This window comes from Scatophagus argus, chromosome 1, assembly GCF_020382885.2.
Source record: "Scatophagus argus isolate fScaArg1 chromosome 1, fScaArg1.pri, whole genome shotgun sequence".
NCBI classification, from domain to species: domain Eukaryota; kingdom Metazoa; phylum Chordata; class Actinopteri; family Scatophagidae; genus Scatophagus; species Scatophagus argus.
Window position 1 is genome coordinate 11,259,257 of NC_058493.1, and position 144,179 is coordinate 11,403,435.

The 144,179-nt window shown below is 38.8% G+C and overlaps 1 protein-coding gene across 1 annotated transcript; it reads right to left on the reverse strand.

Annotated features, from left to right (window-relative positions):
- Positions 1 to 194: 194 nt before the first annotated feature.
- Positions 195 to 5,493, reverse strand: styx (serine/threonine/tyrosine interacting protein). The gene is given in 12 exon segments (XM_046383157.1): positions 195 to 768; positions 1,119 to 1,212; positions 1,825 to 1,897; positions 2,159 to 2,209; positions 2,391 to 2,430; positions 2,523 to 2,559; positions 2,667 to 2,727; positions 2,822 to 2,919; positions 3,502 to 3,555; positions 4,894 to 4,926; positions 5,313 to 5,412; positions 5,414 to 5,493. Coding segments are annotated over 12 exon segments (780 nt in total). The 5' UTR covers positions 5,479 to 5,493; the 3' UTR covers positions 195 to 694.
- Positions 5,494 to 144,179: the final 138,686 nt, after the last annotated feature.

Consider the following 144,179-nt stretch of genomic DNA (forward strand, 5'->3'; position numbering starts at 1 on the left):
TGTTTTTATTGTCAGTAACACAATAAGGTCTCCGGAAAGGTTTGATAAAATAATCAAAAGCACAAGATAATTTAGCATAACTCTAGCTTATTTTTCATGTGTGACTGCCTTAAAACAATAACATTTATAAGCCAAATACCGGAAAGAAGAATAAAGTGATGCACGGTATGACATAAAACCACAGCTCAAGAGGACTGAGTCAGACTTCTTTTTATTAAGCGTTGAGTTGTTATTTTTCCATTCCTTACTATCTCACATTAAGCCTGATATTAGTCCATAATCCTATTACTCCCAAACTAAAGGCATTAGCTATTCCTCTTCTCATGTCCTCCGCTGGGCGACGTCCTGGCTACTTTCCCTTTTGCTGACTGCCCCATTCTGGTCGTCTACACAAATTCAAGTATCGAAAGTGCATTATTGCAATACTGTCCCGCTGCAAATGCAAAATGCTTTAAATACTATAAAACTGCAAAAAATCTCCCATCAGTGCATACAGCTCAAGAGAAAAAAAAAAAAGTTATCACATTTGTCCCATCCCCGTCAGTCCTCCATGTCTCAGACATGGGCGGTCCCACTCCTGCCCTCGTCCCTTCCCCTTAGAAAAAGTTCAAATATTTACATTTTTAATCCCATTAAAAATGTAATTAAAAAAAGAATGAGTGCACTGTGCCACACAGCTAAATATCAGCAAAGCTCATCTGTTCTGTGCTGCTGTGACCTGCATTGCTCCAAAGTCCTCATCCTCCTCTAGGCTGCGTTTACGGCTTCCTGTTAAAATAATATGAAAACAAAGAATAACTGATCATAGTGCATGCATCAACACAAGCATGTTCCCCTCTCATAACCAGTGTTGGCCAAGTTACTTTCAAAATAACCGCAGACGTTTGACTAGGCATTATGACATGGAGGAGGGCAGTGTTGTTTCACTGCAGGTTACCAAAGCACAGAAGCTCAAGTTTATTGCTGTTCACTTTAAGTCCAGTGATGAGTGTATGGTCTAATCAGGGCTCTCCTTCACATGGTCTGACATTCACATTCAGTGGTTACCACTTTTGTGTTATAATCGGTCACTTCATTAACATAAGAATGATGAAATACATTTCCAATACAGTACAAACCTGGCATCCCAGCTTGTAAGGAAAAGGATCTGCCCAACTGCACCGGTGACATCATTTTAATGGTCAGTTTGGCTAGGTAGATCGCTTCATATTCCTATGAAACAAAGGAAACATAGTAGCTACGTTCAGCATGAGTAATGCACAGTCGTACTGCGTTGTCATGGCAAAAGAAAAAGAAAACAACACTAAGAGCAAGCTATTATTCTGACAAAAGTCCGGTAGATGTCAGAATAATAAGAGGCTAAATGTGGCCAACAAAGTCTGAGTAAAACAAGACTCCAGAGGCACACATACAGTCACACCTGAAGCAGATCACTGAGAATGACAACACATACTGTAATATAAATACGCGGTATGTATAACAGGTCGTCTGAATGAGCCTGTTGGAGCACACACATGCAAAGCAAACAAGCGCATGATCTGCTGCAATACTGTTCATATCCCACATTACACATTGCTTTCTTTGTACAAGGGACTGAAAGATTTAGAGCTCTAGATGCTGAATCACTTTGCTGCAGTCATTATTAATACAGACACACCTTACTCCTTGCAAGTCAGGCAAGAGGAAGTATATTATGTTGACTAACAACTTAGTAGTGCATGTATTTTTAGTAACAGGAATGAGGTGTACATGTTCACCAAATGATTCAACTGTCACGTTGATTAATCAGAATTTGAATCCCTGTGTCTTATAGTGAAGATGTACCTGTAGCTGATGCACAAAGCCCACATTGGGGTTGATGCAGAACCTCCTCTCCTGGACGTGGCTGAATGCATCCCTACAGAATAAACATTATGTTATTAATTTAGCTGTAGCAAATGCAAAGCAACGACAAAAAAGCTTCTAATTTGAACATTTTCTACAGTTTACTCATTCAGTGTTTTAAGCAGACACAAATAAAACTCAAGAAGTGTGTGACGCATGTTATACATGGTTGTCACCGTGGCACTCAACGTGAATTCTTGAGTTATGGCTAAAATGTGTTTTGCAGTCACAGTGACCTCTGACCACCAAAAACAAACATAAAAACAACACTCACCTGTACTTCATTCCAAATGTTTCCATAAGGTATGCAATCACTAAGGCAGCACTGAAATAATAAATAATCAAGGTTTTATAGTCACATCTGTAATTTGTGCAGCTCTCGTCTCAGAATTCACTGAAGTGAATTATTAAATACAACATCCAACAGTTACATGTAATGGAAAAATCAGTTCCTACTGAGATTCAATACATGAAGTGAAATAATCAAAAAACACAAGAAACTTCACCTTCTTGATATCCCTGCATTACCATGAACCAGTACCTTTCCTAAAAGAGTCAAGACAAAACATGGCTGATATAAGACTCTGTTTCTACTTGACATCCTCAGTATGAAAAATGTAAACTGCATGTACCCTTACCTCCTGTTGCTAAGCAGCTATCAATAAATTCTTTTGTCTGTTCAGAGGAAAATGAAATGCAAAGTATCAGCCATAATGGAAGTGCCACACCATTCAGTCAATAATGAAAAGCTTGCCAAGACGACATTAAACTTTGTGACTCACTGTAGGGAAAAATCGTATTATATTTTCCACTGGATTGTCAGCAATATCTAACACAAGGTATCTGCAAAGACACAACATTATTTAGCACTTGATACTTTAGTTTTTTTCAACCATACACATAAGAATGTACGCAGATCATGTGAGTTCTTACTTACCGAAATGTATGAGGGAAATTAGGTTTGATAAAATTGGCTTCGATGTCTTGACGGACACACACAATATGTGTTATGCCCTGTCTCTCAAGAATTGGCAGCTAGAGAAAAGACAAAAGAAATGAGTACGGCTGGGTATCAATGCCCGATACCTTTAAGGTACCGACCAAAATAACTCAATACCAATACAATATTGAAACTTCTCCAATCAGACAACACACGGACGAGGAAAAAAAATTACCACTTGTACGGTTTTTCTGGCAGCTCATCACTGCAAGCGTTCTTTAATTTAAAACTGCATGTGACTGCAGTTATAACCCATTCAGTCTGTGGTGTGGTGCAGTCCAGCATGCTGCGTTTGATGGAGTTGACAGTTCAGCAAGCTGAGATGCCACCAAAATTTTTGTAAGTATGGCTACACTACACGCCTGTACCATCTGATAAAAATAAAAGCATAAAAAGCTGAGAGATTATCCCAGAGAAAAATGTGTGTGTGTGTGTGTAATGTAACATAGCAACTCATTGGGCATGTGGAAAAAAAGGGTATCAAATGAAGTACTCTATTTGTATCATTATCACTTCAAGGGTACTGGTATCATAATTGTTGAAACGATACCTGACCCTAAATATCAGCTGTAAAAATACGAACAAATGCCTCCAAGTGCCAACGGAGACAAGCTTACCTTGCTTTTCATTGCAGCAGAGTAGGGACCTAAAAACAGTCCTGGTAATATCTCCTGAAAAAAATAAAACAGGGCATCACTAATAGCACACTCAGTAATCAGTAAACGTCACTTGATGTTCCAAAGATTTTAAGCATGTTAATTCACTCAGGATGAGACACTAAGCCTCTTTGCAAAAAAAAAAAAATAAAAATAAAATATATTATCATATTGTCAGAATAGGTTGTAGTTAGATACTGAATAAATTCTCTTATAAACAGACAATTTATATTAAAAACAATGTAACTGGCCCTGGAGTCAAATTGATCTTGACTGAGGAACTCTTTGAACAGAGACACACATGGAGACTTAACTACGACAGACACTCTTAAACAATTAAAATGCCTTTATTGTTACAGCAGGGCCATGTTCAACTTTAAAACAAACTCCACAAGTCCTGATTTAGGCCTGGCTGTTTATATAGATCCATCCATTTTCTATACCACTTATCCGTCAGGGTCGCGGGGGAGCTGGAGCCTATCCCAGCTGACTACAGGGAGAGGCGGGGTTCACCCTGGACTGGTCGCCAGTCAGTCGCAAGGCTGACACACAAAGACAGACAACCACATACGCTCACATCTCAATCTAGAGCAACCAATTAACCTAATGCGAGTTTTTTGGCTTGTGGAAGGAAGCTGGAGTACCCGGAGAAAACCCACGCAGGCACAGGGAGAACATGCAAACTCTGTACAGAAAGGCCCAGACCAGGATTCAAACCTAGAGCCCTCTTGCTGAGAGGCAACAGTGCTAACTACTACACCACTATGTCTGGCTGTTCAGTGGTCTGCAATTTGTCAATCCAAAAGACTTCCTGTTGGTTAAGTTTCCTTCTGTCTGTCACCTCTTCACATAGAAGATTTCTTGCCTATAAATAACAAATGAAGTTTTCCAGTTACTGAAGTGGCCAATGGTGAACTCTTCTCATCTGAGATGTAAAATCCACAAAATGCCCTGGTCTACGTTCAGTTCGCACAGAGGTAATAATGGTCGCACACTGAGATCTGTTGGGTGTTTGGCTGAAGATGACTCTGTAGAAGTTTATCCTGCAGACTAAGACATCTTCTAAAGCTAACTAATAGTGGTTCAGGTAAGATCTGACTGAGTACACCATCAACTCCCAATGCTTCTATGGTGTGTGTTGACACAAAAACAAATCTACCTTTTGTTTAACACATTTGCCTCGAACTGAACTATGCTAGTGTTGGTAGAGACTGTGACATTCAATATACTGTTAACAGTATGGATACAGAAAAAGCTATCAAAGGTGGGGGGAAACACACCTTGGGAATACACAGATTTGATGCGACACTGAGCTGTCAACATTGTTCTCCTTGTCACAGACTCATTACATACCTGCATTTCTCGTCTCATTGGGTAAGCCCAGTCCTGTGCAAAGGGGGAATTAAAATCAAGGTTATGAGATCAATTACGTTGGTTGATATGACAGCTACCGGAGATATTTCAGCAACCAAACAGGGTAGGATATGAGTACTAGGTTGCATATACGTGGCTAACGCTTAAAGACTTACACAGTAAAGAGTAACGTTAGTTGGTTATCCATTCAGAGATGTCGACACAGACAAGCTAGCTTATTCAAAGAAAGACACGAGGCTGTTTTACACATTCATATTAATTTGCTTTATCCCCAGACAAGCATACCTTCCGGCTGTGGGCATATTTCAGCCGCCGGACAAAAGGCTGGAGTGGACCTTAGCTAAGATTAGCCGGACAGACACAGACACATCGGCTAACGCAGGCGGCTGTGCTCTCACCAGAAGGTCCTCCTTGGTCGCGGGCAGAGACGGGAACTGAAGTTTGTTGTCCTCATCCATTCTCCTGCTGTTCGGGCACCGCCAGCCCGGTTTTGCGCTCCGTATTGATGTTTCTCGCGTCTGGGTTAGCTGGACATTCGATGCAATTTGTTTTGCGACTCCACATGCATGTCCGCCATGCTGTCCCCTGACAGATGTGTCACGTGACCTCACGCCAGACGGCAAACAGACTCAGGAGAAGAAGAAAACGAGGGCAACAGCACCGCCTCGCGGTCGATTTAAGAAGCGCTCAATTCAAGCCAGGAAATGAGAATATAGTGATGTTGCAGTAAGGAAGGCTTTTCATGCACAATCAATAATCTATCATAGAAAAATAAAAATACAGAATTACATGCATTTTACTCTTAGAATGTGTATTTACTGCCTCCTACCCCTGGCCACTGTCCGCACACATTTAAATAAATCCCCAATGTCCAATGTGCAGGTTTTTTCTTTCTTATTTTTTTTAGAAGAGTTTAAAGTGTATCTGTTTGACAGTTGGGTTGTGTGGCTGATTGGTCCAGGCAAATGTGCTGCCTGCTGCTGGTTTATATATCTGTCAGGCTCTCTCTCGCTCAGTACCTTCACACTCTGTCCATTAGATGTTGATATATTGATCAGTAGTGGAGTGCAGCAAGATGGACAAAAAACAAAACAAAAACAACTTAAAGGTGGCAATGAAAAGCAAGACTAGAGGTTGAAGTCCCTTGAGGGTGATGCAGCCAAATGTTTTCAAATAAAAAATTATTCATCTAAGCCTTAAGGTGCTTTCAGCAGAGAGGATAGAGAACGTTCGACTGAACACAGTAGTAGAAGTGTTTGTTTTGGTGTTGCAGCTGAACTGGTAAGTAAGAAGACAATAATGATAGATAAGAAAGGTTTGGGATTGGATGGATGGCTGTTAGGTGTTTTCAGGTGCCTTTTATTAAAATGTTCAATTTCACAGTAATGCAGTGGTTAGTGCTGTCGCCTCATAGCAAGAGGGTTCCAGGTTTGAATCCTGGTCTGGGCCTGGCACACAAACACACACACACACACACACACACACACAGAGTTGGTGTGTCTGTCAGTAACTTATGACTAAAAAAACTGTTTGGGCTGAATAAAACAGCTTGCAAACACAGTCTAGTAGTTGAGCTTAGATTGTTACTAATATATACTCATATACATAAATATATGAGTCTGACTTCACAACAAGTAACCTATAATTAACAGCATCTTGCTTAGAAAAATGAATTTTGTATTTACTTGGGTCTAAAAAACAACCAGCAATGTATTAACTTAGATACAATTGTTTGTCATTATTACAGAGGTAAGATTTTCTTCCTCTATTTCCACATGAGACACTTTGACACCAGAGAGAGAATGGATCACTGCCTGCCAGATAACCGCCAGGCTTAAGTAATTACCATGCTCTGGTCATATAATTATCATCAGTTTTTGTCTAAATATGAGACTTAAAGAATTGTTATGATCACTTTTCTGTGATTATGTTTATTATTGTAATCTGTACATCAGCACACAATGCTTACATTCCAGTCACTTTAATATGCATGATTTGAGCAATAATTTTAAATTGTGCTTGTGGATTTAAAAGTAATGTGTTAGATGAACTCATTGTCATTAAGTGCAGCAACCTGCAGCATTTTAAGACAATGTCTTAGCACTGAGTGTGGAGTCCTGATGTACAGGTATGTTCATGTCTGTGCTCAGCTCTGATCAAAGAAATGCTTTGAAGCATCTCTCTGAACACCACTTTGGTATGTAATCAGAGAGATGACCACATGGCCTGATATCATCTAAATGCAGATTACATTCATTATCAGCCCACACAGTTTCACTGAACACTGTCAACTTTTTCTCTCTTTCTCTTTCTCATCATCCTCTCTCTCTCTCTCTGTTTTCTTCATTGAAGTTTTCCAATCTGTTATTTTCTCTGCCCTCATACCTCTCTGCATCCATCCCTGATCTACGATCGCTTCAACAATAACTGATAATAAGAGAATAAAAATTACTGATCTAAATCAGAGAGCATGAATAATTTGTAGATGCTTGTTTGGTGTCTCAGATGCGTCATCTGTTTGTTGTTGTGTGATGGTGTAGCATTTGTGATTTTTGTTTACCGTCTGGCTCGTGGGAGGGGACGGCACTCTTTTCACAGATCAGAGGGAGAAATGCTCCAGTCAGTATGTGCATGTGTTTGTATGTGTGTGTGTGTTTTCCTATAGATGCGTATGTTTGTGTGCCTGAGTAACATCTTGTAGCTTTGCAGCACTACTGGTCAACATGCAAGGTGCCACTAAAAGTCATTTCTTATCAGCGGTGGGGGCAGATACACCCCCAGCAGTTGCTCTTCCGCAATCACACACACACACCTTGAAAAAAAAGCTTTGAAGAATATCAGTGACATGCACTTCAATTTGAGCACTTTTATGTACGTGCATGTCTACATTCTCTCAATGTTTGAGCACTGCTGTCTCCCTGTGAGGTGGATTCCCTGTAGTGCTGACATCCTGGCGACAGCGGCTCTTTGATATTCTGATGTTCCAGACCAAATCAGAAATTAGCAGCCATCCCAGATTCCTTTGGCAGAAATGTTGTGGCAACAGATGAGGGGGGAGAGTGGGAGAGAAAACAAAAATGATGAGCAAAAAATGGTCAGCAGCAGGGTAGTTAGCAGGATATGGTGGTAGGTCAGATATTAGTATCAGGACAAGCAAGATAAAAGGGAACTAAACACCTAGTATTGTATGTACTTGTGATTGTATGTGAAACTTATATTACTGGATTATTAGTTTATATTAGGATTTTTATAAGTCTTAAGTCCTGTAAGTTCCTCTTGAACAAATTGTTGAAAACAAGTCGATAACATGATTTTATTTTGCTATATTTGTTTGATTTTACTTTGGCCATGTTCAACCTTCACAGTAGACAGCCGAAAGGAAATGCAAAAACAACATGTAAAAACAATTCTTGGCTGGACTCAAACCAGGAATGTTGCAGTTACATGTTAGGTTGTTAAATTCCAAGTTGAAATAGCGGGCCACAGTAGATTTTAGCAAATATTACTCAAACATCTATCAGTAGTGCTTTGGTTGGGAACCATTTTCAGCTGCAGAGGAAATGTACAATTTGATTTTTTTTTTATTTGATTTTCTACCAGGAAGGCTTATTGAGATTACAGATAAACTACGGTGCATGTCCTGTTTGTAATGAATAAACGTGTTGCACAGTGCGGAGGTGTGGCTGTGCAGAGTCTTCCCGATCGAATCTGGACTACAGTGGAGCTCTGTGACAAAGAGGAGTAAACTACACTCAACCTTGGCTACACAGACTAAACTTGTTAGGGCAATTCGTTGTTGGTTTGGTCTTTTCACCAGATTAGTTGACAAGAGGAAAAACATCCGATATCACTAAGCTTATTCTTTAAAAATCAAATCAAATCAAATAAGGCTTTTATTGTCACCTTACTGTACATACAACTGCGGTGCAGGTAAAAAGATACAGCATTTCCTGGGACTGGGAGAGTGAAGGTCAAAACAAAAGAATAAAAACTGTACGCCCATTGTGCAGAAAATTGTCAGTGATGTCCATAGCAGCAACTTGTCATGTAAGTGCCAGTGCTGTCCATTTAAATGTCCAATGCTGGGTCAAAAAACCATTTACGCTATCTTTAGTGGAAATGTCAAGTGATTTAGCTGTTCACTATTCTAACAGTTTGTGGTAGGAAGCTGTTGATGAGTCTGGAGGTTCTGCCTTTTATGCTCCGGTATCTTTTGCCCGAAGGCAGTGGTTCAAAAAATCTGTGGAGAGGGTGTGAGGAGTCCTTAATTATATTCAGAGCTCTGCTCCTGCAGCGGCTCCAGAAGAGATCTTGGACAGAGAGAAGAGAAACTGCAAAGAGCTTCTCTGCCCCCCGACTTTTCTGTCCGCCATACTGCAGCTGTGTAAGTGAACAGTGCAGTATGTCAGGACGCTCTCCACCACGCCTCAGTAAAAAGTCCTGAGAATACTGGTGGGTAGAGAGGCTTTTTTCAGCCTCCTCAGGAAGTGCAGTTTCTGCTGGGCCCGCTTTGTTACAGCTGAGGTGTTGTTCTTCCAGCCCAGGTCCTGTGAGATCTGCACTCCGATGAACTTGATGTTCTCCACTCTCTCCACGGGGTGGCCACTGATGCTGAGGGGAGCGTGCCTCCTTTGTTTGATTCCTTGAAGTTGTTGAGCCTATCAGGAAGGGAGGCATCATCGTCCTCGACCCTCTGCCTGGGCTTGTCGTCTGTCAGCGCCTGACCTCCCTGCCACATTCGTCTGGTGTTACGTGTGTCACAGAAGTGCCGTTGGATTTTCTCTTTGTAGGTGTGTTTCACAGCCTTGGTCACCCTGGAGAGTGCAGTCTTGGCTGAGCGGAGTCCAGACTTGTCCCTCACCATGAAGGCTCTGTCTCTGGCTGCCAAAAGTGAGCACACCTCAGCTGTCATCCAGGGTTTCTGGTTGCCACATGCTCTGAAGGTCTTAGCTACTGTGACATCCTCTGTACACTTTGCAGTTTAGCATACTCCTTGATGTCTACACAGTCTCCCTGGGAGGCTGCGATCTTAAAGACCTCCCAGTCCGTGTTCTTGAAGCAGTCCTGAAGTGCAGAGGCTGCACCCTCTGGCCAGATCCACGTGTGTTTTGTCTCTGGCCCTTTGTCACCTGAGAAAAAAGAAACTGACTACCTGTAATTAATTAAACTTACAAAAAGAAACTGAGAATCTTTAATTTTTAAAGTGAGTAATTTAAGGGAATCAGACAAGGGTCATTTGATAGACTTTGGATAAATTTAATGGGTCTCTTCACATTAATAAGCTTTTAGTAACAGTACAAACCATGCACAAAAGGCACTGAAAATCCTTCATTACCACAATAAATCCATCCAAGAATAGAATCCCATAAAACTAACTGTTAGTCCTTTATGGTAAAGTGGTTTATGTAATAGTCAAATTAAAAGTGGTGGAGATTGTGCTGTTACTAGTACTTATACAATCATAAAGGAAAAGGGCAGCAGTACACAGCAGTTCCAGCACACACAAAAATCGAATTCTGAAACTGTACAAAAATTACCTATATGACGACTCTATCTTATCTGCATAATTAAAAAGTATAACTACAGTTTTGCAGAGAACTCAGTACAGGGAACTGCAAGGAAAATACTATAAAATGTACTTGTTTTTTATTAATATCCACAATAAATGTAAAATATTATTATGTGAATCCACATTTGGTAGGGCCCTAAATAACAGATTTGGTGTCCCAAAGAATGGCATGACGATAATATGTCTGCAGCGAGGTTGACGCAGCTCGTAGGCCTCTGGAATAAAATTGCTGCTTGACTGTTAGACAGTGCAAGATCTTTCAATGGGAATCATCAACAGACATCTGTCCATGTGGCTGCCAGCGGAGCCAGTACGTTAGTGGGATTTCACAGATGACAGAATAACACTTCTCTCATATGATTTCTTTATTGTATGAGTATGCTTCCTTTGAGCCCATTAAAGTGTCATCTTATGTCACATATTAATGTTTACAACCCTGGATCAGCTGAGCATCCATACATTCTGTAGATCATAAAGCCTGCATGGAGCTCTCACAGCGGGCTGCCTTTTCAAAGAAGCCGTGAAACAGAACTCTGGATCACTTTAAATGGTTGAAAGACTACATTTCCACCATCAGAACATTTTATGGGTGGGTAAACATTCAAATCCTGTGCAAGTAATGAGTTTGTTTATTGAGTAGATCAGTTGACTTTAGAGAGCATTTTCTGGTGAGTCATCATTACAGAAAGGATCCCCGCAAGACCTTTTTGTTTAAGAGTGAAATCCTTTTTGTTGAACCAGAAATACAAGTAAGGGAGAAGTCTCATTCCGAGATCTTGTGATAAGTAAGTAAGTCGCTGCAGGAGGACGACGGCAGAAATGTGAGCCAGAGCTGGAGAGAGTAGCTTGGAGTTTATCTAGAGGAATATTTACCGGAGCAAGACTTCTCCTTGTGCAAGACTTGTGTTCCTGGTTAAACAAAAAGGTGTATCTCTGTTGTAAGACACAGATGCAAAGCAACAATCTCAGCCTGTGAGTGGCAGAAAAGCACTTTTAGTGGACACAACCTCTGCCGGAGTTGCCCCAAAGGATTACGTGGCAGCCACTGCAGCTGTGTTGCAGCTGTCGGCTGAGGCAATCAACTGGATCAATTCCAAAACTTTTGCTAAGTATGAATTATTTATGCACCAAAACATATCAATATGGCCCAGGTATAAAAAATGCCAGCATTCCATTTTATATCCCAAACAACACTGGCACAGAAAAGCTTAGAAAGGTATCAAAACCAATTTGTCTAAAGATCAGGGATGAGTCGTCTATCTTTAGTTGAAGCGCCCGGTTAAATTAAAATGAAACAAACATGATTGCATATTGGTATACTGCAGTTGGGATATTTTTTCCTGTGTACACATAATTCCAGGATTTTTAAACTATCATATACACATATATGCACATACATCAGTAATTAGGCTAATAACCTCTGTTATACTCATCAAAGTACAATCCCCATATCATTTTGGTGTATTACAGAGCACAGGATAGCTTCATGCTCATAACTGGAAAGATAAAAGGAATATTTTTTGACAGGTGTGGTCTTGATGTATTATTAATACATTTATATTGTTCTCAGTGGTTTTCATCTACTCAGTTAATTGTGAACTGGGTCTCTCATTCAGACACTTCACTAATGTACATTTTTTTTTGTCATAAAAAATAATGCTATGTTTGGCTGTATTCCCATGAGCCCTCTCTGCCACAGAGTGGACGGATGATGCCTCAGTTTGTCTGTTAAACACCTATACTCAAGCAAAGAGAAATAAAAAGCCACTAAAGTAGATCTCATCTGAAAATATATATTATACCAAATTAAAATTAAAAATGTATGTTTTCATTTTCAAAGGTGGTCAAAATTCTACAGAATTTGATTTGTTTTATTGCTTGAAAGAGAAATATGGGAAAGAATCCAAAGGCTGACATTTTGATTTTGATATTCTCTGATTTTATATAAATAAAATTAAACACAAAGCGCCTGGATGGCTTTCTGATGAAAAAATGGATGAAAATGTTCCTTTAAATTCAAGCAGCAGAAAACAACAGAACCTTTCTTATTTGTCTGTATCTACAAAGGTAGATCTGCTGCATCAGGCTTCTTACAGTCAACAAAACAGTGATACAACTGCTGCTGCACATGATGAAGCAGAAGCAGAAGAAGCATTGTAGTAATCTTGTGTGAGTAAGGTAGAGGACACTTTAATATCTGACTCTAACTTTGCACACTGTGCCCAAAGGGGCCTGGCATTGTTTTCATCGTATTCCTAGTCGTAGTCATATTCCTGGCCCATGATTGCACTCTGGAAATTAAATTGAAATACCCAGAGAGTAACAAAATCCCCCTGCCTCCCCAAACTAAGCTTCTATGATCTTCAATTTAATGTCATCACCACTGGTGAGAAGAATCTTTCCTTGGGAAATTAGGGTAGAAAAGTAGAGGTCCCAGTGTTATACAGCTGATCATACATTTATCAGTGCAACTGCTTCGGCTGTACCAGCAGGTGTGAGACTGCAGTAGCCAAATCATTAACATAGGTTTAAGTGAATGTTGTCTGAATACATGATGGCCAAGAGTGGATCTACACAGTAAAGATATACATGAGTTTACTAGAAGGAGGCAGCTGGAATAATGTCATGTTTTGAGGAGAAGACTGTGTGGTTCCTCTGGCTCCCAAGCTCATCCTCTGCTCTCCACCATAAAAAACAGTTTTCCTTGCGTTGCACAAAGGGGCTACGCTTTGAATTTTGTTGTGTTGTAGAATGATAAAAAATGAACCTTGACTCTTAAATTCTGTGGTGGTTAGCAGCTCATTGCAGCATAAGAGCTCTTTCAAAAAGTACCATGAAACACGTATAAGCTATTCTACTCTTTGTGCTTTTCCAAAAATCTTCCATGTTTGCTTCTCAGCCTGAGCTTCAGCCATCCACTTGCAAATCTCTCACACTAGATGGCAGTCAAACATAAACATGCAGAAGCCATCTGCAGCTGGTGTTGGATATGTCCACATCCATCGACGGGAGCTTCAGATGGTGGAAGCTTGTTTACTGTAAATATCCACATCTCTGTTGATGGAGACGTGATGCTAAAAACAGGCCATAAATGCATGCTCACCCGCTCCAGCGCACCTTTCGTTTTGGCACAGCCTTCAGCCCAAGGGTTCTTGAGCTTGGCTTGATGAACAAAAAGGCCTAGAGCTCAAAACATATTAATATTGCATCAATATTAAAGTGAATGTCAGAGCAGATGAGCACAGTGACTCTGTTGGCTTTTGTTGGCCTACATAGCAGAGCATCAGTTAGATGTATTGTTAGCTCATGGCTGTTTAGAATAAATAGTGAGGCTTCAGATAAGTAAAACAAAAATACATGGACACCTTAGAAAGTTTTTGTGTATTGAAACTTTGGCTCAACCCTCTGACTAACCCTGCAGGTTTACAGCACAGGAAGTAGACAGACTCTCCACTATCACCACCACCCACTTTCATCTTCTCACTGGTTATTGACTCTGCAACTGAGACTCAGCACATCATTGCTAAAGTACTGATTACAGGCGTAAAGTGATACAAATGAGGAGGTTGCCCCTTGATGGTTAATTGGTAGGATGTAATAACGGAGCGGTGATATGTGGGCCCTTAATTGTGTGTTTACTGCACTATTTATTGGAGAGCGTCCCTCCCCTGGCTGGTCGCTGATGAGGTGAGCTGTGTTTCCGCTGGCATGCTATCAATCCTGCTTCATTAAGGACACGCAGGATAGGAAGTGAGAAGAACACAGTGTTTTCCTTCCAGCTCGACGTGGGCAGAGGAGTCAGCCCTGTTAATGAATTTCATATTTCTGCTGAGAGGAGCTGCATACAGGAAAGGAATCATAAAAAATAAATAAATAAAATAAAAAAGATCAGAACTTCTTGGTTACTGAAATGCCGATAGTGATTTTAACCTACATGATTCATACAGATTCACCTTGTTATTATATAATGTAAATACCATCATGGAAATGGAAATTCCATCATTGACCATCATGCTAAATTTCCTCCCAAAAGATTTTTTTCCCCCTTCTGCAATCTCCCTTTAAGAGGTGACCACTTTATACCTGACAGCGACGCACATCTTATATCTAATCTAAATCTACAGTCTGGTATTTGATCAGTATTTGATATTTGACACTGGTGAGCAATCATTACCCCTGGAAATGTATTTATCATAATTGTGGATTTGTGTTGCCATGGAAACCACCGTTTTTAGTTATACATACATATATATCTGCATGTATGTACAGTTCATACTGATCAGAGAGTTGGTACCTTTTTATGTGGATGCCAACCAGCAAGACCAGCTGTGATGCCTGACACAGACAGCAGGGTGTCAGTGAGGCTGAAGATGAGGATCACACGATGTATTCTGTGAGGGCTTAAGTCAATTATAGATCCAGTCTGATTCATAATCCCACATTACAGTCTGATTTAGTTTCTGTTGAAGAACTAAAAAAAAAAAAAAACCCCTCAAATTAAGCTCTCATCAGGCTTATTGTCCTTCGTTTTAAAAGAAGCATTAAAACTCAATCAGCCGTTTGAGAAAAGCATTAACTGACACGCTGGATAGACTAATTTAACCAAGACACCATGTATGGCTCTTATGCATTATATAAAATCATTAGTTCTACGATATTAGTGAATTTTTGATTTTATGCTTTCCACAGAGGCCTTATTTTTGTAAAAAGTATTACAGTTACTTAAAACAGAGATATCAGTGTTAGCGCTCAAAAACACGTAGTGGATGAAATATTTTCACTCACACGCTGATGATGCTTTTGTTTTCATTTCTAGCTTTTTGCTTGTATGAATCACACATTTTGAATTTCCCAGTCTTAGCCAGAATGCATAGTTGCCCGCATGGGAAATCTACCCGAAGCTTGCATAAAGCAAGGCCAATCAAAATAAATTGGGAAGGCTCCTGTCACATCAAGTGCAGCTGCTCCACAGTCATGTTTTCATTTCTGACCTCCTAGCAGAGAGATGAGAAAGGACTTTATGCAGGGCTTCCACTTACTAAAGTGGTACTATATCTTTTTTAGGACTTATGTGTCCATGTAATACTTGATATGGAAAGATAGAGCTGTAAATATGTTTGAAATGAGAGATGTATCACAGTCTAAATGATGAATAACAAAATTAATTATAAAATTATATATGCTTTAATTACTTTAATTTAATGTTAATATTTACACATTTATTGGCCTATTTGAATGCAGTACATTAATTTGTATTATACCAGTGGGAATTTAGAATTTATCAGGAGGACAGCTGATTTACTCCAAACAATTGCCAACTTTTATATGTGTAGAAGATAACAAAAGATGACTTAACATTAGATCCCTGGGTTGCAGATCCTGATTGATCCTGTCAGGAAATGTATCTAATCAAAGTTGAAACTTCTCTGTGTAAATCAGTGTCTCTTTTAGGGGACTACTGCATGTGTACTGCTGGGGGATCCCTGCAAGTAATGTAATTATTATTTCCTTCTTTAATTATATAGATTATTTCACCCACTCAGCACCCATGCCCTATTAATCAAAATGAAAATTTTTATGACCCAGCCCAACTAATCCACAGATTAACCATCTTACCCACTGATATATCTTCATCTTCATCACCTGAGCATCATATGATTTTAAGGCAATAGGGAGACAATCATGTCATGAATTTTCAGCTCTACCTCTTGTGTTGCCTACATTGTTTTTCGGGTTTTTCAGGTTGCACCAATAAGTGCATTTGCAGCTTATACAGTGACTGCATCTGTATTCACTGCAACTCAAGTCATTCTGATAATTCACCTTCTGATGTAGACCATTAATAAGCTGAAGCCTGTTGTGCCGTAACAATTAATTTATGTGGTCTACAATACTAAATGGATTTTTCATTTTTATTTGGTCACCATCTGTTGCTGAACAACCTCTGTACCACACATGTGTGGACCTGGCTTAGTGTAAAATGGCCTGGTCTTAAGGACTTTTCTAATGTTTTAAATATTATTTATTTATATTATTATACCCTCATTTACCTGAGTTTACTACAATTAGATTTTCGATATTAGTATAGTTATATATAATAAAAAAAGAGTTTATGGTCAGTTTGTAAACCATAATAAGGAAAAACAACTATAATGCAGATAAATATGTTTTAATGTCAAATGAATGGAATCCAGTTTGCAAAAATTAGACAGCTCAAACAAAAGCCACACTCTACAAGATGCAAGGTGTAAATAACAGAAACAGAGACAGCACAAAGGCTACTGCGCTGCTATGAAAAAATGAGAAGCTGGGAGAAAGAGTAAAATAATGAAGGAATGATGATCATTTTTTCTGAATTTTCTCTTTGTATCCTCCTTCAGTTCTTTCTGCAGCCTTTTGTCCATTCTCCCTCTCCTCTCCGCTCCTCTTTTCTCCTCTCCAGGCAGACATTTCTTTGATCGTAGGATCCCACGCCTTTCACCCCCCTTTCCAATCCTCTTGGGGTCTTATTAACAGACACGCAGTTCTCATGTTTTATTGCCTATGATAAAATCTCGCCTCTGATCTCTCATTACAGGCTGGCTCCTTGGAAATGGGCCTTGAACCCTTCGGCTTAATATTGCCCGTAATGGGGCAAAAAGCTAAATGCACAATCTGAATGTGTCGGGTACACACCAGGTCCCTGTGCATTAATAAGCCATCAGCTCATCCTGGGTTTGGCCTGATTCTGGTCTCTCTGCAGATTTAACATGGGAATATATTAGTTTCTGCTTGTAAAGTGCTCTGTGGTTTCAAACAGTTATCAGGCTCAAACATGTAACTACTGTTTATATACACATGTAAAATACACTGACACACATGTACTTACATGTGCACATTTACACAAAAGCACACATGTGCGCACCAGCAGAAATGACAACATGCTGGCTAAATTTTTCACGAATGTGTGTCTTACATGTTTGCACAAGTAATGTATTTCATGCTGAGTCTGTCTTTCACCTCTCCCAGGGAAACAGTGATTCTCTCAGTCTCTGTCATACATCCTTTCAGTCCCTCTGGGCGACATAATGACAGGAGACTGCTGACTTAAAAAACTACAGTTACTCATCTCTTCTTTCCTTCTGCTCCTTTTTTGTCCCCACAGGTTTTGGTTTTATACATTTGTAGGTCATGCCTGTATGAATAAAGAGTAATTATTGTTCACTTTAAAGGATTGTCATCATTCAGGTGGCATGATGTCCTATTATTTTTTTTTTTGCTAACATAGTATATCAAGACCATCTTTATTCCAGTTAAACATACTCTGGATTCAATTGTATACTATTGTACTGTGTTGTATTATATTTTGTTTGCCGTAAGAGGTGGATAGATCCATCACTACTTCTAAAATATCCTTTATTCAACATTAATCACAGTGCTCCAGTCTTAAGATGTTTTGGATTATTTCTATCCTACTTTGAACTGCATATTTCATTTAGCCTTTTGCATGTTTTCCTTAGTTTCAGGGTACGCCTTGGTTTTTCTGTTCACCAACATAGGTGTCTACCAATATGATGGTATGTATCTTTTTTCTTGGCAATTTTAAGCATGCTCATGCCACTGCTTATTTCCTAATCACCATTAGCTAGTCATATTATTTAATTGCAAATATTTTGTAGTGATTAGTGGAAAAAACAACAATGATGATGCATTTGTTCATTTCAGGTGGACCAGTAAGAGTCCTAGCTCATCTAAATGGAACACAGCCATTATGTATTGTGTGTGTTTGTAAAATTTTTGCTGAGCAGGAAGTTATTTGGTCTCCAGTGTTTAGGTGGGTGGCATGTGTCAAAGAACATTCACATGATTGGCAGAACAAGATTTCCCAGCAGGACATTGCATTATAAACATATGATTATTTTTATTCACTTCATCTGTCAGTGGTTTTAATGTTGTGGCTGAAAAGAAAAGAAATGACAGGGAATCATTCAGTTCAGTGCTGACATAAAATTATAGCTAAATGGAGCTTTAAATATATTATGTGTTTATTATACTGTGGAAAAACTGGCAAACAGACTGGCATCTTCCATTTTAGTGTGACTTTAATATTGACAGACTGCAGGGTCCTTTATTGTATTTCAGTACATATGTTTTCTCCTGGTCTGGCCTACTGTCAGTCAGACTGAGGAGTAGAGATGTGGGAAATAATTAACAGGATTTGACAAGCTGCTTCCTTGCCCAATGTTTGACTGACAAGAGGAGTCTGAGGGTCACTCATTCTGTCTCTGTCATCTCTGTCCTTTCTCTCTTTCTTGTCTTTATTTGCTGTTCTCATTTCTTGAAACTGTTGGGAGCTGGAGCAGCCTGAAAAAAGATAACCCAGAGAGGTCTAAAGAGTTTGATACTTGCCTGGATGTGAACTGTGTGGTCCTGTTTGTTTCACAAGGAGAGAGGCAAAGACCAAATTCAAAGCCTTAAGTCTTCTTCAAACACAAACCTACACTTTCTGCATCCCAGCGAGCCTGCTCCTTTAATGCACCTGATCCGACACAGTCCACTGTTACGGCTTATCTGTTTTGCTGCAGGTATTGTTGATTTGTTTGTTGTCATTGTTGTGCACTCAAAGGGAATAAAAGTAATTGATGATGTGAGGCCACTGAGAAGTCCCTCACTAGTAACAGCAACACCACCCTCCCAACACCAGCAACTTTAACAAATTGTCTATTCCCCTGCTCTGAATAAGTGCCTGCGTAGCATTTTATCTTTTGGAAATTATCTCATAATTCATCATTATCGCTTTTTCATATGCTATCAAAAGCACAATGCAATATCACTGGGACTGTGAGCTAAAAACAGGTAAGTAAGCTGCACTGCACATTCACCCTTAAGATATTTTCTTCTTTTGCCTGATTAATAAAAGTAATTAAATCAGGGAATAAAACACATCTTTAGAAGAGGACTTGGCTTTAATGATTACTGCTAGCAGAGCACAGTCCGAACAGCACGATTAAGTTGGGGAACCTGAAGACTTAATTATAAGGGTTGCCATATTTACATACTCCCACCCGTCCACTGCCACCTGAGATTTGCTTGATTGCAGTTAGATTGGAGAAGAAAATGAAGAACAGAGGAGAAGGGGGTGGGGTGGGGATCTTTAGACCCTCAATTACTTCCTGGCTTTCATCAGAGCCAGTTTTGTGATATGAGGGCATATCTTTGTAGCATTTCTTCATCATCTTCAGCATCCCAGCATCACTTCTGGGCCCTCAAAATCACAACAAGAAAGAGTCCAGTAAGTCTCAACCAGCCACACAGAGACAAGTATGCATATTGAGAAGGATAAGGGAGTACACATCTGAAGATGTAATACTGAGTGATGAGACACACACACACCCGCGTGCACACACACACACACACCTTTGTTTATCGCAAGTTAATGTCGATGTGTGTGCGTTTTTCCACTGTCCCCTCACATTATTGAAGACCGCTCATCACATCAGTGTATAACTGTTAATTAGTGAAACCTCAGCCGCTAGCCACCACTAGCTGTAGATAATTTCAGCCTCCCTCCCAGGCCAGTGTGCTGTTTGTGTGTGCTTATTTGTTTTCAAAATGCCCATAATGCATGCATTCATTGGAACACCTTCATGCCCGCAGGTGATCTTGTGTGTGTGTCTGAATTTATGAATGCACCACAGAGTGTCAAAGATTATGAAGATCGTTGTTCTGTAGCTCCCTCATCAGCATGACCTTCGTGGTTGTAATCAGAGGTGTAATTGCACTACAGGACTCTTGTCTAATGTGGGGAGTGGAGTCTTGTTGCAGAGTTCCTGTTCATTTGTGTTTTCACTTCGAAGGGGGATACATACCATCTGCCCACTCACATGCTAATCACACGTTTAAATGTAGTCGTACAGATCACATGTACACACCCACCCACACAGACACACACACACACACAATCATGTTTCCATAATTTTGGGGGCATTACATACTTACAAATCACCACTTAACCATAACAATAAACATGACTTGCCTAATCCTAACCCTGACCTTAACCAAACCTTAAAGCAACTCTTCACCCTAATATTTAATGATTTACACTGAAGACTTGCATTTTGTCCCCATAAGTAAGGCGGGTCCTCACAATGTGACTGTTTACACAAATTTTTGTCCCCACAACTACAGGAATACGCATACGCACACACACACACACACACGCACACACACATACTAACACTGAGTCACACTAATTTCTCTCCCCTACTGTTAACATCTGAACCCACACAGTGAAGTTGCTCAGTAACAGAATCATAGAGGTGCTTGGTAGCAGTCTCTGCTGTGAAAGGACAACTTGTTCTGATGGCTTAAAAATGTTGATGAAGAAAGCAACACCAAGCCTCCACATTTAGGGTCAACAGTGACTGAGACATGTAATTTGTATATTCCTCTCTCTGATTGAAACCATTCTAATTTCCTGGTGCAGTGTTAACTGGTAGCATGACACTGGTTTATCCACACTGGGTTCATCATTATAACAATAATAAATTTACTGATATAATATTGATATCAACTATTGTTTTCACATTACAGGTATCAGAAATGGAAAGCCAGGTGTCTAAAACTCACTTCTGTATAGTCAAAATTCAATTTTTCATATTCTGGCTTGCAGTTGTAACTTGTTGTAATTGTAATTTCAGCTACATCAATGAGTTGCAACACCTGCTTGGTTTGTTGATATGTAAACATGTTGGACACATGAGAAATGTAATTGTTGATATTTGAAAAAGGAAATTATATTTTCACTAGTCACAATCCTTTATCTAGATGAGGAAATTCAATTCTAAATATCTGTAATTGTGATCCTTACTAGTGGAAAGGAGTTACGGATCTGTAATTAAATCACTTTGGACTAGTTGAGATGTACTTTTTAGAGGTGAAAACAAATTTGTAACACGCCAAAGCTGTTTTACAAAGTCAGTGTCAAAATGTCAAGTGAAAACTAAATGTACTAGTGATCAAATATGGTAAAAGGGTTTTTCCATACTGTCCATACTATCACTTTTTGACTTATCTCAACGATGTCATTTAACATGGCATGAAACTCAGATCTCAAAATAGTACTGCTGCAAACTTCAGTGGAAATTACACTGTAAATTTCAACTCTTCCTATGTGGTTTTGGAACTTTAACATCCCTTTCTTGAACTGCAAGTCGAGGCATCGTTAGCTTGATTGATTGCTCACATAAGACAGGTTGTTTGGGACTCAAAACTTTGAGCAGAGAAGAATGATAGTCCTGGTGAAGGAAAAAATGCTACAGAGGCAAAGAGCTCTGTTGCTGTCCCCAGTACTGTCACTCTTGTCACAGTACTCTTCATACAGTACATGAAGAGCTTTCCACAATGCTCACGGAGTTACTTCTTGAACTTTGAGGCCATTGCCCTCACTGAGATTTGAATGAAGTTTGGATGGAAACTTGTGAAACTGAATATGTTCAGCTGTGCAAGCCAAGATGTTGATTTATTCCAAGCCTCTGTTTTCACTATGAATATATTAGCAGACTGAAGTGTTTAAGAATTTGAACTATTTAATCTTAATGTTTGATAAAATACTGGCAAGTATTAATTTGCATACCAGAGCTGTACATCAGAACAGATGATTAGGACTGTGAGTTGTCCTAAACAGAAATGTCGAGGTCTTAAGCAAAGGACAAATGACACAAATAGTCTTGCATAAATCACGTCACATCCCTTAATAGCATAGGACAGACAAAATTTTAATTATCCAGAGTTTTAAACATGTCAGAATCGAGTAAAGGAAGTCATCAAAATTAAACTTGAGAATCATAAAACTGAAATCATTAAAAACCCTTTAAAAAATTAAAGAAGCATTTCAACATTTGAGTTAGATGAGAACATTATCACTGTCTTTGCTCTACATTTGCTCAATTAATATTAATGAACGTGAACAACTTTAAGCCAAAGCCAGAAGCTACAGAGCTACAACACACCAAGATAGAAAAATATAAAATCTAACACTGCCTTGGTGAGACTTGGTTCAGCGTTTATTATATTTACTACTGGAAAATTCAGCATTTAAGGTACTCTCTTCTACTCCCTTAGAGAGATTGTACTGGGCAAATTATTTTTTGAACTTTCATGCCTTAAATAAAAATGCTGGAATTATTAAATTTCCAAACAACCTTTACATACTGCCCGAGAGGATCCTGCTCCCTGCAAATCTGTGTAGATGAGTGTATGAGATATGAACAATAGGCCAGACACTTCCGCTCTCTGAAGGCTCCATTTTTCAGTTTGGCAGCTTATAAAAACTTAATTCAGGGTTTTTTACCTTGTTGGTAATGCAAACAGCGGCTTGTAAGCATTTTTCTGTTGCTTGCTAGAAGATGGAGGTGACAAGGAACTTTCATGGCACTTTCATGCCATACAAATTTTCCACTCTGAGGTGGGCGACACTTGTTTGAGTTCTGTCTCTTTGCCATTTTACCCCAAAATTAGAACATATATGGTCGATACCTTGCTCATTGACTGTAGACGAGCTTGTCTTTCTATTTTTTTTTTCTTTTTCTGATGTGTCACGTTCAACTCCTTGAGATGCACTGGAAAACAGTACAAAACTGGACAGTAGATGGTTTTTTCTATCTTTCGCTTCTGTCTCTCTTTTAAACTCAGCACAGAATGAACAATGCTTCTTGAACAGAGACAGAGAAAACTTTTTACATGTCACCACCTTTTTTGGAAGGAGACCCACAGATGAAGGCTTTAGACACCTGAAAATGCATAATTTGTAACCACTGTATGTATGAGTAGAGTGTGTTTCTTGCTTGTCTCTGCCAGCATTCAGTTGAGCTCACCATGAGTGTGCTTGTGGTGAACCATCCCCCTTGTAACACAGAGCCCCCTGCACGCTAAAACACGGCATCCTCCACAATTAGCATTATGATAGGATCCACCAAAATGAGACGACTTACTGCCAACAACACACGCTAATGATAATTGTCATAGCAGCAATCATTTCCGTGACACTCTCCCCTCTCATTTGCATTTTCTGCTTGCCTTTTTCCGTTCTTGGCTGTCTGTCTTTTTGCTCTTTTACTTTTTCTTTACTATTTTTTCTTTGTGTACTACTACACTATCATACTTTTTTATATACATACATATGAAATATTCCCTGTCTCTCTCTGATTCTTTCTTCCTAGCCTGGTTTCATTCATTGACACTGCTTCCCTTGACACAAACTGCCAGCCAGACAACAAATCAACATCTCTTTAACTTTAGCACCACTTAACCTGTATTGTGCTTATTCTGCAGCTTGTTTTGCTGCATGTGATGGATACAGGGTGTGATAAAGTGATACAGTGCTGCAGTGTGTGTGTGTTGGCTGGTTCAGACAGGGACTTAAATCAGTGTTATTGTGCCTTGCGTGGTCAGGTCATTATGAAATACAGCTGTCGAGTTGCTGTAACTCAACTATATTTCCGCTGAGACTCGATATTACACTCGGTCATGGAGGAAATCATGATTGGTTAACTGCTCATTAGTCATAAATAAAATCCTAACACATGTAATGCATTGTTAATTGCTCAACTTATGAGAGACTGAGACTCTGAGGGATGCTGGGTGTTCATCATTCTATATTACAGTGATGTTTCGACATCAAGGGAGGGCATACTTTTTGTGCTGATAACAAAGGGCTTAAGTGGGCCGAGTCATGCAGGGACAGGAGTTGGGTCTGTAAGGCAATGTAGGTACACCTGACACAGTGTATTGTAAGCCAATAAAACGGACCCTGCAATAAACCCTCTGTAAAGCTTGTAATACTGTATGTGGTATTTGTTGACAGAGATGTGTTTATTCATATGAGCTTTGAGGCTACAGTTGTCCCTAATGAATATAAATGGAGTTTCCTTTTGTTCTGTGAAGTCATTAAGTTTGTTTACATCTATTACTCCAGCTGTGAACTTGGCTATAATGAGAGCTGATCTCCAAAACGTGCGGACAGAAAATTGGCCACAATCTGGATATTGTAAAGAATTTAGTCCATTTAAATCAGCAACCGTTCCTGTGAACATTGAAGTCTTCATGCCAGCTCTGCACTTAATGGCGACACTGAACGTGTCCTGGTTCATTGTCTCTGGGTTCCTGCAAAACTGGGACACATGAAGAAAAAAATCTACTGGATGCACTCATTTCTGCATGGTGACCAACAGCTCTCATTTATGCCAGAGCCTTCAAGGTAAGCCTGCTGCAGGCAAATTGAAAATAGTTAGGTTTAGCACAGCTTGACTTTCACTCAAGGATTAATTGTGATGTAGGAAAACAGAACTGATCATAGATTTTACATTAAAATGTCATACAAGTTGTAACAAAAAAGTGTAAATCTGCAGACATCAATGACAAAAGCAACATTTATGGATCAGAATAGCCTTTCTGTCCTGTCTCCACATGTGTGCTGACACAGTGGATCACACTCTCTTTTTAAAATCAAATTTATTTCTAGCAGGGCTCATATTTTCCAGGCTACGAGCTTGTGAGTTCACTTCTGCCATTCCTTGAAGACACAGAAGACAACCGACTCCTTCTGTCTAGTAAAGGAATCTTTCTCCCTCTCTCACCAGTCACGACCCCTCTCCTGCTCTCTCTCCCCCTGTTGTCTGATGATGTCTCTCTTTCGTCTCCCTTCTTTTCTCAAGTCATCAGCCACCAACTGCACTAAGTTGTTTTCCTCACCACCCTTCTCTGCCCACTCATCTCCATCTCCCCTCCTCCCTTGAAACTCTCCATCACTGTCACCCACCGCTCTACTTCACTGGACAACAGCCATCAACACCACACACAGACACAGACACACACACAGGCAAGCACACGCCTTTCTCTTACGCACGCTTAGAAATCATCTTCTCTTTCTCTTGCAGTCATTCTTGCTCCCTCTCACACACAAAATGCCCATCTCTGTCTCTCTCTGTCAATGTTGTGGAACGTCTTGACTCGCTTTGGGATGCCTGGACTCATCCATCACTGTGGGCTGAGATTTGGATATTATGTCACCTCCTCTCTAGCATATTGCTGCATTTGTGTATTTGTGTAAATGTTTTAGTGTTTGCATTTTGCTATTTTTAAACATTTCTGGTGCATGTTCATGCACAACTGCATGTGTGTATATAAATATGAAGGTATATATGTATACTGTGCCTCTTTTGTAAAAGCATTGACGTAATCATTTACAGTTGCCTCTTTAAAAGCCAGCAACATTAGCATTCAACAACATTCATCTGAAAACGTGTTTCTGGCCACCTGATGAATGTGGGTCCAGTTTACTTCTCTCAAGCTCGATTTTAGACACCAACTTCTGCAGTAAATGTCTTGCTCTTTTGTTGTTCCATTACAGTATTTTACAGTATATTGACCATCGTCACTGTAAACATCTACATACTGAGGGGAACTGCAGAGCATCAAAACTAAGGAACTTACAGACTTGGTAGCATCTCTGTGCAGCAGAGCATAGCAGTGCTTTTAGCTAAAAGGCAACTTTGGCATGCTAACATGACCAGAACAACAGAATATTTACAAAGTTAGTATGCTAATATTTGCTGATTAGCAACACATAGGCATTTGTATGTATTGACACTTTTGTATTTTTTATTTTCCTTTACTTTTACTTTTGTACTAAGTAAAATTTTGGGTAATACTTTTTATGACGACTACATACCTATAGTGCATTAAGGGGGCATTCATAGTGAATTATAATCCATTCAAAATTCTTTATTAGCTACTTTAATTACAGTCATAATCACACTTAATGCATTCCACACATAGGCATTTGATGGGAATGTCATTAGTTTTGCAGGTAATCAATCATAATCCAAATTACTGAACAGATTAAAATTCTGTATCTGTGGTGACCAAAGTGCTGGGCTGTAGTGGTTTTGGTATCTTCACATTAATCTTTCACCATGAATACCACAACTATACATATATAAATAAACATTTTTTAAAAAAAGGAACCACAAGTATTTTGAGTAATTGTATGAGTAATTTTGCCAGTGACTGCATCCACAGTCTAGTCAGAGCTAATGTCATTTGCATGCTCAACTGCACACTCAGTCTAAAATACACCATTACTCCGGTTTACATTTTAAATTATATTACTCAGACGATTAATGGATTCACACTGCAGCATTTTTTCATGTTTGGCTTCATCTGTTTAAGGAATCTCAGGTTTGTATAAAAGAGTTGTTAGTTTTAGTTCATCAGTTCTTTGCCCTTCTTGTTGTTGCGAGATGCACTCTCTATTACCTCAGATGTACTAAGATTAGTTCAAAACATGACATGTTTTCCACCTGTCTCAGTTGCTGTCAGAACAGTTATCACTGTTTTGTACAAATGTTTTACATTGCTATTGGATATCATAAATCAGTTTCTAGTTTCCAGTGTCTTGTTAAAGACATCAGTCTCTGTTATTATCTGTACCGTCTGGGATTATGACTCTCACCTTGATAACCTGTAAAATAATACAGTAAACAAGCCACACAACAGAGCAATAAAAATACCACAGCTCTCAATATCAACACAAAGGTCACATTGATATAATGTGTATAGAATGCTTATCATTTCTGCTATATAGTGTGGATACAACAGTTTCCACTTAGACTTCTTTTTACAACCACTTAAATCAATATTCATGTCACAATATGTCACTGTACAAATTTCTTTTTTGAAAATGTTAATAGATATACAACATTTGCCCATTTGTCATCATTTCCTTGAGACACTGCTTGTGGACTTTTGAATGCAACATCACCATCCATCATTCTATACCACTTGATGATGTGATAATGTGTTTGGTAGAGTAGCGCAGACAGCTGCACTTAACTGTGCCACTGGGGTTACACAATTATAAATGTATAAATTCATTCCCAATTACTCAGTGCTGAGTTCTTTTAAAATCTGTCACAACAGTATGACTCCATGACATAAAAAACAGGCAACCAGACATGGAGAAAGTTAATTAGTGAGCGAGAAAAGGTAAAAAATAGTGAGATACATAAAATAAAAGGATAGTGAAGGGACAGAAAGAAGAACAAATAGAAGGAGACAGAGAATGAATTCTCCTTCATGTGCTGCAATCTTCGTGACTATGAGTGACCTTACAGTAAGTGATACAGACAGCAAGTTGTTTAAAAAGCTATTAGAAACATTTCAAATCTCCTCGGAGAAAATGCAATAGAAAAGGGACAATGCATAATGGAACAACATGTCTCTAATCACGGCAACAGTCAAGCAGGAGCACACAGACTGCTTCTCCTGTGAGGAGTGTGGCTACCTATCTCTCTGCCTCCCACTCATCCTCTCCATCCCCTGCCTTTTTAATCTCACTGAGTGATTTTGAAATGCTGATTTGGATGTCAGGCAGCAGCTTGAGGTGAGGCCTTCACTTTTCCCTGACCTCTCCATCCCTCCTTAGGTCTCTGGTGGGTGTAATACATCTTAATAGATCAGCTTGGCTGGCATTGAATCATAGACGATACTGCCAGCCAGGATGTTTTTAAATAGGTGCAGTAGCCTAATGGACTAACTGAGCCTCTGCAGGAAGTTCCTATAATAAATAAACAACACGGTCTCATTTTTGCTCTTGTTGTCTTTATTTAAAAGCCTTCACTGTGATATAGTGTAAATGTTTCTTCGCTGTCAAAACAATATTTCTCCAAGATTATATCAAAAAAAAGGTGGGCTACGGGAAGGTTAAACCAGGACCCCAAATTACTCTATGAGAACTGCTCTCCAGTGTAAATGACCTTTGTTTGTGCCCTGTAATTCTCAGTGGTAGAATGTACATTTACAAGTAGGCTAGTAGAATAAGAAGCTCATAAGATCATAAGAAGCTGCAGCAGTATATCAGTAATTATAATCAACAGTATCATACTCATTATTCTGAAATGAGACATTTTACATAATGGGTAATTTTGGTACTTTAAGTATGTTTTGATGGTAATACTTTTGTATTTTTTATTTTCCTTTACTTTTACTTTTGTACTAAGTAAAATTTTGGGTAATGCTTTTTATGACGACCACATACCTATAGTGCATTAAGGGGGCATTCATAGTGAATTATAATCCATTCAAAATTCTTTATTAGCTACTTTAACTACAGTCATAATCACACTTAATGCATTCCAATGCACCATATCAACAGTCATAAAACATTATAGATGTGACTTATACTGAATTGTAAGTTGAAGTGTTTTTTTGGATGCTCTTGAGTGGCTTATAATTCGTTATGAATACCTATGGTCACATATACACACCTCAACAAACAACATTATCAGTGTAGTGTTAAATAAAGTGCAGTACTTCTTTTGCATCTATAACAATGCATGCTTCATCATAGTGTTTCATTGCTGCTGGTAAGGAAACAAAGCCTTTTAATCATCCCAGAGTGAGGATGCTGTGGCTGTACTGGGATTGTTATTTGACCTCAACAATCGAGGACGCAGAAGACAAATAAATGAAGCCTAATCTCAGTTCAAACAGAGAACTGAAGTCACACTTGTACAGGCTGATTTGTAGCAGACGTTGGCGATATGATATGACTTACAACGATTATGGTTTCTGCGTATGTGCAAGTAATGATGTGCTGCTGGCTCATGGTTATGTATTGGTTCATATATGATGCTTTGCTGATCACTAGAGAATATTTTACTCCAGCTTGATTTAAGGTTGTTCACCTCAGTGGAATGCATAGATGAACTAATGTGTTTGCTAATTTGGATATATTTCTAAGAGAGGAGACCTGACTTGCACAAAAATAATATCGTTTCGGTACAAAGTGTATGTACATTGTATGTGTTGTATATTTCCCTTGTTTCAAGATTAGTATCTTACTGTGTGTTCTTGCTCCTTCTCATAGGATAGAAACATGAGAGATACTGAAAAAGGCAAAGCCTCCCATCTTCAGCCATGTGAATGCTTTATGATGTTAACAGTTTGCTGAGATTTTCAAAATAAATGTTTTCCTCATCATACTCACTTTAACCATGTTATGGATGATTGTTAAGTCAGTGGCCTCAGGTTACACAGCACTCAGTGCATGCACTTCAATGACTGTGCAGAGGGTTTGTAGTTAATAGCTTTTGTGATGTTTCTGTTTCAAGCTACTGAAAATTGCAAGTCAGCAATGTCTGAGAAAATGGACAACATTGGCCTTCTTGCTGTTATCTGCTACCTCTGTCTCAAGGGTTTATCACCCAAGGATGTCCATGGAGATATGGCAGTCACACTAAGGGAGGATGTCACCTTCAGACTACTGCCTCCTCCCGAGTATGAAGAAGGAGCTCTTTGGCCTGCAGTATGACAGTGATGACAGTGACAGTTATTACTGCTATGGATCACAAGATGATGACTTATACAAAAATGCGATCTGTATGCTTCATGCCACTGGACTAAATCTAGGAAGAAATTATGTTGAAAAATAAACATAAATTTTCTGAAACTGCCTTATTCTACCTTTGGCCCTAGGGTGGCCCCCTAGTTACCATCCCCTCTGGGAGGTTTTTGTGATCAAGAACACATGAAATGTGCTTCGTGCGGTGAGTATTAAAGATTCTTGTGTCGTTGAACATTATGGACATTTAAAAGTAGATTAAATTCAGAGGGTATGTGTTAATCTTCATATCTTGACCACATTGTAATTGCTCAGGCATGATACTCAACATTTTTATGGTCTCATGCTTCTCGTCATGTGCCAGATACTGTATGCAGCATTGGCTTGCGGCTATGAAACCCCACTGATAACACCATGAGAGTGTATAGCACATAAAGGAAGCCTCAGACACCTTGTTTAGGCTGGGTGGATACAATCACATCAATGTTCAGAATCATATTATTTGCTCTGGGATGTGGAACCACCCTTAAGCAGCAGGGTTCACTCTCTTTATTGTCGGCCACAGTGTGGATGCAGCTGTTTAAAATCTGTGGTAATAACAGTAATCTGGGTGGCTCCAACTGCTAGTCAAGTGTGAGCTGCGATAACGTCTCTTTCTTTCCCTCTCACTGCCCTTTTCTCTCCTAATCTCCTCCTTGCTGACTGGCTGGCAGTAAAGTAAAGCTTCTCTTTTCGTTTGAGGTCCCTGCAGGGCTTGGCAACAGTGACGATGGAACCTGCGTTATAAGAAATGGTGTGGGAATTGCTTTCTGCTTTCTCCAACCATTGCAAGCTGAACAATTTACACCTGGGTGTCCCCTACCTTCCACTTGACACAGGGTGGCAATACTGAATTTACAAAAATGGAGCATGAGAGACAGAGAGGGAAAGAGAGAGAAGAAAGGAAGACATCCTATCTGTGTAAGGGGATGGTATAGAAGACTGATAAGGTTTGTGACTGGAAAAGAAAGAAGAGTAAACACGAGATGCAAAGACAGCGAAAGTAGGTGGAAAGAGAAAAGGCCAAACCTTCTGCCTGAGACAGTCTCTCCATCCATCTATGCATCCGTATATTCAGCTGTTCCCTCATTTACAAGATTTTCTCCATTCCAACTCATTTCCCCAGACACATGCTTGGTGTTTTTCTTCAAGTGTGAAACGACCTCAATAATGTTGCCCAAACAGTCTGTCACCAGCACTGAGTCCCTGGACAGCAAGCGAAAACACCTGTCACTAATCATAAGTCATTTGTTTTGTGGGTCGTCTTATTTTGTGGTGTGAATTCATGGGTACCTCATGGCTGCCAAGGGACCCACAAAATCAGCCTCCCATTAACTGTTCGTGGAACAGTTCCAGGATTTGTTTCTCAAGGATGTTGTGTCAACTTAAACCTACAACAGCTGTGATGGTTTCCTATAATTTTACTTTTATTTGGGAAACTATTCATTGTAATTAGTGTCATGATGTTATGGTGGTGACCGGTCTTGGTTAACTGTATACGACATGGTACTCCTTGGACATCGTATTTTCTGCAGTACAAAAATAAATAAATCAAGCCTCGCACCATTTGACAGTCAGTTGGTTGTTACTCTTCCTGGTGACACTGCTGGCTTTAAAGGTCAAAGCAGTTTTGCTGATCTGCTTCAAGTGCTGTGTCTGACATTTGCCACTGGCTGGACATGGTGCACAGCTGCCATCACACTATTCTGCTTTTTGTTTTGTAACAAAGCACCTCACTCATTTGTTCTTTAAGCTATTAATTTGAAAAGCAGGTACAGTACACCATGAAACTGTACCTCATGTTCCTCATCATTGTTCTATTCATTATTGACCTCAAAGGTAACTGCAGCTTAAAAAAGCACAAGATATAACAACAAGTGAGAGGCAAGAGGAATGTAGAATGAACCCAATTAAGACTAGACACTCCAACATAATTCATTTCTACCAACACACTAAAAAGTAACATCATCCCACAACTTGTGGGAATGGACACTTAGATAATGTCAACAGTTGTCTGTCTCTGTAGAGAGAGCTGGAGGTGAGTGAACTTTATAGCACTACGCCCGAACCTCGATGTAGACTTAGACTGGCAATCTTGCAATCCTGGCAAATTTCAGATGGGCTGGCCCCTCTAGTCTGCTGCGACAGCCACCACAGGAAAATTTGAAAAAAAAAAAATGTGGGAAAAAAATATACTTGTTGTTCACTTGATGTCGGAAATTCCCATAGGACTGGGAGTTGCACAGTACCAAAATTGTCTTATGATGCAAGGCAGGCACTGGAAGTGGACTCCCTCCACCCATTCATGTGTACGTGATGATGTAATGTCAAGCAAAGGTCAAGCAGGAAATAATCAAATCAAATGAAGATGGAAAGAGTGGAGTTTGAATTGAGGAAAACATTTTTTTAAAAATGCAGTGACAGGGTTAACAAAGTCAGCAGAGCTCGGCCAGAGGGGCTTTGTCAAAGATCGTTTCTACTGTCAACTTGAAAACTACAGGTCAGCCCATATGTCAGAAATAGCTAGAAATTGCTATTTGATAGTGAAAATTGTCATGGCTGAATTTTATTCCCAGCCATTCCCTACCTGAATTCTTCTAAAACTAAACCTAAAATCTTCTCCTGTTCTATTGGTTGTGGTCAACAAGTGATTAATTCATTCACCGATTGATAGCTAGTGTGTGATTGGTCAATGACTGGTAGCCAGCACAATCCCTCTTCTGTATTATGCAGATTGGACTGGCTTTGTGTATGTGTGTGTGTGGCATTAAAGTCTGATGGAAATGGATGTGCTGTGATTGGCTGTGTTGTTTATTCATAATCAGAATGATCTGAGACAAATGTAAAACGCAGCAGGCCATTAGCTGGAAAAGCTGAGTAGAATAGTAATGAACAGGGTAAATCAGGAAAGTGAATAAGAATACTAAACTCTGAAGGTAGCGTGTGTGTGTGTGTGTGTTTGTAAGAGAGAGGACTGAAATATAAACTTGACTGATGAGCGAGGGCAAGCAGGAGCAGAAAAGATCAACACATACATATTCTATGATGTACTCTGATACACACACACACACACACACACACACACACACACACACACATCAGAATAGCAGCATACACGAGACAACACAAAAAGACATGGATAAAGCAAAATAGCTGATTCCAGAGAACTGAAATAGCTTGTTTAAGTTCTGCTGCCAGTCAGACAAACAGTGAGATATCTTTCTTGAACAAGTTGGGGATTCCCGCAGCAAGCAGCAAAAGGCCCCATAAAGACTGCCTCAATCATCTGCCAGTTTCAGAGTGCCAAACTAGACAAAACAGCCTTCCAGACAGAATCTCCCAGGAAGAAACGTTTTCAGCCTGCTCGAAAGAAACGGAAAAGAGAGAAACAGAGATGAGAACCTGAAGAGAAAGACAAAGGGAAAAGAAAGAGTCTCTTTACTGAGATACAAAGTGAAGCAGAGTCAACATCATCAGCTGACAGAGGGAGAGAGAGAGAGAGAGAGAGAGAGAGAGAGAGAGAGAGAGAGAGAGAGAAACAGCACATGGATGAATAAAATCTCAGAAAGGCAGAAAGAGTAAAGCCTCACAGCAAAGACCTCCTGGAAGAAAGACAAGACAGGGAAGAGCAGAACATCTTTGTGAGGATAAAAGAAGAAGTGTAATCGCCCAGTTGTTTCTTTTTCTCCCAGAGGCCCCTCAGAAAACAACTGGCACTTTAAGCTTGGACAGATAGCAGACAGAAGGATGACGGTTAGAGGGGAGGAGAATACCGCAGAGGGTTGGGAGGCTCACACACACACACACACGCACACTCCTCCACATGCAAAACATGCACGAGCATGCAAACACACACACACATGCACATACAGAGCACACACACAATGCGAGCACAAGAACATTTTCTTTTTGGCTTTCTTTGTTACAAAGGCAGCAACACTGGTACACACATACACATGAAGGCACAAACAGTGTTTATATCTCTGTCTTCTTCCCACCGAGTCCCCATGGAGCTGCGATGATGGAGATGGAGAACAGGGTGTATTGACTGTGACTGTGACACAAAGCTGCATCCCGCACAAGAACCTCTGAGGAAAAAGGCTCCGCTTCAAAAACACGACCAGTCTCCAGTCTGCTGCTACTCTCCGAAAATTTTGTAAAGTGAGCGGAAATTCTAGAGGTGCGGCTCTCACAATGTAGACAGAAATAAGGTCAAGATTAAATCCTTCAATCAGATTACATGACAAACCAAAACTGAATTTCTCCATTTTAAATTTATTATTGAATATTTTCTATATACAATAATAATAATAATGAAGAAGAAGAAGAAGAAAAGAGGAAGAAGAAGAAGAAGAAGAAGAAGAGGAAGTGTCAGACCTTTTTTAATGTTTGTTGTGGGACATAACGTTTCTTACACTGAAAAAGCAGTGAAATTTTTTCACATAAGAAAAGTTACGGTGGTGTTAATATGCATTTATCTTCCATTTCTTGCAGACACCACATATTTGCATTTAAGAACATCAGGCTCTTTTCACAGCCAGGCTCACTTTGTCTGTCTTTCTGTCTCTCCACCAGCCTGTCTGTCACTGTGTTGGATAAATTACCTTGGATGTTGTTTGGACCAGTTTTAGTAACCCCATGTGACCTGTGCTGTATGGGGAAGTATGTCATTTTGCACATAGGTAATATGTTAAGACATCAGACCTACCATCAGACCTTGCACAACTCCAGACTTTCTTTAGTGTACTTCCTCAGTGTCAAAAGCAGCTTTGACATTTTTTAGCCACATTTCTAGCCTGTCCACAGGCAATCACATCTCTGTTGAGCACATTTCTAATATGATAGCCTTTTGCTGCACCAGCAACTTCCAGTACTTGGTCAGGGTGACTTCACAGTGGGTGGTTGCACTGTAAGAGGAGTGTGAATCCTCCACAATCTCCTGTTCAGTGCTTTATAGGAGTATGAAAAATGTAGCTGGCATCATCCAGTGGCACAGAGGTTGCATATGTTTGTCTACTCCCTCCTCAGGCTAACAGGAATGCTGGACCTTATGAAATTAGGATGGATTTGGGAAAAATTGCAACTTTTGTTTGATTTTTTAAAATTCTTTGGTAGAGTAGTGTTGTCCCCAAACAAAATGTTGAACTGCAGTATCTTTTATGGTGGTATTTCTCTGGATAATTTTATTATTTTATAAGCCAGGGGTGACTAAGATTACCTTTCAGAGGGCCACACTGAATTACAAGCAAGGGAAGGGCCAAAAATTGGGATGCTTATTATGGAAAATGGAGATATTTTCAAAGAGAACCCAGTAAAATGTGTCTAAAATATGCACTTAATGGCTAGATATATAATACCAAAAGAAACATTGTATTTGTAAAGCTTATTAACCCTACTATGGCAGTCTGATCTTATATATTTCTGTATTTCATTCTATTTCACTCCTTTGCTTAGATTACACTCTTTGACAACAAGATAAAAGCTGATTTATACCTTACACAACAGCAGCATGCAACTGGAAATTCCAAGCCTAGCAGGACTAACATTCAGGAATGTTAAGCTACACACACATTTTTAGTGACTAATAATGTACACAGGGTAGCCCATTTGCTTATACAGTTTATGATTTAGACTGGAAGCAAACATATAATATTAGCAGTGCAGAAAACACTGTAAGTTATATAAAAAAATCATTCAGCAGGTGTTTGACAACATTTTTATAGTTCTGGCAGCATTTCAGACCTCTATTATTGCACCACAAATGGTTTAGCCAACAGATGTTCCCATAATTGCAGCATTTAGTGCTCCTGTTTGGAGATGCTTGTGATTATGATTCAGCTGCTGAGTGAAGTAAACCACCCATCTTAGCTGTGGATGTGGGTCTCACATTTTGTGGATGGTTTGACAGGTCCTGCTGTGAAACACTAGTAGATACTGTCAGTTACCATAAATGGCATAACAGAGCTAAGAACACAATGCTGAGCTCTGATCTGAAGTGTCATGATCTTTCAGAAAAAAGTCAGTCTGTTTACATTTATATGTAACAGTCACAAGTGGATATAAACTCATGTTGTCATGATATCTATGACTGCAACAACTACTTAAGAACTGGGGAAAATTAATAGATCCTGCTTTTATGATTACTTTATTAGCCTGATATAACAAGGAAGCTAAAAATGGCTTTAGGTTCAATTATGCTATAATGCTGTTATCTGAAGATCACAAGTTAATTATTGTGCTGTTGTGAGATAACAAAACTCATTTTCTCATGATAACAAGATAATTTATCATCAGAAAATGATTTCATAAGATTTTTAAGAGTGGGCAATGACACACACACACACACACACACACACGCACACACACTGCTTCATGGGGTGGGTTTTGGAGTTTTGAAACAAACTATAAGAACTTTTGATGAGCTATTTACAGTATGGCTAATCACTCTAATGGACAGATGTAACAATAGTAGTGATATGTGGTTCTTGTTTCCACATGGACCTTTTTTGGGGTGAGACACTTTAATTAAAAGCGCCAACAGCTGAAAACGCCGCAGTCATCTATTCTATGGTGTGGAGTTTGGGCAGGATGAAACGACAGGCTTACATACAATGGTCAAACCAAAGCAGATCCAATGTCAATCAATGTTCTGTTTTAATTAAAGTTCTGTGTTCTTCTACACATTCTACACAATATGATTTGCAAAAATATAGTCATACAAAAGCCAGAAAAGCTGCACTACCCTGCCCACCTTTTTTTAAATAGTAATTTACACATAGAATGCCTTTCAAGCAGCATGAGACCTTACATTTCAGGATGGTTGACCCCAGTGGGAATCTAGCACCCTTCCTTGGAAATGTTTCCGCCACAGTCTTTCCCCTGAGCTACACAGGACTGCAGCAACATGTTTCAAAGCAACAACAAAAAAATGGGAGTGCCTTAAGGTGCACTGGGAGGCACGATGTGGGAATTAAGCAAATGTAAAAGATATTCCTTTCTTTCCCCAGGGTGAAAGATGAATGATGAGTGTTGGGATAACGAGGGATCAGAGGCGAGTAGGAATAATGAGGATCTGCCCTGACTCTCCACCTCATGCTTTCACCCAACTATACAGCCAATAGTGCTGCTAATGTTACTACAACTTCCTCTATTGACGCTGACCTTTGCCAGTAGGCCATAGTGCAGCACTGTTCTGCTTAAAGGGAATCATTATCTTGTTGAACACCTTCACAATGTGAAAGCAAGCTAACATCTTCAACAGCTTCAAGCTGAAAATCACCGTCACTAGTCACAATTCTTTGATGAGCAAGGATGACAATTTCTGAAAAAAGCAATGCCCAAATTCATTGTATGGAAAATAAATCGGACTCGAGATCTTCCACTTTTCCTCCACAAGTTGATTTTTCTCATAATTCTGGTCAAATCTTCTTTGCCAGCTCATTTCTCATTTCATTTGTGTTACTCTTTGTACCTTCCAATCAGCATAGGACAGATATCTTGTAGGGTCGAAGCAAATGCAGAATCTACAGAAAACCGCAGAAACTTTGAATCACGGTGAAATCATGTGGGTCTACTTTTAATTTTCTCTTGCATGCGGCCCAGCAAAATCATTTGTGTGAGAGAGAGAACAGTGTTCAAAGAAATCCACATGCACTAGTATATTCCCCACTAACACCCACACATTTGTCATTTAAGTCATTTACATTTAGACAAAGCCATTTCACCTTCCCTCAGCCATCACAGTGAATCTCTCGGGCTCCAGACTGTCCACAGCGATAAGGAGGCTCATTATTGCACCATTAATATAATCATGTCATACCAGTGTAGCCTTTCCACAGTCAGTCAGTCGGTAGGCTACAGAACAGCAAACATGTAAATAGTAGGTAGACTTAGTGTTAAGATTTAAAGAGCAGCTTAACAGCAGGCTGAAGCAATGTTTCACTGTATTCTGTACTGTTTTACACATGAAAACACACCCAACAGTGCAATTTTACTCCTTTTATTTTCACTGCAGAAAACTTGATTTTTAGCTTCTGTTATGTTTCTTTATAAAGTTTTAGCTCTGGTTGGTAGAAGCAAGTGTGATTTTTATACTACAGGTCCCAGAAACGTATTGGGGAAAGAAATTTAGATAATTACCATGTCTGCATATTTTGTAAATATGTGGTGTTTCATGTGACTATTTCACTATAAAAGCCACAACACTTGACCCTAAAGTGTTCACTTTTAATGTTGGATAGCCACAGCAGGAATGCTAATGTGGGGTTTGCATTAGCAGGATTAAATGGTGGATTAAATGCATGCAGCGTTTGCTATGAGTCCCTTGTGTATGTGAAGGGAATTTAATCGTTGTGCAGGAATGGCAAACCACTAACAATGGAAACTAAGCTACTGTATAGAGATCACACAATGCAAGTAGAGTGAATGTTGATCATTGAGTTTATTAGATTACATGATCTTCTTTCTTACTTTTTAGTTAGACCAGTTAATTGTGGAGAAGGGACAACTTCATTTGCCCCACTGAGGCCACATTGCTGTATCAAATTTAGGTGGGTAGTCACGTCATCAATATTAAATATCTCTTTTCTTATCCTGTTCTCTTCACTGCATCAACCTCATATAGGACTGCTTCCCGACTCTTACATGTCTTTGAAGGTAGAAAACAACTCAGTTGTGTGATGTTTTATTCCAGCACTTAAAAACTTCAATTTGCTTTATGTTTTGCTTTGTTTCAGTTTTACTCCTTTGATGTTTGTGTAACAGTAACAACAAATGTCAATAGGTGGATCTTAAAAATTTTGCTGAAGAACCCTGGCTAGTGCACGTTGTTTTTCTCTCCTGTAGCTAATATTCAGGAAGTAAATATCACAGGGTTTATTAGGGCTAAATTGCATTGATTTTTGATTAGATCTACTCATACATAGTACCATGTCTATTATCTCCCGTCCAGCTTGAGTTTTTTAACAGCACAAGTCCCATAATACAGATGTCACAGCTGACTCTCCTTTGTGTCATTCAGATTCTGCCAAAATAATGTCTCGACTCTGTGCTGTGAATCTGTGGCAAAACCTCTGGCAGACAAGATATATTCCTCACCTCTCAACGATCACTGTTTGCACATTCAACACGTCAAGATGTCTCTCTCTCCCTCACTTTTACAAATCTCAAACAGAATTATTCAGTCATCGCCTGTGGCTATGAAGACAAAGCACGAGGCAGAAGGAGGGAGAAAGCGAAAGAGAGAGGATCGCCAAGACACACCGAGAGAGAAAGAAGGCTGTTATATTCCTTATCTAATTTATTCTTTTAATAAACAGCTGGTCTGTGAGTAGGTGAGTTGGACTTGAGCTCTCCTCTCTCTCTCAGTTTTCTATATTTCTTTTATGTTTACCTCTTTCCCTGGGCATCAACTCTCTGTGGAGCTGTGTCTCAGACACCCTTTCTATAGGGATAGTGGAAATAAAGCTACAAAGTAAGCCTTTTTTTTCTTGCATGTGTTAAATTTAAACTAAGAAATCTCCCTCAGTGTCTCTTTTTGTTGGTCTGCTCTGGGTTCCCCCAACCCCAGGCTGCTACAAAATCCAGGTTAAAATAATCTGTACAAAGAGGTGCCTTGGTAGTTCGTCAAAATAAAAAAAAGAAAAAGAAAATGAAAAAAAAAATCTTTACAAAAACAATAGGTTCCTGCCACCATCAGAACCAGGGACCATGTGCCTTAGTGCGTGGGCCAAAATTGTCCTTTACCCAGCAGGGGGCAGGAGAGACCCTCAACAGATAGCTTGCAGCACCCATCCTTCTGCTTCAAAGGAGTTTGGGAATGAACAATGCTTCGTCATTTCTGGCATTTTTACTTTTGATGATCAAATGCTGGGAAGAAGATAGACCCTGAGCACTTCAGATTAAAAGCTGACCATCATGATTCGTCTTCTCTCAGTGATGAACACTGTAGGTCTGGATAAATCATTGGTATAAAATGAAGGATTCAAATTTTGAAAATTCTGGTTTGGTTTTCATCTCAGGTATATCTTCTTTCATGATTAGCTCAGCAGCAGTTAGAAAATTATGGTTTGTTTTGATTTGTGTTTTTAATAAAGGCTCCCATTTCACTCTGCATTTTGATCACCATTTCTTTCTTATCACAGACATATTACTCTTTGTTCCCTTAACTGGAAAGGAAAGCTGATTTAAAAAGCCCTTGAATCTGTACCGTTCAGTATATATGTATGTACATATTTGGCTTATTTCCTTTTTTCCCTTTTTATTTATATTTGAGAAAAGCACGTCCAAGTCCACAAATCAGACAACACTGTCTGCGATCAAAAGAACACACTGACCGTTGCAATCGCCAGCATGAGTGACAGAGGATATGGGAGTTAGACACAGAGTGGATGACATCCCACAATGACTGTCAGTCGAGTTCAAAGACATTGCAAGTACGTATCAAGATCCACAGCCCACTGAGACATCAACCTCTCCAAATGGCTGCTTGTCGGAGGCGGACAGAACACTCTACTGTCCTGTGGTCAATCCTCCAGACCTCTGCTCATATCCACTTTAATGTTTAGTGGCTTCAAATAGAGCTTCTGAACTGCTTAGTGTTGCTAATAGTCGCCAGTGGGGTTGCTATCAAGATCTGGACCTACAGCGGTTTCACATTATTAGCATTCAAGGAGATATTTTTTTAGACTGTTACCAATAAAGCAAGGGTGGTGCATTGTACATGTATATATATGTACTTCAGTCTTTTGGAATTCATTTAAACGTCAGTTATGTAAAGTGTACCAGTCTAAATAATACTGAGATGAATGAAAGGAAAATGGAAAACCCCATCCCATGAGAACAAGTTCAGGAACCGCCAAGGACCTTTACGAACTGCATCATTTTATCCCTCATGTCAGATGATTTGTTGTAGACCTTCAGAGCTACACAAAGAAGATAATTAAAAATCAAATTTAACATTAGCCCACAAATAGATTTTAAAACTGTATACCTGTGAACACAACAGTGGAAAAGATGCATTTTTGGACCCTGAGAAACAGTCTTGCATTGTTTTTCTTTCTCTATAAGGACTTGGGTTAGCATTATTTCTTGCATTTGACAAAACAAGTAGATCCAAACGATCCATGGACAACAAATAAGTGTTTGAGTTCAGATGAAAGAAGTTCAAATTTTTAATTTTACAGTTTTACAATATTAAAGTTTGTTTTTTAAAATAGATATCTGGTGTTCCTCCAGCCAAGGGCATTCACTGACTGAAGTTTTTATGATAGCAGTGAGTAATATTCCTTTTAAACCATCTGATTTGATTTTAGCTGAAGTGTTAGGTAGTTGAATGATCACTTAGAAGGGCCTTTTCTCAGTGGGAAATCTCCTGATTTCTCAAAGGTTCACTTAGCTTGTTGGGAAAACAAACTTTCACACTAGCTTATTCGGTGTTTAATATTTTTACATTTTTCATGCTTTATTAAATAGCTGCTCTATTGTGTTCATCTGTCTGTTACTATTCTTGTTTTCAAATAAATGCAAAATTAATTACCACCATCCCCTGCAGTTCAGGTCTCCCTGGCAGCCAGATGTGTAATATGACAAGATGTTGAAAACATTTGTGAAGAGAGGACAGAGAGGACAAACATTAGAGAACATCACAGCAGCCATATCACAGGAAAAAATTCATCCAGACAAATCTGTACAGCAAAACGGTTCTGTTGTTGAGTAGACTGCTGTTAAGAGTGGAAAAATAATGATTCTAACTAAATAATCTTTTCTGCTGCTCTGTCTGACCAGGATGAAGATGTTGATTAAGGGCCAGGGGCATGGGACTTGCTACAACCTGTACCTGTGGTGAGTCCAATTTATAATTTGTTCTGCATTTTGAGATGTTATACTTAATATTTTGTTAACCTCTAAAAATAGGTCAGTAGAGAGAGAAACTTGAGACTCTGATGTGAAGAACCAAAACTTTCCTTACAAGGCAATCAGGTAAACCTAATCTGAATCATAAGAAATTAAATACCCCAAGAGAAGACTAAGAGCATTTCTACTCATCAGGGAAGGCAAATGAAACAGTAGACAATATAATACAATCATACAAAAATAATATTTTATGATTGCAAGTGGATACATAATTCCCAGTGAATGATTCCCTTAAAAGATGGTTTGGTTTGTATGTTGAAAAGGACTCAACACATATAGAATCATTGGTCCTGCCATCTCGGCCAGTCACAGCTGCTGGCTGTCCTCAGGTATTGGTGGTATTTGTAAAGAGCCTAATTGCCCAAGTGTCTAGAAAGTGGCTGTTGAGAGTGTGGCTGGCTAATGAGCTCCCTGTGAGAGGGTCAGTAGTTAGCCAAAGCAACACTGGGTTCTGTTCCCTGATAAAGGTCACATACCTCCAGGGAAAAATGCCACAGCACGATGTGATGACCGAGGAAAGAGCACTGGCCACCATTTCACTTGCCATTAAATGAAATGAGTGAACCATACAGGGGAAGACAATCTTTTGAATGAGGTGGCAGGTCTCAGACAACACAGTTCACTACAAATACTCAGTGCCACACACAGTGCAAACAAACTGCATGTATCATAGTAAGAGCCTGAGAGAAGACAGGTAGAGCATGAGATAATTAGAACCTGAAGGAAACACTGAGAAACCAAGAGGAGGAGAAATAGCAACAGGTAAACTACTCAATACTGGGGTCTGATATGTTTACATGAGGATTGTGACACCTGATGTGTCATTTATGGCCTTAAATTGGTAGTACAGCATTTGAGTGGGTGAACATATTTCAAAAACGTGGGGATATTTCTTGAAAAATAATTTTCTCCACTGTAAAGCTATATTGTAAGTCCACTAGGACTCTTATGTGATTAATGTAATTAAAGTAGATATACATTTTGTGGCTTATTTTCCTCTGTGATTTTGAAATGAAGCCAGTCTTTCTTTGCAGCTTAGTTTCAGTGAGGTATATGTTCCAGACCTAACTATACATATGTAATGACAATACATCAGTTTATTTACTTTAATGCTGTATATAGATTTGATCCTATTGCTTGCTTTCATCTTGGCTCAAAATACAATACTGGCTTCAATGGAAGGAGCTTAATTTGGACACTTTGATGAGTCTTTCTACCTCATCTCTGGTCACTGAGTTGAAAATGTAACACAATTTTAATGTTTTCAGTAGAGGTGTTAAATTTTGGCTGAAACAGCAAGCCATGATTTAACAAGCAACATTGTTCTTAATTGTTCTTACATGTAATATACCTACATAGACACACTTAGTCACACATAGTTTTATATTATTGTATTTTTATATCTGTATTGCATTGTTATTCTCCTTTCTGTCTCTCTTTTTTCTCTTGAACTTTATAAAAGGCCTCCGGAGGACCCTAATACAGCGCATCTAGTGCTTGAGCAGGTGTTGTGTGTTGCAGCACCCATGTTGTTGTTATGACCACATTAAATATATAAACTATAAGAAAATGTAATTAATTAAACACACTGGAAACCACTGAAAAATACAGACAACACTGATGAAGTAAGACAACACTTTCACAAACACTTCAGGGACCTACAGGTAGTAAACCACAGCTACTAAAACCAGCCTACCAGGTTTACAGCTAACTGAAAAGCCCTAAAAGCCACTAACCTCATCCTTAACATGTGTCTTCCAGCTGAAGCCCAACAGAGAAGCACATTATCAGTCACAGTCAATAAACCCATTAAGGCCATTTGAAAAGAACATAGGTACTACCTTGCTCACTCCTTTGTTCTTTTGTCTTTTTGTTATTCTGTTACCTTGTTCACTTTCTCTCCTCATTAAGCTCCAAATATGGCTAACTAGAGAGTGAAAAACAGTCTTGAAGCTTTGGTGTGTTTGAGAGATGGCACGAAAAATAGGAAAAGCAAAAGCATAAGCAGCCTGATACTAATGGAACGAGTGGAAAACACTAATGAACCTTGAACCTTTTGCTCTCCTCACCCTACCATATTCTTTCTTGTAAATTCACTTTTTTGTCTCTCTGCCTCTCTCACTTTACAATTTGCTCACGCATGCACTTTGTCATAGGTGTTATTACACAGGCACAGAGACTCCATTAACAGCTGCAGCCAGAGCTCTACTGCCATAAATAACCAAATATCAACAACAAGGATTAGAATGTGACTGTTTTTTGAACACACGTTTGAGGGATGTTCAAACAATTGTTTGTATTATTTATATTCTGTATTATTTATATTCAGACACGAAAACACAACTACAGTCCACTGAATTTCAATTTTGTCTTTCTTTACCTCATAAACATGCAGTGTTGTGTGTTTTTATTTAGCCCGTTAATTTTCATTACATTGCTGCCAATCATTTTCCAAAGTCAGTGGTGTTCTATCTGGCACTTGTTTCCATTCATTTTAGAGCAACATGTAATAACTTGCTGTGACTTGACTTATTGAAACAGAGTGATCCATGACAGTGAATCAGTCTTCTAATGTTATTGTTGTAGTTTCAGCTTTGTTTGTTCAACAAAGATTTGTTCAAAAGTGGTTAAGTGAAAGAAGATTTGTACCACAAAAATACTTTGTAACCTCAGGTATAACCAGAGCCTCATGAAAGTTTACAAAGACAAGCTAGAGACCCAAAGCATTCAGAGGATGTATGGCTTTTCTAAACATTTTCGCAATAAAGGTTTTTTCTGAGCAGTTTCCAGAAAAGGGGTGTTCAGCATTCAATCTGTTATTAAAGAAATCTCAAAATGTCAAAAGCTCTTCAAACAAAATCGAAGCATGTGTTTTCTGTGCCAGCTGGACATGGACATACAATACAATGAAAGATCACAGTGGTTTTGGATATCTGTGTATCTATGCCTTCTATGCCAGTGTGGCTGACTTATCTCATATTAGCAAACATACAGACAACTCACACAGACTCCAACCTGCATGTGCGCGCGCATACACACACACACACACACACACATACATGCACACATGTGGCAGGGACACAGTATTATTATTATGTTTGTGCTTTATTGCATGTTTTTACTTTTACATGGGAAGCTTCTGAAGCAACCGGATATTCATGCGTGAAATTCTGACCTCTTGAAAGACAGAAGAACCTCAAGATTGACAAAGAGACAAGGTGAGAGAAGGGAAGTGATAGAGACAAGGAGAAAGACGGGACTATCTCGAGAGAATATATGAGTGGTGAGAGGGACAAAGAAACAGAGAGAGAGGGGTTGCAGCAATGGGCTGGTTGATACAGACTGTGAAATTGATGTATGACAAAACAGATTGGTGTTGCCTCTCAGATACATCTGAATTGAACCTTGTCAGGAGGAGCCAGATTACAGCAGAAACTGCTGCATCCAGCCTCCAGCATTAAATGAAGCCATGTTTACTTTTAGATGAGTGTTTGTGTGTGTGTGTGTGTGTGTGTGTGTGTTTGTTAAATCTGGGCTAACAATCCTCTGTATCAAAGACCTGATGGTATAAGGAGCATCATATTGTGTGTGTCTAATTTTACACAGTCAACAACCCAAGAACATCATATGCTGTATCGTCCTGAGGGAATAATCATACAGATATCTTAGTCATGCTTGCGGTCTTTGGCAGGAACTTTACAAAAATAAACACTTCAAAAAATCTAAAAGGTATGTTAAGCCAAAAAACAAGGAAGCAAACATAACAGACCAAAACACAGTAAATTCAGTGAAAAACAAATCAATCTTTGGCTGATCAATCTGATAAGCCATATTGCTACCAATAACTAATTTGATCTCAAATGTTTTGTCGTTAACAGTTTTCTGTCTGTTTGCACTGGTGAGCACTGGATTTATCCTCCAGTTGATCAAAAAACATTTTAATTTCATACCAAAAATGAGTTTTATATATTTCATGTTTGACTTATGTTAAGGATATTACTAGAACATCAGTCTTGGTAAACATGAGAATGAGATGGTTTGGTGGTTAAACCTGCAGGATGGAACATTTGTCTCGCCCCTTCTGGCAGTAAAAATAATTACGCACATGTACTGTTTTGTAGGCATAGGAGCCGTAATTCTAATTGTTCCATCTCTACTGTTGCTATTTCATTCAGCTCTGCCCAACAAAGCTTTGTGGTTAACGCAACATGCATCACTATTAGTGTGGGGTTGCTATAGACTGCAGAAAGACTGCAGTACACTGTGCAATACAAAGAGATATATCTGGCGGTGATAGGCTTAATCAGCATTAATCAGCATTATATGAACTTGTTCGCCAAGAATTCTTTAATTTATAAAAGTCCTATACTGCAGCTTCAATAATAATTCACAAGAAGTGGTGTGGATACACAAGATATATGCAACAGTTTCCTCCGCAAGTATAAATTTTCCTGTATCAAGGCCAATCAGTCAGTCAGGCTTACCTTACCAAGTCTTTTAACTGTCTAACCTTCTCATTGGACACATACATTTCTTATATTACACAGCCTAGTGAACATTAGAAACATCTGAGCTAATGGCAAAAACAAAGATGCCACAAAAATGCAAAGGAAACTTTCAAGAATAATTTACCTTGTTTTTTTGTTTCCTCTGTGCTATTGGGAAAATTCAATTCAATGTACGTGTCTATCACCAAACGGGATGGACACAAAGAGATCAGTCACATGCTCATGAGACACATGCTGAAGAGAGTGTGCATGGGGTTGTGGTAGGAGTGGTTTTGGTGCATGCCAAACGCTGAAGCGACCTTGGGGTGCGAGGCTGAGGAGAGGCTGATAATACAGGAAGAGTTCAACCGAACAAGAGAATGATTGCTGAAGATGGTGTTCATTTAAAAGAAAAGAGCTGGATAAATATCTGCAGGGCCAATGAGTGAGTGAAATGCAGATATGGAGGTGGGTGGGGGCAGTCAGGTGATAGGGACAAGAAGCAAAGTCTGAGGGTATCTTGAGAAAGGACAATAAATGCCAGTGAAGGGACCTGTGGAATAGAGCATGTAGCAGCAGAGGAGGGACAGAGAGACAGAGTGTGACAATTAGAAGATCAGTGCTCCCTAAACCCTTCATCTGGCTTCATTGAAACAACGGTTTTAAGACCAAAGATATAAAATTATCCAGTATTTTACAAAAAAGGACTGGAGAAACAACCACAACAAGGAGACAAATTTGTCAGGCATGTCTACTCTTACATTGGTACTTCTACTTAAGTATGGGATCTGAGTCCTTCTACCTTCTGCTACAGTCATTTCTTGCCTTTTTGGCTGCCGAGTACATGCACATTCTGTCAGCGGTGCCTGCCTTGGTGAACAAACAAGCTTCAAGATCTTCTCAAGTTTTGAGTGTGCACATGTGGTCCTTTCATTATTGGTTACAACACGCTGCCATATGTGCTGTGAGACCAAAAACCAACATGCAGGCAAACGAATTCAAAAACAAAATAAAGTCTACTTCAGTTTGATTGCTTGTTCATCTTCTCCTTGTCTGGACTTTTTCTTCTTTATGATTTTCCTACCGTCTTGCTGTCTTGTTTGCTTTGGATTCGACTCTGCCTATCAGTAGTGCACCAAGTATCTACAAACTCAATAAGGTGCCTTATCAGCTTACCGGAAGTGAACTGCCAACCTCTTGTTTGTAAGAGAAAGGAAGGCTAACAAGCATGTGTAGGAAAACACCTGTAGCATGAATCAGAATCAGAATCAGAATTCCTATATTTATCCCCAAGGGGAAATTCTTTAATGCTCCCCTATACAAGGTAATAGTCAGATCTGAGTTAGGCAGTCCTAAAACTTAACAGAACTACTACAGGACCACTGCGTATAGTTGTAGGACCTTAATGTGCAACAGAACACAGATGCTCTGACAAAGGTGACTGGGAAGACAAGGACTAAATAGACAAGACAACGAGACACAGGTGACACACATCAGGAGGGAGAAAGCAATCAGGAAAACTAAAAGCAAAGCTACATGAATACAGGGCACACAGGGGAAGAGACACTTTCAAAATAAAACAGGACATGACAAAAACCTTGAACATAATACATGGAAGCACAAGACAAACATGGAACATGGCACATGGACAGAAATCAAAAGACAAAGCATAACCAAAAAACACCAGGCATGACACAGACTCTTCTTCCTCGGCTTTGCCCTTTGATACCATAGTCTTTGTCATCAGATGACACTGACACAGTGCACTGGTCATATGTAATATGGTCATATGGACATTTTAAACTTGGAGAATGTTTTGCTTCATCCTGATTTAACTTGAGCTGAGCTAGTGTGGTGCATGAGGAGAGAGACAGACAGACAGGAGATGCTAGGATGAAGTACTGAGACAAAACACAACTAATTCTTTGAGGAACAGACTGACTTACAGAGACAGAGAGTCAATGGAAATCCTCACAGTGACTGTGACAGCGGTTTACATGCAACCACAGATGCACAGCGCAAGATAATTTATTGCCATCTAATACAACATTCAGATCGTTCATTTGTTCCAATTTTAAAATGCATCAGCCAAATGCTGAGCATGATTTAATCCAGTTCAGTTTCTGTTCAGCACAGCCTAATGCACTCATAAGTTGCATTTAATCAATGTAGAAATGACAAGTTGATTTTTCCAGTTTAGCATCTTTTTTCTGTATGACTCCATCAGTAAATGAATATTTCTCAATTCACTGAGATGGCTTGCTTGTGAAAGTCAAATCTCAATCTGTTCCACAGTAAACTGTCAGGGAGACACACAATAGGAACAATTACACATCTGCACTGCAAATTATCAGTAACAAAATTAAACTGGAAATAATGGACATTTATGGCACTTGTGCATTGGTCCCTGTCCACTTATTATACTGTCTATGGTTGGCACTGACTTGTGAGTTGTATTGATTTTGTTCATGTATTTAACTTTGGAGACATGCTTGTGAGGAACTGTTCTTTGTATAGCATCAGTCCAGTCATCCATCATTATTTTATATCTTGTAATCCTGTCATGCCTGTGCCAGAGAAAAGCAGGATTCGACCTGGACAGGTTGCCAGTCACACTGAGGACTAACATGCATTCCAACACTTTCACATTCGCAGGCCTTGCTAACAGAAACCATGTTGACCCAGCTGTGTAACCTGAGACACAGAGATTATTAAAAGGTTTGATTGAGTGTACAGTTATCCATTCTTGACAGAAACGTATACTTAAACAATAAAACTATTAGGCACATTTACTGTGCCAAATATTGTAACATTTAACTTCCTTTGTTTTGGCTACTATTCAGAGCTGCTTTATTTTGCAAATTTGAATATGAGGAAGCTCAATATTAAGCCTTTGTACATTTAAGAACATGTAGCCAAATAATATACAGATCATTTGTTATTCCTGCTACATATGAAACATTAAAAAATGACAACAGCATCCATCAAAAGCAAAGCTAAAACACCCTAAGACATGCGAGTCCCCCAGAACATGTTTCAAATTCATTCTGTTTTTTTCTCTAAACACAATCCCAAACCATTACACATGATAGACAATGAAACAGACTCCAGATCCGATAACTATCGCATCCAACACTCTGTGAAAATCATCACTCAGTTCTCACAGTCCTGGTCACTAACAGGCCATTCCTGACAATGCCTGACAAATAAGTGGATGGTGTTGAGCTCATACGTGCTGGTAGAAAACACCATTGTAAGTGCATTTTTTTTTTAAATTATGTAATGATATGGTCTAATGGCACAGTTAAATTGTCCCAAGTTATGAGCTCACAAGATAACCATTAAAAGTTTTATATGGTTATTATAATCACCATGGTGTAAAATTATATGGCAAGGAATTATCCAGTCAGTGTTCTCTTGATTTATTTCTGATGGATGATTTTTCATAATTTAAAGTGACGCTGTCAATAATGCCAACAATGAGTACACACCAAAGTGTGTATTTCCTTTACACATTTCCTTTTCCTATTCCTTTTCTGTTGTGTATTTGGGGTTTTCATACCAATATTATGAATATCTGACAGTTCAAACACTCGCAGCAAAGCCTTCTTGGGGAATTTGGCTTTTATTGGTCTTGTTCACTTCCTTTAGAGCTCTTTCACCACTCTGTTCCTCATCTCTCTCTCTCTCTCTCTCATGCACACACACACACACAGAGTTGTGTTGGTTGCTGTACCTTTGTAGCTCCCAGGGGTGTGTGCGCGGTCAGAGAAGTGGCCCAACACTCCCAGCTCCAATTAAACGAACAGGCAGTTGGTGAGAAGGGAGAAAGTATGGCCTCATTGCAGACTGTGAAACACTCCAGCAGAATATTAATAACAGCCACCATTTTGGCCATATCTTGCGATCTCCAATAGCAGCTTTGTTTATGGTAATCCACTGATGACTTTGTTTTTCATATGTAAGAAATGTTTCATGCCCCCATGTTCAGGCAAAGTAATTTGAAAATGCATTTTGAAACATCAAAGATTTAAAAAGTCAAAAGAAAGGGAAAAATAGTTGATCATGTTGCCTGACTGCACAGAATTTGAGTGATCGAAATTGTTATGTTTTGATGTAATAATCTGTGGTACAGTACAAAATAATAATAAATAAACAATGATAGTTGTAAATAATGATGTAAATAATGATGATTCTGTTATATTTTCTTTAAGGTTATTGGGGCTCTGCAGTATTATGATTCACAAACATCCATAGCTTAGGATTTCAAAATTTCCTCTGTCTAACTGTCATTACAAATGTGAAAGCATAAAAAGAAATCATGTCTGCTTTAAATTTAACTGATCTGGAAAATGTTTGATTTGGAGATTTAGAAAACACAATAAAACAGAATATTTGATTTTCACTGATTAGCCACAACATTAAAACCACTGACAGGCGAAGTGAATAAAATTAATCATATCTTTACAATGTTCTGTGGGGAAACTGTGACTTCTGGCAATCATGTGGCTGTTCTTTGACACACACCACCCTCAGAACACAGCATTATAAAGATATGATTAATTGTCAGTGGTTTCAATGTTGTGGCTGATTGGTGTATTTAAAGCAACCATTTAATATTTGCTTATGTATAATTTCACATTGCCCATTGGCTAATGTTAAAAATCTGTTTTGGTTCAAATCACCAAATCAATCAATTACCAAAGAGCTTTCAAACTAAACTAACAAAGCTGCAAAATCTGGACTATCAGACCTTCATCATCAAAAGAGAGAGAAAAAACCCCACAAAATGAGGGGCAATAAAAGGACGAGACGCTGATCTTGTAAAGAGCTGTGCTGCATTTGGAAGAACAGAGGCCTTCCTCTACAGTGTTTTTTGAATTTGGGCAGGGTCATCCACTCATCAGCAGCTAAGAGAGAAGGAAGACCAATCTGAAATTAGAAAAAAAGAGAAATCTTTCAAGTGCAGAGCGTCCTTCACATTTCGGAGCTTTGCAATTCAAAACTTGCTTCCACTTTTTTTGTTCCAACTTACCTGCTTTCCTCTTAAAATAAAAACTCTTTTGCACTTTTCAGTTGACATACAGTTTAACCTTGTTATAAAATAACATGCTGATTGTTTTACCTTTTCCCCTTTACACATAATGAAATAATACCTGCCTGGAGGGGGGCACCAATACCATACTGAAATAAACTATAAATCTCAGAGAATTTTCCCAGTACAATCCCGTATGAGAGCCGCGGTTAACATGTCAGAAATGTAAGCAAAGTGAAACAAAAAAGTGAACTCCCACAACTGATTGCTTCTGCATTTAAATATTCAACCGAATATGTAATTTCCAGTCCAAAGAATAACAAGAAGAAATACTGCTTTGCTGCAAATCTGTTCGGCACAAATAAAAGAAGTTAGTGGGGTGGATCATTATCATAGCGTACTTTGTATGATAGAGTTTGGGGTAACTCTTAATAAAAGTTACAGTGATACAGTAAAATGTTACTTGTAGTAGTAACACTGTAACATGAAGTGACAGTAACACGGGCAGCGGTTCTGGGGGTTGTGGATAAAATCCAGCTCTGTCAGGCAGCTGAGAGCTAAACATAGGAGTGCAGACTGAGGGACAAACAGGTTAGCCTGGTATCTTTCTTTGTTTTCTCATCAACTGTCAGGGGTTCTGTGGCAAGCAGACTGGCTACTGTTTACATGTGACTACTGAAAGGAAGGATCTCTCCTCTCAACAACACTACATAGTTGATGCCTATCAGATAAAGGAAAAATAATAGGCTTTTAAAACATTAAATATTGAGTTTCTAACCTTATTAAAGTGCAATGAGTGTTAAGACATAAATAACCTCTCTCACAACTGTCTTTAATTGGTTTACATTATTGAAATAATTCTTCTTAAAGCTTCTTTCTTTCTTTCTTTCTCTCTTTTTTTTTTTTTTGCATTTTGAGGCATTCTTCATTACTGAAGAATTTATAAAGTCCTCTCAGACTTCTCCGAGTGAATCACACGTCTCCCTCCAGGTGTTGCCCATCAGCAGGTAATTCCCAGACAGACAGATCCTCCTCCTGTTGTGAAGCAGATGGCTCTAACCAGGACATACTGTTGCTGTCTCCCTTCTCTTGTCAGCTTGCTAATCAGATATTTATGAAGAATAATAAACCTCCACATTCACATATTGTTGTTGCTGGATGACAAGAATATGTTCTGTTTACAGGACATTATTAGGTTAAAAAAAATAACATAACAAACAACATGTTACCTAATTATCACAACTAAGGTGCAAAATTACAACAAAAATAAATGAAATACTTGTGTTCTGTGACAGCATCTTATTATTCTCTCTGTCTATTATTCCACAGCCTCCTAATCATCCAGAAAGATGTGGAAAGCATCTTGATTTAATTTTTAGGTTGCTTCTACCTTTGCCAGTTATCCCCCCAAGCCCTGCCCTGCGTCACAGGGCTCTCAAATGGATCTTTTCCCTCCAGGCTCTGCCAACCTGTGGCCAGGCAACAGAGGAGCCATTTATCTCCTCTGCAGCATGCTGAGAATAATCTGGGATGTGCGTGTGCATGTGAATTGATTCGTGCCTGTGTATGTGTGCGTGGTGGCAGGAGGACAGTCGTAAACACAGCCATGCAGAACCCAGACGCCCGTGGGCGAAAGCTAGCAATAACAGAGCTAGGGAAGCTAATGCTCTGTGCGAGGAAGAATCTGATGTGATTTAGTAGCACCGTCAATAAGCTAGGCAAGGACAATGGTTCACTAGAACTCGGTAGAGAAATGAGGACATGGCTGGGGAAATGGCCAGAGGAATATCAGGACGAGGCATAAGGTAAAAGAAGGGGGGAGATTGCTTTAGGTTTAGGCCTGAGGATATGGATTGGGAAGAAGTTGGCCAAGGCATTCTGAGATATGGGAGATGGAGGGAGATTTTTCTAGCTATAGGATTGAGGTGGTGGCAGGTTGGGCCTCTTTACGACCATGAACTTTGGACAAATGTCCAATTTAAAGGAAGGGGCAGTGATAACCTTTTATAAATCCATGTTGAGCTTGGGTTAATATTAGTCTTAGGCTCATATTTGTACTGCCCTACATAGTCAAAGGCTGACCAGTAATCAGGCAATAATGACCAGTAATAAAAAAAACTTTATTTTGCTTATTATAAAAAGTAATAGTTCATAAAGATTTAGAGTAACTCTCTTCTGATGTGTCTTTCTTGCCCTCTAAAATTTATATTCATAGTGAAATTTGATAATAAACAAATCTCTAATTTAATTTATCTAAATGTATTATCTAAAGAATAAACAGTCCAAAGCTGGGACAGCAGGTACAATACTCTGGCTGTAGTATGTAATATATAATAAATATGTAACTACCTTCAGGATAAAGCTTGCTGAGAAACATTTCAGACCATAGCTGCAGTTTCGTTAGGTTTAGGAAAAAATTGTGATTTGGGTTAAAATAAATGCTTCCTTAAAACAATCACAATGCTTTTCACTGAGGTGAGGTATCCTCTAGTGGACTGGTGGATCTATTACGTATTTTGGCGTGATACTGGGCTGTATAGCCGTGATCCATTTTTTTTCTTTCTTTCCTCCAGCATGACACAAATTAGCTACTATCTCATGTTGGATAACAAACTCAAGAAAATCAAGTTTCTGGTTCAGAAAAATTAAGTGAATAATTAATGTAGTGATTGTGTCTGTAAAACAAGCTTAGTTCAGTGTTTGACAAAATATAGTGACGACACTTTGGCGTTGTAGGACAGGGTACTTGCTTACTCTGGCTGAACAAAAGGAGATCTTTGTGGATTTGTGTGCATGTTGGTTGAAAGTATGCCTTTTTGCTGTTTCCACTCTTGCCTGCTGACATGCAGCCTTTCTTTGAAGAGTCCACTAGCAGAGAAGACAAGTATTATCCACATACAAAGTCTTGCTGTCTCTTATTCTCCTCGATGTTTCTTTTTTCTGTCTTTAGTACTGACATGCATGTTCCGCTTATACACACACGCCTACTCAGACACACAGTGTAATCACAACAAATCAGGGGTTCAGTGTGTGTAAATGTCAGGTCATTAGTGTGCTCCAGTCTCCTCCTGTCTAATTGGACCATGGTAAATATAGCCGCTCAACATCTATTCCTGCACATCCTGCTTCCCCTCTCTCATTTTCTGTCTCCCTCTTTTCCCACTTCTGATCTTCTAAGTCTAACTTGGTCAACAATGTCATGTCAGCAGTAGCATGATCCAAATCAAATTCATGTGTTATGAATTTAAATGCCTGTATATGCATTAGATCAGTGTTTCATAACCTTTTTTGAGCCGCGGCACATATTTTACATTAGTAATTCCGTCCGTAATTCCGGGCAAAAATGTTTGGATCAGTTGACTGCTTCGCTCGCCACCACACACCGCCCGCCCAGAGCACTGATCAGGTGAAGCCGGATGGCCCCCCTGCCAACCTATGTGCCGCCGCACAGCAGTTGGGAATCACTGTATTAGATAATAACAATTGACAGTTTTCTTTGCCTGTATATGTCATCTGTCTTATACATTTTCCATTTTTTTTATTTGTGATCATCAACTACTGAAGTGTTTTTTTTTCCTGCTTTCTCTAAACATGTTAAATGTTATGCACCAAATTACCAATAAGATAAAATAATCCTTTATTAGTGCCACAATGGAGAAATTTACAGTGTCACAGCAGCCAGGAGGATTGTAAGACATCAAAATCAAACACAAAGACATCACAGAGCAAGACATAACAGATAAATAAACAAACAAAGAAACAATGAACAGAAGAAAACCAACAGCTAATCGGTAATACAGTACAGTGTAGCACTTTGCAGTGGTTTAGTTCACTCATTTCACGTAATTGGGTAGCACGGTGGTGCAGTGGTTAGTGCTGTTGCCTCACAGCAAAAGGGTTTCGGGTTTGAGTCCTGGTCTTTGCCCTGTGTGGAGTTTGCATGTTCTCTCTGTGCCTGCGTGGATTTTCTCCTGGTACTCCGGCTTCCTCCCACAAACATGCACATTAGGTTAAATGGCTACCCTACATTGCCCCTAGGTGTGTGTGTATGTGTGTGTTATTGACTGTCTGTGTGTGTTGGCCCTGTGATTGACTGGCAACCAGTCCAGGGTGTACCCCGCCTCTTGCCTGTAGTCAGCTGGGATAGGCTCCATGTTGTGATTAATTTATATCAGTGCTGTTACAACAAATAGGTGGTGCTGAGGTACAAACAGTAAACTTGCAAGTGTTTAATGCAGTTTCTACTGGCAAAGGCAGAGATAGCTGTGGCTGTCACGCAATTTGCACTCAACTCTCAGCTACTATGACTAGAGCTACCAAGAGGTGGCAGAATGGTAAAGGACTAAAAGAGAGACACCAGCACATAATCACAGTGTACAGTGGCTGGATGTGTGTTTGTGTGTGAAAGAGAGTGTGAAGAAGTGTATGTTCGTGTTATTGACAGTGACAATGAGTTTTTGTAACTCAGTGACTAAATTACTGGCCTCTACAGAGGCTCATTTCATGCTAAAAACAGATTATATCTGTTCACTCCTGCCAGCTTCCCAGGCATTATTACACCTGAACAGACACGACTAATTAACAAATCTAGAGAGCTGCTTGATGCAGTGTCAAAGGACACACCCAGGATGAATCAAAAGGCGGAAACAGGAGCAAAAGAGACAAAGAAGCAGAGGCTTGTTCTGGGGCCTCTCCACCCTCATAAAAATGGATGATGCCTTTGTCCTACTTGAATAGGAGTTGATATTTTATCTGAAAGTATATAAACTTGCTTATATCAAGTTTGGCATTAGGGAATTAGCACTTACCAGGTAACAGGTGAGGAAATTTGTGTGAATATGTCCAGTAAGTTCAGTGCTGAACTTACTGAACTGAACTTTTCTGATGTGAAATGTGGAATACCTCAGAGCTCTGTTTTTGACCTCCTGCTTTTCTTTCTTTAAATTTCACTTCTTGGCCAAATTAAGTCATGAACTTAATTTCTACTACTATGCTGATGATACTCAGCTATATCTGCCTGCAGGTGGATGATCATTCCCAAATTGTTAAATTAGTCTGTTATTAAAAAAGTGGATGTCATGTAATTATGTAATTTTCTGCTCCTACATTCTGACAGAACTGTGATGCTGGTCTTGCATAGCTCAACATAGACAACAGATTGGTCAAATAACAGCAACTCTCAACAAGTGTGTGATCTCTCAAAGTTGACAGACAAGAATTCTGGGGTTACATTTAAGCCTAACCTCTCTTCTGATCAGCAGGAAGAAACATTTTGTTGTCAAGCTTGACTTGTGTTAGGAATTAAAATCTTTAATGAAGTAGAAAGAAACAGAGTTCTCTATTGATAGCCGTATCACTTTTAGAGTACTTTTAGTAACATTTGTATCAAAATTTTATAGGCACTCAGCCCCAATTGCTTGTGTAGATTTTTAGTGTTATGTGTCTTTGTTTTGAGATGTATTCAAATAGTAGAAGTACCACTGGGGTGGGTGCTAAATATTCTCTATTTGATTTATTTACACTACGGAGATGTTTTCTTCATTTCCATGTGTTAAGTCTGTTTGCAATGTCTTGGATTCTCTCTGTCGCCAGACAAAAGTAAAACCACACACACAGTCACACAGACACAGACAAATCAAGCATTTTTCAGTGTTGGTGTCAAGCTGTATTGGAAGATATTTAGACAAAACATTTGAAAAATTTTGCAAATGATGAGCTGTAATTCCTACTGTCCATTTTTCTGATGGGTGTGCCCATTTCTCTCAAAACCTAAAGCCCTAATTTCCCCCATTTTTTCTACTTCATCTATGAAATCAGATGGCAACCCATCTGACTCTCCATAGGTTCATTAATTCAAAGTCACCTTTTTAAATATGTGGCATGAGACATAGTGGGCCTTGAGGACTGCATCATAAACAAAGAAACATCAGCACCAGCTGTTTTAATGGTGCATGTGTTAGTGTTCGGCGATATGTGGGCAGAAACAAGGTGTTGGAAATTCAAGTGATAGGATGACTTCAATGTCTCTCTCTCTGTCTCTCTCTCTCTTCCTCTCTGTGCAAAGGAGAACATCCAGTTTCAGATCACAACTCAGTGACATGTGTTTGTTGTACTCATTGTACCAATATGTTCTGGGGAAAATACTGTTAACATGGAAACAGGCTTTCTTAAACAATAGTGAGACAACAAATGAAGTTTATGTGTGGGCTTGTATGTGTGTGTATGTGTGTGTGTGCTTGTGTCTATTTCAGTTATTTTCCCACCGCTGCATTGTATGCACAACCAGCCCCACATCAAAGTGAAGTGTGCCTGCGAGGACATATTTAAAAATCAATGTAGTCCTAAAAAATTTAAATCACTCACTGGCGTCTTGCCCTCTTCAGCACACGCACCTAAACACATACAAGCACACACAGATTCAGTGTCAGTTATAACTTACTGATAATAAGCAATGTTAGTCATTGATCTCTGTGGGAACAGAGGGGGCTTCCCAACGGGCTCAAATGCTCTGGGGCTGGAAGACCAATCCAACACATGGCCCTATGCGTTTTATCATTTTCAACAGGTCATCATCTGTGATTCTTCTCATAGTCAGATGTTTGAATCAAGTCCCTGCGTGACAGGATCTTCAAAGGGAGAGCAGAGCAGAAGGATATACTCACATACTTAAGTTACAATTTGATTTACAATTACATCCAAGTGTTTCCAGTGGGCCTCATGCATGAATGTTTTACTATGTCTGTCTTATATTAGTTGCACAAAGCATTGAGAAGAAAATAAGAAAATCCTAGGTTTCATAAAATGCATGCTGAGTACGTTGATGAATTATGATTGATGTTAAACCCAGATAAAGACAACAGACTTAAGTTAGGTAAAGAAGAGAAGAAGACAGAAGAACAAGGGGGGGAAAAAAGCTGAAAAATAAATTGATTAATAAAAATAAAAAAAATCCTTAGAAACTTTAAATAATGAAGTTTCCTTAAGAAATGTGAGCAGTGGGGTCACTAGTCCAGAAAAGCACAAAGCATGGCACGAAGTCATCAATGCAATTAATTCTATGTGCAGACGAAAGGACTCTCAAAAAAATGTTTTGATCTGAAAATGAACGTTGAAAATTGACTGTCCGCTGCCAGGAGTGCTATTATAGCCACAGGAGGGTGGCCAGAAAACTGTCAAAACAACAGACATGGATGAGTGCATTGGAGCCATCATTGGAGAGGTTTCTCCATTGGTGGTGCAGACTGATATTCCACTGGACAGTGACCTATATCACTGTCAGGAAACATCGCGCTGGCACCAGCTGCACCGGGACTATCAAGCTGATTCAGTTGAGCTGAAATCATCCTAAAATCCTACAATGAAAAGATATTAGAGACTCTTCAGCATAAGTTGATCTTTCATAAATTCCTGACACTCTCAAAGAAATTAATGAAACTTAAAAAAACCACAGTCCACATAAAATAAAAATAAAAACACTTTATCAAATTAACTGTCATTACAGTTGTTGAGTATAGGCCTAGTTTATTTCATCTTGTAAAATAGTAATATGCTGTATAGCCCATATAACCTAAATTAAAAACTGTATTCAGGTTGAAAGGTTTTCTATTGAAGAAGAGAAACAGATTTGGAGATGGAAAGGGAGATTTTTTTCTCCCTCTTGCACATACAAGCACAGTTGATCGCTCCAATAGTATGGGCCCAGCAATGCCACAAAAATCCCTTTTGGATCTGCTGATCAGTCAGTATAGTTGCACATAGCGGTGACTATACTGGTATGCCATACATTACTGGCCGAAGAAGAGTGGGATTAGATCATTTTGTCTCTGATCTAAGTTGAGGATCAAGAATGGCACACAGGATTTGCAGAATCTTCCCTGTTAACTAAGTGTAACTGTGAGTGTGTGCATGTGGGCATATTAGTCTTATTTTGTTGTAATTTAGGCTAGACCTAATCATCTTCAGTAAGTGTAAACTTTTAAAATGAATGAATGAAAAATAACTGTAAAATGTTTTTTTCCCCATGTTTTCATTAAAAAAATTGCCTTTTAATCACCATTATTAATATTTCACAGCACAAAACACAATGTGGCTTTTGTGCACATTCCCTTCTTACAAGGCACTCTTACAGTTTGATCTTACAAACAGGAAGTATTCAAGTACTGCTGAATGTCACAGCAGATCGTGATCTGATTGTGTGCACAGTTTAAGATCATATCTCTATGTTTGGATTACTAGCTTGTGTTGTGTTGTGTTGTTCTTTATGTTGTGTTTCTCTTTTTTTTCTTTTTTCCTGGTCTCCCAGTGGCTCATCTGTATTTCGGGTGCCTGTCCAACCCAAATGAAGCAAGGCGGCGCGGGCAGATTACCCCCACACCTGTTTCTCATCATCAACCAAATCTGCTCCGCTACTTAAGACTGGCTGTCCCACTCCACCTTTGCCAGCTTATACTGTCTCATGAAGTGGTACTCCTTCAGGCTCTCTGCACTGTCCCTTGCATTTGTATGTTTTCAGGCATTAACATCTGATCTCTGTGTTCATGTTCACCTTCCTGTCTCTGCCCCCTGCATCTCTGGCACTGGACCTTTCTGTTGTCTCAGGAAAAGGATATTTTGTTTTTTTCTTTTCTTGGACTCCGAAAGAGTTTTGTTTGTGTTTTAAAGAAAATCAGCTTTTCCAGTCTTCATTCGTCTGCTTGTTTGGAGTCCTCCTTAGCTCTAAATCTTAGCAGTGTGCACATGTACAATTTATACATTCACCTCATACTAGTTCTTAGTGCAAAGGTATTGGTCACTGGCTTCTTGCTTTATGATTGTATTCACATCATTTAAATCAAGTCTCTGCCAAATTGTGTTCAGGAGTAAACACAAAGTGCAGGACTTTGATCCCGGAAAGGGGCTTGAATACTGAATCCCACAGTCTACAAAAATGCTAAATACGGAATCAGTGTTTTTTGGTTTTGGTGTTCAACCTCCTGAGGGAAACGTGTATGTGGCTCTTTAAATGCTAAATGCTCCACTATGTTCACCAGCTGGTCCCTAGTTTTACCTGTCTGCTGGGCAGGTAGCAGACACTTAAAACAGCTGTCTGCTGTCGCTGGAAACAACACTGAGAACAGTAGAACTGAATCAAGAGAAGCAGTAAAGCAGTAAAAGCGGTAAGCGCAAAAACGATGAGCTGTGGGATTGAGTTGAACTAGAGCGAAGGATAGTTTCTCATGAGTCACTACAAGTGACCCCTTTCACATTAGACATGATCATTTGATCCATGTTAATGTAAAAATAGTGACTATTGCAGTTTTAACTAAGTGCTTTGAGATATATAAATGTAGAGAAAAATTTCCTCAAGGCTTTAGTTCAACTTGAATCAGCAAAAAGAAAAAATCAATGGGTCATGATAGTCTGATTGACCAGAGTGAGGCCACTACAGATACAAGAGATGCCAACGAACAAAAGACTGTGGAATGGCATGATGGGCAAGCAAAAGAAGAATTAGAAAGTATTGCAACACTTCCTGTTAAAAGGTCTTTGTATCATACTGAGAAGAACCAAGGTCATTATTTGCTGTTTTGAAGTCTTACTGTTAATGTCTCGTGTTGTTTGGGATTTTTGGCTACAAATGAGAAGAATACACTGTCCCGTAGTTCTTGAAGCTGATCTATTTGCTGAATAACAGAGCCACTTTACAAACCCTAAATCCCACATCCATTTAGACTCGTATTGTACCAGAATGGAGCTCAGTCTTCCTTATTTGTCTGCAGGCACACATTTTGCATATTTTACATATTAGCACTTGGTTTTGTGATTGTAAAAGGTCTTTGGTTAGAAGGAACAGAAAGGGATGGAAAATAGAAGACGAGCAAAGGGAGGTGTCAGAGACGTACTCCAGCTGAAATGTCTATTTGGCTGATAACAAAAATGTATGAGGCGATACTGAAAGCAAATGCCAATGCTTGGAATTTCTTAGCCCTAAAGATTGTTGTTAATTTGCCCTTCATGAGTGGGATCTGTATAAGAGTTGATCTTTGGTTTTCATACCTGAATTATCACAGCTGGTTTGGAGTTTGCACCAGCTTCCTCCATATCATTAGCTAGTCTGACCTTAATGATCAAAGAGCATTCTTAAAATGCCACTGTGACTATGGGCGAATGTGGCATACGGTACTGTAGCATTTCCAACAGACCACCGCACCCTCTAGCAACATCAATTCCACTCATGCATAGTATACCCATGAGAGGTGTTATACTGCTCCCTGCTTGTTTATTTATGTAAACCTATTATACTTATCATCCACAGCAGTGTGAAGCCTATAAGAGTGCAGCCATTAGTCTAACCGTATTACCATCTGACCGCAGGAAGTCAGACATATTACATGAATGATTCTCAGCCTGGTAAAACACATTATAGTAACTATGAAACAGGGCTTTGTTATCGCTACACAGTCTAATTGTTTGCACCAACAGGACTATTGTTTTGACACTGATAGAGCCCTAACTCTATTATTGGATGTGTTGCTATCCCATATCAAATCAATGCTGTATATTATATAGCAAATTGTACAAGATAGAGATGGCACAAACACTGCAAATCTCCACGATATTTGACTAGAATAAAGTACCTCCTCCACACTGTGGATCAAAGCACTACCGAATGCCCTTTAAGGTTCAATTTCATTTCTTCCTTCCTGTAAAACAGAGAAAGCAGGGCTTTATATGCCACAAATTAATTTCCCATTTACACATCCCCTTCCTCAATGAAATTCTTGGAAGAAGTAAGTTGGCATCCAGAATATGAAACATGTTGTTAATGTATGAGTTATTGTGTAAATAAAAAATGACAATGTGCAAAGAGAAATGACTGAAGCACAAATGTGTGTTTCCCCTCACACAAAATATGATTACACTTTATACAACTTGGTGGTGCAAGTAATGTGATATATGAATTAAAAAGGACATATAGTAGAGACAGGCATTCCTATGTGTAGGAAAAAAATACTCTTTGTTTACTTGCTAGTCAACTAAAGTATTCTACCTTAAAGGCATACTATTTAGAATATTTTGGTTGCTGTTTCTAAACAGCAACTTAGACTTAAAGTTTGCAACTATTATTAGCTGCTACATAGTGCTGCACAAAGGCTAATGCCCAGAAATGTCCCAATGCAGCAAAGTACTAAGAAAATAAGGAATACAGGCAGAAGATCAAGTCTCTGAGGTACAGACACCGCTACACACTCTTGAGGGTCATAAGTGATGATTAAGAGAAATTATTTTTTATGTGAGTCTATGTATTGTTTTTATTTCCTAGGAAATTACTGCATGTTATTTTTTTAAAGCCACTGCAAAGCCATATTCACATTTGCATTCTTAGGATGTAATTTAAGATAACCAGCTATATTTGATCTCTCTGTCTCTCTCTTTCTATCTGTCACGCTACTGTGGTGTTCAAAATATATTGCCAAGGGTGGCAGGTCTGTAGCATATATGCATTTTTACTTATTCAAGCCACATTTCCAGCCACTAAAAGGTTTCAAAAGAAAATGAGGATGAAAGGGAACTCATAATGTGCATTAAAACAACAACAAAAAATCTCTGAGATCCTCACTATTACAGCCAAGTAGGTGCATGCATGCAAGATTCATACAGATACCCAGGCAGGCAACTACTCTAGAAAAAACGGGGAGAGAACTGATATGGCAGCCAGTAAGAAAAATAGAACGGAGAAACAGAGAGGCTGAATGACAAACAAACAACTAAAAAGAAAATTACAGTTAGCCAGGTAGTCATCTAGCAGGACAAACAGGATATAACATGTCAATCACATTGAGACAATGTTATTACGCAAACTGAGGAAAAAACTGGAGAAAAGAGAATAATGTCGTATGCATATTACTATCCTGTAAATTCTGCATATGAGACTCTGTAAATCACAGTGAAACTCATAAGTCTCAAAATGTCAAAATGTCGCACTGTATGAGACCTGAAAGCCAAATCATTTTACTGTTCATTTTATCTTTGCATCTTGTCACTAGTGGAGAATCTCAATCTGTTGGTTCGTCTGTAAGGACATCTCTGGGGGACAGCAAGCAGTCCTGAACAACATATGCTGAAGCTAAAAGGTGAATGGCAGAAAGATGTGATATCTTTCTTCAGAGCAGGAAGACCATAATTGTTTTTGCACAGGGTCTAATTTCCAAACTATCTTCTTTGCATTTTTAATGCCTTATTTCATCTTGAACATATTAAAGTATAAAGAAAATTGTGGTTAAGCGTATTTAAGCTAGTCTATGCTGCAAAACTCTGGTGGAGCCTTTCTCCTGCCAGCATTTAAGGCAGACAGTGCTAGAAGACATACTAGCAACTTCCTTAATGATCTGCCCCTTGTCAACGCCAACATTCAGGAGGAACCACTGGGCTGTTAGGTTTGTTTTCCACTTGAAAGTGTCAGCCAGAAAGCCAGACTACTGACCACTGAACTTCTACTCCAAAACCTGAAGCTAGTTGACTTTATTTTGACTTTAGTACTAATTCCAACTACACTGGTATTACTTCTTCCTTTTCTTTCTCAGGTGATTATACACTAATGAAAACGTTATTCTAAATATTCCATTTCTGGCTGTAAATCCCCGATTCCTACACATTGGACCTTTAACCACTATTTATCTTTAATGCATTACATGCATGCATGTAATGTTTTCTGAATCTTTTGATCTGTACTGACCACAGGTTAGACTCACCATAAGATTAGAATGTTCACACATATACAGACAAACACAACGGTCCAGTTGAGCTGACAAATCAATCAGTGGTCAGAGGAGAGGGCTGACAGCTGCCTTGTTTCGCATGCAGGAAATCTTCAGAATTACAGGTTTCACAGTTTTTCTGAGTGTGTGTGTGTGTGGGTGGGTGGGTGTGTGAGTGTGAAAGAAAGAGGCGAACAGGCAAAGAATAAAATCTTAAGGAGAAACATTGAGTGCTTGTACGTGTGTATTGAGACACGAAGGAACAACGCTTTTAGGGTATAAATGTATGAGATGGATCACTGTGACTTAGCAATTTAGCGAAGTTAAGCGGTTTTCTGATGATCAGTGTATGACTCAGTTGCTCTGGGAAAGGGGCTAATGAGAGGATACCTGAGACGGTTTATCCTCATTATGTACCAGTAGTTACCTGGTATTCGAATCAGTGTGTGCCGTTGTATGTCTGAGTACCTGTTTGTTTGTGTAATAGCCACTGAAATCATTATATTGGCTCAGCAGCTAGTGCAAGTGGTTTATCTGGCATGTGGAATTGGTACTAAGTGTGAGCAGAACAGACAAAACAAGTGGCTGTGTGCTTGTGACCAAGTGAGAGAGTACAATCATTCCATTTGCACAGTAATGAAGTGGGGTCAGAAGCCATCAGCAGTGTTTGCCTCCCACCTAATTGTGTGCATGTTTTAATGGACTCTGTCTCCATTATTTTGCTGACCTTGGGCTATCACAAAGGCCCCAATTACAAAGAAACAGAGTCAGGAACATGCCAGCATGTGTGTGTGGCTATCTGACTTTGTACTCAGTACACAGCTGTAGTCCAGATTGACGTCTCAACAACTACTGGAAGGTCTGAATTGTGTCCAGAAGAAGAGTCTTGATGACTTTGGTGATCCTCTCATTAGCACCACCCGCAGCTGAAAAAAAAATCTGTGGGTCCAATAGCACTGTTTCTCTACGGTATTCTCTACAATGAGCATTGTAAAGACACTAGCATAGCTTTAGAGTCTTTGTTTAGTTTGTACTTGTGTTTATGTTTAAGTTTTCTGCCACTTGCCATGATGCATTTTGTGAGTTTTTCACAAATTAGGAGTAGTAGTATGCACTGTATGCCACACTCTACCCATCTACCATGTATATTTTTAACAAAGGACAGAGAGAGACTGACGCAGTGTCACAACAACTGTGACTGAAACATATTAGAAAGGGTGTCAACTGTCACTGAACCCCATTTTTAAAAAAGAAAACATGCTTAGTGTGGCTTTGCCTTGTGAAGGTGAGCCACTTTGAAGGACACTGCCGTTTTCCACAAGAAAAGTCACCCAAATCCTCCCTAAATTAACAGAATAAACCAACTCATCATGCATTCTTAATGTGTCACCTGGCTTTAAATGCACTGATTACTTTGAGCATCTTTGCAGTGTTTTTAGTATTGACTGTGTACAGCTCCCATATTCAGCAGCAATATTGGTTACACTATTGCACCATGTAGGATCAGTGAGTTCTAGAAAGCGGTACAATCCATTTCAAAAAATATTTTGGACGCAGGTTTGCTCTGGGCAGCCTGGCTTTGACAGCTGAAGGAAGCTACCTCCTTCTTCGTGCTTATTGCTATTCATGCTTTCTGCTTCTGACTGGCCCTTAATTATTCAGCTGAATAAATTACCTATAAAGCAGAAAGTGGAGTCACAGCATGCCAGCAGGGAGCTGGCCTGTCAGCTTCAAAGGGCCAAAATCTGCCTAGATCCTGTGGGTTTCCTTCCACTTAACACCAGTCACTAGGTATATACTGTATGTCTAGGCTTTCATAAACCAGGCTTAAATGTCAGGGGAGTAGAGAGTTCCCAAGTGCGGGGCTCAATATTGAATAGAACTCACATTTAAATCAGCCTGTATGGCTTTAGTGACCTTCACTGGAATTAAATGAATAAAGGTTGAGGGAGAGGTCAAAATCATGACCAAGCCAAGAGGATTCTGAATTTCTTGCATTTAAATGTTGTGGTGATGAGCAATATCCTTGAATTAGTTTCCTATACTTAATATAAATTTACATGTTACATATTAATGGTTTACAACTATATTTAATATGTTAAGGAATAGCCTCACAGTTGTTTTTTTAATTTTTTTAGTTAGAGTTAGAAGCACAAATTTGCTTCAAGAGATAATTCTGTGACAAGTTTGTAAGTCCACTTTGGTCTCAAGTGGTGAAATTGGGGATTATATAAACACTCAAAGACATACTTTTCTGCAAGAGTTCTTAATGCCTACAACACATAACATACTGCAGTGCTTTACATTTAATAGACTAGACATGACCAGAAGCTCCACAGAGGCTCAGAAGGTCTGGGTAGGTAAACGAAATGACCCCAGATCCTCCCGTAGTGATTTCTGTCAAGGTGCTGTTGAGCAATGTGCTTAACCTCCAGCTGCTTCAGTGGAGCTGTCAAGTGTAAGAGAAATAGCAAGATATTATGTGGTTGCAGTGGTTATCTCCCAGGTGTGAATATGTGTAACTGATCCAATGAATATGAAGCAGGTGGTTGCAGATAAAGGGCGAGCGTGGTCAGCAAACCTTCCCTGGATAGTTAAACTTAACCAATAGAAAGATATTGCGGTGCAGGATCTTGTTACCCAAGATGTTATGGGGTGCCTAAGGGATTGGGGTTTTTTTTGTTTTTTTTTTTCAAAAAAAAAGACAAAAGAAAAATATAAATATATATATATATATATTAACAATTCCAAGTCCAATTAATATACTTTGAAATAAGAAGGTTAAGCCTTTAGAAATCAATGTCATCCTTAAGTCTGTGTACTGAGTAGGAGCTTAGCAAAAAGACTGGAAGCAGGCAAAAAAGCTTGCCTGGCTCTGTCAAATGTTCAAATCTCTAAGGTTATTAATTAAAACATGATGTATTGATGGTTTAATCCAGAGCCAGGCTAATGTACCCTAAACCAAGCTGAACAGCCTCCATATAGCTAATGCAGATACACTATAAAGAGAAAAGTATTGGGACACACCTCTTCATTACTGAATTCACCTGTGGTATAGGGCCTGCTTTTCAGAGCCTGAGTTGGGCCCCTTACTTCCAGTGACGGGAAATCTTGATGCTTCAATAAGACATTTTGGACAATGCTACGCCTCCAACTTTGTGGCAGTTTGGAGAAGGCCCTTTGCTATTCCAGCATGGCTGTGCCCCAGTGCCAAAAGCAAAGTCCATAAAGAAACTGGTTGGTTGGATGAGTTTGGTGTGGAAGAACTTGACTGGCCCACACAGAGCCCTGACCTCAACCCCATCCAACACCTTTGGGATGAACAGGAACAGAGATTGTGAGCCAGTCCTTTTGGTCCAACATCAGTGTCTGACCTCACAAATGCTCTGCTGCATGAATGGGCAAAAATTCTCTCAGAAACACTCCAAAGTCTTGTGGAAAGGCTTCCCAGAAGAGTCGAAGCCGCAAAGCTGTCTATGTATTTAGAACACAATGTTATTAAAATCACTGTTTGGTGTCATGGCTGGATGTCCCAAGACTTTTGTCTATATAGTATACATGAGCTTGGTATCAGTCGTCTTTTAACTGCTAGCAAGAAAGCAACTATAACCTAATCATAAAATTCAAACTACTAAACTAGAAATTAAAAAAAACAACACAAAAACAAACAAACAAACTACACACAACAACGACAACAACAAAACAGTTCGGACTGTGGGAGCACAAGATCCACATAGAACAGACCTTAATCAAAATACAAACCCAGGACCTTTTTGGTGTCAGGCCAGTTGTTTTAAAACAATTCATTATGATTCATTCATGAGTCACTATGATTCACTATGTTTTTTTTTGTTTGTTTTATTGATTTTTTTTTTTTTAGTTCATGTTTCAATCACAAACAAAGCTATGTGTGTTTCACACATCTTTGAATTTCTGTTTCTGCTTTTGATTTATGACTTGTTAGCCTCAAGGGCAGAGTGTGTCTCTCTGGCCTGAGTGCCTTCAGTTTGACAATGAAAGCTAAATGTGCCTCACTAATGTCATATAAATACCAGTCCAGACTCCCACTAGTGCTGTAATTGCCACTCTGACTCTCACTGCACACCATGTCAGACACCACTGACAAGTAAATTAGGCAATAATATCACACTAAACTGAAGCTCAAAGCGGTTTGCCTTGGGTGCTCCAACAATGGTTACAATAATTACAAATTTCGCAGGTTTTTGTTAAAGGCACTGTAGCGAAGCCGCTGATGTGATATGATCCAAATAAATATCAAATAAAAATGTATTATAATTGACTATGAGCTGCTTGATTATTGTAAAGTGCTTTTTCAGCCCAAAGAAAAAAAAGGCAAACCAGCAAAGAAGTTTCAAATACATTGTGATTTGAGCATATCTGTCTGATGTGACTGAATATGACTGAAATGTTTAAGTTTTGTTAGGTATGACATCAATACACAAACAATCATCTGACTGAGGTGCAGAGAAAGTATTTTAGACTGTTAATGTCTGATGCAGCTTGCTGTCACTGTACAGTAGAAAATAGATGATATACAGATGACTGATGAGGGGAACATTACACTTTCTGATCAACTTATTACTTCATTAAGATTGGGGGCCAACATCATCAAAGTGTTTGTATTGAAATTTCATTTCCAGCATACCGTGATGGAAATGGCGTTAAAGATACGTAAATTGACCTTGGCATAATACATTGCCAAGACACTTCATGAAATAGACCCATCTTCCCCAAGTGCCAAACAGCCAAGAAGAAGACAGCTGAAATATAACGACTGATGTGTTTATTTAAAAGTTAGTAAAAGCTTCAGGGGTGGCTTGCTTAACAGCAACAGGATAACCCTGACTGGGGAGTTACCAAATGCACCCTAATAAGACTAAAGAAAATAAGCTGCAACATAACCTTCTTGAATTAAATAAACAGGAGAAAACAAGATTAACCAACAGGGAGCCCATCACCAGTGCTTGACTCCTTATCTCATCTGCTGTCATCAGTAAGGAACCATTCATGAGCGGGTACCAACAGTCAGTTAACCAATCACCGTTTGCCCTGATATACAACTGTTTGCATGCTTGCTTTAGTTAATGTATTCTCTGTCACTAATTGTAACCAGTGTGGTAATATAGTTTGATCAGTTGCACAAAATATAGTCTGATATATCAGTTTTTCCCAGCAACCGATTACGTATCATACCTTCTCCCTTTGGTGTCATGTTTCCAATAAAGCCATTCACCATCGTGGACCTGATTACAATGTTTATTACTCATCAGCTGACACAAAATAGAGAATTCAGAGGCAAAGGCAGCAGGAACAGTGACAGCCCATGCAGGTTAATCTGCCAGCCATGCGAGACTTCAGGGCAGGGTTTGGTAATATGATTTAGATGAGTTTCCCATGCTGGTGTGTCACTGCCGTCTCCCCTCAGTGCTCTGGCGACAGTCCCTCATTACACACCGTGGCACCGTCAGCTGTGTTGCCAACGAGCGTGTCAGTTTTTGACATTGGGACACCCTTTTTTTTTTTTTTTTTTGGTGGGAAGGGGCACAAAATGACGGAGCCAAATGAGCAATGGATGAGTAAGGAGTAAGGTTTACAGAATGAGATATATTCAATTGTAATTCCCTTCTTGGTCACACTTGTCATATGTTTTAGACTATAAAAGAGTATTAAGAGTCACATCTACACATTTGACCTGTCACGGGGACGTAACCCTTGATATTACTCTTCAAAGTTCGATAACATGGCTGCAGAAGTGGAGAACGCTGGTGTGTTGGCACAGTTAGGACAGCTTCTGTCCTGATGTCATGCAAATAATTCATAATAAAATTGAAGTGAGTGCACAGAAAAAGTCCAATTTAGTTTTTATGAAAACTGAACTTTCTCCATGAATTTGGTAAGGTGCTTGTTTAATTTTCTCCATTTCAATGAATATGATTTCAACGAATGTCAAAAAACCCTGAAACATTTTTTCTCTCTCACCACCTCCTGTGACTGCCCAATTTTAGACTAGTGTGTGTCTTTGAATTAAAATTAAAGAAGAAAAAAATCCAACAGAGCAAAAATTTTAGTAAATCTCTTTGGGAATATGTGTGTGTACTCTGTATGCGTATCATGGCTGTATATGTGTGTGGACAAAGTTTGTGATTACACATCAGTGTGAACAATATGTTCAGAAGAAGTGTGTTTAGGTACAGTATGAATGAACATGTGGCTGCTTAAAACTCCCCTTGCCTCAGGGTTGGGCACTGAAATCTTGGCAGTTTGCCGACTGCAAATAATGGAAAATGTCCTCTTTCCCACATCCCTCTCCCTGTAGTGAGGATGACTGAACGATGCCATGCTCATCTCCAACGGAAGAGGCTGCAGCTGAAGCACGGATGACAGGCAGTTCGACCTGTTACGTACATGTGTGTGTCTCTGTGTCGGAGTATTTGTGTGTCATCGTTTATGAGTGAGCTCCCTGTAGATGTCGAGAACAAAGCAGCGAGAGGCTGTCAGTTGGTCTTCATTAACCCCACAGCTAGGTTGTCAAAAAGGCTGTGTATCCCTTTGAACTAAATCAAACAAAACCAAACAGCTACGAGTATTAGCAATTACTTGCTTTCCATTTGGCTCCAGACCAGACAGCATCAAGAAGAATATTTTGAACAAAGAGGACTTTGAGAAGTCAGGACAAGGGCAAATTTCTTCATTCCTTGTCCCTCTGATGTTCTCCTTCTCTAGTCTCAATCAGAGAGCCTGGTTATCTCCACCAACCAATTATTTGATTAGACGAAGGAAGGGTTTAAATCATTTAGGCCACTTCATTATAAGGAGCGTACATTATAGGATCCCAGAGATCTTGTGAATACCACAGGGCTAAGCCTGAGTATGAGGGGATATAATCCAAAACGCTTCCAAATAATTTTAACCTCACACAAATACACACACTGACAATGTGCATATTCACAAATTCTATACATTACATATAATGTGCTTTAGGATATTCAACAAAACTCTTTTTCTTATCACCCAAAGAGAATTCTGAGTTGGAGGAGAATGTTGCTCTTTAAGCTGTTGGGCTAAATAAAATATCTAATTTTGTAGGAGTTTATGAAAAATAGCAATGCAGCAGTGCCAGTACTTGAGAAATTCAAGGCTATAGTATTAATAAATAATTGAAAAAAAGAATAGTATGTTCAAAAATCTCCCACACAAAGTAGTTTTAATTTAAAAACCTAAAATTCTAAATCTGGCATCATGCATCCAGGTTAAATTGATTCCTTAGTACATTAACAGGCAGAATGGTGACTTTGAGATCAAAACGACTTCAGTCACTACACAGTTTGCATGGTGGCAACCACTGCTTTAACTGTGGATGATGTATCAACCATGAATACTGTCTGTACTTTAAGATGCACAATTTGTCCAACATGTTGCATGAAAACATGAAACTGTGTGTGTCCTATCAGAGGAAGAAAAAAGCTCTCTCAATAGTTTGTTTCCATTAGTTTAAGATAACTGTTAGGCCACCTCTAAATCATTTTCTTCATCTGGTATTAATTTTTCTAACTTAATCACAGCTATGGCTTGTGTTGTACATTTGTTTTGGAACTGTTGGTATTTACTTACTGTATGTTTCGGGACTTTTCTCCCACTCCAGCATGCAAACTCCACCATCTGGCATTGATGTTTATGCATCATCAAAATGGTCAGATCTCAGGGTACTGTGAATATATACCTATATATCCACCTGTTTTTCACATTGAATTCAGTTTTTTATAGACTATCCTGTAGCCTTAAGATCACTCTCACCCTTTTAGTTTAGTACATATTATAACAGAAATGTCAAATGTTACATCTGTCCAGAACATTTCCTACTTGAACTTTTTCTGTTGCGTCCTTTTACATGCAGAACAGAATGACTGACATAGAAACATCTAACAAATTCTCAGGCTCATAACTTGCTTTCATATCACAGGATGTGATGCAACAGAAAAGCAATGGATTCACACAGGCTGTTGATTAACAAATGAAACAGGTTAGGTTCTCACAGTTGGATGGATGCATTAATATGGAAAGGGGCTGTGGGAGCACTGATGTTCAAAGGAATCAGTATAAGACAGTGCACTATGAGTTTACTTACTACATAAGATACTACATTAATAATGATTATAGCTGCATAGATATCACACTATGTCATATGTGTGCTATGTGGAATTCATTGGTTATTCCAGGCATAGTCAGAGACAGCAGCAGCAGGGGTCCTTACATCACATTTATTTATGCCCTGCTGATGGAATATGTAACCTATTCAAGGTGTTTTTAAAGTTAATATCATGAGGACAAGAGACAATTAAATCCAAATAAAGAAGACACTGTAGAGTATATCAGAGAAATTAAAATGACTGGCTATCCAGAAGATATTTATATATACCTTCTGGATATATCCAGAAGGTATTGCTATGCTGTTTAATGCCTTCTACTTACTGGCCAAACCAGAGCTTCAGATCTTAATCATACAGTGAGACTTCTTTCCCATACATTCATCTCACGCTGAACTTGTGGTTGGGGGAGACATCAGAGACACGTTAACCATGCTAGTGCTATCTTTCTTATCTAAATAAATCTAAATCTAAAAAAAAAACAAAAACAACAACAAAAAAAAAACTGGTTCATTGTATCCTTAATGTAGTTTTTATGAAAGTATGAGTCCCATTTGAAGACTTCACGGTCTCCCTCTTGGCAACTTGGTCAGTCCAAGCATCTCATCTCTTGAGAGGACACTGACAACTTATTAAGATTTTTATTTCAGTCCACACCACTCTAGAATCTCCAGTAAGGCTCCCTTTGGAGAAGCTGTCTATGCAGGGACACACCTGTTGATGTTTATGACTGATCAAGGTGTCTTACAGTACAATGACAGTCAATGAAGCTTGTGAATTAGAACAAGGTACTGTTACTCAGCTGACAGCACCTCAATGAATCCCGGGGATTATTAGAGCTAAAAAAACTTTTGTAAACAATAAACAAAAGAAACCAAAATGTGTGAAATAGCACATTAAAGCACACTTCATGATTCAGTGGTTATGTTGTTTATTGGGTAGCAGAGGCATCATACAAACCTCATAAAGGTCTCTACTATTAATGTTTACTGACAACACTGACAAACAGGAAGCCTGAAAATGCTTTGTGATGCAGACTAATATTGTGTCAGAGTCACCGTCACAGCATAATGAAATGGGTATTTATGCAACCATGCTCACAGTTCAAACTGATGCTAAGCTTGTCGACAGACAGAATCTGTAATCAGTCAACAACTCGGGGGCCCTAGGGGACAAGCTGTTCTAATGAAATCAGAGGAAAACAGACGAGCCTCAAAGAATAGAGCCCACCAGCTTGCACACATTTTACTGTAAGTTTTCCACATTTTTTTTCCCAATTTTTTTACAATGCATGATGAGCACTGACAAGAAACTCAAGAAGCAGTGTTTATACAATAAGTCCTTTGAGAAGTGTGTGGAGCTTAATTGCAAAACGGAAGGAAGCTATTTTCAGAGAACAGGTTCTGTTGGGTTTTGGTATTTATGCCAGGCAAAAAAGGAAATTAACAAAATGCCAACAGCTGAATGAGGAAATGCGGGGACAAGGAAGTTTCTTCAACAAACTCTGTCATCACACTCCCATCAACATTACCTGGGGGACAACTGTGAGCTAATTAATCATCCACTATAACAATATGCACCAAAGCATATGCCTACTCTCTGTAGATAACTAAAGGTAAAATAGATCACAACATTACATTATATAGTTATGTTATCTAGAGCAATGTGAAGTCAATGGAAGAATCAGACCCCTAAATCTTTAACAGTAAGGGTCATACTTTACAAACACTGTCCTGCATACAGTATAGAAGAGAATGAAACACTTCTGTGGGCAAAATAATTACATTTTTACTTGTCACATGTCAAACAAACTAGCAGCATCTATTCTAGATGAACTACGGTATACCTTAAAAAAAATAAATAAATAAATCAAACTTTGTTACAGTAGTAGTAGTAGTTCCTGGCTGTCCTTATAGTACACCCACAGAGCAGCCTGGTCTTACCAAATGGCACATGAATAACCAATCATAGCCAATGAATAGCCAATCGCATTAATTTTTCATAGTTTTTGTGAATTGCATTCTTTGGTTTTCATATATCATGGAGGGAAAAAATATAGCGCCATTCAGTAAAGAGCACAGATCTTTCAACCAGGACAAGTGTTCAAGTCCTGTGTGAAACCGAAAGGAAACGCTATTTAAAGTGACGTTCATTAGTTACTTTATGGGACGTTTTTAACTTATACAATATTAACAATGTAAAGAGTAATGTAAACTTATTTTAACTGTTTTTTATGCCTAAACTTAACCAAACCTTGGACAGGTCACTAAGAAAATGAGAGTCACCTGACTTTGTCCTTTCCTCCACGTCTGCAGCTCATGAAAAGTGGTATAAAATGACGAAAAACTTCAAATATGTGAAACGACACAGGACGTCTTTAAAGTGATGTGTCATTTATAAACCATGTTCAACATGGTCAACACAAACTAAAGCAGAAGGATTGGTACAGCCATCAAAGTGAGACCTCAGTAGCTACCCATAAATGTGTGAGCAGATATTGTAGAAAATGCGTAATTTTTTAAATGTAACTGATTATCTTTTAAAGGGTCAGCAAACATTTTCATAGCAATTACATGGTTTCATGAAGACCAGAAGAACAATACTTGAAGTCCCTAAATCTGCATGCGCACCGCCAGAACCCTTTTACCTGGGCAGCTGCCCCAATATTTATGTGCTGTTCCCCAGCAAAATCTCGTGTTCTGCTTTATAAATAAAAAAAACAAATTACAGATGGCAGGCCTGTGCTCCAGTACAGCTTTATGTCTAGCAACACCCACTTGCTAAAACCAAAGTACTTTGGTGAATATTTTGGTGGATATTAGAATAACTCTTCAATCACTCACTGTTCTTCCCTTGGTAGAAATGACATTTACTCAGGTGAACCAAAATGTTTAATTTTGATTTTATATCTTCTCGTACAGTCCACTCCTCGTGATCCCAGGAAAATGATACATTATAAGGCTGAATCTCTGCCTTCCTCAGTGCCTCTCACTGCTCATTATCATTTATATTTCATGCTGTTGTAATGAAAATGTTTTTTTTTTTCTTGGTAAAATCATCCCGTCATGACTTGTGTGATATGAAGGACAGTATTACCGCTGTAGTAGTAGTACCATTGCATGAGCAACCACTGGAATAGTAATAGTTTTACCTGTTAAGCAGAGGGTAAGTGCTTATTTTTGTGATTTGTGTCCCAATCTCCTAACAGTGAGACTAAAACAAAAACTCTTTCCAAATGTTGCTGTACACGTTGAGTGACAGAGTGCAAATGAATCTCCCGGTTTAGCAAAACACCCCATATATCTTGGGATGGTTTGCCAAACAAATGAAATGTTCCCTTTAATGAATACAATAGCAACACTTCAAAAATATGAAACATGCATGGAGATATGTACTCCAAAACATCATTATCTTGGGTGTTTAGAACACTACTTAGTGTAGATTCTAAGTGTTAACATGAAATTCTGTTTTAAATTCAAATGTGGTGTTTTAATTCAAACCTATACCTTTGATATAATGGAAGCCCCACAATAATGCTTGCCTCAAGGCAGCATGATGGATAGTTAGCTATATAAAGACCATGACATGAAACTTTTTCTGCAGCAGTGGCTGATGGACAGCAAATTTCCTAAGTCAATTTAAAAGTTTAGTAACTCGGACAGTTTTAGAATAGAAAAAACAAACCACATCCTGAAAACAATCTTGCCACCTGCCAGGGTAAAAGTGAGACAGCCTGAATAGCCCAGAGTCAAAATTATACAGCATTTGGATGGTGAATGGGGTAATTTTGTGCCATGACAGTGCCCAAGCCTTATTATAAATGCACATTACATCATATATTTAATGTCACTTCTGAAATTTGTTCATAATGCATTGGTTTTAACCTGCTTTATATGGTTAAACAGGCTTATTAGGTTGCCAAGCCAGAAAGTTCAGACTATGTGAAGAGCTGTAAATGGAGAACATCAAATCAACATCTACTTAATGCATTTACCCACATAGTAAGATACTTCAAGCACTCTGACAGGGCTGACATGGGTCTTCTTGATAATAAGGATGGGGGTATCTACTGTTGACAGGGTGTTCCATGGTTGGAAAGTTTATTTTTTTCCACTCTGCTGTCAGCATCAGCCATCTATATTTAATATTTCCTTTTTCCTTGAGTCTGCCCTGTTGCCTTGACCTGAGTAACATTGCAAAACATTACTGAAATGTCTGTATAAATGTAATATATTGAAGTGATTTGGCTTAAGGTCAAGGTGAATATAAAACAAGATACACATTATACAGCACCTATTTCAGTGAAAATGCAGAAGTTCAAATATTATCTTTAGTAAAAATTCAAGATTCAACACTCATTCGGGGGTGGCGTTGCCTGTATTTTATCATAATAGCTGAAACAGAATTGAAAAGTGCTACATTTTCAGTGATATAGTATTATATGGGCTGCTGTTATCCATAGTAAAACCATTACATTAGATTACATTATTGGCTGCAACCAATATTTTGACATTAACAGTGGATCACTTGACTACTTTAAAGTAAAAAGGGGTCACTCATAGTCATGAACCCCCAACAGAGAAAAACTTTGCAGCAGCAAACTTGGAACTCACTGCTTTGGTTTTCCATCCTGCAACTTAACTGCCAACTTTGTAATAGCATCGTTTTCAACTGCAGCAGGCAGTTCATTTTGTAATACAAACGTAAACTCTGCACACACAGTCTGTGAGTACATTTCTAGCTAGTTGTTATCATGTGAGTTTTATGTAAGAAGATCACTTTAATTTCTTTAGTGCTTTCTTTAGTGTAAGTCTTACAGCAGACATCTGTACAGTTGTTACATGAATTGTTTTGGGGCAAATAAACACAGGCACATGCCAACACTCTATGGATTAACTGGTTTAACTGGCAAATTTAGATGAACATAGCTCATTAAAGTGAGCATCACACAACCAGTAAAGTGAACAAAAGAAAAAAAGAAATAAAAAATGGAAAACAAATAGGTTGCAGAGCATGGATGACATTTGATCTTCTGTCAAATTTTGAAAGCTATTGTGAAATAGCAGTGTCTTTTTGGTCTTGGTTTAAGTTGCGCCTCATATTAAAATGACAGTCATAGTTGTTGCAGATATCCAGAACTAAAGCTGACATTTCATTCTTGTACAGTATAAGAAGCCTCAGCCACTGCATATTTCATGAAAGCTTTTTTGGTGTTTTGTCAGAATTTCAATTTTGTTGCGTTTTATTCTGCCTGAGTTGAGAGTTGTTGGGGTTTTTTTTAATCAGTGCATGTACTATGGCAGGCTCTACTCAATGACAATGTTCAAGACTCCCATAAAGAAAAGTAGCAGCCTCTGTATGAAGAATAATTTACTTTACTAACTATCTTGCAATATGTTGTCATTAAGCTTGTGTTTAATAGTAGGGTTATCATGTAATTTCAGCATAGATTTGGAAATACAAGAATGTTTTTGCTGTATTTTCAAATAACAACAACTTAAATGGAAAAGTAAGCTGCGTGCCATGCATTAGCAAATTGAGAAAATTAAATCTGTGCCTTGAATAGTGGAAAATGGGCTGTAACACAGCAACAGTTGCAAACTTAAATTGCAGAGAAAAATATCTCATTAAGTCCATGGAAGCTTGCTTCAAACACACAATGTGGAGTTCTTTAGATGTGAATACAGATGGCAGACTTAATAGAGTACACACCTGAGAGAAGCCTATTAATGATACAGCGTGGTGATTGGATTTTGTTTTAGAGCCTTTTTCTGGTTTGTCCCAAGGGTGTGCTGCTATGCTGTGTTGGTATCTTGGCTCAGAGAGAACAGGAAACAGGAACAGCTGCTCCGGCCCAAGCTGTCCTCATTCTATCTATCTGTCTCTTTGTGACTTTGTTTCTGTCTGTCTTCTGCTCGTCCTGTCTCTTCCTTCCCTCTTGCCTAATGGACGCAGGCACACACAGGAACAGTTTTAACAAAGGTGCTGCATTTTTAGTGCAAGACAGCATTGTGCACGGATAATGTGACAGAATTTGTGATACTTAAGGAATGTAATTTATGTCCATGTTATTGTAAAGCTGACATTCATCTTGTTCAGGCTGAAGAAACATTGAGGGCATGATGTACAAAACAAAAGCATTTACTTCACATGAAACAGCTTTATTTGCCAAAAAGCTTGCACATGAGCTCAACTTTCACTAAGTTTGAAAAGTTTTTCCTTCCTCTCCTAAATCTATCCTGGTCTATGTATGTCGCTTTGTTGGACATGTGAATTGGCTCCAGTTGTCTGACTGATGTGTTATTTTGGACAGGGTGCTCTGGTGCTCTGTATTCTGTCTTCAGACACAGTAGGGACTCCTCAATTAGTTGCCAGTGCTCAGACCTCTGGGACAGTATTGTCCAGATGCTCCTCTTCCAAACCAGGAGGTTTCCCCACCAAAGGGAACATGCTGCTCTAATTTTACATGGCTATATGTGCCACTATGCGTGTGTGTGAGCTCTCTCTAAACTGGTTAGCCAGCACTATAGCACTCTGCAAATCAAGATGTAAATTAAAAAAAGTTACACAACAATTCAGTTAAATTGAGATAACTGCAATGTATTTCAGATATGAGACCAGAATTTTGTTAATGACACCGAAATGTTACTGTATAGTTTCTTTGAAATGCATTCTGTTTTTTTCTACAAAATCTCTCTTTTTTGTTCAACTAAAGAAGTTATTGTTCTATATTATGTAAACATAAATGTTGAATATCCAATCATGACCAATACCAAATCCCTGCACCCTTAAAACGTGGTCATTTAAATCAGAAAGAAATCAGATGGAAGAAAATTAGACAAATCTTACCAGACATTACTAGATATTACTAGTAACAGTACTAGATATTTCCCTGATAGTTGGTGCTGTGGACACATTTATGTAAGTAAAATATTCGATCTCACAAATTAAATTTATGTTACTAAGAGTCTTTCTGATCACATATAATTTAAAGCTGCACTAATCCATATTTTCACATTAACAATTGAAAAAATTATGAAGTGAAAGGAGACACTTGAGATACTTATTACCCAAAACTTAAATTCCCCAAAGCCAGACTAAGCACTTTAGTGTCTTTCAGCTAATTGGTTTTTAGGTTTTAAGACCCACAATTAAATGTTTGGCTCTCACTTGTCCAACTGGCAGCTGTTCCCTGGCAGCCAGATATATCCCTGACCGGTTCTTAATGTTGTTTTGTAATCCACATTATTTATATTTTGTTGAACATTTACTTAACAGAATTTTCTTTGATTGAGGAGGTCACATCAATTTCTTTACTGCATAGTTGGTAATTAATTGACTCTCATCTGTTCATCATAAGGCAATCATCAAGTTAGTGATACTCAGGGTCACCATCAAGTGGTGGTACCACAGGGGCACTGGCCTCAGCTGGAATCTGACTGGGCCTTAAAAAAGTCCCTGTTTGCTTCAGAGCACTTCATTGGCAGAGTTTTGAAAGATGTGCAAACTTCATAGATGGTTGATTTCACTTGGGAAATCCTTTTCAAAGACGTCTTGTACCTTGAAACTGCTGCACTGACCTGTGAAGGGACCTAAGTGTATGATCTTTGACTGCACACACAAATGACACCACCCAAGCTTCACGGCAAGTAGCAATATGAAAGTTATTTGATATAAAATTTGATATTTTGTGTCTATCACCTGTATGTATCAAATTTGTGTCAAATTTTTTGGGGGATAGCTTTCTGGGCTCTGCTTTGTAAATTTAGGAAAATCCTTGATCCATCCCTTATGACACTGCAATTGCATTTTGAGTTGGGACAACTGAATATTATCTGAGACACAGCAGCTATTGTATGCTCATTATATTTTACGTCATATTTTATTTCATCTCTCTACCTCTTTTTCAATCTCCTTTTTGCCCTCTTTCACTCTGTTGCTTTCATTGACAAAAACCCCATGGTGGTTTGAACATTATTGAAGCAATTGTCCAGACTTTAATCTGTGACTTGGGGCTGTCATTATCCATCAGAGGAGGTACTCTGTCCCTTTCAATTTCCTCCCTGGGTCCATCTCTTCCTTTCACACCTAGACTCTGAATTCTTCCCCTGCCTCTGTCTGCTTCATAAATATTCAGCATGCCGACCACTAATTTACACACACAATCTGCCACTCCCCATCATTTCTTCACCTGGACACATGAACACTGACATTCCTCTCTGTCCTAATCCGCTTTTATGTCCTTTATCTCTCTCCTCTCTGTCTCCTCCTTATCTTCTTATATCTCTGCATCTTCTGTCACCTCTCCTCTTCTCACACACAAGGCATATAACATTCCTTTTATTTAGCAAAGTGAAAAGGTTGAAAGGTTGTGGATGTGAATAAAACACATCTTATGTGTGGAAGACTGGAGTTTGCATCCAATAATAGAACTGTTACAGTCTGACTCTTTAGTAGTTCTGTGTAGAGTTTTTGATCTTGAGAATCACCATGGAGCTGTTTTTCTACAAGTGTGTCCCTGTTTCGTCCATGTGCAGGACGACGCACATGTGCATGGGCACTCAAGTGGGTGATACACTATCCTGCTAATGCTTTCACACTATTCCACTTATGTGCAAGTGGCAGTAGCATACTGAGATATGCAGTAGCAAAAACAGCTGAGAAGAGTGCTTCCAAGAAAACATGAGAGCGCTGCTTGATGAATGGTTTATGATAAGACATTTGTTAGAGCTCAGAGAATGCATTTAGGTGAGTTACATTATGATTTACATTATGTAACATAACCATACCATAGTTGCTGTGTGTAGGTACTGTAGAAAGCAAGAGTTTTAAAAAAAACAGTTGTTTGGAAATAAAACAAACTTCTGCGCACTTGTGAAAGCTTCGTAATTCATCAACACTTATATGTACAAAATTTAGAGGCAAGCATATTCCCATCTTTGTAAAATGTCATTACAGGCATATTCATTCAAGTCTGTTATTGGTCGTCTTACCTCTGAGGCATTTGCTCCTTTTTATTTAGTTTTGTTTGTCAGTGCACATAAAATAACAGCTTCCCCAGAAAATGTGAGCGACAGTGTAACAGAAATGGACATCTCTGCATCTTCCATTATCAAAATCTAATAAAGACAAATTTGCATGTTTTCTGATAATGGTGATCTATCTGCTATTTGTTATTATATATCGCTTCCTTGCTTTTCCGGTTCAGGCCCACAGCAGAATACTGTCATTTATTCAGTTAAGACATCTTCAGACATCAACCCACTGAGAGAAAATGCAGAACGTGTGTAGGTGCTAAGTACAGTACGGTGGAAGGTTGCGACCACTGCTTAGGCTGAGTATATTTACCAAAGATCTCTGGTGTTAAGGGGGAACAAAGTCAGGGTTTGGGCAGAAAGAAGAAAATCAGAGTGAAAGAAGGAGAAAAACGGACAAAACCGAAAGAGACAAATAGACAGGGGAGCAGAGAGAAAGGATGGAAGAAGCAAAGGAAGAGTGTGAGCATGTAGCACGGTTGGAAAATACTGTATAATCAGTTTTGTTGGTCTTCAGGTTTAGTCTGTTGTTTGGTCTGCTGGTCACAGGCAGGACATTTACACACTGTGTCTCGCACATAAATCATGTCACATGGCTGAACGAACAGACACTGCCAGCATTTTAGCTTCAACAAAACCCTGTACTGTGTGGCCCACCCTGCTTCTCACACACACACACACACACACACACACACACAGCACAGTATATCAAACATAGTATAGAGTATAGGATTCAGTATCTACATTCACATACCTGTGCTCACAGACATGGGTTTGAACACATGAATGCACACATGGACACAAACTTCATCTGTCCCATGTCTCAGTGTGGAGGTGATCCCTTTGATATGCCCTGAGAGTGTCTGACCAACCACAAAGTCTGAAAGTCCCTCTCTCTCTCCATGTATTTCCCTCTTTCTGTCTACATAAGCTCCATCTCTCCCTTCAATCAATCCCTCCATCTTCAAACTGCTCCACGAGATTTATTCCATTATTGGCAGAGAGAAGAGTGACACTGACGCTTATAAATTTCCTGTCAGGTTTTGTTTGTTATGTTGGGGGAGACAAACAAATGCCATCGTCACACTCTCCTGGTTTCTGCGCTCTTGCGTCCCTCCATTCTGGATAGATGATATCTGGCACAGGTTGCTGCTGCGTGTTGGAGCTCTCTCCTTTTGATGCTTGTACAAACACAGAGGCTGAGACAACAGTCTGCAAATGCTTTGATGCAATTAGTCAACAGAGTGTGAAGCAGAAAACCTTTGTAGCTTTTTACACAGTGCGTAAAAAAAAAAAAAAAAAAAACAGTGTCAACACAAAAGGACACAGAGATCAGTCGACAGGATCCGTGTCTCTTTGTTGATGCCACTCCATCCCCTGTGTGTCTGTCGCAGAGTGAGCGAATCTAACACTCATATGAACTACGTAAAAGACAGGAAGGGTGAACGAGGCTCTGATGGGAGCTACGCTGTCCTGTGGTTAGTGAAGGGCATGATCATACAAAGAGAGTGTGTGGATTTCAGGTAAAAACCTTTAAAAATGTTCTGCTGAATACATGATAAAGGTCAGGCAGTGACAGACAGATTGATAAAGATAAAGAATAGCCACAATAGTACTGCTTTTTTAAATTTATTTTTGTAAAATGCTGGAACTGTTCATTTTGACATTTTGAGCTCTCTCTGTGTGTGAGAGAGTATGGAATTAACTCTCATATCTGCATGAGATCTGTACATGCAGTGACAACAGTATTCATTATGTGATAATTATGATATAGCGTTTATACCAATTACACTTGACAGAGTGCTCTCCTGTCCTCTTAAAGTGAATATATTATGCTCAATTGCAAATCTGTATTTTTATTCTGGGATTCTTGTAGTGTAGCTTTGCACAACACATGATTCACAAATGATGATACTGGCCCTTTATGCAGCCTCTCAGTTCATTCGCTAAACAAGCCAATTTAGCTCATGTCTTTTTGAACTCCCTAAATGCCCAGGCACAAAAAAAATACTTGCTTAAGTTTAGAAGAAGATGGGTCGTGTTTGGTTTCAAACGGGACACAAACTCTGGTCTATTGGTGAAGGTAGTGTATGTGATCCGCTATTCAACCCTGACCTCCACCTTTCTTCGTCTCATATTGACGCAGAGTTTACAGTAAATGGTAACTTCTGCGTCTAGATAAGATGCTGATAAGACGGATGTGTTAAAATGGTGATATTTGGCACACTGCAAATTAGATTGGGTTGTTGTTGCAGGTTGAAAATTCTGGGGGCTTGTTTCTAAAGAGTTGTTGCTTATTTGAGCTTATTTCCCATGTCTCCAGTCTTTCTTCACTATACCTGTCTAATAAAGCAAAAATGTTTTAGAAAATTATGAGCAGACTTTTTAGATGTATTATTTAAATGCGTGGTAGCTTGAACTGCTGAGGGATCTGTCTTTCAGTCTAAAAATGCATTTTTAGACAGTTCATCCCAAAAGTGTTGGATTGAGTTTAGGTAAAGGGTTCTGTACAGGCAGTTAGTTTTTTCCACAACAAGCTCAGAAAACTATTTAATGGCCCTCACTTTGCATACAGGCACATTGCCATGTTGCAACAGTAAAGGGCTTTCACCAACTGTTGTTGGAAGCACACTCTTGTCTATTCTGTAGCATTAGAAGTTTCCCTAATTGGAACTGAAGGGCTCTGCCCCAGATTATGTAGAGTGGTTTGCATCACATACAGTAGGGTTAGAATTTGACTGCATGCAGCGCTGCTTTCAAAATTTCCCATCTGCTGCTACTGCAAGAATAGTTCACCAAGCCCAGGAAGAGGTGTAAAAATATAGCTCCATGACCATTTGACTCCTGTCTCTGACTGACTGTTGTTACATAAGTTGGGCTCTGCCTTGCACCACTGGGACATCGTTCTCTTGGTTAATTTGCCAGCGAAACACAGACCAGTGCCGATGGCAATACTGAAGAGATGGACAGAGAGGAAGGAAGGACAACAAGGAGGGTTGAGTGGAAGGAGAACAAGAAGAAGTTACAGAGGATGAGAATGAGTCCAGTGAATGAATTATAGTTAAAGCCAGGCAGACGGACAGAGACGAAAATGGTGGAAGAAATGAAGGAGAAAAAGAGGGGAAGCAAAAGTAAGAGGGAGAGAGAAAAACAGCAGGGCAAGAGTGTTTGGCGAGCTAATTCCCAGATATCGACACTGCTTTGATTAGTAACTAGAGGGAACCTTTTAATGAGAGGCATTCTTTAATCAAACCCCAACATAACACAGCCCACCAAGCTATCTCTTGCACAGGGGCAGGGGGTGCGAATGATTTTTCTCCTCAGACTGTGCAAGTCAACAGATGATGATCCTGCTGCTCTCCTTCAAACTGAGAAGATAATCACCTGCACAAGTACATTCAGACATTGGAGTAATTTATTATCTTCAGTAGTCTTGTTGTTGCAGATTAAAAACCTTCTCCGTAGGAGCTTAAGGAGCTGTGTATTGATGTTTTGCTTGGCACATTGGGGCAATAATGGGGCATTGTATAATGAAACTGTTTCCAATACCAGGATGTTTTTTTTTTTTTGGTTTATGTGTGTGTGCCCAAGGAAACAAAAAATCCTGCAACACTTGATGAGTGGCTTGTTGTAGGTTAGTGGGGGGCCAGGCTCCTCAGAGTGGGAGGATACAATGCTTGAGGGGAGAGAGAGTGAAAGAGAGAGAGAATGACACAGGTGGAAAAAAAGATATGAGACCTTTAGGGACAAACAGTTTGAGGTGACTGAAGTGTACTATGGGCCGAAAAGAGAGGGTTTGTCTCAATGGTCTCCAGTGCGCTCATTAGGAAGTAGGGACAGCATCTTAGAGCCCCTCCCTTCCCATGAGACAGAAAACAACTAATTAAGGGTCTGTCCTCCTCCCTGACACATCCACACATCCCACTGGAGCACTGCAACAAACCACTCACTAGTCCAAATCAGCTTGCAATGTGACAAGTTTGTAAGTGGTTAGAAGAAAGTAGCAAATACAACAATATAACAACACAATATTTCAAGTAAAGCTGAAAATGCGAATGACATGCTAACTTAACATCAATAGTTGAGAGCCTCTTCTGAATTAAATGCCAGGAACATATTTCAAACAAGCTGGGACAGGGGCAACAAAAGACTGGGACAGTCACTGCTGTCTGGAACATCTGACAGGTATAAGTAACATGATTGAGAAAGAAATGAGGATTTTATTTTAACTTATGTTTTACACAGCGTCCCAACTTGTTTGCAGTTGGGGTTGAACAAAACTACGTTTTTCAAAGGGAAGACATTCATCATCCTCTAACTGCTCCTTAAAGTCATCAAAGAAAAGAATTAATTTCATTAAGGTGTCATTAACATTTGGAAAATGAGAAAAAACCTTGTTGAACTTAGATTAAATCACATAATTTCTCTGAGGACTTTTTTGTCACACAAAATTATATCATAACAATGTTGATCAATCTTGTATGATGCTGTGGTGAAAGCCAATTTAGTTTTTTGTTTAGCCCATTTAGTTCTTTTTCCATCCAAAATAACTATATTCCCTACTCTGTCAATAACTATCTATAGTTTGGCTATGTGAGTGTAGTATATTATGATTAGAAAGATAGAAAGCAGCTCTACTTTCTCTTGTGCATTGTTGATTCTTTTCCTTTTTTCCATCTCCCTTTCTTTCTCTCTCCAGCCGTATTTATCTGAAATATCTATTTTCTTCTAAGGCATTGAACTAACAAGGGTGGAACTCTGGTTAATTCTGCCTTGAAATTCTGGTCAATACTTAAGCTCTGTGTTAGGATATTTGATTAAATTTCAATACGCTCGCCTCTCTATTGCTTCTACTCCAAAAAATGATTTTGCTTGGAGAAAGGGTGTGTATGTGTTAGTCTCTAAGAAAGAAGTGCTGCTGCTGTGTTCATTGATTGTGACACTAAACCACACATTTACCATACCACATTTCTTATGTCTTCCTGTCCTGCAACGGCAATGAATCAAAAGCTGCAGCTGGAGGAAAGCAGGGCTTGTTAGTGCTGCTTTCCAGGGAACCTCTCCCTCAAACATCTGACAGCCTCGCTCTGATCGATAACTGTCTTTCTGTGCTGTGTCTGCCTTTGCTCGTGGCTTGTGGCTAAGCTAAGTGTTGCAGTGCTTCAAAGCAAATGGACTGAATTACTCTCCGCTCCACAGGGATGCTAGACTTTGAGCAACGGCTGACACAGACTGACATGTTTATATGTTTTTTTTTGTTTTTTCTAAGGAGAATGAGCTATCCACTCCCCTTAGTCTCTTAGTCCCCTTAGAGACATTTTAAAAGTTGAGGAATACATGTAAAGGAGATGAACAGTGCATTCAGGAAATATTACAACAGCGTGATGTTCTTTGTTGTGTGGCTCAGCTTGTCAGTATGCTGTCTGAAATCAAAAAAATGAAGGTTAAGTATTGACAACCAGCTGTAATTTGGGGGTGTTTACAACCACATCAAATAAGTAGATAAGGGGTTTTAGCAATATTTTAGAAAGTTAAAATAACTCAAATAAATAATAAATAAATATATAATGTATAATAAATAATAAAATATATTTTTTGGTTGTTCAGTATAACAATCTTTGATTTGTTTATTTTTTGCCTTCATTCTTGTCTTTAAGCAAGGCAAATATCTACAAAATGGTTGAAACCATATGACTGTATGTTTAGCCATGACACCTCATTGGTGTCCTTGCTGTATATTTGTCCTGCTGCACTGGCGTAAAACTGTGATTGTGTGATTACAAAAAAAAGAGCCATCGCTCCCACAATCGCTGTTCTTCTGATTTTCTGATTGCACTATATCAGTCCTAGCTTATTTTAGTACAAGGCTAATGTCTTCATGTGAAACAGAACTGTTGGTAGAAAACTATGTTAATCCAGCACACAAAAAAATAAAGCTGTAGATTCATATGTTCATGGCTGATGTGACTATGAGTCCCTATAGCAAAAATAGAAATCAGAGTGAACCAACGGCATAAATCAGAGAGAAAGGAGTTCTCCTTTCTGTTTGTCTCTCCACAGAGCTCTGGCAACCTCAAGGTCATTCACAAAATGAGTGGCCCAGACTTCCTCTGAGGCATCATTCAAAGTCGAGCCAAAGGGTAGGAAAAGAGATGTCTTTATTTTTTTGTTTCCTCATGACATCTCTCTTTGGGATGTACAATCTCAACATTGAAAAAAAAAAAAATGACTTCAGTACTAGGCTGTGATACAAGACAATAATCTTGCATTTTGTTTAAGCGTACTTTACATATTTACATAGTCTACATTGTATGTTTTAAGTTGATAGAATGCTCAAGTGACCCATTATAGTTTTGTGATATCAGCTGATGATATTTTATGATGATATCAGCTATGGGCATAAATGACACAAAACATTTCTTAAGCACTGAATACATTTTAGTTTTTTTGTTTGGGTGGCATGAACTTACAGTTTTTAATGATGTTTCATGCCATTGAAATTTGAATGCACTTTGAACAAAGGCAACAATAAAGTAATTTACCATACATACTAAAATGTGCTAGAAATGTGTGATTTTTGGAATCCTTTTGTTGTTTTAATGTCTGGTGACTGTGTCTGTGCGCACCTGTCTCTAGACTGCAGGTGGAAATGAGCTAATAGCTAAATCTGGCATGAATCATTTTTTCTCATTTTCAGATGTTTTTATGCATGGTCCTTGCTCAATAAAGAAAATAAATATAAAGACAAAAGTACCATTCTGTATATACAAATACAAAACGTTAATATCAGCAAACAAAAACGTATACATCACGCTTCAGAAACAAATACACCAAATTGCACAAAATGCAAAGACAATACTGGGACTTAAGCACAGTATTTCCACCGTGCAAAGATTTACTCTAGAGTAATTCGCCTTCCACCACAGCCAGTCATATTAAACGCATCAGGATATTAATCCATAGCAGAGCAGGTTTAACAGGATAAACTATAGTCGTATTCTATCATAAACGGGTATGCTGCAGTAAATAGTTAGATAGTATTAATGTAGTAGGTTTTTAATCACACTCCATGTGTTTACTCCTACTACTGCACCAGATAGAAATGTCAGGTTGAGTGTAGCTTCTGTGCTTTGCATGCTATTATGTCATATTCTTCCCCATTACTAACAGAAACCATTCAGAGATTACATATGAACTGTTCAAAAACGTGACCATTTGTGTTTATGAAGAGTTTGCACGATGAATTTTGCAAATTGAGAGGCCCACACTGTATTACGCTGTCTTGCAGTTGGTCCCCTAACATCCTCTAATATATCTTGGCTCAGTTTCCCACATGGATTATAATAGTTAATGACATACCTTAATCTCAATGTGTTCACTCTGTATGGAAGCTCATTTCTGCAATGTGATGAAAAAAAAAGATCCTCTAAGTCATTGAAGTAATGACTCAGTATCTCCAAATAATCAAGTGAGCACTGTTCAAGACCACTTCAACCAGTGAGTGTTGGATTGTTTTGTGACCGTTTTTGTGACACCTGAACCAGGTATTTATATTTGTATTTGTAGTGAATCATAGGAGATTTTCCAAACACGTTTCTTTGTTAAGTTTTAGCAGAAAATTAGCTCCATTCTAAGGCCCGCTAGCAACCCATGAAGGTTGTGATGCTCATTACAGCATTTATTTTTCTTACAGTCCCTATCTGAATTAAAAATAAAAAAGGATCTAGAGCTAACACAGATATTATATAATCTTTTCCATTTGCTAATATAAAAACTATAATTTTATGACTGATTGCTTCACTCATTTATCGGGCACAGCAGGGTATAAATGATAAAAATCAGTGGTGTTCTCCTTTTAAAATTCTCTCACCAAATATGAAGACTATTGGAGGACACAGTACAAAAAGGGAATGTTATCTAACGTGGTTTCTGACGACCTCTGACAAGTAAGGCCAAAGACATTCTTTTTGTCCTGCCTTTAAATAGTGGGTAGTGAAAAAAGAGAATGAAAGAAGAGTTCAGGGTGTCTCTAATGCTAGTGTCCTGCTGAGCTGACCTTGCTGAAAGTCTTGCTGGGCACTGGACTCTAGGAGCTCCAGCCTGCTGTGAAGACCCTGCTTAATATGGTCCTGACAGAGAAGAAAGAGTAGGAGAGACACATTGAGGAAACAGAAGAAAGGAGGCTGAGAGGAAGAGGAAACCTCAAGAGGATGGAGATGACAACGAGAAAAATAAGTTAATGGAGGGTTAAATGAATAAGATAAGGAAAGATGGGATAATCCTTTATTGATCCCCAGAGGGGAAATTCAAGACGCTGATTGTCTGAGTAGATTCTCAGTCGTCCAGGTCATCTTGCATAGAAGAGCTTAAATTTGGGCAACTGGACTTAAGTTGCCCCAACATAAGCTCTTCTACTCCAGAAGCTGAGGCAGAAAGCGAGCTGCTGCAACAGGCTGCCAATCAGTGGTGAACAGTGTAAAGCTGCGTGTGTGTGTGTACCCGTATTCCAGTAGCTGTGGGGACAAAACTCTGTTTACACAGTCACATTGTGAGGACCCGCCTTACTTACGGGGACAAAATTCAAGTCTTCACAATGTAAGTCATTAAATATTAGGGTGAAGAGTTGCTTTAAGGTTAGGTTGAGGTTAGTTTGATTAAGGTAAGGGTTAGGATTAGGCAAGTAATGTTTATTGTTATGGTTAGGTGGTGGTTAAGCCTCCAGGAAATGAATGCAAGTCTATGGAATGTCCCCAGAAGAGATGGAAACACGACTGTGTGTGTGTGTGTGTGTGTGTGTGTATTAGTGAAGGAAAGAAAAACGCAGACCATCACAAATGCAAAGACTGGGGAGGTATGCAGAGACAAAGGAGAGGGAAAAAAGAGATGGGAGATAACGTGAAGGAGAGAGAGAGAGAGAAACAGGCAGATAGAGAGAATAAGAGCGAACTTCAAGGTCTATATTGAGTTGGCAGTGGCAGCGCCAGAGGACCTGAGCAGAATAGCCTTGGCATCGCCTCCTTGGCCAATTAATGTGAAGCTGTCTGGGTCCAGGGAAGCTATTAGACTCTGGAAGAGAAAAACACATTAAAAAGGAACAGGAAGAAAGTTCACCGCTGCTTCCCCTTGCTGGTGCTTGTATGTAAAGCCCCTTGTTTTTCTTGACTGAATAATAGTCTTCATCCCCCTCCTCCCTCCCTTTCAAAGCCTGTGGATGTGGGCAGAACATCTCTGCTTTATTAACCATCTCACTAGAGACAGAACACCCTCGCCGACAACCAACAGCCTTTATTAAAGATGCCGCCGAGTGGAAAGGAGCAAGCATTGAGATTCAAATTGAGGGAGACAAGAAAACACTGTGTGGCCATAGCTTTAGTTAGTTAGATGAGAGGGGGAATTTGTATGGATGTTAATCAAACAAGCAACTGTTTTTCTTGTTTAATAAGCAGCGCCTGTGCTTACAAGACCACAGAGAAGTGCACACCGACTGCAGAGGATAATTGAGCATATACGTGTGTTTGCATGCATGTAGATAGGCATGTACATGTGTGTATCTGTGCACACACAATTCATACATAAAGATGCATGTATGCACACACAGAAATACCATGTGGACACAGATGTCTCTGGAATCTGTCAGTCATGTGTATTTTCTTTAATAGTATTTCTTAACTACTAAATGCAGAGGACATAGGCTTAAACATAATCTCCATAATGCTTTTCCAATAAGCAATAAGTTATACATTTGCATTTCTGAACTAATGTGCTAATAGGAATGAACCAGCTGTACTACATGGATGGTATACATATCTTGGCAGTTTAATGGTCCTCTCACCAGCCTGCATTGTTACTAAATCAACAGGTTTTCATTATTAACATCTAGATAGTCAGGTTTTTTGAAGCTTTGGGATAGATTTGTCCATCTTCCCAGAATCAAAGCACACATCAAAGGAATAAAACATGTGTTAGATTCTCCCTTCATAGAAATGTGCGATTATTGGCTGCACTGGAGTTTATTAATTGGAAAAGGCCCATGTACCAGTGATGTATGCGTTTCAGTGAATGTGATTTGGTTTAGATTTCACTCTATAAATTTAACATAAAATGTGCTTCGTTCTGTGACTGGAAATAAGTCAGTTATATCTTGGTTACATAGGATATTCAAACCTGGATTGGATATGATTTACTTGAACTTTGGGTGGCACCATTGCTCTGAAATTAAACCAAATCTGATGCACTGTTCCCTAATATACTGTTCAATGTGTGATGTGAAATGTTTTTTTTTTTTGCAAAATCTCTGCTTTAACTGCAAAGTTTGGATATGTGGAGATGAATGAGATTATTACATTACATTTGTTATTACATTACATTTGAGACAACATAAGTATTTTGCCTTAGGATAATACAGGAGGTTTCATTTTTTTATAACCACAGCCATAATTAGCTAGAAAAAAGAAAAAAATACTCTCTGCTTCATGTTAGGAGGATTTCATTAATTAATTGTAAACATAAAGCATGTACAATGAAGTAATCAAGACTGGAAAACTAACAAAAGAAGACCAATAACCTAGCCTAGGAGGTATAACATGAATTTGGATGGTGTGCCCCCATTCAAAAATCTCAGAGTTTGCATCATTGAATAATATTAGCTTGGTATGCTGCCAAACAGTATCCCTACTGTGTTGGGATTAGGAAATGGGAGGAAAAAATAAGCCAAAAACAGCAATACATCTCAGCACAGTAATTAACGACATAAGAAACAAAAACATCACACATAAATTCTGTGGGAAAATGTGGTTTTTCAAGACAAATGCTGGTGATAAATCATTGAAGACCTGCTCTAAACAAGAATTTTCTTTTGTACTACAATCCAGCCAAAACACTAACTACACACGTCACTGCAACAGTTTTCTCTCAGTGACTGTGCTGCTTACCTAAACTTACCCGACCAAACCCATCCCTCCATCCTGCCGACACCCCACACATTGGGTGACTTCTTTGTCACATAACCCTGTCCGTGGAGCTCTTTCCACATCAGAATGTTTTCACTCTGAGTGTTCAAGACATGTGCCAATTGTATGGATGGTATGGAAACAGGTTAAATCATACCACCCTCAAGACAGACCCTTCTCTTTGTCCATCTGTCCTTTCGGTTTATTCTTAAAGTTGTGTATTTGTTCTCAAATACGTGTGTAACAGTTAAGTTAAAGTGTAAGAAATATGTCAGGACAAGTTAGTTGAGACAGACACAGTTCTGCTATAATCCTGTGGTTAAAGGACGGTATAATAATGTAAAAATCTGTGACAGGAGACAATTTTATCATCCTTTTCTCTAAATCAATTCATGTGTTTCGATTAGTCACATTAACTATTTCATGCATAATCCCTGTCCAGTCCAGTTCTGTTCAATAAGGTAATAAATCAGTAAAATAATGAAAATTTTTAATAAAGACTCCAGTGTAGGCCTCTCATGTCCTTCCCATCTGCCTCAACTTTACTTTGCCCATCTTCCTACTGCTGATTGGCTTGGGAGCTCTGTCCTGATCACATCTTTTCTATTCTTTTTTGACGATTCTCCTGTACAGAGCTGTCGCCTCCTGCTAATTCCCCCAATCTTCTTTTTGAAATGCTGTACTGTTGCCATCTGTTGTCTCCGTCAAGTGTACTTTCACACACACACAAATACAAGGATGCATACGCACACATACACACTCTGGCTTAACACTAGATTCTGGTCTCATCTGGTCATGGTCTACCAATATGGTACCTTGAGTCTTGTGCTGCAGGCGCTCAATAGAATTTGCTGAGAGATTATTTTAGGGACGTTGTGCCTCAGATATACTTTCTTCCATTCCATATATTCTTCCATTGATATGGAGATAATTGCTTAATGTGTCATCCATGTTCATTTTGATCATTTTATTTTCAATCAGTTTTCATTCAGTCACTCAATCAATATGGCACAGCTTGGTATACAGACAAAAAAGGGATAATGAGGTGAAATCAAGCTCTAACTATGTAGTACTTGTTGTGATAGTCTTGTCTGTCCCGTTAGAAGTCTTTGTGACTTTGTTTGTTCATTTGTCTTTCCTTTCTGACAACAAAGTAGAGATTATATCCATCCCTAAAATCAGAAAATAGTCTTAAAATGCACCACTGGCTGAAAAAAGCTGAAATCTCTATTATTATCTCATTGTGATAAAAATATCAAACTATTTTCTCTGATCGTACTATTAGCAGAGAAACAATATGTCACTTTAATGCAGGTGTTGTAATTCACCCATAGTCATTTACACCAACCCAAGTGCTGTATAATGCAGGAGTATGAATAGCTTTAGAGGTGTGTTAGGGTGCAGGTAGAAGAGGTTATTATGAAGAGTCTGACATGCCTGACAGCCTGATGAGAACTGGTGATTAAGGCCTATGCTGTATCTCACCTCATGTTGATGTGTTCTCTTGTGCAGGACCTGCCAGACAGGCTCAGACATGATGACTGTGCTGTGGTAAGGAGCTGTCAGCGTTATAGAGACAACTCTATAAAAAGATCTATCACTGCCAGACCAACCAAAGACTGGCCGTTTCTCAGTAAAGATTCATCAACAAACAGGCTCAAGTCTGTGTGACACTGGTAAAGAAAATAAATAAATAACAAATGGAAATTAAAATAACACATTTTCACTTACCAGACATGCAGGAGAAAATTTTAAATCTCTAAATAAACTAATAAAAGTTCCAAGTGAAGTTTTGATGAAGACTATACTGTTCACCTAACTGTAAAAGGATTACTATATATATAGGTCTAGTGCAAAAGCTATACTTTAACCTGTATCTGTTAAAGATGCAATGTGTCATACATATGTAAGAATTTAAAATTAAAACATTTAACTGCAAGTGTCAAAAGAATGAGCCCAGGTATGTTGTGAGGGCATCTAAAACTGCTTCTTCACATCCCGTCACATTGCATCCGGACGTGACCATGTTCAAATCCACCAGAACTATCGCCATTTGAGTTTTAAGCCTGAGATTTGGCATGGACATGTCCTCAAGGGCATGTCCTTGCTTGACATGGACAATGAAAAAGGAGGAGGAAAAGGAGGATCAAGTGACACACACACACACACACACACACACACACACACACACACATGCTTATTACTGCCGTGCAAGCCTTATCAAATTTTAAGTTGTTTCAGCATATTGCTATTGTCAGTCTTTCTAGACACTGATGATAGACAGATTATTGAAATGTGAAGACTTGTCTCACCCTCTTGAATGTATACCTAAATGCTTCTTCAATAGTGTGCAGATTTTCTTAATTCTGAGATGAAAAAGTCATATTGCAATGATACATATAGTATATTTCAAACTAAAGGACATTATAAAAGGAGATCCATCATTTGCAGATCCATCTATTTATACGTATTTTCAATTTCTCACCATGCTGTGATAACATGTTCCTCTGCCACACACACACACACACACACACACATACGCACTTTGAAAATGTCATTGTGTGCGTGCGTGTGTGTGTGTGTATGTGGCAATGGTGGCAACAGACTTAACTATCAAGTCATTGCACAGTTGCCCTGGTGTTAACTCAAACTTTAGCATCATTTTGAAGTACTTAACTATTTTACTTTTGTGTTTCTTAATAGTTTTAAAGACTTACATGTACATACTTTTAAAAAGTTTACATAAGAACCATATGATCATCTTGTGGACTATGATGCTGTTGTTAAGATCACAAATGACAATGTTAAATTATATCATTATACAGTGCATTAGTAATTATAGTAATTAGTAATTACAGCACTCTGATAGATGTCATTCTGCTGTCCAAATGGCTAAATCTAAGAGCTTTTTGTACTACTATACTAGTACATGCTGCCCTGCTTCAGCAAAAGTTTTAATGCAGCACTACATACATATGTATGTTGTGTATATTGTATGTTGTGTTATTGCTACTTTCACAGATGTAAAAGCTCTCAATGATTTTCTAACAGTGGTTGCACTGAATGCATTTTTAGAACATAATCAATCTACTCTTAAGCATTAATATGTGGGTCAAGGAAGAAAGAAAAAAAATAATTAAGTATCTGAGTTAAGTTTGGCTTGAAAATTGCTTACTTACTGCCACTCATGCCATGTGTTTTTCTGATTATTGGTCCACAGTACTTGGACAGCAACACCATTCAGGGAAAGCATAATCCACACAGAGCAACCTAAGTAAATGACCTCATTCTAAATACAGCTTTCACAATTCAAGATCTCACTCTTTGTATAACACTGTCCTCTCTTTTTCAGGACAAGGAAATGCATGCGCTCATGCCCAAAAACCTGTTATCTGTGCCATCCAAATGTATGTTCAAGGTTTTGGGATTTTGCACATTTCAAAAAGAGCACCCCAACAAGAAATAACACTAGCCCATATTTACTTTCATTTGTGCTCCAGCAGAGAACTGCCCAGATGGCCCAAACGGAAAAAAAAGTCTGGCAGTTGCATCTGGAGCCAGCAGGCCAGATGGTGAGTGGTGCAGATATGGGTTGAGTCATAAGAAGAAGAAGGAAAAACTACAAACATCCAAGTGTAGCAAAAGCACCTTTTATAAGATGATTGCTTATGTTTCCCTTTTGCCATAATCGTTAATGATGAAACTCGGCCAGATGAATGGTAAGGTGAGGTGAGGACAGAATCTTAGTATCTCACTGCTACAATAATAACGACATTGAAATCTGGTTTATCTCGAAATACAGCTATGGTTTATCCCTATGAGCCTGGACAGTTCTAATGTCAGATCAATTTTACTGTATTTTCGGTCACAGCAAAGAGCATTTAAGAATCATAAGGAAAAAAACAAAACAAAAAACAAACATATTTCACCACCAGTACTGTTTGCCTCAGAGTGGGAGGATTGTTGAGGCTTGGACTGCAGACTCAAATTTGAAAGCACTTCAGTGGAAACGATTCTGCTCTGTCTCACCAAGCACAGTTGAGACTGTAGTTCGTATCTCTCCAAAGAGGAGTGGCCAACAGTACTTAAAAGCTTCCTGGTCTGAATGATGAACATGAGCTTATATTCACAGCAAAAGGTTTACAGGTTTAAAGGTTCCATCTGTAACTACTGTGCAAAGCATAGTTTGAATATGTTCCACTACTTTTGTAATTATGAGATAATATGAGAGTTATGATTACTAAGCACTGCTTGTATCAGTAACAATACTATTTGTTTGAGGCCTCCACCAAGACGGAAACCTTGGAAAGTGTTCTCTTTTTTGCATTATAATTATCCCCAATCATCAAACAATACAACTCCCAACACCTTGATCAAAGAAGTATAAGTTTATAGCTCACACAGCTCACACATTTGGTTTTGGTGGTTTAAATCTTTTGTGTGGTGCAGTGGTTAGCGCTGTAGCCTCACAGCAAGAGGGTTTCAGGTTCGAATCCTGTTCTGGGCCCTTCTGTGTGCAGTTTGCATGTTCTCCCTATCCCACAAACATGTACATTACATTAATTGGCTATTTTACTTTGCCCCTAGGTGTATGTGTGTGATTGACTGTCTGTGCGTGGCAACCAGTCCAGGGTTGCCTATCACCCGTAGTCAGTTGGGACAGGCTCCAGCCCCCCCCCCATGACCCTGGCAGATAAGCAGTATAAAAATGGATGGATGGATGGATAATTCTTCTCATCTCACTTATAGCAAGAAAGGAATTAAGTTCACTTTCTTTAAGTATTCTTTTAAACAAAGTCAATAAACTAAGTAGAAGAAAAGTTTTTATCAGTCACATACATCAAGTCAGAGTCATCCCTCTCACTCAGACAAATTAAATGTGGCTGTGAAATAGGTCTTTGGTAATCTCTACACCTCATAACACCAAACACAATGCAGAAACCATCAGACTGTTCTGCATGAACATTATTGAACTGCTTCATTATATAACATAACAACACGGCTCACCCTCAGTTCCCCTGAGAGACAGAGAAGCATTTAAAAAGACAGACATTTATAGTAACCATCCCACCACCACCAACCCCTGTGGGAACAAGCAATGTGTTCTGTTTCTCCAGGGATCTCTCCATGATAACTGGTGTTTTTCTTTACCCAAAAAGGTCAGGGCTTGACTCGGTGCTTTACACGCCCACAGTAATATTTTCTGGAGCGTGGTGCAACACCAGCCAGCCCACAAGCTAATTAATCCAACCTGCCTTACAACCACCTGTCAAGCACTTCATCAGCTCTGGTCAGTAGCTGTGGTAAAGGGTCAGTACCTCTCAAACAGCCAGGGAGCTGAAGCGTGAACAGTACTTGGAAACAATTCCAAGCAAAGATGAAGGTATCTATTGTAAAGGGGGCTTGTACACTGCATACTCACACCTCTAGTTACAAATCATATAGCACTTTTGATGTAATTTCATTGATAACGTCTTTTATGTCCTTGAAAATCTTTTTGTTCATTTTCCCTTCACATGTTTTTGTTGCTTATCTTCTCATTTTTAATGAAAATAAATAATTAATCTGGCAAGAAACAAATTTTATGCTTTAACGTATTAAGGAGTCAGTGTTGATTGCACAATGTAAAAGCTATAAAATAATGACATCTTCTGTGTTTAGATTGGTTCTCTGTTAACTTTACTTCCACAACAGAGGCTGGTCTGCCAGACCCAAATCTCACTGGAAAATTAAGAGTCACTGGCAATTGAGTCGGACTGCCAGCCTGGCACCATTTCTAGCTGCTTTCATGTCTCGGTTTAAAACTAAATGAATGGGTAAACTCATTCTTTTGCTAGTCACTACAGTCAGGAAAATGGAAAGCGTTCCTGTTGTCTTTGCAACAGCAGAGTCAATAATAAAACCACTTGGATCCACCATTTAAACTATCAATAATATGGTCATTTTTCTTTTCTTCACTCACTCTTCCTTGTCAATGTGCTGTTCAGGGTCAATTTTACATTTAACTCTTCATGATCAAAACAACTGATTAGATTAGTGCACTCATTTCTACAGGCTAGATGCAGCCTTCAGTGAGACAGACACAGATCAACCATATCCATCCAGATCACGAGCTGTAATTTGAGCTCATGCTCATTATGCCAAAAGGGAATCAATTAAACACTTATAATTAAGTGTGGTGAAAAGTTCAAGTTCATGCTTAATTAAATGTGCGCTGCTTGCTGTAGTGTTTCTCGTTATGAAGCATTCTACACAAATACAACGAAAGTGAAACAGTAAGCGCAAGTAAAAATAGTAAGCAAAAAAGTAGAAGTAAGCAATAAAACAACAAAGTCTAATAGTTTGTAATACTTTGGGATAAATGAAACAGTCAGAATAGAACTAATTAAATTGTTTAATGATTGTGATGCTATTAAATACACAATCAACTAATACATTAAGATGGAATATGTCCCCTGGGTATGTTTAGTGCATGTTTATAAAAGTAATGTGCATGTGGACAAAAGTACTGCGACACCTGAACACAGACTTTAATGACATTGTATTCTAAACACTGGGGCAGCTCTGTAACAGCCTCCACTCTTCTGTGAAGGCTTTCACAGCCTTCACACATGTGTTTGTGTGGGAATTTTTGCCCATTCATGCAGTAGAGCATTTGGGAGGTCAGACACTGATGTTGGACCAAAAGACCTGGCTCACAATCTCTGTTCCAGATCATCCCAAAGCTGTTTGATGGGGTTGAGGTCAGGGCTCTGTGTGGGCCAGTCAAGTTCTTACACACCAAATTTCCCCAAACTGTTGGAAGCATAGCATTGTCCAAAACGTCTTGGTATGCTGCAGCATTAATATTTCCCTTCACTGGAGGTAGGGGGCCTAACCCAACAACTGAAAAACAGCTTCATCCCAATACTTTTGCCTAGAGTGTATTTCTTACCAGTTACAATCGATTATTACAATATATTTATTAAATTCTTTAAATTCTTTATCAGACCCTTCAAATCATTTATTTATGTGTCATTTTGCTTCAGTGATAAAGAAGTCACATGCATCAGTTTGAAATCCTTTTGAAGTAAGTGCCCTGTAAATGTTTGTAAAGTTTATTTTAAGGATTAAGGATTTTTAACTGTTGATTGCGCATGAATTATTTTTCAGCTGTCAGATCAAAACTTAAAACAGTAAAACAGTACTTTACTTTCAGTGTATTTTAGAAGGCAATAAGCTCAATAAAGGATTTTATATTCAAAATTCATATTTTACAAACCATCTTGCCTATAACAAATGACAAATGTTTGTCTTTGTTTCTGTAGCTTTCTGTTGCAGTCTTTTTTCAGCTAATACTGCCGCATTATTGAATATTTTTGAACATAGTAGCCAAAATGCCTCAGAGTGCTGCTTTATTTTGTTCTGAGTAGTAAATCGAGTAATGACAAGATGCACACATGCACAGTGACAAGACATTATACAGCCCAGGGTACCTGGCCTTCTATGTGAAACCATTATGCAGGATTTCTCCCTCCTGCTGAATGCAGGTGGGATGCGGGACCTACTTATTACAGCCCAGATGTGCCTGTAATCCATCACTGTCTCCCCTGCCCCCATCGTGCTCTGGAGGATGTCTGGAGCATGGCCCCCAAGTGTGTGTGTGTGTGTGTGTGTGTGTATGTTCGTCTGTCTATCTTTTTACTTGTAATTCTCAGTCCTTTTTTATGAGCATGTATATCTGCATGTGCATTTGTGTATGTGTGTGTTTTGTTTCATCATTCATTCTTCGGTCTGTCTCTCTCTGTTTCTCACCTTCCTTTTGTCTCCTAACCAGTGTGTTATACAATATTAATTTAAGTCATTAAAGGAGTCATATGAATATTGTACATATTAATGATAGCCGTTCATATTGAGCATCTTCAGTCCAACTATTTTTGCCAGGCTGTATAAAATGAGGTGAATCGTTTATGTGGTATAGTTGTAGATGTGAGTAAAGGGCCCCTGCCTCAGCTGTGGTACAGATGGTGTGGTAGTGGTGGGGCCCTCATTATTCCTGCTGCTCATTATTTACTCATTATATGTGTCACTCTTCTTCCCCTACAAGAAAACTAATGATTTGTTGTGGTTCATGCGTTTGGCAAAACAAGTGTTTTTTTGCACTGCTTTGAATGCTGACCAAACAAATCCATGTATAATTGCTGTTTCAGTTTGCTGCACCCACAGAGATAAATTTGGTAGCGAAATTGCACCCTTTGCACTGCAGGTTTTGCATCAATATTCGATAGTTTCACTGTACATGAGAGGATCTCCCTTCCTCCTCTCTTATCGATTCAGGTTCTTAAAGGAATAATCCTATCTTCAAATGCCGCTCATTCATCTCAAGTGTTGCTAAAACACAACAGGCAATTAGAGAATCAAGTTAAGGCTGTTTCTATATTTTTAGAAGTCTTCACTGAAGGTCCCCAGAGAGCTGATGGTGAGTAAGGCAATTGCGTGATGGCAGCCTGAGTGCTTGTGTGCCTGCCACCCTCACAGGTTCCCGACAACACACTCTGATTTAAAAGCCTATTTACAGCAATCTTTGCCCCTAGCTGATGACCAACTTGCCTTGCATCTCTTATGTCACACAGATAAAGGTAAAGGACCAGTCTGTTTTGATGGAGCTGGAGGTGCTCTAATGCCGGCAAAGTCACATGAATGCCGAACAGCTTGGCGACTATCGGGCTCCGTGAGACCAAACTATTATCTCTGAACACAAAGCAATCGAGTCCTCACTAGCCTCCTACCTTAACAAAGAGCTTTGCCTGTCTGTGTTGGTTTACATTGTCCTTTACTCTACTAAGCAAGGCACTACAAACTCCAGTCCAAATCAATACTCACATGTACCAATAGATTGCCTACTACAGCTGTCCACATTAATGAAGAAGTAGTTGAGGTGAGGAGAAGCAAGGATCAATTTCATCATGTTCCCAGTTAACTCTTTAACTTTCCATTATTCCAGCGTAATCCTGGGGAGGGCGTACTTCCCCACCTGAGTAAGCCTCTGTGGTCTAGCTGTGCTCCGTCAAAACAGAATGATTTTCATGCCATTATAACACCAAAAGTACACATGCTCTTCCTACTCTAACCTCAGTGACCCTAGCTGTCTCAAGTGTTGCAGTAATTGCCCAATCAATACACCCTATGTCAATTGCATCACACCAAGACAGTAGGAAGAAAAAATAAGCAACAGACACAATCTGCCGTTGCTGCTCCCCCTGGGACTAATCTGTCATTGAATCAATACAAACGATGACACCAGATGACAAGAGACTGGGTGATATCATCTTTCATCTATAGCCACCAAAGGAGCCTCAATCTATGATATGTGGTGGGTTACTCTTAGTGTTTTTGTCACCATTCTTCACTGTGTACAGCTAAGGGGAGGGAGAGCAGAATGTGAGACCTCTGAAGGATCTCTTGTTCATTCTGAAAGTGCTGTGAGCAGCAGATTGGGTCTCTGGTGTGAAGGGTTAAGTGAAAGCAGTGCTGATGTTGGAGAGAATCCTAACATGTTCAAAAACTTACTTTCTCACAAAGTGTTAAGAGGTTCTAGATTTCAAACAAGCCAGAATGTGATAATTGGAGGTATTAGAGAAACACAGCATTGTGGAAAACAAAATGACATTTCATGAAATACAGCACCATTTCATTTTATATACAATGTGTATATGTACAAAATGCTGTTCTCTTTTTCTGAAAAAAAACATTTGACCCTCAAAGCCACTGTTACATTAAAAAAAGAATGAATAGGGAATAACACAAAGAAATATCTTTGTGATGGCATTTCATCAAACAAGTTGTATCTTATGTTCTCCTCTCAAGAATTCCAAAAAAATAGCCTCAACTTGATGATGCATTTAATAATACAGTGATATTAAGGAAGGTTCAATAATTCAATAGTTCTTATTGAATAGTTCAACAATCATTCATATAGGAAAACATTCTTCACTATAGACACTGCAGTTGGCTTAATAAATTTACACATTTGGTTGTTTGGATATTCGTAAGAGTTTGTTTGACCCTTACGTTAATATGTGCAGTTCAAGACTGCATGTGAGAATCTACTTATAGATGTCAATCCTAAACTCTCTGTAAGGCTATATAAATGCAGATATGCGGGGAACCAAGGTCATTCCTGGTTCCTCGACATCAAAGCTGTATCCTATTTGCGTGTTAACTCACGTGCTGTTGGCTGTCTGGATTTTGCTTGAGGCAAACAGCTAGAATGCTGGCTACTATTTATGCTAAAATATTTATGTAGTGTTCATCTAGGGAGGAGTTTCAGTATAATCAGAAAATACCAGATCAGTGATGTGTTTTTCATCATTTTGGTTCTGTACTCCAGCATGCTGGAGTTGAAATGAAACAACTGACTGAGCTTGCCATTAACTTTAAATGTGTCAGCCCTCAAAGTCTTGGCAAATGGAGCAGGACCCTTAGCAGTTTTAGTTACACAGTCCCCAATTTTTAAAGCAATGTAACTGGATAATGATCTTCATACCATGGCCAGTTTATTGGCTGGAAGTTGTGGATTAGCTTTGAGTAACTGGACAGTATTAACCAACTGTAGCACAGATGTTAGTTTGCCAAACTACACACCAGTATTAAACTATAGGCAAAGACAGTAACAATGAGGCTTAGCTAAAAAACTTGCGTTGCGAGGTTATTCAATTAAATATCCCAAAAATGTCACATTAGGATGCTGCATCATTGTCTGTTGATGTTGAACTTATTGTGGACTCTCAACATCCCATCTACTCGCAATACAAACTTCTGACATCAGGAGGTTCAATCGATTGAATTTCCTTGAGATAACCATGACCTGGATGAATGAGAATATTCACAGGCTTCTGACATCAGGAGGAAAACTGCATGTAATAAATCAAGCTGCCTGAACCTTTTGTTTGCTCCAGTTCCCATAAAGCAGCTGAACTCTAACGTTAAATTGTTGTGCAATAGAACAATGTACAGAAAGGACAAGAAAAATTTTCCTTTAGGACAATAAAGTGTACTATTCAGGAATTTGAGAAGAAATATCATAATACTTTACTTTGAAGGCATATGGCATTTTCTTGGGAAATAGCCATGAACTAAATGAAATAATACCCTCTATGCTTTTCCCCATGTCATGGAAATTACAGAGTTGTTTACATACATGCTTAAGAACATATGGCTTTTTTGTGTGGCTAAACAATTAAATGCTCAGGACTTTGTGAGTCAGTCACATGACATTTATCCAACCAAGCATGCTGTTCATTTGCTAAAGATCAGAATGAATACCAAAATCCAGACAACAGGCTAGTACTGAAGAAGGCTGACTGACTCTGATAGAACATCACCAGGAAAGACACCAAGTGCAAGCTGATGTCTTCTGATGTCTCTGTTTCACAGACTACAGCCTGTCAGTTAGTTAAGGCCATGCAAAGTAAGACCAAGCCTCTCAGCACATTATACCAGATTAGATAGTGTAGAGGGAATCCTTTGCCTACCTTAATCTTCAGTGTCTTGCACCGTCAGCACATGTAGCAGATCAGAGGGATCAGGGATATCAATGAAAAGGTGGGCATGCAGAGAGCAAAAGGGAGAAAAGAGGAAGAGAGGGTTTTGCTTTCATCGTTCTCAGATCACCTTCTCATCCACCGATGCCTCATTTAGGTGAAACATTACTTGTGTTCATATGCTGTGAATGCAACCCCAGTTGCAAATTGTTAAATTATCTGGATGACAAAGGGGATCACATCAGTGACTCTGAGAGAGAAAGAGAGCGAGGGAGAGAGAGGAAAAGAAAAAGTGAGGCTGAGCAGACTTGATTACTCTTAAATGAGTTGAATGGATTAAGTGTACAGAGAGGCGTTCAATTTGTCATACACTTGTTGGTTGACTCACTGGCTGCCTGGTAGATTGATTGACTGCCTTACTGGTTGGTTGGCTGGTTTGCTTTCAGCATTTGAATGAGTTATAACTTCTCACGTTTGACTTATATTCCCACAGTAAAGCTCCCATCGTTACAACAACAGTGCCCTCAACAGCACAGCTTCATGTCTGCTCAATGTTAAAACACTGAAAAAACTGTGTGTTCATCATGTCAACTGCATTGTGCAACACTTTAATCTAGTTACCTGTAGTCAGCTCCATGCTTGTTGTTTAAGAGGTATTTGGGAGAGTATGTTATCTTGCTGTTTTAAACCTACATCGCTAGTATCTTGGTATTCATGTTACTTAGTTTGAAATGTCACAATTTCATTTGATAATTCAAATTTTCAGGTCTTACGGTGGTATTTAAAATACCTCTGCTATCAAACATTTATCATCTAGACCAGAGCAGATTTTGTCGATCTGTACAAGAAAAGACAGAAAGACACTGATTATCATAAGAATGGCAATAGATATTTGTAGTGAAAACTGAAATCTGTAAGAATTGCAAACCAAAAACCATTATAAACTCAGCTGCAGAAATTACATCTTACACTTTTTTTTTAAACATGTTACAAGTTAAGTATTTTAAATGTTTTACCTTTATCAAATATTTTGGATTTGTCTGTCAATGTGCACATTTCAGTCCCCAGGCAAAAGCTCGGTCAGGTCAGTATGCATGTTCCAGGTAGTTTAGTTTTCATGGAATGCACTATAAAACCATGATTTAGTACAAAATCCTAAATTATGTATTTCCTTTTGAGACATAATATCTATAGGATTACATTTACAATACAATGACAAGAGAACATTCACATATAAGCCAAGAAGCTAACTAATTATACTTCCTTGTCGCCTTTCTTCTACACTAACTTGTAAGTGGAAACTGATCAAAGACTGATGTCATTTAAAGGTTTCTCTATTATTCTGAATGTTTTTGCCAGACTTTCTCTATAACACATTTAAAAAAAAAAAATCACATCATACTTAATATTTACTGTGTTGCTGTCTATCTTATATTATCATATATCATCATATTCTTTAAACAGATTTGATTGTCTGCCCACATTCAGTTAGTCATTCTGTGACACTGGTAGTAAATGAAAAATGTCATAGTCTGCATTGTTTCTCTGTCTTTGTCTACACAAAAATGTCTAATATATAATTTACACCAAGTCCAATTACCAGCCGCAGTTCCAACAAAACCTACCAAATTACTAAGGCAAACATCTGAAACATCAAAATAAAAGTGAAAAGTAATTATAAAAGCATAAAAAATAGATTAACAAAATCATACAATAAAACACCAAACAGGTGCGGTTTGTTGACAAGAGGAGTACTGATAAACTTGTTCAGCTTCCTGTCATTAATCAAGTCAACTTGAAAACACTAGTATATCAGGGGAAAATTGTGTTGTAATTACTCAGTGCTAAAAGAGACTGTCGTCATTAGAAGAGGTCTTTCCTCCTGTGCTGCCTTCTCTGATCTAAATCCTCTTGATGCAGAAAACACTTTTCAAAGCAGTTAGGTTACTTTTTGCTTACTCACCTACTGAGCCCAAGACTGATTATGCTAAGCTCTCTGCTGCAATTAAAGAGCTGTTAGTTTAGGTGAAAAACAAAACACTTGTAAAGGTACATGTGTGCGGCCTCATGCAAACACACTGCATGTGTTTGGCGTATACAGATGTAAATGTGATGCCATAAATAAATGCCATAGTATATAAAAAAGTCTAAAATATAGACTCTCCCAACCACACACACACACACACGCTGGGAGCTGCATTTGTTGAGTCAGTCAGAGGTAAGTGAATATCATGTGATTATTTTTGGTTTAAAAGTACTTGCTTCACTGGTCTTCATTCCATTTGGACAGATGCTGTTTGATGTACCATCATTTGATGGGTTTGGAGTATAAGTGTTTGCCTGTGCGTGTCTGTGTGTGTGTGTGTGTCTGTGTTATTCTTTGAGCCCAGGGTTCCGAGGACAGTGTGGTTTAGAGGGAGGAGGACTGGCTGTTAGATCCCATTGATCTCCTCTTGGTGGTTCAGAAACATGGAGCCAGCAAGACATCAGATGCAAGACAGATAAGGTTTACTGATATGCTAAGTTGATTTTAAGTAATGAAAATAGGTTGGTCAGTGTGTAATCCCAAGTATCACTATATCTTAAGGTTCTGGAGGGTTAAGGATCTCACTCTTTCAGTCTCCACCCAGAGCTCACAAGATTAAACAGGAACCAGCTGGTAAATGAGCGGAAGGTTTTGCTTTCAGGCTCTGCTTTTTTCACAATGACAGTCCTGGACAACTGTCATTGTGACTAGCCATAGTATAGCCCCTTTTGGGCAATCCATCCTCTTGCAAACAATGGCCTCAAGTGCCAAGTACATTTAGGGCATACATTTCATTTACACATACTGCTTAATCATATAAAGTCTATAAAACTATGCTCAAATCAAAAACTCAGTAAGTCATCTCGTACTGAGCTACAGCTACACACACACAAAAAAAAAACATGACAGAAATAAAAATAAATTAAAAGGCAATAAAAGAGCTAGAAAAGATCAAAACAATACAAACAATAAAAAACTATAGAAAACAAAAATCCAACATCTCACACTGAGTTAAAAGCCAAAGAGAAGAAATGCATTTTAAGAGAGGATTTAAAAACTGGAAGTGAGTCTGCCTGCCTAATCTTCAAAGGCAGCTCATTCCAGAGCTTTGGGGCAGCAACTGAAAAAGCTCGGTCACCTCTCATTTTCCTCTTTGTCTGCCGACCTGAGAGCACATGAAGGAGTGTAGGGCTGAAGCAGGTCAGACAGATATTGCGGGGCGAGGCCATGAATACATATAAAAATAAATAAAAGGAATTTTAAAATCAATCCGAAAACGAACAAGGAGCCAGTGAATGGAAGCTAAAATCAGAGTGATGTGCTCTCGTTATTTGGCCCCAGTTAAAAGCCGAGCAGCAGATTTGCACCAGCTGCAGACAGGACAGCGACGTCTGACTCAGCCCAACATAAAGTGCATTGCAGTAATCTAAACATGATAAAGGTCTGGATTAAAATCTCAAGATTTTGCATCTGCAATGCAATCAAAGAGATGGTTTGCAGAGAACCCTTTTTCCTGTCTCAGTGGCAGGTAAATTTGACTGTCATCAGCATAAGAATGAAAGGCAACACCATGCTTTTTTTTGTTCCAAAAAAAATTGTTCCAAATGGAAGCAGGTACAGGGAGAAGAGAAGAGGACCGAGTATAGAGCCTTGAGGCACTCCACATGTGAGAGGTGCTGCACCAGAGTCAGTGGCACCAAAACAGACACAGAAACTTCTGGCTGCTGTCGGTCCAACCGAATCAAAGCAACACAGTGACCAGAGTCTGTGGCTAAAAGAATGTCATTAAAAACCCTTAACAGTACTGTGATGGGCTTTAAATCCAGACTGGAAGATCTCAAGTATATGGTGCTCATCTTAGTATGAATTCACCTGACGATAAACAATTTTCTCCAAAATTTTTGACAGGAAGGGTAGTTTAGAAATTGGCCTAAAATTAGAGAGAACAGAAGGGTCTAACCCAGACTTTTTAATTAGTGGTGTCACCACTGCATGCTTAAAACTCACAGGTACAATCCCATTTGACAAGCTGCCATTTATCATGCTGAGCATATACAGTGCCAAGGTAGGGAAGACCTCTTTAAAAAGACGAGGTGGCAGTGGGTCACAGGGAGACCCAGCAGGCTTCATATGACCAATTGTATCTCTCAAGGATGGCAGACTGACAGGCTCAAACTGGTCAAAAACAGCAGAGCATGTAACAGAGGTGGAGGAATCATAAGAAGGGGGGCTGATAAGGGCTCTGGTGCTCGTGACCTTATTAATAAAAAAAAAGTTCAGGAAGCTCTCACACACCTCAGTCAGGTTCTCGAAGCAGGCTGGTTGTGGAGGATTAAGAACAGAGTTGACAGTTTTAAACAGAACGTGCCCAAATATGACCGAGGTCACTGTCAGGGGGATCAATCAAAGGGTTGACTGTCAGGAATTGTCAATGTGATGGGAAAATTATTATTTTACTTAATTTATTGTTATGTTTAGACAATTAGCCTGATGTCTTGTATGTTGCCTGTATACCACGAATCCTTGTTGAGCACATCTACCATACACTGCAAGCATTATAATTAACTTCTCTTGTGGTAATTTTGCAGATAGCTACACACATACAGCTGCATTTGAATGCTTAACTGGTTAAAACCAGCCTTGCAAATGCTGATGACCCTTTAGTCGCCTCTCACTTAGATTATGACATTTTAGATACCTTTCACCTGGTTCCTTTTCTTTTCTGTCTTTTCTGTCCAACTTATAGTTTTCTCTGTTTGCCTCATGTGCAGATATAAATAGATCCTGTTAGCGCCCTTAGTGCTCTTTGTCAGTCAGCTTGAATGTTGTCCTGATACTTACATACATACTTGAGTGTGACTCTATCCTTGCTCTCAGATCTTTCATTAAATAGTCACAAAGACAGATTTTGTCAACTATATTTGCTCTTCTCACCACAGTTTATTTCCACCATGCCTGCCAGAAATTAAATAATAATAACACAATTATGACAATTAAGACAATTATGGGCCCAACCCCTGCGCACCAATGGACCCAGAGGGAGAAAGCTCCAAAAAATTAATCTGTTTTAACAAGTGAAACTTTCAATCTGTGCAGTATTTGTTCATGAGCGACCCGTAACTCCGAGCTGCCCCTACAGATAAGCAAACTAAACGCCTGCTTAGGGCACCTGCGGCTAGCAGAAGAACTGCAAGAAAATTTGAGATTTTTTTGTTTGCTTGCTTGCTTTTGATAGAGAGTGATTTGATTGCTACAGGTGCAGGAGCAATTGTCCAATCAATTTCTTGCCAGAATACAGTATGATGTTTAATTTAAAAAACAACAACAACAAACAAACAAAAAAACAACAAAAAAGACATGATGATGCCTTCAAAATGCTACATTCTTCTGACACTACCAAAACAAAGTTGAGGGAATCTCAGGACTTTCTCACCAGGTCACAAAAGATAATATTGCTGCTGTTTTTGTAAAATTGGGCAATTTTACCATCACTACAATTTTATTTAATATAAACTGAGTGTCACGCCGTGTTAGTTTTGGTTGTCTTGTCTTTTGATTTCCAGTCCACATGTCATGTTTCATTGTTTGTCTTGTTTGTTTGTTTCCGTGTTATGTGTTATGTCCTGTTTTATTTTGAAAGCGTCACTTTCCCTGTATGTTTATCCTGATTGCTTACTCCCTGATGTGTTTCACCTGTGTCTTGTTATCTTGTCTATTTTGTCCTAGTCTTCCATGTCACTCTTTGTCAGTTCATTGTATTTGTATTTGTGCTTGCTTGTCTTCATGCCAGGAATTGCTTTTGTCTTCATGCGTTGTTCTTTCGTCATGCCATGCTTTTTTCGTCTGGATGCTCTCGTCTTGCCATGTACTGTGACCACAGTTTTCATGATCCTTATGCCACAGTAATTGTGTGCTTTTGAATTTTTGATACATTAAAAGACTGTTATTTAGCACTTATGCCTCCCTGCCTCTCCTTGTGACTCTGCATTGGGGTTCAGCCCTCTGTGTCAGCAATGCTTTCTGACAGAATGAACTGAAAAAGAGTGATGGTGAAGATGAGGACTAAATAGACAAGCTAACAAGACACAGGTGAAATACATCAGGGAGGAGTAAGCAATCAGGATAAACTAAAGCAAAGCTACATGAAACAGAGACACCCAGGGGAAGTGACGCTTTCAAAATAAAACAGGACATGACAAAAACCTGGAACATAACACATGGAAACAAATACAGAAGACAAGACAAACATGAAACATGACACGTGGACAAGAAAACAAAAAACAAGACATAACTAAAACTAACATGGCGTGACAATATTTGATGCTTATACTGGAAGGTAAAATACACTTACACGCTGTTCAAGCAACATGCCGGGACAATATTTCTTTACACTGACAAAGTAATAGCTCAGTGTATTGCTTTTTCAAGTTCACAAGACAGGACAAGTGATTGAGATGTAGACTGCATATCACAAAGTTTGTAAATCACTCTCCCCTCCCCTCTCCTTACAAAGCAAATACACACATATAGTTTATAGTTTTATTTCATAGTACTTAGTTCTAGGTAAAGTAAGGAGTGTCCAAAGAAAATGTTGCCAAGAACCCTCTGTTGTCTGAAGCTGTGTCTGCCTGAGTTTAAGCTGTTTCCTTAATTTAACTGACAGGTGACCAAATGCAGTTTGTGGTATTGTCTCATTGTCTACATCACAATGTGCAAAGACTGACACACAAACATGACCACAGCAACCTAATTGCACAGAGAAATGGCAAACAAACAGTATGCGCTTAACACAATCTTGTTAGACAAACACACACAGTTGATACATCCACTCGTTCCACTCTGTCTCTGTCAACACTCCATGAGTCTTAATCAGACTCAAACAGTGTAAAGCCCCTTGTCACCCTCAGAGAGTGAAGATGACAGACATTAAAATCCAATTTATTAATTTCATGGACTACAGAGCAATAATGGAGAAAACATGCCCTGTATTCTATTCTTTTTGTTTAAGTAGTGTCGAGGCCCACTTTGAGTAATAATCAATATTAATCAATATTATAATTTTTGAATTTCTGCTTATAATGAAGAGTATTGACAAAGAAGGTCAGACTAAGAAGGACTAAAAATGAATAAATGTTTGCTGCCAAAGTAGATAATAAAGTACACAGGATGGCCACCCATGTTCTCCTTTAATTTGAGGCACAAATGGATCTTCCTTTTATCCCAGCAACGCACACATACCATCCATAAAGCCCTGTCAAACTGAAGAGAGTAGCTGCAAAACACACACACACACACAGACACACACACACACAGGTGGGAAGCTCATTTATGCTACTGTTTATTACATTTATCACCAGACAAGAGAAAGCAAGCAAGAGCCAGGCTGCATTTCGCCCCTTGACGCCCATCATCATCGTCTGAGTCTCAGGTGTTTATCGAGCTGTCACTTCACAGGAGGCCCAGCAGGCGGCCCGACACTCCTTTCCTCCTCATCCCCTCTCTTTTGTTCACTCTGGCGCTTTATCTGTTGCGCTCCTTTGTTGTTTCTATCATTTTTTGCATTTGTGTCTTTCTCCGTTGTGTTTTTTTTCCCTCTTTTCCTGTATATCCTATTCTCATTTCCATGCTGGCCCTTGTCTCTTCATACTCCTCTTTTCTTTTCATTTTCACTGTGGTGACAACAGCCTTCTCACTTTGCTCAAATTTTTGTTTACATATATGTCTATTTTCTGCGCTCATTTAAGCAGTTTCAAGGGGAAAACTGTGGTGTTTAAGCATTTAATGATCTCAGAAACTGTCTTTTCTGGTGGTTCAATCACTCCCTGGTGCATTTTTATCACTCAGGTAAAACATCATGGGTCTAATTTAGATGTTGAGCTTATCAAAATTCAGTTACCAGGCCATTTTGATGCCCATTATTTTGAAAGGTAATTACTGTGTGTAATAATTATGCTAATGGACAATTAAGAGAGACTAAGTTTATCATGGCATAACTGGGGCTTCACTGAGCTTTCTGCATTGGTAGGTATTGGGGAAAAAGCTTGTGCTTGAGGCAATACATTGTAGCTTCAGTCCATTTGAAACTCATTATATTATATATATATATATATATAATGTGTGTGTGTGTATGTATACGAGCACACACACACACACACACACGCATGCACAGGCATGCACACACACACACACATAAACACACACACACACTATGCGCAATATCTTAGCTGTTCCTGCGCTCTTCTGGACAGAGACCACTGAAGTTGTACCTGGAATGTATTGGACCCAGTTTAAGGAGGGTCACAGCCTCGAGTGCCCCAATTATCACTGGCACCACTGTTGCTTTTACTTGCCGCATCTTTTTTTTACCTCTTTTTTCAGCCCTTGGTATTTTTCTAGTTTCTCATGTTCTTTCTTCTTGATGTTGCTGTTGCTTGGGATTGTTACATCTATCACCACTGCCTTCTTCTGTTGTTTATCAACCACCACAATGTTCGACTGGTTCACCATCACCATTTTGTCAGTCTGGATCTGAAAGTCAACAGGATCTTAGCTTGGTCATTCTCAACCACCTTAGGGTGTCTCTTTCATTCTGACCTTGGGAATTCCAGCCCATACTCAGCGCAGATGTTCCTGTGTACAATGCCAGCCATTTGGTTATGGCATTCTATGTATGCTGTTCCTGCTGTTATGTGCTGAACTGTTTGAGGGATGTCTTTGCATGACCCGCACCTAGGGTCCTATCTGGTGTGGTATACCCCAGCCTCTTTTCACCTTGTACTGAGTGCCTGGGGGGCATCGTCCTGATGTACTCCTAGGTCTTTCTTGTTTCATACTGGACAATGGTTCTGATGCTCGCTAGTCCTTGGCCTCCTTCGTTCTGCTTAGTGTACAGTTTCAGGGTGTTGGACTTGGGATGAAGCCCTCATTACATTGTGAGGAGCTTCCTTGTCTTGATGTCACTGGCCTCTATCTCCTCCTATTCCGATGTCATTGCTGTAGAACTTGGTGATGTGGATCAGTGAGTCAGTGTCTGGCTCGCTCTTGGCGTACAGCTTGATGTCATGTAGAGGAGGTGACTGATGGTTACTCCACTTGGGAACCAATATGCATAGCCACTCTTTGTAATGATCTAACTGAGGAGGTTCAAGCCTATGCAGAACAGCGGGGATAGCACTTCACCTTTGTATATGCTGCACTTGATACTAACTGATGCAATTGGCTTTCAGTTGACCTCTACAGAGTTGTTCTCCACAGCCCTGGCAGGAGCTTCTGTGTTGTGCAGAGTCAAGTTATTGGCCATTAGTTGGATGGAATTGTTCCCTTCTGAGAATTCCTCATGTCCTTCCTTGGGTTAACCACTCTGGATGAGTCCTAACCACCAACAACTTGTTCATTTGTATCAGGGTTTGGTGTTGTCCAGCTCTTCATGCCTAACGCTTTTTGTTGGATGTCTGCCACTATGATGTTTACCGGGTCTTGTTCTGGGACACTGATGTGTTCTGCCCTTAGATCCACTAGCCACTGAGCACTGCTGTTATTTGATACCTCCTTTTCCCAATATGTTCTTCACATACTGTTCAGTCTCAGCCCTGGGTTGATCTGTTCTCATGTTATTGCCCTGCGACTGGGAGTACACTTTGGATGGTTGGGTGGAGAACATCCTATTTATTCCCCTGGCTTCTGTTTTTCATGTGTATCTCTTCAGGCAGGCAGTCAGCTGTGAGTCTTTGTTTGGCAGTCTCCAGTCGCTCGGATGTAGCCTTCATCGGTAGCCCTTTCTTCACCATACCTTTCTGTAGCTCTGAGAGCTCTGGCTTTTCTCCATTTTGGTTTGATCTTGGCCTCCAGCGTTCTCTTTCATGGGGGATAGTGCTCTTTGTTTCTTATGGTGTGAACCTTGTAATCAAGCATTTCTAAAATTACTGTTGCTGTGGTGTACTTCAGCTCACTGGTCTCAGTTATTGACTGAGTAGGGATAGTCTGTAGTGCTACATTCATATCTTCTAACAGACTTTCAGAAGGTACATTGTCACTTAGCCAAGGTAATCAACCATGCCCCTATGGTCGATTACCTTGCCAGGTATCCAGCTTTGTCATGATTTTCATTCTCAGGTCAGCTGCCCTTATGTTTAGGTACTCTTTTACTGGGGCTTGGTACCCAATCTCACAGTGTGGGGATGATGGTATCTCCCCCCTGATCTGTTGTACTGGCTCCCCCCTTCCTGTGGCCTTGTTGTTGTACCTAATCAATCTGTAGTTGTGATAGCAGTTGCCATTTGTGGATGTTGGAACACACTGTGCTAGAAGTCACTTTTTTGTTAATGTAGATGTTGGTCTTTGAAGCATCCATATATCCCAGAGCCTCTGCAAATACCCTATCGCTTGCATAGTAACATTCCAACAGTTCCGCTATTTTCTGTCCTTGTCTTGTTCCAGTAGCCCATTTTTCATCAGGGTTTCCTTGCCACCAACACCTGATGTGGACCTGTTGACCCGGGTGACATCTGAGCCAGTATGACTCCTGTTTGTTCATTTTCACTCATGCCTGAGGTAGGCTGATAGCATTAAGAACCTTGCCTAAGGGTTCACACTGGATACGACTTCTACAAGTTAGATATTCCAAATATGTACAAGTCGCAACAGTAGCTAGCAAGCAAGCAAGCCTTCCCTTGCAAAACATCTTAATAATGGACTCAGTCCATAAATCTTCAGTCACAATGGATGTCAAATGGAGATAATGAGAATGCTTACCAGGTGTAAATGGAATTGGATGTCATTATCTATAAAGTATCTGTACATGATGCCAATTATAAGTGTACAACTTTGTTTTTTGTAATTGTACTGCAGTGCACTGACTAAAATTTAACCCATATATTAACAGGCTGACAGAAATAAGTCTTCTCCTCTTGGGCCATGCAGTTATTTCTCTTGCTTTCCTGTTGCTTCCTTGTGGTTTCTCATGTTCTTTTAATGTAAGGACCACTTTCTGCTGGTCTGCAGGTCTATATTTCTTCATATTTCTGAATCTTCTGACTCTCCTTTTGCCTTTAAATCACCTTTCCTTCATTTGTGCCATTATTAATCTTTTCCTCTCAAGCCATCAAATCCCCATCTCTACCTTTTTAATTTTAATGCCTCAACCTCTCCATCCTCTTTCTTTTTCACCCTTTCATCCTCACCTTTTCCTGCTCCTAGATTGTTCCAATCTCTTGGACTGTGGGGTTTCCAAATGAAGGTAAACCCCTTTTTTGATCCCTTCCCCTTTCTGTTCTTTTCCTCTTTCTTCTCATAAATTTTTCATTCACATTGTGTTGCCAAACAGGTATGAGTTGATTTCATCTTCAGCTCATCGTGTTTTATTCTTTTTACATCCTGCAATCCATCTCCCTTTCTCTAATCCTCCTCTTTTACATCTCCCTCTGTCTCCATCTGTTCTCTCTCCTTGTTTTCCTTCTTGCTTCTGCCTCTGTGGGTCCCCGGGAGCCCATGCAGGGAAGAAGTATTTGCAGGCAGTGTCTCTCTTATCCCTCCACTCTTCCCTTCACTTTCTCTCCTCATTCCCAGAGGTTTCAGAATTCTCTTCTCCCTCTTTCCTTCTCTGGCCCCCTGTCTCTGTCCCTCCCCTAACCGTTCCTCTCTCCCTCCTCTTCCCCTCTGCTCTCCTTCCCTCTTCGTTCCTGCGCTCCCATGGGTGCAGGTGGTTGAGGATGACGCTTTGCTTTGATTGCTGCATGGCTGCAGGCGTTCCCGGGGCAGAGTAGCTGTGGAGCTTCAGTCTGCTGGAAGTAGTGGTAAATAATCCCGACTGGGGAAAGAGGAACAGAGACGCACTCTTTAGGGGAAGAAGGAAGGAAGAGAGTGGATGTGTGTGAATGTGTTGGAAGTGTAATCATTAATCTACTTTTTGGAGGGGTTTGGAGCATTTTTGGCTGCATTTTAGCAGCTGCATTGGAGATAATCACACCACATGTATACACAAATATATTCACAGTTGTGTTATTTAATTAACTACATTATTTAAGTGACGGTCTTGACTTTCATTTACTTTGACTGTAATGACAATTGTTTCCTAGAGCATATGTGTAAGTATTATCATAAATTACACACAGTACACATGGTATATAAGATACAGAACAAGGGCTAAGAAATGGTAATGAATTTTTCTTCATACTGTGCACTTGTCATTTGCATTCTCGCTGCTGCAAACAAATTTTTCATTCATCACTGACTCAGTCATCTTTACACTATGGTCTAAAAAAATTAAATTAAGTAGGCACACTAAACGAAAAATATATTAAGGACACAGAACTTTAAGTCATTTCTTTTCCTACAGAGTTACGATAAATGTTGCCAAGCTGGCTGACTTTGTGGATTGTCATTTTTAGGCTGTCAAATACTGATGCTCAGGCTTGGCGTTGGACCCAAGCCACCAACACAAAACATAATGTTGCTTTAAACTGCACTTTGTAACAAGTGTGTACTCATACAGTTGCAGTAAACTTTCATGGATGTGCAGATGTGCATGCACACACATACACCCATTTGTTTTTGTCACACTGATACCACAAGGTACCTACTGAATTGAATAATACTCAATACTATGGCCTCATAACTGCCCTATATCTCTCTCATCTGTCTTTTAACCACAGATGCCCATCACCAAACACTTCCCTGAAATCTGAACCAAAACACAAGTCTCCCTGGTTTCCAAGGGTAATGCTTCACCTCTTTGCTTTAGCTTTTTGTCCTCAAATTGCAGGTTAGTTTCTGTAATATGAGTGTGTGTACAAATTTTTGCCACCACATGATTGGTACAATCACATTCTGTTTTATTTATGTTGCACACAAGTTTGGGCGGCTGTCCTTGTTAGCTCAGACTGACTTCCATTCACTGTGGACGACCTAACCTAAACCTTAACCCGATCATTTATGAGGGAACATGTGGGAAGGAAAAATTAACGGTCTTACCTGAATCCCTGTGCCAGTGCATTATAAGCCACACTTTGGTAAAACTATCATTTCCCTCACCTAACCTCAGTCAGTTTCCGAATTGCCAGAATCTTTTTTACATTTCGTCTTTGTTTTTATACACTTTTTCCTCACGTATTGATGTGCCATCATTGTGAAGTGAAGGTAACCTAGAGTCATACCTTACACCTTAACCATGACCTGGGATTATACACACATAATATGCACACATGCAAATTACACGAAAGAACTGAAGATTAATAATAATAAGCAGGCATAAAACCAACTAATATTTCAGAAGTTATTTTGTGTTTATCTTTTCCTCTCATAAATACTTTATACTGTGATCTGCTTAATTTGGTAACAAGCTCTCTGAGGGCAGTATCTTTTGTTTTGACCATTTTTAAACACCAGAAATTTTAATTGTAAGTCAAAAGTTATAATGCGAGTACAAATAGCGATAAAATAACAATTACATCTCAAACATTAAAGCCATTTTGTGGAAAAAAAGAAAAAAAAATCCTGGCCTCTCTAAAAATGGAAGCCTCAAAGGTACTGCTAAGAGAGACTTTTGATTATATTACTGGCCATTAATAACTGCAAAGACCGAACCAAACCTCCATAGTCTTCCATAGTTTACCGACATAAACAGCTAGTATAATAAAAGAATGAGGAAGTTAGATATATCAAAATATTCAAAAACAGGCACTTTTTATAATTCAAAAGTAACAGGTATTTAATGTAGTGAACCATTAAATAATTCTTAATGTGTGCTGATGGCTTTGCAACAACCATCGTGGCTTAAATATCATAGTAGAAGAAACTCAAGCTCATGTGCCTGGAGGAATAAGTGACAACTCACTCAACAGCTCTGTTGCTCAGTAAGTACAAGGCATCATCAAGAGGATTTTCAAGAGCAAAACAAACTGCCAGCTCAATCTTCTGCCGAATTTGCTGAAGCTGTTTGGGTGGAAAGGGAGTTCACTGATCCCTCTCAATTTAAAAAATAAATAAATTCTGTTTTGGCATTTCTGAAAAAAGTCTGAGGGGCGAGCAAATTGGAGATACACAAAGAAGTTTTCTTTTATTAAATGGGGGTGAGTTCTTCAGTGGTTAAGTGACTATTGACAATAGAGTCACGAAAACATAACTTCAAGTAATACCTTGACATTTTGGACCTCAGTTTTTATTGTTTCCTCACAAGCTAATTTTGCAGCGATGGAAAGAAGTGTCTGGCACTTTGGCTTATTAGACCTGTCAAAGGTTCTTTCCTTGAAAAAGGGTCATTCTTGATTTCTGCATTTTTTCATAGCAAGTAAATTCTTACTGAGTTTGTTGTCTAAAGCTTTGTATCTTTTAATACATAATGTGAATGTAATTTCTTTTATTCATGTTTGGGGTGAGAAATTTTAGACTCAGCATCGAGAGCACCTGAAGAATTTCCAGTAACCTGGTAAATAAATATCTTAGCACGCCTGAGATTTATCCACTATAAAGCTTAGTAAAAAGCTGAAGCTATTGTCTATAAGCTTAAGTGCAAATAAACAGTCAACTGTTTTGAAGTCAACTCTTGGTTTCTCTGAGCAGTGTGAAGAGGAAATACCAAAGTTTTAGTAGTAAGGACACACTGTTCTGCTTCCACTCTAATGCAGCATTCTTATAAGAGTTGTAGCTTGAAATGCAACTATTTCCATTGCAGATTAATGTATCACTTTTTTGTGAATTTATCGTTAAATATTGTAGAATATATTTGTAGAATCATGTTCTGTTGACCAACTATTGACTATCTACTATCTATTAATCGATTGATTGAGGACAGTTTATATTTGTGAGTGAGTCCAAATAAATAAAGAATCTGATAAAACTTTGAATTGAATTCTCCCTGAAATCTCATGCCTCTATTCACTTTAGTAAAAAGATAAATGTTTACTAAAGAAACAAAGCGGCACTCTTAGTTCTAGTTCATTATGGCTGCAACGTCTCAAACCTCTTGCCTTGGTAATGATTGGCACTACACAGCATCCTCATTTCCACAGCACCACCACTGCGTCCCCAGAGACTTTCGAAGAAACCAGAGACCAGAGATTCGAAGAAACTCAAGACTCATAAATGTTAAGAAGGGTCATCAGATGAGCTGCAGTTGCCATCTCATCACATTCACATAAACTTCAACTCTACTTTGTCAGAGGCAGAAAAGGTAATTGGAAACAACACCAGAGGCGTCTCTGGGTACCACTTTCACTCCCATGTTTTTTTTTTCTTTTCTTTCTTTCTCTCTGCTATCTTTTGATTTTGACTGAAAAAGACTTCCATGGCCATGACAGTTTGGAGCTATATGCCGACTACCCAGTCACTGCAGGCTGATACTTTGGTCCTGGCACATCACCTCACGCTAAGGCTGTGTGTTTGTATATGGGGTGTTTGGGTTAAATACAGAAGATTGATTTCCCCATGGCGATTAATAAAGTCGTATTCTATTCTAATTTATAAAGAACAATTTGAGGCGCAAAAATTGGGAGGTAGTGAGGCAGCATTTGATAACGTACACATGCCCCTTAAGAAGTACTTAAATGCGCAACTTCCAAATCATTGAGCTGGGAGAGTAATCCCCAAACAAATGAGCTCAATATTATACCTGAATCTTGTAGTTTCTGTATGTGCAATTAGCTGCCACAGCAATGCAGCAAATTTAAGATAAGACAAGATAAACCTTTATCAGTGGGGAAATTCTCAATACACTCCCTGAACCCTTTACATGTAAGGGTAAGGCAACTCCCAGATCACCTTTAGGCTGGAAAAATCCTTTCTGCTCCTTATTATAAAAGAATAATGATACTGTTTATTTAATTGCGTGTTTCTGGGTGTTTTAATGTCCTTCACCCTCAATGGGGAACTTCCACTCCTTGTTGACACTGTATAGGAGGCTTCATAAATAAATCTCATGTTCTACTTGAATCTGAGTGATTGCATTCATTCTCATGGCATATGCATATTTCATTACATTACTGTATATTATCTGCATATTTTGGGTCTGGTTGGGTCTGTGTTTATACCTCTTCCACATCATGATGGGAACAGATTAAGTTCCACATGCACACACGTCCACACATATACAATGGTCTTTTTTAAAAAAAATCACCTCAACACTGTGAAGTTGTACATCCACATCTGTCTTACTGATTAAACATTCCCTTGGTGAAAGTACTTGCTCTCTGGTGTTTCCATGCTATTCTGTATTCCGTATCTGTATCTGCCCTCCACTGCTGTCACAAGCCATTTTCCCCATAGGAGCTATTAATGTGTGAATGTTATTGTACTGGCTTCTGTTCAGCTCATCCACTCCCAGCTGCCTTTACCACCTGATGATCAAGAAACCTGCAAACAGTGCTTTTTACAGGCAACTGTAAAATAGTACAGTTATCATACCTAAGGCAGTGCTAATCTAGGATGGATGCATTCTGTGTTGCGTAAACCAATGCTGTGTAACCTCTTGTGGAATACATGCATGTTCATCCTTTCTTGAACTGATTAGAACCAAACGTGACTTTATTTTCTCATTACCACATAACTCAAACAAACGAAATAGCTGATAGAATGAGAGGAGTTGTCAGACAACATGCAGTTAGTTTTTTTTCTAAGGGATTGCAAACAGATCATTTATGCTGTAAAATTAGTTTCCTCAATAAGAATAGTAGTTTGGTATGGTTTTCTTATTATTTAATTATTTATTTATTCATTTATTTAATTCTTAGACTTTTATTTGACATCCTTTTTTCTAAGAGAAAGAGAGAGAGAGAAAGCATTTGACTTACATTTGAATGCATGTCCCTTGTAGTGCTCTTAAAAATCAATTAATCGTCATTGGCTGCATTTGTCATTTCAATTTGCAAACTCTAGTTTCACCAAACAAAATTAATATCTTATTCATGTTCAGTATTTGGCAAGTTCCACTTCACATGGTGAGATGAGGGCATTTCAGTTTAGTGGTGCAATTACACTAAAGAGCAATGTATCACAATATCATCCATGTTAATCAGCAATTAACCCTGCACAATTAACACCTCATCAGAGGAATTCGCCCTGTAATTTCTGTGCCTTTTTGGTCCATTTTTATTCAGTTTATGGGTCTTTTGCAAGCTCACTTTTTGGAATATTTTATGTTTAGTTTAGAAAAGGGGGGTTCATCATTATTTAAAATTATACATACAAAAATCAAACAATACCTTTATATCACTAGGTCTATTTGTTGCTAAATTCTTATTTTATTTTCTAAAGCATCAATGGCAAACCTATTTTTATGTAATTAGCAATGAAACTGTGAGCATCTTTGCAATGAGAGGCTAGTAGGGGTTACAACAGCATTGCTTGATCCATTAGCTGTGTAAAATATTGCTAAAAGCACAGATACCCTGTCAAGATGAGTTCATTCTTTGCATTTTTATATCAAAATGTCATTTCAGTTCTTTTACAACATGTTTTCCATTTGTTTTATGCAGGTTGTATTATCAGCATCAGGATGAAATGGTTTAATAAAAGGGACTTTTGAGAACTTCTCCGCCTGGATGTATTATCATACCCCATTCATGTGTCCAACCTTATTCAACTGGCACACAATTACAGTAAAATCATAAAAAGTATCCTGCATGAAAAAAATCCTACATGACTAAGGTCAAATGATATTAGGTTTACCTTATGTAACAACACATTCAAAATGTTTCTTTCTGTGCAGCATACAGAGTCCTAGTACATTACACAAATTATTGGTAAAAGCTTTTATAATAAACACACACACAGAGATTAGTGGTTTCTACCAAATGAGAATGTACGCACACTCCCTGGCTGGCCCATCGTAAAAAATACAAGCTACCAAGGAAAATCAAATGTGATGATGTTCGATTTTACTTTATATAACAACCAGCTCCACGTTGTAATAGCTGCTCAGGTTCTGACCAGAACACAGACCCAAACATAAAATTACATAAAAACTGGGCCCTGAAGGTAGTGGGATTCCAAAATTGAGTTTTTATGGTGTAATGTGGTTTATTGTCCTGAGCTGTCATTAATTTTCATTGCCAACAGTCATTTGAAGGCACTTTAGTTTTCAAATTTTACATGGCAGAGGCCTGATTGGATTGGGTGAGCAGGATGTGTGCAACTTGTGAGAGATTTGACCATTTTAATTAATTCGTCTCAATTAATTCAGTGTAGTGACCTGCTCTGAATTGTGAATGAAACATTTAACAAATGATATGACGATATTGTTTTGTCATGCTATAGTACCGTGAGCATGTTATCAAATCAGTGTGCGAGAACAGTAGTACAGTACAGAACAGTAGTAGAAGTAGCAGAATCTTTATTTCTGCATTTTAATTAACTCATAAATTTACAGTATCTTTTACAAAGCAAATTTAGGAGAGCCAATTCTGAAAAATGAGTCAAACTTTCAATTTACATGTTTGAACACAGTGAGACTTGTTGCTGTAAACCCTACAGCAGAGAGAGAAGGATTTATGAGGCAGCAGTGAGCTGTAGAGTTGCTTTATTAGCTGGCAGCCGTCTTTGGTGGGCAGGTGCTCAGCCATGTTTTTACTGCTATTTCTCTCCTCCTCCTGCTCCTCCTCCTCCATCCTTCATCATTCTGGCAAACCCTTGAGTCCTCATCAAGGACAATGGTAAGTCCCCCTCATTTCTGTGCACACGCGCATGCAGGGATTGTAAAGATGCTTTCTGATATGTGTTGGTTCTCATCAAAGCTGTGCTTCTTATAGAATCATCAATCAGTAGCAGGTTTCATTTGCTAGGAATATATTGTGCAAGTGTGCAAGGGTAAGTCTCTTTCAAGCCCAGGCGGCACATACTGTAAAGCACCCAGTGGCTTTCTCTTTCGAGGCCACATTCTGTACAGCTTATTTTTTTTTTTTTTTTTTTGAATCAAGGATTGTGTGCTAAATTATTTCTCGGCGCAAACCATTAACTTCATGGAACCTCCGCTGGTTGTTAGTCAGACATCTCACCTAACTCTTTGCAAGCAGTTCAACAAATGAAAAGTCAGAGCATTTCCTCGACTTTCTACTATGCACTGTTTGCACCGCTGGTTGTACTATTACTATAGAAACAACCACTATAGTTGCCTAGAAACAAAAATCTTTTTTCTACTTTGTAGTATAGACTAGTTGAAGTACAGAGAAAAATGACCCAAATGACTCATTGGCATTCTGTAATTCAAATCATCCATTTTTTTAATGCTGAAAGAAATGTGTACATAAAGTTGTCTTTCAGCACAGCTCACTTAATTAAGGGGACCATTTTAAAAGGAAATTAATATGGGATGAACTGTAAATAGTAAATCAAGGAGCTAAAACTTTATACCCGAAGAAGGACTAAGGACACTCATCACCCTATTAGTTTATTGCCTTATCTGTAGGGTAATTTAAACAAATTGCTTCAGGTCCGGCACTGTCAACCTCTGTGAGGAGGTTGTTCTTGCCAAATGAGATGGTAGCTGTTTCTGCACGCTCTCAACTGTCTGTGGACAAGCAGCAATACAAGAGTGATGACTCCACTCTGTGGGTCATCGTCTCGTTGAAACTGGTTGAAATGCTTATGTCTCCCAAGAGAGTTTGCCTTTGCACATTGAATGAACAAAATTGAGAACACATCTCAATGATAAATGGCAAGAGAAGGAAAAAAGTCACAAATTTTAATAATGCTATGATCATATTTGACATATTTATGGATGGCTTTGTATGAAGAGTGGGAGAGCAAGATGGGAGATTTTGAGGTTTGATATTCTGTAATGAACAGCATCATCTTTAATTAAAACATTTCACAAACACAGCACAAACTCAGTGTTTACTCCAATGGCCTGCCAATGCTTAAATAAATAACAAATTTTGAATTAAAAAAATAAAAAAGTACACAAAGGTGCACAAATGTAATTTGTTACTTCCACCCCTGCCATTTGATGGCCTCTGTATTTCAGGTTTTAAGAGATTACTTTATTTACTAGTAGGATGGCCAAGAGAGAAGATTTAAATACAGTTAACTCTCCTCTTTTGTCTACAAAGTCCCTGAAAACTACTGGGCCAGTATTAAAACCTGGTAATACATGACAAGACAAGACTTCTTGTGTTACCTTCCCCTGTCTGGTCCTTGTATACCATGCAAGGATAGCCAAATGGGCTCCATCTGTCCCTGGGGGGGTTAGTTTGCTAAGTAGTAAACCTGTGTTCTGTCGGGTGTCATTAAGGTCCAGTGAGACTCTGAGGGGACCTGTCACAACTAAGCCTAATGGATGTCTTCTTCACTGATTGCTAGTAGGTATGGAGTCAGCATAAACAGCAAATTAGAAGTGACATTTTGATAGAGGAAAAGCAGGAGGCACCTTCGTCCATCACACAAGTTAGATGGATGAAGGGGAAGCTCAGGAAGCAGAAGAAAATAGAAGAAGAGATAAAAGAAGAGGAGAGATGCATTCATACACTTGTAGACTACATCTGAAACTCTTTCAAAGGATTGATACAAAGTGCATATTCTGCTCCATTTTAATATTAGCTCTTTCATGGCAATGACATCTTGAACATTGACACCAGAGGGCTGCCCACTACAGTCTCCTACTGATTAGCTCTCCTTGTGCAGCTCGGGGTTGGGTGCTTTGCTCTGGGTTTCCTTAAAATTAGTTTGTGAGTGAGAGAATAGCACTTTCTTGCACAGATGTATACAACTGATTTTTAGTGGTTGATTAGCAACCATAATAACATTGTTACAGAATTTATAATTTCCTTGAAATGATTTGTTGTGATACTCATGTGAGAACCTGCAGACATGAGAAATATCTTTATTCTATCTATCTACTGTGCTGCAGTGGGCAAAGGATCACTGTAGTGACATTGCATCAACAACAACCATCCAAGCAACAATCACAGCACCATCCTCAATCACAGACTATATAATAACAGAGAGCTAACAACATCAAGGGAATCACTGTGTGTCACTCAGCAGCCTCAGGGGTGAGATGAGTACAGGAGCTGACATTATGAAATGGATTAGATTTGAGACCAATTAAAAATGAATTGCTCGAAATGAGTGCTGACCCTTGCCGAATTGGATGCCAGTGATCTCATTAGGCTGGTCTCTCACTCAGTACAAGCCAGCAGCTGGAGAACAGGCCCGTCTGACACACTGTCAGGGAGGGAGAAAACCCAAAGGGCTGCTGCCTGCAATGGGCTGCGAATCATGTCTCCTCTAGATATGTAGCGCGTGTGCTACATACTGTATGTGTTTGTGTGCTTTTTTTGTGTAGGTGTGGATGGGACTTGTGTGACTGATCTATCTCCAGATCTCCAGATCAGTTTCATTCCCAGGTTGTCACATACTAATGTTTGGTCACACCCCTCAGCATCAGATGCACAAAGTACCCTTTAGTGACTGCAAGAGACACACACTTCACTCCACTCTCAACCCATACGCAGCAACATTAGATGCTCAGAGCAAGTCAGTACATAGTACACTGAGTGATCAGAATCAGGATGCATGGATGAATAAAAAACAGGACCTATACTCAAACTGCTGTTTGTGCCCTGTTATGTAAATCCATAAGTCAACGTTCATTCATTTTAACCTACGTACGCAAGTTAACTTACATAATATACTTAATTTCCATCAGATATGTAACATAACCTCAAGTATATTGCATAAATAGTCAGATAGGCAGAGTATCTTACATGTATGTATGTACTTTTTAAATCCAACCCATGGTTTTGTCTTAAACCCAGCTAAACCTTTCACAACATTTTTCAGAACAGGTTGGATGTGTACACATGAGTGTGTCACATCAAGATTGACTCATAATTCAACATACCAGAAATGAAGACTGGTGATGATTATAAATGTGATTTATGTTACAAAACTCTGAGCCATGCAGTGGAGTGGTTGTGAGGTTTGGTGTGTCAAAGTCTTCTGAAACCTAAAAATGCACTACCATTTAAACTGCTCATAAGTTTAATTAATTAAATAATAAATCATGATTTGTATTCCACTTTAGCTTTTTTATTCAAAATAATAATAATAAAAAAAAGCTAAAGTCAAAATGAAAGATGTTTTGATTGTCAGTAATTATTGGAAATAGATAAGTCATAAGTAAATTTGGCTGCACTGTGAGATTTTTTTTTCTTTTTTGCCTACCAATCTGAACACAAATAAAAGAAAAAACAATAAAATATTTAACTGCAGACGTGATAAGTGACAAAGGTACTGATTACAGTAGATGTGTAAACTTAAAAAACATAAAGCATGGCTGTTTACTGTATTAGAGCAGCTTCTCAGTTCTGTCCCTTCTCCGTCACCCAGTCAGTCTCTTCCCCATATCCTCACTCCAAGTTGTGAGCAATTAGCTGCTCGCCATCTCGGCAGTCTGTGTTTTGATTGGTCATTAAGCGTCTGAAGCCTTCATTAGTGACAGTGCCTTTATCACAGCGAGGAAATTAGCAGAAGTACTCCACAGCAACGACAGAAGAAACCAGCAAGAGGCTCAGAGGATGAGGACAGAATGTACAGATGGTGAAAAAAAGTCAAGTGAGTGATGGATGAATCACAGTGTGTCTGCTTTTCAGTTTGTCTCTCTTCTTATGCCCTAGTGACACTGTGATCTCGGGGTCTGGGGTGCACTACATGACTCCCTTCTTAATGGGTGCCCTCACTTAGACAGAACCTTCCTCTGAAATTTTGATTAGCCTCTGAACTGAGTGGCAGCGTAGAAGGATCCACTCAAAAATCACACTGAAATATTCACAAGCAATTTATTTAAACAAAAATTTTAAAGGTTGTACAATATATTCAAGGAAAACATGATACTTTCAAAATAAAACTTATTTATTTAGTTGGTTAGTTTTCTCTTTCAACATTTGCCCAGTAGAGATCATCTGGGGTTCTTGTTTATTTTTCATGTGGGACCAGGGACTGTTGGACATGTCTATGTCCCCTGGGATTACTCTTAATGCACTTCCAAGGTCATGTGCTCTTGCTCTAAGTAGCACAGAGTGGCAACAAGCCCTGACAGCATCACTGGTCCAAAGGAACTTGCAAAAGATGGCCCCACGCTTCCTGGAGTAGGAAGCGTGGGGCCATTAAAAATAGATAGATCAATATATAAGAATACATGCACCTCCGGCTGTCTATGCTAATTCAGAGAGCTAGGGGAGCAGCAGCAAAGGATAACAGAAGGCAGACAAGACAAAAGGACAAGGCAGTGAAAGAGTAGTAGAGGAGTTTACAAGAGAAGAAGGACAGTATAAAAAGGAAGGGAAATGTGGTGGTAAATTATAACAAAAAGAGGACAAATAGGAATCTTGTTGAGAGATGGAGGGCTCAGAGGAGGCAACTGGGTTTAAAGATTTAAACATATCATCTAACATGTATGAAAGACGATTCTTCACTGAAATGTTATAGTAAAAGAGCAATGTACACACACGCACAAAATCCCAAAAAAGACATTTAAAGACACTTTCTGACACACCTTCATTTTACCCTTGGTGTGTATTTATATATGTATTTGAGTGTATTTCTAATTATATATAAGAAATATGACATGCAAGAGATACTTTCAAAATGTAACCTAAGGAATATCTGAATAATCATTTCAGATGTATCACAAATGCCACAAACTGTTTGCGAAGGTTGTCTGGAGAATGGTGTTTGGAAAGAGGCCAATGGTCCATCAAAAACAACGGGATTATCCTCTTGGGAGCAGGACTGTGCGTAATGTAATGTATATAAATCAGATTACAGCATAGCTTTTGTAAAGCTGATGTTATAGGCCAGAAGACATTGTTAGAGGAAAACAGAAGATTGAGTTCAACCCTCCAAAGTGGCCAAACAGGAAGAGTGGTCATCCCCTGGAAAGAATGTTCTCAGTTACAGCAATCTGCTGATTATATTTGGCTATTTGGCTACGCACTGAGCTCTTTCTTCCTCTCCCTCTCTTTCTCACTTTTTTGTCCCATTAATGTATATCACTAACCCAACTTCTTCCCTGGAGTCCTTGTGCTTTCTCGTCTTGCAGGTGCCCATGGATCGTGGTCGGACCTCCTGCTGCGGTCCTGCTCGAAACTCACTGCGATTACTACTGTTTAGTCATAATCTATTTTAATTCTGTTTCTACTCTGTACAGCTACTACCATTATTACTGTTACTAATACTGCTATCACAACCACCGTAGTACCTCCTGTATATTTCATTATCATTATCTACAGTTCCAGTTTTTCTAGTGTTATTATTGCTGCTATGTATCTCTGCTTGTGTGCTCCTTCTCTCATGCAACCCAACTGGCCAAGGCAGACCAACCGGTCAAAGCCGCCCATCTTGAGCCAGGGTCTGGTCCAAGGTTCCTGCCTTCTAAAAGTTGCCAAGTGCTTGCTCAAGGGGGAATGTTGGGCTCTCTGTATTACAATTTAACTAAAGAGTTTGGTCTAGACCTGCTCTAATTGGAAAGTGTCATGAGATAACTTTTGTTGTGAATTGGCTCTATATAAATAAATTGAATAGAATTGAATTGAAATTTTGGCCTGGTGATGGTGTTGGAGAACTTATCACTAGATCAACAAAAACACAAGGAGTCCTTTTCTGAAGACCACGTATATCTACAGCAAATTTTAGATATCTTCCTCTGAACCAAAGGTTTTGAATCTGCCGACATTATGATAGTAAATTAATCAAATAAACCAAACAAAACAATTTTAAAAAGAAGCAAAGCAATAAGACAAGACAATAAAAAGCAACATTTTCAGATGATTCTTCCCCTCTGCTGTTGGACTGTTGAACACCAACTGACTAACATGCACTTTAGTTACTTCAGTACAGACACTGATTTCTGTTCATGTCATTATCACCCTGCTGTTCATTTGCACTGTTTACCTCACCTACTTGCACTATACTTCCACCCTGCACTATCTCACTTTTGGACTACCTCCAGAACCATATCTATTTTACTTATTTTATTTTTATTTTACCTTATTCTATTTTATTTTATTTTACTCTACTCTACTATTATATGTTACTCGTTACATTCTATGTATGCACCAATCACCAAGACAATTCCTAGTAATGTGAAACCTCGTCACTTACAATGGCAATAAAGTCAATGCTGATTCTGATGCTGCCTCATATGCAGAACATGGAGAAACACAATGATAACGTCAGCTGATGCTTCCTGTCATGGCCCTTTCACCTCAGTCATCTGTATTCGTTACACTTCAATTTTGTTTTTATGAACCTACATATTTTGCACCCAGCCTCAGAGATGCTTCAACTCTGCTGACCTGAGTCACCTTGGGACAAAAGAAAACACATCCACTATTGTCAAACAATAAACTTGTACTCAAATGTTGCCCAGTTAACTGTTAACAGAACTAAAATCAGAACTAATCGTCATATGAATTGTAGTAGATAGTAAGACAATGCAGCCTGGAGTCTCCCAGATGAGCCATAGGAGGTGAGTAACAAGCATTTTACATTTTTATTGCTTCATAAATATTCCTTGCACAGTTCATGAATATCTTAAACTGTAATAATAGTCAGTAAAAGATCAATTAACATATCACTCAGAAGACCCAGTGAGAATTTTGACCAGCTGTGGTGTTGAAATGTGATGGGAGGAAAAAAAATTGTTTGTACTTCTCCTTCAGTCATAATCTTCTCTTAATGATCTTGTCAAAATCTCTGTTAGTTAGTGTGGTCTGGACTTTGACCGGTTGAGTCACTTGGTAGGTGAATTATAATACTGTATATTCCCAAGTAATTAAAATTTGATGACAAAGGCTGAGTGGTATTACGCTAAATCACAAACTATCCTTATCAGACATACATTTGGTTTGTTCATCAGACAGAAAGACAGAGTTAGGCACAATAAAATAAAATCCATTAAACATACCCCAAGCAAATAGGGTCAAGAGCTCACCAGTCGATTTATAACTGTGGCTTAAAAAACAAATATCTGCTAAAGGCAAAGTCTCAAATCTAAGGCCAAAGCTTATTAATCCATACAATGATAAATGATGTTAGCCCATGTGAACTTCATATTGCCACTGTACCTATCAACTGGAAGTCTTTGAATACATTTTTATTGTATTTTGTTTGGTTAAAAAATAAAGACCATAATGAGAAGTGTCTCTAATGTCCTTAATGACACACTATTTATTATTCAGACATGAAAGAATCCTTAAATACAAAGAGTCCAGGCACTGCACTGTGCTAAAGACTTTTTATGTTCACCTGTAATATAAAATAGTTACAAAAAATACTTTTATCTTGCACAACACAGGATGAATTGGGAAAGAAGAAGGAAAGAACACAATCATCTTTTCATCAATCATATTTTAAAAACAAAGACAAAGACAACAAAGACCAGTAATGGACATTAAGTCAGCCACTACTATTATGATGACATAATGAAAAGTGTCTGTAAAGTGACTTATGACTTGTGTTGCCCCTGAGCATAGTTGAAGCATTGTGTTTCATCTTGTTCTGCTTTTGGCTGTATTCTGTTTGTTGTACAGGTCATCTCAAAGCAAGAAGGAAGGACTATGTTATCTAATCTAAAACCAGACTTCTGAGTAGCAGTGATATTGGCAAACTGTTGTAACTCTGGAACCTGGAAAATCAATGCTGTTGCAGTAACTAGTTTAATTTGATTGCCTCAATCTACAAGGGTGTAAAAAGACTTTTAAAAGACATGCAGTGCAAAAGAAAATGCAATTAAAAAAGAAAAGTTCTTAGGTAAATGCATGGTGCTTAGTTTAACTGTTGCCTCACAGCAAGAGGTATGCCTGTGTGGGTTTTCTCCGGCTACTCCCAAAAACATGCACATTAGGTATAGGTTAGGTTGGCTACTCTGCATTGCCCTTAGGTGTGAGTGTGTGTTGGCCGTGCGATTGAATGGCAACCTGTTCAGGGTGTACGTTGCTTCTCTCCTTTTGTCAGCTGAGATAGGCTCCAGCCCTTCCGCGACCCTGCAAGGATAAAGTGGTTTAAATGTGGAAACATACATTAAGCAACATGACTTCTCAACTTCAGCTCTCTAAGGCATTTCAAATAAATTTAGCTTACAGTGCAGAGAGCATGAATGAAAACCACGATTAACAGTCAGTTTTAGTTTCTTTCTACATAAACAATAATTTTATTTAAAAAAATCTCAGACTGCAGACACAATTTCATAAATGTTATGAAGTCATCAGGTTTATTATATTATAGCAGTGAATGTAAGTCAGAAATGTAAACAGCAGCCTTGTAAAATATGTTTTCCAAGCCCAGAAAAGGACAGGATGATGTAGGCACAGACAGAAAAACAAGCTCTGCAATAGGAATAACACAGCGGAAAGTAACAATACTGCAGAGGGGTCTGTCCACTTGAGTTCAGGTCTAATGGACTCCAGTCTGTGTGTTCACAGAGACAGCAATGCTGCTATGGCGTTGCTACAGTGTTTGCCTTTGATAGTGATTAATAATGATGACAACATGATTTTCCTTTATATTTGAGAGACAGAGATTTTAAAGTGGTGTTATTGTTGGCACCGCTGTTGCAAACACGAGAGACTGATTGCAAAGCAGACACTCAGACTTTTAACTTTACTTAAAAACATCACTGAAGGTTCAGTTCATTGAGTGTCCCAGTAAGCACGATCTCCTCTAAGTGGAAAGCAGCAATCAATAATACACCTGCGTTTTTCATTCCACATTTAAGTTGCCAAGCCTTAAGCAAAGCGGTTTTATTTGCATGTGACAATGTGTGTGGACAAAGCATAATTTACAATGTAAAATTTATGTCACAAGATTCCAGTGAGTATGTTCCCATCTGTACCTACTGCATCACGATCAAAGTAACAGTAAAGAATGTTCTCTTACTGTTTCTTCCATGGCAGAAGTTCCTATTGTGATATTCCTGTGGGCTGAAAAACTCGCTTTTAAAAATTCTTTTGCTTTTCACCTCACCTTCTGTGTATTTTACAAACTGTTGGTAATTCCCTTTGATCATGCCATTACAAAGGACTTTCTGTCAAAGTACTTATTCTGATTTCTCTGCGGCTCAGACTAATTCATGTTTTGACATCCTGTAGCTGCATAAGGATGATGATGATTGTGACTGGGGGTGTACTACACCACACACTAACAACCTTGGCAAGGAGAAAGCCATCATCATCATTCTGACTTTCATAAGATTAAAATGAGATACAATAGCCTTGATTCTGAGCGCATATGTGCTATCAAAGCCCATGGTCTATTTTGAGTGACATATCATTCATATGGGAGTGTCAATGTGTGGATTGCTGATGATGCAAGCAGCCTGCAAGAAATTCCTCCAGTCGCTTGCTGTAGCTGAAGATGTACAAACAATGTCAATGCTCCATGGTTAATCACTGTTTGTGTCCAAAGTAAGGCGTTTTTCTTTGTGAAACCATCGAAAAAATGCCAGCCAGCTTAATCAGTTCATCAGCTCATACGCTTTATACAAAGGTTATGGAGTTATGATTTTACAGCATGATTTATATAAGTTACAGCTTACTTTCATGGACCACAGAGGGTTTCTGAGCTTTTTGATGGTATCATACACAAATTTTGATTACAAGAATGATCTAACCTATTTTATTACACAGACAAATGAGCAACTGCAGCAATTAAAGAATAGATTTTAGATAACCCTAACCCTATTTTGGATTTTTAAGGCTTATGCATATTAACTATAGAATTTGAGTGAAATTTGAAATGCAAGTCTTGTTCCTGAGTCTACACAAAACATCTGCATCAATCACAATGCAGATTTTTTGTAAAAAAAAAAAAAAAAAAAAAAAAATTCTGATCAGATTTAATGACCTACTTCCCAATGTTTTGTGTAATGACTGACTGAAACATAAAAGCATCAGCAGGTACTGTAGCAGAAATGTGTAGCTATGTTATCATGGGGTGCTACACATTAAAAATGGCAAAGACTCCATCTGCCTGAATCAGCCCTAACAGAAAACAATGACTACATCAAGCCACTTTTTACCATATGAGCTGTTTACTAGGCCATTACACCAGGGGCGGTGCCTTAGGCAGAAACGAGAATAATTTGGAGGGCCCTGATCTAGAAAGAGCCACTAGGAGATGAGGTTATACATTGTGTTAGTGTGTTTGATGAGTTGTTTTCAGGGCACCTGAAAATGTCCAGCAGACTACCTATCAATGATGGAAAGTAGGCCTGTTTATTCATTTATTCAGGTGTACCTCCTTGTTCACCTTTTTAAGGGCATTAGTTCTCTGATAATGACAGAACATGTCCCTCTGACCTCATTCACATTTTCTACTTCTGATATGATGACACTCAGCCTTTCACTTGTTACTGTTTAAAGTTCGCTTCGTTTGATTTACTTCAGCTTCCCTCTAATCAAACAAAAAGGTTTTCATTGATTTTGCAGGAGTGTCATCAATGATAAGGTCACTCCTTTATTCTTGTTTAGAGTAGTTCACATTGAAGAATGCAGTATGACGTTTTCACAAACAAGTCTTTATTTTTGTGAATAATTGGCATGTAGGGGTGCACCCCTACAGGTCAATGATTCATCCCATGACTGACATTTGATATATCTGAGGCTAAAGGCCATGAGGTAGGAGGGTGATGACGTACTGGAGGTTTGTAAAACTCTATATAAGAAAATTGTCTACTCAGAAGGGTGTTGCATGGGACAAGGAGAAAGCCACTGAATTTTGGAGTGGCTACAAATAACAGGGTGGCTACACCAATTACTTAATAATAATTATTTTTTGCTTTTGCAGAATGAGTTGTTGGTACCTTCTTGAGAGAAGAAAGGTCGAGAAAGGTAGACAGTGAATGAAGAAAGGAAGCCGAAATAAAACAGCATAACAGAGAAATAAGAAAGTTAGTATTTTCACATTTCATTCTACATTTTTCCTAGTGGGAATTCAAAGCTCAAGTTTGTTGCATTGCATTGAAAATTCAGTGGTGGATGATATTGTATAGCCTGAAAATGAAACACAGCCTCTGATTGGTTGACCCAAACCAAGGCGTCATTTCCAGTGGACAACTAAAAGTCATGCACAAAACAACCCCGTTTTAAACACAGAAAATGGATAAATAATCACATAAGACATTCAGGTTTGGATTCATAATTGTGGATTGAAGTCAGCAAAAACTTTATCTTTATATGTCATAAATGTGTCAAAACCTTTCTTTGCAAAGCAAAGCAAAGCATCCCGAGTGACAAGTTAAAAGTTCAGTCAAAGGTGATACTTGACCTCACTTAAAAATAAAACTGTACTGTACAAAGATCTTCTATTTGTCCAGTGTATATTGGTTTGACTCCCCCATCCCACATCTCTTTAACCTCACTCTCATATTGTACCTGGGAAGAGACAAAAAGTGAAGAAGAGAAAAATTTAAAGCACTCAGAGACATGTTGTTGAGAGCTTCAGGATGTTTTGCAAGTTAAATTTAGCAAGCAAGAGCAAGCTCAACAGTTTAACTGAAGGAATAGCCATCTTATTAATCACATCATAAAAAATAATTATCAACCTAGACACAACAGATGGCCCATTATTCACTTTGATAACAGCATCATGAAGGAGACAAAGTTTGATGCTTTATTTTCATCACATAGAAGTCAGTAAAGAATGATAAGCTTACGGAAACAGACATCTTGATGGTACACTGCATAACACTGCTGCCAGCCATGTGTCTGTATGCCATTTACACATTAATGTTGGGGTTTGCCCAAAGGTGTGGAAATGTACAAATAATGAAAGGGTATATCACTAAACACTGCTGGTGTAATGGAGCAGAAAGTGCTTCAAATGTTTGGTAAAGTGATTTCACTCTGAATAAAGGTTATGTAAATCAACATCAGCAAGGAGTCACTGTCAAAATAAAATGACTGGGTTTGATTTTCCAATTTAATGCCATCGAAACAATTTATATTTTTGCATCATAGGTTCCAAAATTAAGTGAATACCACCAGTGCTGACTATCACGCAGTCACTTTTAGTGAGCTTGCTTTAATAGAGTGACTTAACAAAATGCGACTAAGCTTTGCTACAGATCTTAACAGGTTACGCCACAACAGCACAAAGTCATAAGGGGATAGTATTTTACATACAAATTGACCATAATGTAACTTTGCTTGCGTGTTTAATAGCACTATGCCATATGCCACCTAATATCTCAGTATGACCAGGAGCAATTGGATATTGTGATTCGTAGTTAATAGGTTCCAAGGTAATATTGACTAGCAGAATAAACAGTGGCATTTTTAAAGCCGAAGTTTTATTTGTTTATTTTTTCATCAGCCTTCCTTGTGGGTGCGCAAATTTTTTGATGGGTGCTCCAGCATCAGAGCACCCACGTGATCTATGCATCAAAATGAAAATGCTGAATGGAGTAATGTAAACATAACTGGCATTACCATAATTAAAAACTGCAGAAAATAATTTCTGTTCCAACTTTTATATATATATATATATATATATATATATATATACAATATTTTAGCTTAGTTTTATCTTATGTTTAATGGTATTTTTTTATATATATTTTAAAAATATATAAAAAGCTTGTGTTTCTTTTATACTTTATCTCAATGCTTTTTGTATAATATTTAAAACTGTTTTATCACTTTGTTGAAAGGCCTTACTAGCTTACTATCAGAAATCATTTTTATTGAAATGTAATAGGTGTGTTTTGAAAGGATGATTTTCTGATTAATGATACAAAGTAAGATTACTTTTATTTTTATAAGTACTATATAAGTACTTTTTCAAAAACTTCAAAAGAGTCCAATTTGCTGGACATGTGAGTAATTTATGCAGGCTAAATGTAAAGTATGTACTTTAAGCCACTTATGGACTTGTGCAAACCCTGGAAATGATAATGAGGTCAGTTCAGCACGTTTTGACTCAGATAGCAACTGAGTGGCATCACAAGACTTGGACTACGATGAAGTGATGACAAAACACAATCTCCCACAGAGAGGAATCTAAACAGACACCCACTTCTTTTGTTTTGGAAAAAGGCTGACCCAAAGCTACACAAGCCAACATTCCAGCCAGCCCAGCAGGAAGGTCCATAGCTCCGTCCCCAAGCCTCCCTCTAATCTCTCTGTAATACAGCTTGAGTCATGATAAAACAGCTCTGATGGAGGCAAATCCTGTTATCCTGGGTGGGGGGTGGAGGTTCGGTACAGGAGGTGTATTACAGGTGGCGAGGGAGCTCAAAAAATAAACCTGAGCGTGGATTTTAGGATTAAACACACCAGCATGGCATCTAAGCAGTAACTCAAGCACTGCGTACCCATGTCCATCCTTTTTCACATATAGAAAGAAACTTCTTTTCTCTCTCTTTCCCTCTCTGTCTCTCTCACACACACTTTTCACATATTAAAGCATGGTAGAATATGCTTCTTGGGGCCAAGGAGGTTGGCTCCTAATGGAAATGCATTTCAGCTGCTGCCACACCTTATCTTCTATATTGCTTTTTCATTGAAAAGAGGGGCTCTTTCACTGGAGGAATATAGTTTTTCATAGGTCTTTGTTGCAACACTCTCATCTCTTAGAAAGACACATTAGCCCTTTATCTATTAGAGAAATGCTGGCACATTATTTTTCCTGTATCCCATTTCATATTGGTCTCTCCCATTCAGATCTAGTCAAAAGAAATATGAGGAAGGCTTTATGTGATCACTTCTTTTTTGTGTAACTCGTTGCCTGACAGGTTATGTACTCTCAACTAGGAACATAACATAATAAATATGTTGCAACTGAATTCAAAATCATAGCTGTCCATTAAGCATTTGTGTAACATCAAGTCTTCTTAGAACTGACTTTAAATATTTTAATATTCAAATGTTTACATGTTTATTAATATGCAATATTTGTCCATAAGTATAACTTCTCCTATGAACATGCACTTTACATTGTTACATGCACTGATAAACACTTATTATCTGCTCACAACTACATTATATTCTGTAATAAATCATTTGTTAAATATGTTAAGTACTCACAAATGCTTACAAGGGAGACTTAAAGTGTTTGTAAGGTTTTTCAAGTGAAGGAGAAAAAAATAAGAACTTTGGGAAGCTGTAGAGCCTTACAGACTAAGACACAACGCCAAAGGTTTGAATGAATATAGTTCAAATAATAATAACAATAAGAATTTAATTACAATTAGTGCTGTGGTTAAAAATTTAAAAAATTATAATACCATACAACATGAGAGTATTTTTCTGGATGAATTACATTTGAAAAAGTAAAAAGTAAGAAAAAGTATTAATGTCAAGGACTATTTGTTATAATTAACAAAATTTAGACCCCAAAGCAAACAAACACACAGGTAAGAAGTAAATTCCAGAAATGATGTTTATTAGAGCAAACTCTGGAAATGTCAGACAGGACGCCATTAAATCAGTCCAGGAAGCAAAGCTTGCTGTGGTGCCCTCGTGGGTGCAGCAGGTGAATACTCATGCGTTCAAGTTATTTATGGAGAATAGGGGGTCCAGAAAGAAATCCAGGGAGACTAGGGAGAGGCCACGCTCGGCAGGGCAATGGAGACAGGAGTGCAAACCTGAGGCACAAGAAACAAGACTTGAAGAGACGATCAGCAGGAGCATAAATCTCACAAAAAAAGCAGCCCTAAAGTTAGTACCATGAATGTGACTGAACAACCTGGTGAGGAGTGGGGGAGAGCTGGTCTTTAACTATAGCTGGTAGATGGAGGAGTTCATGGGAGATGATGAGCTGCAGCTGTGCAGGTGAGTTGGTCAGAAGAATGTAGGTGAACTCTGCCCAGCTCTACTCACACATAGCACACAGAGAGTAGAGACAGAAACAAACAACACACAAGAGACGAGGAAACACAAGAGGCAAAAGAAAACCCAGGGACTAAAACCCTAACACTATTATTCAACAGAAGATTGAGGTTACAGTGAGCCTCTTGCATAGGGAGCATTTTATTATAGGTTGTTTTGCCTTAAAGATCCAGTTAGGATTAAGGAGGATTCATTGGCAGAAACTGAATATAATGTTCATAATGCTGTTTTTGTTAGCGTTTAATCACCTGAAAATCAAAGTTTCCAAGTATCTAACCTATCTTTTTTCCAAATTCTTTTTGATCATTATAGCAAGTGATACTGGGTGATAAAAATGATGTGTGAAGAAAGAATTATTCCTAATCTGGGGTGATTACAATTGCTCAGCTTGTTAAGTTTTCTGTAGCTGGAAGCCTTTTGATAGCCTGTGATTATCCATGCACTCTGCCATTTACTGACAAGCTGAAGGCCAACCAGTTAGCCTTTGACCTGCAGAAAGGCTGGTTGTGTTATTGTGTGGTTATCAGTGATAGCTAGCAGTGAAATCTCCACTTATGGTGTCAAGAGGCTGTTCAGGTTTTGTATGGCCTGACACTGCTGATGAACTATGACTGTTGGAGAGCTATGACTAGAAATGGAGCAAACAGGATGATAATGTGCTTTGTCATTCAGTTAGTCCTCCTCTCAGTCACATTTATGGTTTATGTAAGGGATAATGTCTGATGTCCATTATCAGGATTTAGTGGATGACACGGAAGCCAGAACCATCAGATGAGCAGCAGATTATGGACTTCACAAAAGTCATTATCCTTTATCTTTGACAGGTAAAACCTCACACCCCTTGTGTCTCATCCAAATCCAAAAGATACCTTTTCAGCAGCCAACGCACAAAGCCTTTTTGCATGTGCTTCACATAATACAGCAATGTGGTTGAGGTACAATAACTATGTGGTTAGCTTGAGGAAAAGACTGGTGACATCTGCTTTCATACAAGGCACAAATTCCGCACAAGCATATCGTCTGTGTCTGGATAAGACACAGAAGCAATAACTTCCTGGTAACACCTGAGGGTTTGACAGTTATTCAAAATTATTGCCATCTCATTAAGTTCCTATGCAACTGAAATGTTTACTGCTCCACTGAAAAGGATAAACCTTAGACACAACTTGGCAACAGGAGATATTTCTAGTCCACTCTGCACATAAGAGGCCAGAAAACAAACGTTATGCTGGCACGACTGAAAGTCAGTGAAAGTCACATATTGAGTACAGTTGACAAAAAGTCAGTAAAATTTGATAGTATGTGTCACAACTAGACTATCCATCTACGTAGCCACAACAGTTTCACAAAATTAATCTCAAGAATTTCACAAGCAAATGAAAGTCCATGTATACTGTCAGCCGAAGTCTGAGGTGGTGAGCTGAATGAGATGCTTGTTTATGTGATAGCCAACCAAGTAAGTTCAGAGAGGCAGTGGAGGCCATCCATTACAGTCGCCATCCTGTGGTGAGGATGAGGCACGAAAGGACTACACTCAGTGTCGATATTCAGATTTTTTTCATTTCGGTTATTTCTAATGCTACAGTGTCTGTGGCCAGCCAATTCAGAACAATGAACAGACAGTTTATTAGATCTGTTTAGTAGTTGTTCATTATCAGGAATTACCCTGCAGCTAATCAGAATCAATTATTCACTCAGACCGTGGTTTAAGGAGTATAGAACCGTTAAATCGCTCTCTTGAAATCTTCGGCAGACTGAATTTTCTCAAACCTAATGAGTATGTATTGTAGGCCTGCATTTTAGAGAGCAGGTCTGCAGACAGAGAGCAAGGCTATGTTCTAAGAGTTAAACATGTTCAGATGAATCTGTGGGAAAATGGTTTATCACTTTAATCCAGTTGTTGCACAAAAATGAAAACCAGCTTACATAAAACACAATTGTTTGTATCATTTGTGATTTTTCTTTTTTACAAGTAATCCTAGATCAAATATGGATGCATGCTATGTTTGAATGCATCATGTTTGACAGAGTGAGCTTGAAATGAAAATGTGTCACCTGTTCCATAATCCCTGAAAGGAGAGTATATTAAATTTTAATCCCTCACTATTAGAAATGGTGACAATATGAAAAAGGGGAGCTGGGAGAGGGATGGGAGAAAAGGAGGATAAAAACTGGATATGTGACTGAATTCACTGGTATTAATGACTTATGATGATTGATTTATTCCATGCTTTTGTTTTTTTTCCCTCAACCTCATCCTTTCAATCACAAGTATCATGTTATTTGTTTCCTCTTTTGACTCTGCATCCATTGAGAATATCTATGATTAGTCATGAATCGGTGCTCAGTGTTCTCCCACTGTGGGTAAACTGTATTCACTCGACAGCACTCCTACAAGAGCACAGAAGAAACAATTAGAGCCATAAAAGCTGATAGCTTGGGGCTCTGCAGACCAACACTACCATTACTGAGTTATTAGGGGGAGAGAGTTGGGAGGGGGAATTAAGTGAAGGCATGGACTGGGAAGAGGGGATAGAGATGACGATTGAAAAACAAAATGACAAGTAGAGGAAAGCCAGGAGCTGGAAAAAGTAAGAAAAAAAAACATGAAAGAAGAGGTGAAGAGAAAGGAAAATAAAAAAGAACAGAATTGAAGTGGGACTTGTCTAACAGTGGGATATAGTGGAAATATCAGGCAGGTTGGAATGAGTATAACATGACAGATCAAGTAATGAACTAAGGCATCCCACTGAGGCAGCACACAAGTAACTGAAAACAAAGAAGAACAGCGGATGAACAACTTGTTTTACACGAAAACCCCATAAGAAAAGAGCATGAGAGGAGGGAAAACAAAGAGAGAAGAAATTTACCATAGACTCTCGGATGTTTATTTTGTTATATTTATGTCATCCAGTTAAATTAAATATGCAGTTAAGGGTCTGTTTTTCCCATTCTGCATGAACTCACCCCCAATAAATAGATACATATACACATAAAAAAACCAAAAGAGCTCACAAAGACAGGCACGATCACAACATTGCCAAAACCAGAAAACATTTGACCAGTTTGCTAGTTTCTTCCTTCACTTGCTTGTGTACACAATTTGTCAGGTCGCAGCCAAAACAATTCCATTCTAAACATAAACCACAAAAACCCACAGCCTGCTCCAAAGTGAGTATGTGTTATTCCAATAAATTATTAGCCATAACACACTCAGCACTTGAAGTAATGGATTGTGTTTATCATGGTGGTGGCGTGGTGTGTGGCTGAAGCTTGTGTAAATTTTCGTTTTCCCTTAAACTGCAGGTAATGCATGGTTTAGTTTTTGATAAAAGATAGGATGCCATTTCCTTTCAGCCCTGCCTCAAGCAGTTTTGCTTTTACAGTATATGCCCGCAGCAGCAAGAAACGATCAGGTTCAGACTTCATCTGTAAATGGAGCGCTGCCATAACAGCCATTACCCTCTTGTTCACTGTTCCATGTGACACTTCTCAGCCTTAATTACAATCCACCGCCTGTTTGTTGAGGAAATCCAGACCTCTCAATCCAGTTAAGTGTAAGGGGAACAAATTGTGATTACTTGATAATAGACTCTGTTAAGTCTGCCCCATTAACCATGCTCTATTAGCATAAATAGAAGTGTGGTTGACCATAAATCACAATAGTTTGGCTGAACTGCTAATTGTAATGGAGAACATCTTTTGTGGTCCACATGTACTGCCTTCACCTAAACCAAATGAAAAGGAGTGTACCATGAACTGTTCTGAAGACCCTCTGAATGTAGTTACTGAATCGTGTTTTTGGAATAATTCTATTCTTCTTTACTTACAAAATAATATGCCACATCACATCAGAAGCAGAATATATTATTATTTCCCTGTGAAATTACAGTAAACTTTCAAAAGATTTTTAAGCGTAAATTATTCAGTCAATGAATCAATCATCACAGTGACATTAATCTTAATGGTCCAGCATTAAGATCTAAAAATGATCTTATTCTGGATTATTTGTATCAGTTTCCATTGCTGTACACTGTATAATATGAACTGTAAGTGCGGTAAATGAGGTTAATTTTTCAGACTGGTCTAACTATAGCATTTACTAACTCAAGGGCAAATGAAAATATACTGATAAAATGCTCCCTGTCAGGTGCTTGCTCGGATTTTATTATATATATCTATATTCATAGAAGTTTGGCAAAAATTAAATCATGGTTGCAAATTAGGTAATCACATGACCAAATAAAACAATGTTAATGTGAGAAGACTGACTGTAAGAGTCTCCTTTTGGATGAACTTGCCTTCTTTCACCTCTCATTGATAATTCCAAGAAGCACCTAAAACCAGCCTGTAACAAGCAAATAGTATTCCCTGGAAATCACTTTTTGTGTCTCAGCTTAAGCACACATCAGCAATAAATCCCCAAATATCTTTGCACCAACCTAGCAATATCTAGAAACACACTTGGGTTCAACTAGGTTATTTTAGAAGCAGTAAAGTAAATGGGTAGATTGAGGCTCATAGGCTAAAATAACTGCCATCTTGATTATTTGTGTCAGTTTCCATTGTTGTATGCTCAGAACAGTGAAAATATACTAAATGATCTTTGCAAGTTAGAATCTAGCTGTGACCATTGTTGGGAAATACTATTGATATAATATGTCCAATTATCAGTTGTGTCTGTGCTCCTGAAAATCAGAACCAAGCCACCTCTGTAACAAAATATTTCAGGAGAGACATGAGAAAATGAACAAATCACCCACTGCATAAAATCTTGAGGTGAAAAAACAAAACAAAAACAAACAAACAAAAGCACTCAAGATGGACACAAGTTATGGATTTCCTGGTAATCAAAAGACAAATTAACTTGTTAAGCCAAGATTATGGGGTTTAGTCACTCTTCAGCTTCTCATCTCAAACTCTTCTGCCCCTAAGTGAAGCTGAACAGAAACTGATCAAAGTATAGCACATAACAGACTGTTTTCCCAGCCAGCATTTGGTTTCAAATCCATTCCGTCCTCTATGGGGATTTTTTCCACCATCACTAAGTCTGAAAGAGCAACAATCACTGGTTTTGAGTGCGTTCATCACAAAGTTGAAACAAAAGCAGTACGTTTGACAATGAAAAACATAGCCACCTGCTATCCCCCTATCTGGGGAGTGTTTTTTCTTGCGGTTTGTTTGCTGTACCTGTGAGTACAAGGCTCTGTCTTTAATTTGAGCTGCACCTTGGCAAAGATGATTAATGGAATTCCTGTGCACTCGAATCAGTTCTCACAGGTGATTTAAAGGTATAATAATCCTTTACGATATTGCTCTGTGGTTTCCAAGCCATTAAAATAACAGCAAATGTGTCAGAGGAACACAAGCAGTTCATTTAAAACAGATTGCTGGCCTAGTGTGGGACTGGGACCCAGACACTGGGGAACTATTTCTAAGGTGTCACTTCCCTGGCTGTTTTCATGGTAAAGAAATGTAAAATATTTAGTGTGATTTATATCTCAGATTTCCTCAACAATTCACACACTTGAAGCACTGCCCGTCTGTGTATCTGACTAATTTTCATAAGCTGTATGTTCAAACATGTCCTTATGCATGGGTGCACACTTTTAGTTAAAATTGGGGAACAAGATTAGTGAAAGGCAAGGGGCAGCATGGCAGGGAAGTTTTCATTTAATAAACACCTGAAAGTGCCATTGTCTGCAATAGAGAGCCTTCACTTATGACCTGTAATGGTGCTCTTTCACTATAAAGCTTAGTTTATATTGTACTTAACATTAAAAAAAGGTTTTCATTGTGTTCTGTACTTTCAACAGTGAGTACAGATAAAATGTTTCAGAATATACATATTCTGGTATTTCATAGTCTGAAGATGAATTGCGAAGACACATCATTCTTCTAGGCATATTGGTGTGTTTGTGTCCTCATTCCACTTCATGTGCATGTCATTTATATATAATGCACTCTTATGGTCGCTGAGGCAGAGAAGAAGCTCCTCTGCAGCAAGGTGCTGGGGGTGAATGCGATTCTGAAGACCCCTGAGATGCTGAGACACACTGAGATGTTGAAGGCTTTGGACACTGTTGGGCCATCTTGCGTGACACGTCTTCAGTGGTACATGGAGGTTGGGGACAGTTCCTGTCGAGTAGCAGACCATGATGGTGGTTCGCATTTTTAAAAAAGCTAACCGCTCAGCCTCTTGTGAAGAGTTTACTGCGCCATGCTGGAGAGAAGGTTCTTTGTTAGATTGATCTTGGTCTATACATGTTGATAAATCCTCCATTCACACCAAAATTAGTCACAGAATGCAATGCAAGCTTCTGAGTTCGGACCAATACTACTCATCTTACACATGCTTCCTGTAAGTAATATTATTAGGAAATACATGATTTGTTTTATTGTTATGCAGATGACATGCAATTATACTTATCTATGAAACCAACTGAAACCAATCAGTCAACTAAACTGCATGTGTGTCTTCAAGATTTAAAAACCTGCAATACGCTGCAATTTAAAAACCTGCAATTGTCTGCCACTAAACAAACAAACAACAAAAAAAATCAAAACCGAAGTAATTGTGCTGGGCCCTAAAC